Source organism: Ornithodoros turicata, chromosome 3 (genome assembly GCF_037126465.1).
Source record: "Ornithodoros turicata isolate Travis chromosome 3, ASM3712646v1, whole genome shotgun sequence".
NCBI lineage: Eukaryota > Metazoa > Arthropoda > Arachnida > Ixodida > Argasidae > Ornithodoros > Ornithodoros turicata.
The window spans coordinates 5,828,147-5,935,045 of record NC_088203.1 but is presented as its reverse complement, the minus strand read 5'-3'; the positions used below and the strand labels follow the sequence as shown (position 1 = coordinate 5,935,045).

Sequence of the window (106,899 nt, the reverse complement as noted above, 5' to 3'; positions counted from 1 at the left end):
GCGACACGCACACGCACGATAAGATATATCAGAAAACAATGGAAATCATGTATCGATAGTGTGAACAATGGGTTCCCAGGTTTCAATAACATGCGCCGCCAGGATAAGGTAACGGTTAACTCGGGTAAACAATGGGAACTCACGTGTCGATAGTGTTTGATGGGCACCTGGATGCACGTTTAATGACATTTAATAACACGCAATGACATGTAATAACGCACAATGACATGTAATAACACGCAAATGACATGTAATAACACACAAATGACATTTAATAACAGGCAATAACATCTGATGACATTTAATAGTATTTTTCCGATCGGGTTGACGTCAGTCCGTCACCTAGTTTGGTTGCAGCGTCAGAGCGCCAGGTAGTTTCGGTTCCCACCAAGCGCCCTCTAGTTTTCAAGCTTTGGCCGTCTGTAGTTTCGGTTTCGGTTTTAAATGAATGGACGCCAAGCTTGGTTGCTCCACGTGTAGTTCTGGTTTCAGTTTCGAATTCCTAGGTGTTGCCAGATGCCCTCTGGTTTCAAGCTATTGACCGACTGTAATTTCGGTTTCAAACCGCAGCACGCTAGTTTCGCTGTGACAACGTCAACGCAGGTTTTTGAATGGTTACCAGATGTCCCTCTAGTTTCAAGCTTTTGTCCGTCTGTACTTACGGTTTCATTTGACAAAAAAATAAATGCCGCGTCACAGCATGATTTTTTCCCCCATTTTGATAAGTACACTCAAATAATGATGTATATCAGAGACCAGACAACACTGTATATATTCCTTTTTTATTTCAGCGCATTATTTTACTACTCTTTTATTCAACTAACGAAAGATATGTTACAAATTACCAGAGTCTTGCTTGACTTCATCCTTGTACAGAAGCAATCTGCAAAAACAAAGGGAAAACGAAACATCCTGTGAATGCTCTTCTCAATCAGGACAAAGTCTAGGATGACTCAAATCTCGATCAGGTGTCACGCAACAACAACAAGCAGCATTATCAAAGAATCGGTTAACGTTTTCCACTTTCCGATATGTCTCTGTTACTGTGTCATGCATTTGCATAGGAGTACGACGTTTGGAAGTAAATAACCCAGTGACAACAATCACAATAAAATAGAGGTGTTCTATACACACACATTTCCAAACTTGTGTTGCGCATTGCGACAACAGCATACAACGAATCGAGAAGCATTGCATGACTACGTATTGCGGTTACCAGCTGTGATGGTTTCGAAATAAAAATAACAAAAAAAAAAAGGCATAAAGACAAGAGGTATACTCACATCCTTTCAAAGTTGCGTCGTCGATGAAGGTCTGATCGGTCTCAGTCGTCGACAGCTAGCTTATAAGACCCTTCATTTTTGTTTTATTTCAAGGGAAGGAAGGATCACGTGAATGCATCGTGGACAGCTTCTCCTTTCGCAGGAGCAGCATGTGAAATGCGATACCTCTTGCCGACGCGCTCTTTTTTCTTCTTTCTTTTGGTATGATAACACAACCGCGAAACACCCGTCTGGCTTTTTCCAAACGCTCTTTGGGAACACCAACCACACACACACAAAAAAGAAACCGTTATCGCCCTCGCAAGATGAATTTTCGACTGGTGGTATACGCTGTCTGCCACGTACGAGCTTCCAGCAGTGAGTGTGCCACGTAAGAGCCAAGTGATGTGAGTATTTCAAACCATTTCTTGTGTTACAGTGTATCTTATAGCTAAATGAAATGCGGGCATGTATTTGTTTTAAATTCTTTTTATTGTTTCGCTCAGATGAGACAGCAGAGACATGGTAGCCGATTTCGAAAGAGTGATACCGTAACCGCTGTGCTTTCCATTCCCAATGAGTCTTGCAATATTGTACACATTGCCGGGACATCGTTCTATTACTTGCCTGGGTTCGAAGCTTATTTCACATAGCTTCGAGCACTCGAAGTTATAATAATTGTGCGCGACATTTGCTTCTTTCAAGCAATGCCATAGTTGACGTGTATCATTTTGCGACAGATTTACTCCGTATCTCGTCGGATGACCATTGCTGAGCCAAAGGCGTACGGCAGTTACTGCAGCTGGACATCGGTGGACGTAGATGTTATGGTCAATCTGAGTCACGGTAGTGCATTTTCCCTGTTTCAGTGTTGGTTTTGTAAATTCTGTTGTAGCTACGAAAACGAACAGGGAAACAGCACTCAGAAAGGACAAGGTGTAGCAGAACATCTCCGGACATCTATTTACCATGACGACCTACAGTAAAATGAGACAACTCGTCATGGATTTCAATATTTATTGGTAAGCGTCTTTGGGTGACAACCTATTTTGCAACAGGTCAATTGTCATGTCGTTTATGTACACAGCCAGGTAATGGTAGCCAGTCTTCATTGCGTAGTACATGATACATAGACTTTCGGCCACCAGTTGCATTACGTCGACGTCACGATCACCGTAATAGCTGAATATTGAGCTCATCTGTTTTCCCCATTCGGAGACCAGGTCGAACGGGTGGTCGGATAGGTGCTCACACTTCCTGTGCACCCGGGCATACATTGTTTTTGAAGACTCCCACACAGTCTTTTTCGCGGGAAGGTTCAGAGGCAGGGACTGGAACAGGAAAATGTCTCTGGTTATCTTAAATGCTGCGACGAGCACTGTGTCATCCGTTGACTTCGATGAACCGCATTCTAACACGTCATTCCAACAGGTATGAGGACGGCGACATTTTCCTTGGAGTTGATGATCCTGGGTAACGTCCCGCATGCCGCACACATCATCACCCGATTGAGACCAGGAATCGCCAGCGTTGGCTGGCTGTTCGACATCGGACCAGTGATCGCCAGTCATTTCGTCGTCGGTGGTGGCAGGTAGTTCTCCGGAACCCAAGTCCTTCTACGACTTCCAGAAGGTTGCAACAGGTACTGCACCTTTCCATTCCGAACGCGTCTTTTTATAATGCGGTGGCCCTTTCCAGGCTGCACACGTGTTAATTCGCTTGCATAAAATTGACCTTCAATAGGTTCTTCCTGCTGGTCACGTAAGAGATAGGTATTCGGGTAACCAATCTTGACTGCTCTCACCACAAAAATTTCACGCGTAAACGAACCAAGATAACTTTTGACTAACTGGTGTCTAGACTTTGCTATTCTGACAAACTGGCCAACGCGAAAACGTGGCTTCTCTGGGGGTTTGCTCGGAGTAGGATAGAGCTTTTGTCTAAATAAATGTTCATTTTCTTTGTTGACATCCACAGGTCGTGCCGACAGAGTTCTATGAACACGATGATTATATGCTTTGACTAGAGGCTGTAAAATTTTCAAGTACGATTTATGTCCCTGATATTCAAAAGCACGATAAAGTGGCGTCATAAGACTTCGAATAGATCGTTCTGCAATACTTGCTTTCGTATTTGAATTAGAGTGGAAGAGAGATATCCCTTTTGATTTTAAAAATGCTCCGACTGACTTATTGGTGAACTCTGTACCTCTGTCTGAATGAATCAGTCTCGGAGTCCCAATACGTCTAAAAGCGAGTCTCAGTCCACGTATAATTTCCGCTGCTCGTTTATTCTGCACAGGCACTACAGCAAGCATACGAGAAAATGCGTCGATACAAAACAAAAGATAGCGAAAACCCTTGTTGTATCTCGACAGTTTCTGAAGGTCTTTCAAATCTATTTGGAATATATCCTTCACACCCAAAACGATGGTCTTCCGGAACTGACGTGGTCGCTTAAGTTCTCTGAAGAGAGAGTACACATCACTGGTTTCCAGGAACTTGGCAACCTTCGCCGGCTTTTCACCGATCGCTCGTGCGAGTCGTTGAACACCACCTAGAGCACCAGGATGGTTTACGTCCACGTAAGCAGCCATTAGCACAATTTTCTTCCACGAACACGAAGTCCGTCAAATGACAAGTAGGCATTTATAACGGCTGCCACGTCACCTTTGTACCAAGAGGGCGATCGATTGTGCAGTTCGTATTTTATAAGCTCGATGACGGAACTACTTGGAACAACGCGAGAATGACAGATAATCCTTCCCTCTTCATCTATCGCAAATACGGTCTTTAGCATCTGCAGAATGGCGAGGGCCTTCTTCCTGTGTCGTGCTGGAAAATGCGCCAGAATGTTTTCGTCCCGAAGGTAACCACAGTGTTCCTGTTGCGTTTCCAACGTGCTCAATACCGGTTCCATTCTCGAAGTCTCTTAGCCGCTCTTGTGATAACCGGAGAAATGCGTCGACGAGGTGTCCCAGGTGTGAACGTAGGACTACCGGCTGATGGCTCTGCAGTCTCCTTTTCAAGTCGAGATGGATGTACGATAAGTGTCGGTATATTTAGCTTGACCAATAGTGGTAGGATCCTCTCGAGATACGCGGGTCGCCACACATTTCGCGCTCTTGTGACCAAATAATAAACAAGGTCTACAACATTGGTATTTGGTATTTGTTCACCATTGACAATGAGCTCAAACGTTTTACTATTCCAGCCGAGCACGGGTTTTAGTAAACGCAGTAATTGGCTTGCTCTCATCTTGTAGCCGCTGCTCATAAAATTAACGATGGCATCTTCCTCCTCGTCCGCTTGAATCTGTGTCTGCTCTCTTGTCGATGCCACATGATTTGTCTCCTCACCTGCTGCACTAGGCTGTCTTAATGTGTTCGCGGGAGGATGCAATAGCTTGTGCAAGTACTGGATGATCTCCTTGGCCTTGATATCATCAGGCTCCTGTTTATTCAATATCGACGGAATAGTGCTTTCCCGATAGGGAACAAGCTCGTATTTCTGCATTATTCAAATGCCGATTGCTTTTGCGATGCTTTTGCCCGCTAAACTTGAAACGAGACCTAACAAGGGGGGCAACAAAAATTGCAAAATCCCGCCGGACTGATGAAGAATCCGTTTAACTTTCTTCACATCTGCACGGTCTTGCCTGGAAGCCAGTGTCCTAATGGGTGTTGCAAAAGGCTGCAATTGCTTTTTAACTTTCGTCGGTACGTCGATGTTTCCTTTGCAGAGGTTCATACAAATCTCCCTGATTGTTCGTAGCTGTTCCCTGCTGGCATGTTGAATCAGGTTGTAACGATCTTCCCCTGTCTTTGCTTCAGCGATCATACGAAGGAAACGAATGTGTTTGTTAAGCCTTTTCATGACCTGTATACGATCTGTCTGTGATCATCCGGGAAAATGTTGGTCCACACCTTATAGTGATCGTTGCTCTGTTGAGACAAGTCGATAACTAAGTATGAGTATGGTTTCTGACAGGCATCTTTATATATCGTGGGCAACAAATCATTTCGCCCGAAAATCTGCCTGGACAGCATACGCAGCTGGTCTGTAGTGCGTGGTGAACGAAATAAAACGAGAGCCGTGCTATTGAATTGTATTGTGCGATACAAAGGGTCGTTGACGAATAGGTATTGCGAGATGAACACAGCCGTGATTGACAGGTGGTGACACCCAGCGATATAAAATTTGCAGATTTCTTTGAGTCTTTGCCGGTCGGCTAAACAGTCGTCAAATATAAAGCTATAATTCTCCGGATCTGCAGGGATGTCTTGACTGAAATTTACTTCAGGAAGAGTATCGAATACCGGCTGCTTATAAAGATAGATATACCATATTTGCTTGAACGGTTTGTCAAAGAGGACAGCTCTGTGTTTAATTAGTCGTGCCACGAAGGTGGATTTCCCACTTTGACTAGCCCCTGAAATTGACACCGAGGCAGGCGTCACGAACCTAAAAGGTGCTATCACTGTCATTTCGTGCAAGGGAATGAAGTCTGGTCAAGATACGTTTCGTTAGATAAACAAGTCCGTGCTTGCAAACTGCAGGGAAAAAAAGCAAACTGCAAAGGTAGGTTCGACTGCAGAGTTGACGATGTAAAAAAAAAAGAAGACTCCTCAAGGTTGCCATGCTGGCAACTTCTTATATAAGAACTGTCTGACGCTCAGCTCCTTCACTCTCGAACCTCCTTCTGAGGAGGTATGGTGTTCAGAATGATGAAATATTTTGCAGTGTTCTAACATGTGCTCCTTTTGTTTTCAGTCGGTCCAACGTGTCCGAAGGATCATCGTCGTCATCATTGCATCAGTGTACAAGTAAGCATCATGTCTTCGTCGATCTTGCATAAACTTGACAAGTTAAAGAAATGTGGAGAGTTTCAAAAAATGGCGACAATTCCTAAAAACATCAAGTATGATGTGGTTGATGTTAACAAAATTGAAACGAGGTATGGCGAGGCGGTCTACGTAGAAATTATGAAGGATCACGAGCACGTAAAGGTGTTCCTTCCAGCTCGGTTTCATAAACTAAGCACTCAAGACATCGAAGACATGAGGAACACGAGCGGACTCTGGATGGAGAAGAAAGAGCGAGTTGGAAAAGAGGGGAAACGTCTTCTTTCGCCAGACATCGTGTTCGGTCAATCCGAGTAAAAAAATAAAAAGAAATGGTGACATGCCACCTTTGTCCTCCGGCCGATCGGCAGCACTACACAACAGCGCTGGGACTTCAAGTTCATCTGGCTAACGTTCATAACCTTGCAACACCCTGTATCCCATTTTGTGAGACACTCTGTACGCTCCGCAACTATACCAACCGCTATGAGCTTCATCTACATGACAGAGACGACGACGGGCAGGATGTCAGCACATTCTTTCATGAAAACGGACGCTACCTTGCCGGTGTACTTCGACATTTCGGATTTCCGTTACGCTTTTATGTTTTGCTGAAGGCGGAACTCGGTCGACATACGCCTGAGGATGAGATCATATTTGTCACTCAATTTATTCCTTCGAGTGTGCATACGCTGTGGTCGGAACGAGACGTAGAACGTGCTGTCATTGAAGTAGGCACTGAAGTCACCAACAATTTAGAAAAGCTTGAAATGCAAGGGTCGGGATTTTTCTTATTTCGAATTCACGCCTGCATTCTTCATGTCGGTCGTCTCGCGCCACAGCTCATTGGTTGTACCGACTTTGAATTGCCAAACGAATTGAAAAAAAAGTGTCGGTGTCTTCTGAGTGTCGACCTTCACGAGGATAGTGAACAGAACATGTGTTTCGCATTTTGCGTACTTGCCGGTCTACATCCTGCAAAGGGTTCTTACAGACGCAGAGCTTCATCCTACAGGTCATACCTGTCTCAATATGTATTTCCAGAGACGTTTCCTGTAGTGTTCCCGAAAGATGTAGAAATGTTTGAGAAGCAGAACGATGTGAGCATTAACGTGTACGGTTATGACAAAGATGAAAAATATGTTTACCCGATTAAGGTTGTTGACGACCAGTGCAAGAAGCATGTCGATCTACTGCTGATTGACTTCCATTTTGTACTCATTACTAATTTCAATGCTTTGTTCACACCACCTGGTTATTTTCACTGCAAACGGTGTACGATGGGTTTCACCACCCCGGGTGTACTCGCCGATCATCTACTAATGTGTAAACAACAAAAAGTGTCCAAGACTATTTTTCCAAAGAAGGGTGAGACACTGTCGTTTGCCGGAGAGCATTTGATGTCGGAAGTTCCCTTCTACTGTGTATGCGACTTTGAGAGTGTACTATCACCGTGTTCGGGAGGCGGGAATGTCTACGAGGAACACATCCCTTCATCCTTCTGTCTCCTCGTCATACGCTCGTGCGATTCGTATGTCTTGAAGAAACATATTTACCGTGGTGCAGACTGCGTTTCCGTTTTCATGGAACTATTGCGTAAGTTGCATGATGAGCTGTATGCGATGTTGCACGAGACTGTGCCCTTGCAAATGACCCCAGGAGACGAACTCGAACATTCTGAAGCCACTCACTGTAACATCTGTAAAGAACCATTCACTAAGAAGCAGAAAGTGCGAGACCATGATCACGTAAGTGGAGAATTTCGCCAATCATTGTGTCAGGGATGTAATCTGAAACTGCGGATACCACGGAAAGTGCCCATCATTGCACATAATGCCAATTATGACCTCGGATTCATAGTAGCTCATCTGCACCTGCTTCGGAAGACAGATATCAGAGTGATAGCCTCCAGATGTCAAAAGTTTAAGGCTATAGACATTGGTGTGTTCCGCTTCATAGACTCGTTAAGCTTCCTCAATGCTAGTCTCGACACATTGATGAAAAATCTATGTGACAAAGGTGAATCTAACTTCAGGTGTCTGCGTCAGTTTTTCGTAGAGGAGGACTACTTCAGGTTGGTTGTACGTAAAGGGGTTTTCTGTTATAACTACGTTACCTCTTTTGAACGTTACGACGAGCCCTGTTTGCCATCACGTGACCAGTTCTTTAACCAACTGAACGGATCAGAAGTGAGCGAGGAAGATTACCGCCATGCGCAAAATGTGTTTGAAAAATTTCAACTGAAGAGCCTGGGCGAGTACTCGGATTTGTACCTTCTGACGGACGCATTGCTTCTGGCAGACGTGTTTCAAAACTTCCGAATATGGGCGTTGGAGACGCACAAAATTGAACCACTTCATTTCGTGTCACTCCCGGGACTAAGCATGTCTTGCGCACTAAAAATGAGCCGGATTAATCTGGATTTAATCCACGATCCCGATGCCTATCTGTTAATTGAACGGGGCCTGCGTGGTGGTATGACCCAGTGTTCAACGCGAATGGCCACTGCAAATGTCCCAGGGACAGATCAGTACGATCCCGAAAAACCAAAGACCATAATTCATTACATGGACATAAATGGACTCTATGGCACAGTGATGCGTGAACCACTCCCATTCGGAGACTTTGAATGGCTGTCACCCGAAGAGGTTGCAGGTTTAGATGTAACCCTTGTTGCAGATTATGCAGACGTTGGTTATTTTTTAGAGGTAGACCTGGCCTACGTACAAGAGCTCCACGAACGACATAAAGATTTACCGCTCGCGCCCGAAAAAATGAGCCTCCCGTATGAGTTGCTTTCGGATTATCAGAAAGACCTGATGAAAAAATTTAACCTCCCACAGCATGATATAGAACCGAAATTACTCCTTACACTGCTTGACAAGAAGAAGTATTTTCTTCATTATCGCAGTCTAAAGTTGTACCTACAGTTGGGTCTTCGGCTCGAGAAAATTCACCGGGTGCTCAGGTTCAAACAAAAACCATTCCTGCGATCCTATGTTGACTTCCATCATGAACTACGCAAGCAGGCAACCAATACCTTCGAACGTAACCTGTACAAGTGTTTAATTAACTCCGTATATGGGAAAACATGTATGAATGTACGAAAGTTTGTCGACTGTCGCTTAGCAACTTCCGAGGAGCAAGTGTTGAGATTCTTGCGTAAACCGAACCTCAAACAATTCAGGGCTCTAAGCTCTAACGTAGTCTTGTTTCAGTTCGCTCAATCGATAGTCCGTATGCGACAGCCTCTGTACCTGGGGTTCACTATTCTCGAGCTGTCTAAAGTCATGATGTATGACTTTTATTATAACAACTTGCTTCGGGTAGCCCCGGACACAAGGCTCTTGTATATGGACACAGATTCTTATATCGTGATGCTGAGCGATGAGAAGGCCCTTGCGGAGCTCGCCGATACCCACCTTGATACATCTGGTCATTCTTGTGATGACTCGATGTATTCTACGAAAAACAAGATGGTGCTAGGAAAATTTAAGAACGAAATGCCCCACGACCACATCCTAGGGTTCTGTTGCCTGAAACCAAAGCTCTATGCACTAGACCTCCATAGTAAAAGACGATACAATCGTGCTAAGGGGGTGAAACAATGTGAAGCCCAGAAGTTGCATTATTCAATGTACATAGACTCTCTTAAGCTTGGTGAAGTGTACAAAGTTTGTCAGAACCTCATTGTGCGCAAGGAAAATATAAATAAAAGTGTATGTGTTACGAAAGTAGCTTTAAATCCCCTAGACACAAAGCGTTTCATTTGTGAGGATGGTATCCACACGTTACCCTTTGGGTACGCATCCAATGGAAAGATGTAGACAGTTTTTATGCATATGTTTTCCTACCTGGCTGTTGTTGTTGTAATGCTGTTTTTTATATATATATATATATAAGATTGTGCCTGTAACGACATGGAAATAAATACAATTTTATTGTGTCAAAGTACACTGCAACATGACATGTTGTCTGTCTTTCTTGGGAATTGCTTCCGTACAAGGACGGGTACCAGCTTGTCGTTCAGTGTGAAGTTCGTTGACGAAAATCTCTGAGTGCACTCTCGGAGCGAGAATCCACAAGCGAGCATGCTGCCTACATACAGGCAGTAGAGGCCACATGTAGCTGATCCATAGCCCTGAAGTCTTTTCTTGTTATAGTAAAATGACCTGGTAGGATGAATGAATTGGTAGAATTCTTTGTAGACGGGCTGAATGCCGTAACTATCAAAATACGTAACCACATTGTCACCGGAAACATAAGTCATGGTCCAGTGTTCACCGTTACTGCTCCTTGGAGCTGTGTTAATCACATAAATCCCGGGTATGGCTTCCTGTCTTGCGATTTCATTGCATGCAAAGGTTCCCCGAAACAGTTCTCTGGTGCAGTAGTGTCTACTGAATGCTGCATAGAACTGCCACTCCTCCATGTTTATTTTTCAGACAAATTTCACTCGTCTGTCTTTGTTGATTTCTAGCACACGTGGTGTTTCGGATACAAACAACACCGTAACTGCTTCTGTTAGATTGGCAGCAAACGTTAGGGTCAGACGAACGTTGGCTTGAACAACAGGACAAAGAGCATTCACTTCTGCATCTGGAGTCAGATGGTAATAAAGCATAAATGTCTCTTTTGCATACGCAGCTGGAGCTATTGGTATATCCTTGCGTTTTAGTTTGTGAAGCAGGTGTATATAGGCTTTGGAATAGATGTCTCGTTGGAAGTCGAACTCATCCGTGTACTGTTGTCCACCAACGTCCAGTAGTGCTCGTTTTAGTTTGAAGTTCTCAAGCTTGAATGGGTTTCGTGGTCTGCTACCTTGGTAGGCATCGCTCCTGACCATCAATACTGTTAACTTGGAGGGAACTCGCTCGCTGTACAAGTCGTCAAATATCACCTGAGATTGGTTAGGGGCGATGGTTCTGTACTTAATTTCCAGTCCTCGGAGAAGGTATACTGCAGGTGTTGTTTGAAGTCTTCGTTCTATACCAACAAGTATACTCGGCGATAACTGAACACGTCGGAGATAGAGCACGATACGTGAAAATTCCACAGTGTGCTTTTCTGTTGCACCATCAGCTTGCAAGAGACGAAAATCATCCGACGCTTGACGTAGCACAACTCGAATGTCGGTTCCGTTAAGAATGAGCTTCTGTTGTTGACATATGTCGCTGAAGATTGGGCTGTACATGTCACACAGTGCCGATCCTTTGGTTCGCTTGTAACGAGCGAAAACTCCTTTTGAATCAGATGTGGGAGCATATACCTCACTCGTGCCTAAAGGGTCTGGCTCGTATAACATTGCTGAAAGGGTGTGTGTCTGAGTTACATTGTTGGCATTCGTAATGATGTCCAAGTAGGAACGGTAGCCATAATGTTCGAAACTCGAAACCAAGGTTGAATTCAGGTAGATATGTACGTGTTGAAACAATGATGAACCAAACGCTTGGACAGGTATGACTGCATCAGGTGTTGTTGAAGTGCTTGTTGTAGTTACCGCTGGATCTCCATTCTTTCGAATGATCTTGCACTGAATATGCAAAAAGCTGGATTGAAGATCAAAGAAGCCCCCACCGAGTCCCGGAACATTGTACTCGATCACTCCGCTTGATGTCGGAGCAGATACTGGGAAAAACTCGACGTATTCAGACTTCTCCAAAGCAAAATTTGTAGGTGGAAGAGAGAAGAGTTCCAGCTGGTTTGTAGTACACAGACAGGAATCTTTATGCACTACTGCAATAGACATTTTTTTTTTCTGTCAAGTAAAGAAGTCAGATTTCCTTCGCTTCTCCGCAGGTCGAGCTTTTTTAACGGCCTTGCGTTTTCTTCCTTTCCCTGTGAGTCTCTGAAGTAACTCGTCACGAGTTTTATGCACTGTGCGGTCTACTCCTTTCTTGACGGCTTCTCGAAATGATGCTCCTTGCTGGACTTCCTCGGCTATATGTCTTCCAGTATCAAGGAGCTTTCTCCCAACGTATGGCGCTACCTTCTTGGTCAGTATGGGCAAGAAACCCCTCAATACGTCACCAAATATGCCTCCTCCAATCTGATAAAGCTCGGGAGCAGTATAGTGTGGTAGATGCTCTCGCTTTCCTGCACCAAAATGTGCTATGCAACATGGTGGGTTTGTTATATACATTTACGTAGGTGGATCGTCAACCCGACACGTCCAGAGCCAGAAATGAATGGAATGAAATCACCTATCTCGTTTGCCAACTCGATTTGAATGGTTGTCAATTCCTTCGCAGATACATATTTATAGTACAGGTTTGTGAATAAATAAGACATCACATCATTCCTACCCTGGACCCTGAATGGTATCGATCGAAGAAGTGGTGCTGTCACGTCACCCACAAATTCGTTCTCGATGACATCGCAGTATATGAAAATATAGTTTTGAGCAGGGAATAGACAAACGTCTCGTTCGGCGACTGCATAACTTGAGAAAGTTGTCCTCTTTCCGAAGCCCAACATCAAAGCCAAATAAGGATGAAAGGTCACATAGCCATCGTTCATGCGTTCAAGGTGACAAATTCCGTTGTATGGGTTATATACGAGGAGACGAGCATCTTGCGACAAATGAAGTTTTGTTCGATAGGCATGGTTAATGGAATTAACGAGGTCCTTCCCCGATTCGTAGTAGCCTTCTGGAACTTCATACTTTACTGTTCGTGAACGATAGGTAACTATGTTAATCGTTTCTTCTGTATCCACCTGGTATTTGAGTAGCTTCACGGGTGACCCTCTGTCCAACTCTCCACAGCCGATTATCTTTTCAGCCATGCCAAGCTTAGCGGCAAGAGTTGCGCTAATTTCCAAACCATAGTTCAGAGGAAGTTGTATCTCATAATGACCGCTACCACGTATAATTCTTGTCTTATGCTGCAAATGTTTTGCTAAAAATTGTCTCAAAGACAAGAGAATGTTTTCATTAGCGTTGAACTTGACCTTTTCTGTTGCTTCAATCGTAGAACCAAGGAATGTCGTTTCCGATATACTATTGACTGTGTCAGTTACATTTTTAATCGCAAAAGGGATGTTGATTTCTGTTAAAGCGGCCTCCCACCTACCCTCCAACGTCTGTGGATGGGCTAGCTTTACTCGGAACTTGCTCATTGTGTTGTCGGGAAACACATCCAAAGATGCATTTGAGAGCAGGTTCACATAGAACTGGTCAACCATGTTTTTTTTTCTCTTTTTCTGATGAAATTTCTACGCGTACGCTTAATTTATATCGCCAGAAAATGCGTTGACGTTGTCACAGCGAAACTAGCGTGCTGCGGTTTGAAACCGAAATTACAGTCGGTCAATAGCTTGAAACCAGAGGGCATCTGGCAACACCTAGGAATTCGAAACTGAAACCAGAACTACACGTGGAGCAACCAAGCTTGGCGTCCATTCATTTAAAACCGAAACCGAAACTACAGACGGCCAAAGCTTGAAAACTAGAGGGCGCTTGGTGGGAACCGAAACTACCTGGCGCTCTGACGCGGCAACCAAACTAGGTGACGGACTGACGTCAACCCGATCGGAAAAATACTATTAAATGTCATCAGATGTTATTGCCTGTTATTAAATGTCATTTGTGTGTTATTACATGTCATTTGCGTGTTATTACATGTCATTGTGCGTTATTACATGTCATTGCGTGTTATTAAATGTCATTAAACGTGCATCCAGGTGCCCATCAAACACTATCGACACGTGAGTTCCCATTGTTTACCCGAGTTAACCGTTACCTTATCCTGGCGGCGCATGTTATTGAAACCTGGGAACCCATTGTTCACACTATCGATACATGATTTCCATTGTTTTCTGATATATCTTATCGTGCGTGTGCGTGTCGCATGTAACCTGAGCGGCCCATTGTTATAAGATCTTATATATACCACTACTCCCTCGTATAGTATCCATGAGATGACTTCAGAGCACATGACGTCTCATTCGCCTATCCGTAGTCCAAACCGGCGAAGTTTTTTCTTGGACCGAAAACCGTTAAATTATTTTTCGGTTTCCCTCCTGAGCGAAAAAAATGTATACGGTTTCGATTCCGTTCCGGTTCGCACCAAAATAGCGGTTTTTTTTTCGGTTTTCGGTTCCGGTTTTCGGTTCGCTCCGACACCCTGGTTGTGCGATGACCAATTCACACTGGATTGCCTCTTGTGCCGGAGTTGGGTTGAAAAGAACAAAGCAACGTGTGTTGGTTGGTTGCAACGTGGCCATCGTCGGAAATTTCACCTCCACCTATAGGATATCTGGACTGATTTGCTTAAACTGCTCTTTATTGTTCGGACGCGTAATGCTTCGGTGAAGCCTGTGGCAAGACATGTGCATGTAGCGCTAACTTTTTATGCAATTCAGAAAGTAAAATAAATTTGAGTCATCCGCTTTTCGTTCCTCAACTTTCATCAACACATTACGACGTTAGTAGCAATCACACAAAGAAAACGTGTCAAGTTGTGAAACGAGAGAAGACAAAGGTTCTCAGTCTAGAACCAAAGTTTTATTCCCGTCATGCGAGGCGTATCCTCGGGAGCGGCGAAGGGAGTGCAGCTGGCGCCGCGCCGTGGCGAGCTGCCGCGCGGAGACACAGCAGGCAAGTTGACGGGACCACGACAGGGTCGCGACGCGTCATCGTGACGTGTCAAGATCCCGTCAGGAGCATGCGCCGTAGGATCCCGCGTATGCGTTCATCGGTAGTGCAAATCTCCATGACGTCAGCTTCCGCGCGATGGTCGCAGTCTATGGCAGTCGGATCTTGTGGTTTGCGCCAACATGTCGAGACGATATCGGACGGTTGGTTGCCCTAAAAACATGTCATGAAAAGCGGACTGGCGCTTCCTGGGAACGAGACAAGTCCTCGCTGGTCGAAAAGCTCCAGAGGATCCATTGAGCAATTGAGTGGAATCTGAATGGAATTTAATCTACCAAAATCAGTAATAATTATCAGTGAAGAGCGGGTAGAGGTACCACTACCACCGGGTACCACCACCAGGTACCATTAAGGACCATTAAGGACCATAAATTGAAGAAGGGGACATTTCTGGCAACACAGCTGTGATCTTTTCTGTTTTTTGTTTCCCTCATATTCTGTAATTCGGACACCTCTATAAGTAGGACACGCTTCGGCTGCACCGCGGGTGTCTAACATAGGAAGGTTTCACCGTGTTTATGTCCCGTGTCATGTGACCAAAACAAAATGTGCAGTTGCTCATGCTGCACAGCACAGGCGAAATGAGCTGCACGTGAGGATAACAACATGAAACCCGAGGCGCGGAGGAAAAGGCATAATTTTACGATCTCTGTGTCAGTTGTTTCATGTTGTAATTGCGTACCAGCTCGCCTGTACCTGAGAATAGGTTTGATGCATTCTACACAGGGTGTCGAACCGAAACGTTTTTCGTTCCGGTTTTCGTTCCGGTTACATCATAAACGATCCGGTACCGGTTTTGCTCCGGAGCAAAAAAAATAACGGTTCATACCGGTTTTTAACCGGTTCCGCTTCTGCTGGGAATATTTATCCCCACAAAAAAATCAATGTTACAAAATGTAAACCCGTTTATTCCGCATACATGGTATTTAATATTAATAGACAGCTGTGAAATTGGTAGCTCCTGGTTTCTGTAGGTTACTGTCTGTTCAAATAGGCTTTCTCCTTTCTTGAAGCACATGCTACACACGGACTTGTTTCTCGTGATGTCATACGTAAAGTACTTTCTTGCTGGGTTGGAGCGATCGCGTCCCATCTGAACGTCTGTTGCTACTGTCTAGCCAGCAAGCACCACCGCACGAGTACAACGCAAATCGAGGAACACCTTCACTGACAATAGCGCTCGACGGCTCCGTTTTATTTTCTTCGTGTCCTGTCCACAAAAGAGTTCCCACTTCGCACGGGCTTGCCCTCGCGTATACGTAAATGTATTCAACTTAGCTGCTCTCAAACAAGAGACGCGTTGCGCGACATTACCGATAAAGAAGCCGTTATGCAGCCCCCTTGGGTCTCTGTTTAGTTGAGGAGAGTTTGCGGGGATCAAATTCGAACAGTACGGCACATTGCTAGACTGTCACATGTACCTCTAAGCCTGTGTGCGTGCGCGAACGATAAACCATTACAAAGGGAGCCTAAGGGTCATAGTATACCGACATACATTCCACCGTAACCGTAACCCTCGTATGGTACCCATGACATGACTTCAGAGCACACGACGTCTGTTTCATTCGCCTATCCGTACTACAAACCGGCGAAGTTTTTTGACCGAAAACCGTTAAATATATTTTTCGGTTTCCTTCCTGAGCGAAAGAAACGTATACGGTTTCGATTCCGTTCCGGTTCGCACCAAAATAGCGTTTTTTTTTCGGTTTTCGGTTCCGGTTTTCGGTTCGCTCCGACACCCTGATTCTACACGCACCTTAGACATGCAGTGTGTGTGGTGTGTTGTGATAGTAATGCCACTGCCAATTGAAAAATAATGCTCCAGCTGGATTGTTTCGGTACAACAACAACAACAACAAATAAATCATGACTATGGCCAGGGGTGATTCACCGCAATCTTGAACTAAGCATACCAAGGGGTAGGGCATCTGCGTGACAGGTTTGCCTGGAAGTAAGAATGTGAATGTTAGCTGAAGTCATTGAATAATTAATGTTACCAATATACTGCTGCAGATCATACCAACAATAGCACACAAGATACTCCGATATGCTCTGCAGGAATGTCTCTGTACTCACAATATTAGTACAGCAGATACAGAAAGGCATAAAACAAGTTTTTGTATACATGATACCACTTGAATGCAACACAAGCTTCTGCTGCATCGCCAGAACACAACAGGGGACAGATTTACCTTACTTCACCTGAGGAAAAGAATGTACTAGTAAAAGTTTCCCTTTCCGGTGGTCCGGGATGTTGAGATGAAAATCCCGATGATGGTTCCTTGATATCCCTGGAGTCGGACCAGTTGAAGTGGAAGCAGGACGTCGACGCAACTGAAGTTGGCAGCTTGGTTTATTATAGAATATTTACAGCGTAGGTACGTAGACAGGAACCCGACGGTGTTAGGGCTGACGACGAGGTCCCGGACCTGCCAGCCGCAAGTCCCCAGGCCGAGTTGTTTCGCCAAGGCTAACTTAGCATTTTATAGCCAGAGTCTGAGGCCCCGCCTATTATTTGCGAATCCGGAGACAGCCGGTAATGTTCGTTCCGGCGTCTGCTACCATAGATGACAAAAGCCTTTGTAAGGGAAAACATCCCTTAAAGGAGTACAGAGGGCCATCCAAAAAAATTTCAGATTAAGACATCTGATGAAAGTGTGTGTGTCATTATACAGAATAGCGCGAAAGGTTTTGATGTGTGCAATTTGTTTCCCAGAAAAAAACTCACATAAACATAGCTCCGCGCCTTCACCCTTAACTCGCCACTCCAGCTATAACGAGGATGAGGAGGTATGATGGCACGTCACCGATGACGGCATAAGGAGACTCGTTCTGGTTTGCCGATCAGTGGGGGTCAGCGCATTGTCCCTTTGCCGCCGTAAACCTGTTTTGCCAGTTTTCCCGGAGAATAGGCCAGTTCAGAAAATCCCATGATGCCAAGCGACGCGGTGCAGTATGGGGAGTTGATACCATGGGAGAGAGGGAAATCAGTTTCGGTATGGCGGGCTAGTTTCGGTTTTTCTCCTCCACCTCGGCTGTTTCCGGTCGGCGGTCGGTACGGCTTTACCGGTCGGGACGCACGGACACTGCTACTGCAAGCAAGATATCGCGTTCCAACGACTACGACCGTATTACGCACATGGAGTAAGTATTAAGAACAATCTACTCTCTCATTGAAGTGAGGATTAGTAAGAAAACTGTGGTTGCAAACAATAATAACTTGTTGTCAATAAGTATTCACAGGTAACACTAGTTTCGGTTGTGCGCGGCGTGCACCGTCTAGCTTTAAGTTACGTTAGTGTGCTTTCCACATAGAAAAAAAATGTTTATTTAGTCAGCTTGGACTCAGATGGGAAGATTTTGTCGGTATGGAAACAGCTGGCAAGGCAATCAAAGCATTGACGAGGCCGTTGAAACGAACGACGTAGTACATGCGCAGTCACGGTTATCTGAAAGTGCCTTCGCAGCCCATATTACCTATTGTTGAGCTTTAAAGTGTTAAGACAGTATTGCATTCGAAGGCAGACCACTCGCTGCACGTGTTTATTACTCCAAAGCATTACACATGCCGTGACGTTGCCCACATACATGAGGCCGACAACGGCAAGCCCTTTCACCATCACCACCACCACCATTACACATGCAACGCCTGGAGATTGAGATGGGATAAACCGCGGTGTGCCGATTTCAAACAAGCGTACGCGAACACTTTGTTGATATAAACATACCCTAGTAGCACAATTTGTTCGCGGAACGTTATGGTAATGTTTTATTCAAACGTTGCAGAAACATGGCCAATGTCCTCTGTCAATCTGTTCTGCAACGTTGCTGGAACTAGTTTCCGTCACGTTTCCACAATATTGTGACGCCGTCACAGCAATATCCTTCAACGCGGACACAATATTGCTAATGAAGGATGAAATACTACCAATCTTTATTACCTACCTAATATTACCTACCTACTTTCATCTTTTATCGTTAATTTCTTAGGCAAATTGAGGCTTTGTATATAATTGTCCCTTCTGTGTTGTTCCAGCCTTAGAACATCAGTTCTTTCATGTTCAACAATATTTAGGCAACAGTTATGTAACATTCCTACAACACTGTAAAGCGTTCACATCCATATTTGTTAAATACACCACAGCTAGCACCCAATGGTATGGCAACATTTCATCAATGTTATACTGCAGCGTTGTCCAAGCGTTGTTAATGCCCACGACCTTACGTCATTTGCAACATTAATTTGTAACATTCGAGCAACGTGCCCACAACACAGCAACAACATTGTGGCACTGTATGTACACATTTTTCAAATCGTGTCTACATAAGTGTCGTGCCTCTCCCGCCTGACTGGGGGCCGGGGAGACCTGTATTGTGATCAAGCTGGAGAGATACCTATGGAGGTAGACAACAGTTTGGACGTCCCACTGGATAGAGCATATACTGAAACACAAACTGTTGGGGTACATCCATTAGGTGTAGTGGGGCGTAAAACATTTGTTACGGTGATGATGCATACCATGTATCTATAATGAGTCAAGTATACCCAACAACATTCCTGACATCCCTTCCTGTCAAGTACCATGTTTTTAAATCAGGCTTGTGCTACATGGGATATTAACTAAGAGGAATGCACGAGACCCCCTCGCAAAGCCTGGACACATTACGAATATGTTGCCTGAAATGTTGTATTTCTCTTCAGAGAAATATCACTGTAATGCTGTCTAAATGTCGCAAAATTACAACGCAAATGTTGCCTCCACATTGTATTTGTGATGGAGAAGTATGGGCATAACGTTGTCTCTGCATTGCAGAAACATAACACAAATGTTGCCTCAATATTGAATTTGTGTCTAAAAAAATATGGCTGTCATCCTGTCTCACTGTTGCAGCAATGTAACACAAATGGTGATCTAATATTGTATTTCTTGCTGGAAAACTGTGGCTGTAAGGCAGTCTCAATATTGCAGAGGCATAACACAAATGTTCCCTCATATTTTATTTGCGTTGACTGAATATGGCTGTGACGCTGTCTGAATGTTGCAGCAACATAACACAAACGTTCCCTCGACACAACATGTCAACTAGTATGCGTTTACTGATACGCTGCTTCGTTAATAATTGTTATGTAGCCTCCGGTCGTACCTTGTCTGGCTGTGTGTTACCCAAGCATGCTGATTAGTCCATACGAATAGTGCAGGTTTCGAAATTTAGCTGCTCAGGTTCATTGCCAATTTTAAGGCTACATGTACTTGGCATATCTGAAGCGGTTTGACCACATTTCAGATTTATGTTGTATGTTACAGGCAGAGTCATCATGTGAAAGATCTCCCAAAGGGTCCCTGGACCAAACAGCTTAAAAGCTTCCCAAAGGAGTTTTGTGAAAAGTCCATCTTGGACTATCAGAACTCCGTGGGTGCGACAAAACACTACGTACAAGGCTATGCAATGTTCAAGGCAGACAAAGTTCGAAATGTGCTACTGCATCACGCCACAGACACTACAGTGAAGGCTACAGTGGAAGCGTCGTTTACACTGCGAAAGGAATATGTTGCTTCACTTCGTATTAATAGAAATGGCAAAATTGGAGGCGGCTATTGTCAGTGCCCATCTGGCAGTGGTGGCGTCTGCAAACACGTGGGAGCTTTGGCATGGTTTCTTTTGGACGTGATTCGTGCCAACTGCTCTTATGTTCCTGACAAAGTTTCGTGCACTGAGCAACCGCAGAAATGGGGTCGCAGCCATGCTAAAGGGAACCTTCAGTGCAACGAGTTTCCACAGCTTGTGTTTAAGAAACATGTTCCGGGCAAACCAGCAGCACCAGCCAAACGGTCGAAGTTGAAAGCTGAGGTATCACCTACAGAAGATGCTCTGAAGATGCTCGCAAATAATATAGCTGCAAGCAGTATGGAATCCCAGATGCACGCCCGAATATTGCAAGAGGCCAACTATCAGCCTGTGAGAAAAGTACAATGCAACACCACCATTTCACAACCCACGGAAGAAAATCCCATCAGCCTGCCCATACAAGAGCTGTGGAAAGAGTGTGCTGAGTCACATACGCCAGTACACAGCATCAACCTAAAGGAAGCACAGGAGCTCGAGAGACTCACACGTGGCCAAGGCTCTGTGAAACTGTGGATGAAAGAAAGGTCTACTAGGTTGACAGCTTCCAACTTTGGTGACGTCATCAGAAGGAAAGCAATAGTAGACCAGAAGTTCATCGACAGGATATTTTGCAAGCAGTCCCACAGCACAAGATATATGAGGATTGGACAAGAGAACGAAAAACCAGCCATACTGAGATACAAGAAAGAAAGAAATGTCCAAATTTTTCCTGTGGGACTTTGTGTGAATCCTGGAGTGCCAGACCTAGGTGCCTCCCCTGATGGTCTCGTTTATGACAGAGAAATTAATGGCTATGGGCTCCTCGAGGTTAAAACGCTGGCAAAAGCTAAAGATAACAACATGCAAACTGCAGATGCCCTTGCTTCCAATATGGCGCCCTTTCTAAAGGACGGAAAATTGAAGCAAACACATAAATATTATTTCCAGATACAAGGTCAGCTGGCTTTGACCGGACTTCTGTGGTGCGACCTTGTGGTAGACAGTGGTAGCGGCAGCCCCTTTGTGCAAAGAATTGAATTTAATGATCACCAATGGAAAGCAACAATGCTTCCAGCACTGCTAAAATTCTACAGCTCCACAGTGAACAGCAACAAATCATTGTGTGCTTAGGTCAAATGTATGTGAGACTATCATCATTCGTTTCATTTGAAAGTGTATTTCCATGAAGAGTTGCATAACAAAGAGTAACAAAGGTTTTGGGACGTTTCGACGTCTATACGGACGTCATCTTCAGCAAAAGAAAACGCTGCCTGCGAGTCCTAGGTAAGTGTGACAGTGGCCCCTTGTGGTTGTTGCAGGAATTCTTTTCATGATGTATGTGCCATGACTGAAGAAATATTCTCGCTCCCATCTGTGTTCACGTGCCAGTGTAATGGCATTGTCGTAGTTGAAAGTGATTTTCAACTTTGACAATGCCACTACACTGGCACGTGAACCCGAAGGGGGTGAGAAAATTCCTTGGGTCATGGCACATACATCATGAAAAGAATTCCTGCAACAACCACAAGGGGCCACTGTCACACTTACCTAGGACTCGCAGGCAGCGTTTTCTTTTGCTGAAGATGACGTCTGTATAGACATCGAAACGACATTATGGTTTCCATAATAAACAGGAGTTTGTGTGAACTGTATTTATTCTTGCTACTTAGGTCCTGTTTCACCAATGTTGGTTAACTTTGAACAGAGATAAATTCTTTTTTGCAAGCGTTAGTTGATGTGACAAATGATTCAGTAACAACTCATTTAGTGAAGCGCAGTTATGATTTAATTTCAAGTTTAGTGACTGTTGACCTCTGTTCAAGTCTCTGTTAATTGCCATTGGTGAAACTGTACCTTTGTCATCTTGACACGGAAAGCAGGTCAGCTAGACATCCGGTTTGCACATGGCCGGTTCCACAAACACTGACTGACCCACGATGAAGTGTCCCTTAACTTGAAGGTAGCCATCAATTTTCTTTTTTGAATAATCTTAGTTATGTACGATGGGTTCCATTAATGCTAGCTACCATTACAGAAAAAGAGTTGAGACCTAATTTCAAGTTCAAGGACGCTTCGTCAACCTTAACCAGCTTTGGTGAAGGTGGCACATAATAGTGTTGTGCAGAATACTAACAGTACTTGGAGCACTAATGCTCTGAAAAATATGCAGTAATTCACAAGCCTTTTTATCTGCGACTGGAAATAACACACACACACACACACACACAAAACGACTAATCACAGTACTCACGTCCTTGCTGGCACGCGCGTTAAACCAATATTGTACAAGAACTCTATTAGCTTGACAAGGCACTCTCATTCCTGACCTTCACACCCTCTATTAAGAAGCGGATTGTCAATAAAATTACACAACAATGCACAAGTTTTCCACACTGGGTTTAGCAGCTTTGCCATTGAGTTGTGAAAAACGTACTTCAAAATCCGGAATGTTTTCACCTGTCGAATAACACGTTCGACATGAATACGTGCCTTCGCAATGCTTCTTGTTCTAAGTTCATCTGCAACTGAGAGCTGAGGAGCACCATTTAAAAATGGTGGAATGTTGAGGTCGACCTTCAGTGTGGCCAGGTCCTCCGCAATGATGAAGCCTCTGTCAGCCATCACTGAATCTCCCTCCTCGAGTAAATCATAAAGACCACTTTGCTTGACTAGTGCCCTGTCTGAAATTCTGCCAGGTGCAAGATTGCTAACAAAAGTGACAAAACCATTGGGAGCTATTCCAATGAGCCCCTTTGCTGTATTGTGACTCTTGTAAACAGAGTAGGTGTCACTTTGAACACGAAAGTCACTTGGAGTTTCGATGTAGAGTTCAGTGCAGTCCAGTATCACTCTTGTTGATGGATAGGATTCCTTGAACACAGGCGGCATGAAGTCATTGACCGTTTCTCGAGATGGCCATATTGGCGTTCTGCTGAGGTACTCGCTTAAAAACTCGGTCCAAAAGGAGAGCATTTCACTAATGTATGCACGACTTGTGCAGTACCTGTAAGCCAAGTCTCTCTCAAGCAGACCGACTCTTAATCGGATTAACACAAGAATCAACTGCTCTTCCAAATTAAACCTTTGTGGTCTCCCACTCTTCGTTGATCCTTGACTGCACGTCTTCCTATAGTTCTCATAGCCCAAATGAACAAATTCATAAAATCTCTTGAAACGCTCAACTGTTTTAAACCCAGTGTAGAACTGCAATTTCTCAGTATCTCTGGCAATGCTTAGTGGTGTTGGGTTCAACCTCTCCTGATTAGCTTCTTTCTCAACCAGTTTTCTCTCAAGATCAAGAACTTGTGATGAGAGTGCTTGTTGCTCCTTCAAAAACTGCTCCTCTGCAGCAGAAAGCTTCTGACGCAAATCTTGCAGTTCCTTCCTGTTAGCTGCATTTGTTCCGTGGAGTTCTGCAATGCTTTTCTGGAGGTCTGCTTTCTCTTGAAGAAGACACAAGTTAATACTTCGAAGTTCCTCATTCTCTCTTGAGAGCTGTTCGAGTTTACTGCATTGTTCAGATCCTAAAAAGAAGAAAAAAAAACACTCGAGTTAGTTCTTGCTCCTCAGTGGCACAAGATGGTGTTCAACATGCTGCTCAGTGCACTGAAACATTGTCATGCAATGAGAGAAGAACAAGGATGTACGACGCACATGGAGAGTGTTACGCTGACATGGATAGTTTGCAAGTGAGTTGCGGCAATGTCCAACGTTAATGTGGCCAACAATCAAATTTCAACATGAGACCCCTGCTCTAGACCTCTTTTTGTATGAGCCATGAATTCTGTTAGCCCGAAATATAGCCTGTCGAGTTAGACGTCCGGTTTGTCAGGGTTCTTCCAGAGCTCAAGGATTAGTCTACCAGGGGCTTGTTAGTACTTGACAAAGGCTCGGTTTCACCAACGCTGGTTAACTTTGAACCGAGATCAAGCGTTGCTAAAACTTGAAGTTAACGCTCAATTCTTTTTTGCAAACGTTAGTTGGTGACGTGATGAATGTTTCAGTAACAATAACTCCCTTTTGTGAAGCACAGTCAAGCGTTAAATTCAAGTTAAGGGACCGTTGATCTCGGTTCAAGTTTTAATCGGCGTTGGTGAAACCGGGCCAAAGTGATGTATGATGGTGCACCCCCTCTCAGTACCTTTCTGTCGTTTGCAATGTACCAGCCCCCCTGCATTTCTGCCTACACATGCCTATTCGATAGTTATTTTCCTCAAGTTTAGGTGTCTAAAAGTAAATTTTATTACTAGAATGTTGCCATGAGTTATCATTACAAACAACAATTTTAACCTGAGATTATGAATGGGGAGATTCATCACCAGAATGAAAAAAACTACCTTCTGTCTCATCAACAAAGTCAGACTGACTTAGGAAGTGTTCAGACTCAGAGGACAATACATCTTCTTCAAGACTCATGCTGGACACTTCCTCGAAGGAGGTTTCCACAGTAACCTCCACAGACACATCCAGAGGGGAAGACTGGGCAACTTGAGATGGACCTGCATACATATGCATATGAAGCACCCAGTATGTCAGCACTTGTGTATGTTGTAGGAAATCATGTTATACATCAAATCGACATTTCTTGTACGCACATGTCTGAATGAATGTGCCAGGCTTCAGGAGCCGTGGCACCTTGTCCATGTATTGTTTCTTCCCGCAGACATTGAAGTGTGCACCACATATCTTATGGCTGGGCTTAGGCTGCCACAGTTCTGGCAAAGCTGTGTTTTGAATGATGGCTTGAACCCATTGCTCACGGAGGCTAGGATCTTTCGGGAAAGAGTGGTAGGACACATCCCTGTTGCGCAGCTGAACGTGCTTGCAGCTTGGGATACAACAATGGCATCCATGAGAAGTCGTTGACGGCATTGCTAAGGAAGAAAAAAACAGTTTTAGTACTTCAACGTGCGGTTGTAAACATTGAAAGTGCTCATGATGAGACACAGATTTTTGAGAGAAGAGCCAGAACTTTGAAAGTGTTGCATCAGCCAGATGCTGAGGAAATATCTCCTTTCAAATGAAGCAAAAAAAAGGAGCACACGACACAGGCAGACACACACAAGCAAAGTCAAACGGAGCTTAATAATGGCTCGCAGGAAGTGCAAACATTTGCAGTTGATACACAACAGCTTTGTTGCACTTGTGCTTCCGGTAAAGCAGGCGGTACTGTAATACATTATTGCATTGCACATTATTGCATTGTGCAGTATCACACAAAGTTGATACTTGCTTCTTGGTTAGTTCCAACGAGCAATGCCTGACGGTGACATCATTCGCAACACAGAAGTACATAAAATAGTTGCCTTGAGTTCTCGAACTCTACATCAACGAATGTCTACATCCCGCTGTGACGGGTCACAACAGTATGTACAATTAATAAATCTCCCTTCAGATGTTCAACTATAATCCCTTTTTAGTTGATTTCACTCGAAACAGATGAGGTCTTCTCAAGACAAGCGAGCATAGCGAACCGCGCGTTTGTTTTTTCCAACGAACACCACCGTCATTATTGAACCACATTTGCACTTTCCCATCCCATGTTCACAGATTATAAACAACCGTAGCTAATGCAGCGTGGTTTCGTAGCAAATGCCACCGGTGTTACGTCGCTACGAGATCGAGAACGGCGTAATATGTACATTAGCGTCCGCTACCTTGGCACTTAACTAAGCAATAACTTCGGTTTTTTCCGTTTTAAAACAGAGATAGAGCGAAATGTGCTTACCTGTGCTTGTGTGAATGAGTACAGCAGACGTAAAGGCGAATTCACACACGTAGCCGGAGGAGCTCACCAAGGTAAACTAACATGGCGACCAGATTTCGAAACACTTCGCTTCCCGCGGTGAGCAAGTTCCCACAGTGCCTCACGACGAGAGGGAATCATGGGATTTTCTGAACTGGTCTATTGGGGATAGAAGGAGCGGCCGAAGCATTACCGAGCAAGGAGAAAGGCTGTATCAGAACCCCGAACAGCCGAGTAGCAGACGACAGCGGAGTAGCAGACAACATTTCTCTAGGCCAATCAGCGAGCGTTCTCCTTATAGCGTCAGCGCGAGGTTCCAGGCAGATCACAGGCTGGTACTGCTCTTCACCACCGTTGCGCATGGTCGCTTTTTGCGGCGTATTTTAAATTCAATTTCCGCGATAATTATGACTCTGTGGTGTAAATTACTTTGCATGGTGCATCTGACTGGCCTACTTAACAGTTTTATAGGAAGAAAACTGGGTGTTAAAAATGACTTCTGTGGTACTTTAAGTGCACGGCCCAAGGACAGGCCCAACGTCAACAGTCGCGTGCGTTATCCCCTTTAGTTAGTGGCGCTGTTAATCCCCGCTATACGGAATGAGGATCCCTTTCAGTACGTCAGAAAGCTTCCAGCTGACCCTGAAGGTATAGGGGATGTTATACAGCGTTTCAGTAACACAGGTGCAAGAAGTTAAAAGCAATTTAGCTTAGCATCGCTTAGATAATGCGCGTGTCTGGCTACTTATGCCCCAGGTGGCTAGTGACCATGGTACAAAACCATCATTTCAACCACTTAGGCAAGGCTCGGGAGAAACTGACCTTACAGTACTGTTGCACACATGATGCTCTTTGAATGTAATCCCGAAACGTCTCGAAAAATATAATTTATGATCGAAACACATCGACTGGAAGATTTCCATTTACCTTACTCAAAACTGCGAAAAGGTATGTGCTGTTGCACACATGAAACTGCTTGAACTGCCCTTGATGGCTCTGGAAGAACACCTTATTTGTGACCAAAATACAACAGCTGATCCAATATTTTAATTTATACATTACTCAAAGTACACAAGATGTGCTGCCGCGCATATGATACGATGATACTGCTGAAATGTACTCTGAAAGCGTTGTAGTAAAATTTCCTTTGCTTCCTTCGTAGCTCTCATATATTCGCTTTTGCATTCGCTTCGCATTCTTATCTGCTGCCTAGTCCTGCTCCTGCAATCTCCTGCTGCAGATAAGGTTGGCACAGCATCCAGGACGAGACATCTTCGGCTTCGTGTGAAACCAGTTGCGCATTGCTTCCGTAACATTCGTATGAGACAAATGAACAGATCAAATCGTTGCTTTCGGATGTGGCACCCAGTCGGAGTTGTAATCGATTGTTGCAATCAATAGCTTTTTCTTTCGCCTTCCGGAAAGTTGTGGTTTGAAATATTGGAACTGCATGCTGAAGTGTTCTTGCAGACGGGAGCAAAACGCTCACGCATTCTCGGCACGCAGCACAGAACACGAAACACACCAGGAAGTCTGTACCGGCCTAGCAAATGCTTTGCAGTCGAAGGAAGCAAAACTCACGTTCCTCGTGGGTTCAGTGAAATCCAGAAATACACTGGCTCCCTAAGAGCGAACTGTTTATCACTTCCCCAACGTCAATATACGCAACAGACTGCTCGGCAGAAGAAACCAAGCCAAATGTCATGCAAAGCCGGAGCACGGGCAGACCACGAATGTGTCGTCGACACAGGGTTTGGGGGCCACAAGACGGAATGTCAGTGAACCTAAAAATTCTGTTTTTCGAAAAACCGCGAGGAGTTTGGGATAACTATTTTGCGCACATAATCAGTGTTTCCTTATGAACACATCGTGTGAGTACCATTCCATTCTGTAACACTCGAAAATCGGCCTAGCTGAGCTTTAAACGGTAAGCTATCAGTGAAAATCGAAGGAGTTCAGAGACAATTCGTTCGGAAAATGTATGATAAATTTTTTGATAGAAGCTGTTTCTATGAACATAATTGGGTACTGTCCAAACTTGGAATGACCACCCTTGTAGACGGGTGTAGGAAAAAACGGTCCCGGAAATAACGGTCCCGGAAAAAACGGTCCCGGAAGAAAGGGTCCCGGAAAGAAGGGTCCCACTGGCAAAAGGCGGAAAAAAAGATCCCGCAGGCATGGAATGGTTTTGCCATCGCTTGTGCACAAGAGCACATCTTTGGTGTGACAGATGATGCTCCTCAGACAGAGATAGGTATTATGCTTTGTGAATACGGTGTTTTATTTGCTCTTTATTGCTTTTTTTATTTTTTTTGCTTTGAATTGCCTAGTTGTAAGACGTGACTACCCCGCTTGACTAAAATTCCTACCCCAAAGTCGGCAATAACTCGATCGGTAGCTGGCTTCGGGTAGTAGCTTCGGTTGGCGCTTACACTTGACGTCATTCTCTTTTCCGGCTTTGGCCGGAGTTCTCAGACCTAGGTCAGTGAACTTTTTGTCTGTGTAACCTACTGTAGCCTAAGCATGGTACTGGTGAAAAGCTTTCTGTCCTTCGGTTAGCGCTTACACTTGACGTTATTCTCTTTTCCGGCTTTGGTCGGAGTTTTTTTTGTCTGTGTAATCTACTCTATCCTAGGCGTGGTCAGGAGGAGGCCTCGAATAAAAGTATGCTGGTTATACCAGTGGGGTGAGGGGTATAAGTTTACTGAAAAAAAATACTAATAATGATAACTACAAGGAAAGGTCAGCCAGGTGCGAAGCCGGTTTGCTACTCCTTAAACACAGAAAAGAACACGGGAGTGACAATAAAAAACTTGTTTCAGCACTAGTTCATAGACTGTTCATCCACGGTATGCACGAATGTACTAAGAGCATTCAGAAGAATGTGCGGGAGAAAGAAAATAACGGCTGGGTCCGGTACCATTTTTTCCTGTCTTACTATTGCAGTGTGACATGTAATTGCCCGCTGTTTTTGTTCTTGAATAAATCCAAGCGTATTTGTGCAGTAATGTCATCTGTCCCGCACCGATCGAGTTACTGTCAACTTTGGGGTAGCAATTTTAATCTAGCGGGGTAGTCATGTGCTACTACTACGCAATTCACTACGCAATTTATAATTTGTAATGTATTGAATGTCTAAATAAAGCACTTATCTATCTAAAAATTCAAAGCAAAAAAAGAAAGAGGAAAATAAAACACCGTGTTCACAAAATATAATACATATATCACTGCCACACCAAAGATGTGTGTTTAAGCGATGGCAAAGCTATATCGCCTGCCTGCGGGACCATTTTTTCCGCCTCGTGCCAGCGGGACCCTTCTTTCCGGGACCCTTTTTTCCGGGACCATTTTTTCCGGGACCGTTTTTTCCGGATCCCCTTGTAGACGTAGGGCTGAGTTTGCCTTATACTTTTTGTTTAAAGTTGTTAACGGTTACGTTGAGTGCCTGGATCTTCTCTCTACTGTACGATTTCATGTACCTCTTAGGAGATGTAGAGCTACAAGTTTGTTTTATGTGAACTATCTGTATTTGATGTCGCCTGTAGTCAGATCGAAGCTTATATGTTTAACAGAATTGATGACCAGGATATTGATGTATTTTCCACGGCGCGAAACTTTAGGCATGCTGTACAATGTTCAGTGCTAGAAAGAATAGGCTAGTCATTTTTTCTCTCTATTCTAATTTACCGCTGTGTTCTTTTTACCATGTAGGGTACTCCACTCACTTCGGCCTTGGCTCTTAGTGGGTAGTCGTTAAATAAACAAATGTATACCCCCCCCCCCCTCATACGCGGCCAGAGACGCTGTGACCTTCTAGGTGCAACTGGAAGGCGACAATCGGTTGGAGATGGCTATTGCGAGCATTACTTGTCATTGCGCAACAGCGGTGACGTAACGGGCGAGAGAAGTGCGGATAGGACCACCCGGAAAAATTTCTGGCATATCAGTTTCTCGGCGGGGAGAACAGTTTCCAGCGAAAAACAAAGTAGGTTCGGGAAATTTCATAGTCCTTTTTAAGGTCACGTGTGCCTTGACGTTTGCTGTGACGTGCGTCCTGGATGCGTGGCCAAGGGGATGAAACTCGCGAGTTAACTTGCGGACTAAAGTGAGGCGCTGCGAGCTTTTCGCGTCATCAAACGTCAGAATTTTTACGTCGAAGCGCGAGTTCTCAACCGTCACGAGCCCATTGGCTCCTGAGGCCGCTTCCCCGGTATGCGAGCGCTCATTGGTTGGTTTGAAATTATGAACTTTCCTTGGCGCGCTCAAGCCGGCGACCCGGCGACGCGACACCGTGTCGGCGGTGCCGGAGCAACCGAGCAGCTCTCCGTAAAGTTTCGAAATGTGTTGGATGCAGCAGGGACGCAAGCAAAGCATCTATGCCTGTACCGCTTTGGGTGGTTTTTAGTGTCCTTCCCTAACATGTTGTCGATACAGACTCTGAAAAGCTCGGTGCCTCATGGATACTTCTGCAAGTCAATTCAGTGATAGATAAGTGGAAGGCAGGTGTGCTTCGCTTGCTTTGATGCGACAACGATTCAAGGACACCAATACTGCGTTTTTCCGCTACCCACTCGATGACAGGTAAGTCAGTTCCTATTCCATTCTGCCGCTTAGCATAGCATAGCGCCACACCTGTGGCGTACGCAGCATTTTTGCAGGTAGAATTTTTGGTTTTCACTTTTCTGATCCCTATTTTTCTTGTTCAGGTATAAGCACTCAACCGATATCTGCTTCAGAATAGCATCTGCATGGATACAGTAGAATGGATAAGCCACTCAGAGTGATTGGAGCATCACCTTTCGGCATAGCAGCCGCCACAAGTTCATTTGTGGCGGGTCAACCAGGCGCCTACAGAAGCAGCAAAGGGATATGGACATGTTCTCTGTCATGCCGGATCTTTGAATGTGTGTGCCTGTGCAGCCAATGTACTGTTGTTCTAGTGTGAAATCTTCCACGTGAGACATCAGTATCAGTGAATGCAAAGTTGCTTCGGCATATCATTCGAACTTCAAAAACAATGTGCATATCATGTTCGTGTTTTGCACAGCAGGCTGCAGTTTGTGATTTGGGCAGTTTTTGAGCAGTTTGTGTAACAGAAACAGCCAACGCTTCCGCATTTTGTTATTTATTTCACTCGACGCGAACGAAAATCCAGAACCCGCCAAAGCGGGGGAGAGGGTAGAGAACAGAGGGAAAGGGGAAAGGCACCGCCAGCGTCACAGGTCACCCAGGGAGACAGAAAAAAGCAAAGCAAAAAAGCTACTCAACCGTCGTCCAACGATTGGCCCAACGCTAGAGGTCACGTGAGTTTTTCTCGACAATAGAAATATACTACACGTTCCTCCCGCTGCGTGGCGTTCGCCCAGCAGTGTTGCCAATTTAGCGGATTTCCCGCCAGATCTGGCGGATTTGACTTGCATCTAGCGGGAAAAAAAATGTCTTTAGCGGCTAGCGGAATTTCTGACGGGATCCTGGCTGAATTTAGGGGATTCTAGCGGATTCAGACTTTCGCCGCATTTTGGCTGAAAAGCCCGAAAAATCAATTTATTCCCTACAGTATGCTAACTTCCGAACCGAAACCAGTCACCTGAAATTTGGTAAACTCCCCACTCTCCAAGGTCAAAAATAAAGTTGTTTTGTGAAATTTGGTATCTGCACGGCTGTTTGCTGCTCACTGCGCTGCTCACTTTCGATTCGCTCTCTTTCCTTTGTGCTAGAACCTTTTTGATCTGTTTTGGAGAACACACCACCAGTACCTCGGTCAGACCACAACATTTAATGTCTTATGTATATGTTAGGGCCGTAATCTTGTGCCGGACAGAAGCGACTTTGCTCTGTCCTTAGGGCGCGAAATTAAGGCCCTACACCCAGCACAGCATTGTTGACTAGGGGAAATGATGACACATAACCCGAGATTCTGCACCAGAACACGAATTAAAGTTTGTCTGGACATCTTGCTTCCTCTTTTAGTAGCCCACAAAGTTTGCCGATAGCTGTTCCCAATGCGAGGTGGCTTCGTTTCTCTTCTTCACTAGCGTCTATGGCGTGTGCACTTCTAGTTTGTTGAAATGCCAAAAGTGAGTTACAAACAAAAACTTTGCAAGGAATGGCTTCGGCACCCTGTGCTAAGGAACGGTTCAAAACGGCGGCAGATTGGACGAAACGGTACAGTGCTGGTTCTAGTTCTTCGGTGTAGTGCTGGTGTGAGTGTGTGCTGGGTACGAAGTACTCAGATCTGAAAGGCACATGGAGACAGTGCAAAGCACAGAGAGGCATTGGGACATTTCACGTCCCGTCAACAGCAAGTTCGCATCGCCCCTGAGAAAGTCGATCCAGCGCACGAGGCTGAAGGCGGGACAGAGCTCTTTATTGCTGAACACAGTTCAGTGTTGACCGCCGATCATGTCGGGGCACTTTACAAGAAGTCTTTCACGGACAGTGCAAAAATTCCAGACAAAGGAATAAAAGATATGTATCGCTCCAAATGTTCAGCTATCTTGACGAACGTGCTTTATAGGCACTTCAAGGTTGATCTTCATCGCACCTTCAGCCAGCTGAACTCGATAGAGTACAATTTGCGCAATAAAATGAAGCCGGACATGGTCGGGCTAAAGTCCCTGGATCAGTCACAGAGTCAAGAGGTCAGAGTGATCTAGGGACTTTAGGTCGGGCCGGGTCATGGTCAAGACACGGGCTTGAGACGGCATGCGAGGAGCTGCTTCGAGTACGACCTCCTCGGTACGACGAAGAAGAATTAACGAGAATGCGAAGCATGCTCCTGAACACCATAAACAGGATGAAATATACATAAATCTCAACGTGTTCATGCACTTTTCAGCGTTAAGCGGATTTTAGCGGCTTCTTCGCAAAATTTAGCGGATTCTGGCGGAATCGGTTGGCTACTTTGACGGATCATTCGTCTAGAATGTTGGCAACACGCCCAGCACACTTTCGTCTACGGAGCACATTGTCGGAGCACGGAGTACATTGAGTGTGTGGAGATGAGTTGGACCGCGTTAGGAAACTTTCTTATGACTATCGTCAGCGCGATACCGTATATTGCCAAAATCGAAAAAGCATTGACAGCCCTTTTTGGCTCAGCCCAAGGCAATGAAGAGGTAAGGGTGTGTCTAAATGATTCCGTCTGACAGGGTCCTCTGACTTTCACCTAGTGTGTTTAAGTATGCTGTCACACGACATATTTTAGTCACAGTAGGAAGAAAGTGCACTGACGATTTAGCGCGTTACCGATTCACTTCACTCTCCACGGCGGACAATGGGGTGTGGCCCCAAAGGCAGGCTTTCTGGCACTGGTAAGAATATTGAGAAAAAGCGAGGGGTCCCGACACGCACTATTTTTAAACACGTATTTTCAACGGCATGTTTCTCTTATTTAAGTACAGTGTGAGAGGGTGCCAAAAAACATGCCAACTTCGCGGTCTCCGCGATCCGACGGCGGCTATTTTTATTGTGGCACATGTTTGAGGCCAATTTGTTTAAGGATGGAAGAAGGTTAACACGCAGTGTTTCTAAATCGTGGAAAAACATTCTGAGTAAGGCAGTGTGAAGCATACGCCTAAAAAGGTATTTTGTCGCAGTTTATTCATATCCGTCGTACTCGTCATCAATCATACATGAGTGACGTAGCGAGCACGTAGTAGTTAGTGACATACGCTGGTTGGAGCGTCGTCCTGCTCATTGGTCCGAGTTACTGAGAAAAGTTGCCACGGCCGTGAAGTGAACGCCGGCTAATTGTTTTCAGCCTCGGCCAATTCTCGTTGTAAGTGTGGGGCTTGGTTTGTCACGATAGTTAATTTCCTGCAAAAAAAAAGAAAAGAAGAAAAGAATTGGCAAGCATAATTGCAGTTGTGTTGGGCCTTTTTTGGTAAACACGTCTTCCAGAGTTAATTCAACGCCCAGGACATTCTACGTCACATTGTGACGTGGCAGTGACTTGGCACGCTCGTAAACTCCCCCCCACTGATGGTCACTCTTCCTGCTAGATAGCGGCATTGAAAGATGACAAACAGAGCCACTGGGTTATTTTTCCATGCGACAACCACAGCTTTCGTAAAAGAAAATGTCAGAACGACAATGACGAAGCGTCTTCGGGATAAAAGAAGTGTACGGACTTGACCAGATTTCGCCGTTCAAGGCTTAGTTTTCGATCAAATGTTAGATAATGAGAGGCGCTGCATCGAAAAAGTGACCACCACCGTGGCGGCGAAAAACCTTCGTTTTGGCGTCATATGCAAGCACCCTATGGTGGAACAGTTGATATCGCGCCTTCCAAACTACCCTGTCTACACCGGTCGCACTCAATCACCTGAAGAGATTGAGCCATGTACAGCGCAACTGGTTCTGGTAGGTGCGGTAACTTCACGGTGACATCATGAACGGTATACTAACCCATGGAACATATGGTGCGCTAGTGTACGTCTAAAAATGGGCTAACGTCAGAGTTCATGGATACCAATAAATTCAGACGGGGGGTGGTCTACGGTACATAGCCGGAATATTTCGCAGTGTACGTCTATTGTTCGATGTCTAAAATCCTGTCACATGCTGACCACATCTACCCTTGTAGCACAAATTTATGCAACCATTTTCACAGGAGCTGTAACAGCCAGGTAGCACAAAAAGTTGCAGCAACGTTGCCTGAATGTGTCCGATGTGAGAGCAACGTTTCCAACAAAAAAATGACGTTATTGCAACGCTCTCCTGGAAACGTTACATGTTCAACAAAAAAGTGTCATTGCTGGTACGTTGCTTTAGAAACGTTACGTTTTCAACATAACGAAACAACACCGCTACGTTGCGGCAGAAACGTTGTTTAAATATTCCCTCAGAACATTACTGTTATGTTTCCCAGAGCTCACACTGCAACATTTTAAAATGGAGGAATTGGCCTATCTGTTTCAAAGAGAATGGTATTTCCAATTGATTTAATGGGATCCAACATGTTGCAGAGCCACCAATACAGTAAGTGAGACGCAAGATGCTGAAGCAACGAGTGTAATGGCGACCAATGGCACATCATATTCTCAAATTAAATAATAATATGATTAAGAAGAATGCCGTATGTTCGTGTGGCAAATTAACTACTTTGAGGAACTCGTTCAATTCTAATGAAATTCTATAATACGCATAGTATCGCAAGTATTGCAAGTGAAAACTGAATGTAAATATGATATTAAAATTTATTCTGAGTTGAGCAGGCGGCCGCTGGCCGATGTCGTCAAAGCCTGGCCGCAGACGCCCGCCAAGTCCGAACTCCGAACAAGGCGCGTTGTAACACAACACGTACGTGTGCCGCACCACATAGTGGCTCGTCCGCGTTGAAAATAGTTCGTGTTATTTTAAATGTTTGTGAACATATCTACAAAGGTACATGTACCGTGCCAACTTCGTATTACGCCTCTTACTTTAAGCTATTGTTTCTGCAGTTCGTACAACATTCCTGTGCACGTAAGTGGAGCGTTCGACAGTCGTCAACGGTCAGTCTGCTACGAAATGTCGAAGTGTTCGGTAATGCGCTTTGTCTGACAAGCAGTTTGCGTCATTCGGGCTTTATTGTGAAGATGTTATCCGTTTCTAAGGTATGTAGTTGATGTCTCAGGTATTCTCCTTGTTTCTACGTCGTTTCTCATGTTTTTACCGCTGCTCGTAGGCAATACGACCGCTGATGGGAGTAGAGCGCGAGATGTTCTATCAGAGTGCTACCGCCCGCACTGTGACAAACGGTATGTAATGTGTTTTGACACCAACTCACACTGACATGGTGCAGTGCTAACACCTTTTGAAATTCTATTTCTTGAAGGTTATGCTCGTGCGACGCGGCTGGCATAGGTGACTCGGCATTTGTCAGCAGTTTGTCAAAAGGTCAAAAGGGAATCTCGCTTAAGTTTGATGGCGTTAATTTTCACGCAAGGAACGGGAGCTGGATGGGATATCACGAATAACCTACGAAGCACAAGAGCACGACAGAACTCAGTGCTTCAAGTCTTCAAGTTCTTTTGTTTTTCGTCAAGACTGTTCAGACACTGGGGACACAAATCCCAATGAATCTGTTGATCGACGTTGTGTGTGTTGGTGATGGACAGTACGCTTTCAGAACATGTAAGTGGTGAACCAGGCTTCTACTCTTGTTGTTCAATGTCTTGCTAGCGATTTTCAACTGCTTGGTGAATATTCCCACATATAAAATTTGAAACCTATAAAATCATCTGAAATAGCTTTCACCCAGACATGTACAAGATACTCAAAAATGTATTTATAAGATAAGATAATAAATACTAACGTTAGAATGTAATTAAGATAGAGTATAAATACATGAAAATTAAAGTAATTAAGATAGAGTACAAAATACTTCAAAAAGTATTTGAAATACAGTTAAGATACTATTTATCCTTGAACGCAAAAAGTCACCGGTCACTGGTCAATGCGGCAAATCGTCGCTATGTGACATAAATCACCAAAACCCTGCGCACTAGCGCAAGCCGCCGCTGTGTGGCAGGAGTCATCTACACACAAGTCCCAAAAAGATGACAAAGAGATACCACATAACTCCAATAAGTATATGTGACCCAGAACAAAGCAAAATTCTAGCAGGTCCCCGCTCGGCGAGGTCAGAATTCGGCGTCACCGCGTCAGGGCAGAGGATCACTCACTGGCAGAGGATTAAGACACACGGGGCAGGATCTCTATATGCAGACTTCCAAGAAGGGCCAATGTCCAGGTCAAGTCCGAGGGACTCAGGAAATTCCCACTGAACAAGCAAGATAATGTAAAGACGAGACACAGCAAGTTTGAGAGGGAGACCCAAAATATGTAATTAGAGTATTGAGTATAAAATACCATAAAATGTATTTTAAATAGAGTACAAATACACAAAACAAAAAGTAGTGAGTAGAGTACCAAAATACCGCAAATTGTATTTAAAATACGGTATTTTAAATACAATACTCCAAATACGTACAAGTCTGCTTTCACCTTTATGTCTACCACTTGTAGTATTTTCACGTCTACTGTATTGTTATATGTGCAGGAATAATAAATGTTCACACAGAAACGGCATCAAGTGTAATTTCTTTTTACAGCTAAAACATGCTTTCTGCTCCATTTCGTTCCCATTGACATTTCAGTGATTTATTATCGAAACCCACTAAATTCTCGTTTCTTTCAATAGGTATTTGTCCAAGATCGTTGATTGGGAATGGCAAGTTTTGATTACTTTCAATAAGAATTGTGAATGCGATATCCTCTTTAACCGAAAGAGAGATCTGTGCTATTTTGAATTGGATTATTTTCAGCAGTAAGACAGCTTTAATAGTGATATACTGTACAGTATATCACTGTTGAAGCTTTGACTGCTGGAAATAGTCCAATTCAAAATAGCCCAGAAATCTCATTCGGTTAAAGTGGATATCGCGTCCACAATTCTCATTGAAAGTAATCCAAATTGCCCATTCCCCATCGACGATCTTGGACAAATACCATATCGAGGAAATCTTATAAATTGCACTGTTGCATTGCATTGTTGTAACGTTGCACACACACATTACTGAAACGTTACAAAATTTACGTTGAGAGGACATCACAGATGCATACGTTGATGTGATGTTTACAATGGATGTTGCGCTAATGTTGCAAATGAACGTTGCAGATAACGTTGAAGTCGCGGACATTAGCAACATCTGAGCAATGTTCCAAGCTGACATTTAGACAACGTTGCTGCAACCTTTTGTGCTACCTGGGATAATGCTTCTGTACTCCGCAAAAATGATCAAAGTAGTTAGTTTTTGCTGCTGTCCAACGTGACTACAAACTGTGTGCCTTGCAACCTAGGGTTTAACGTGACTACACTCACTTTCTGTTTGCACTGACAGGCAGTGAAAAGAAAATACGAGTGTGCGAGGTGATGTCAGCCCCCCACGGCTCTCGCAAAATCTGTATCAAAATGCGTGTTACTGCGCACGGAGCAATCCGTGCCTCTCTATTGGTCGGACGCCACAAGCGTGTCCGGATTGGTTGCCAAAATTTGAAAACGGCACTTCGCGCTTCCTCGCCTGCGTGCTAAGTTCTCCTTCGGCGGTTTCATTATGGTAGCTAGAAAGGGTGGTACGTGGTACCAGGGGCGCGAAGCTGTAGTAGAAATCTATTGTAGCTGAAAACTCACGTGACCTCCGGAGCTCGACCAATGACTGAGGACTAGCCACCCTATTTTTTTTTTCTTTTTTGATTATGTCGCGAATGACGTAAATGACGTGACATCCGTTTCTCTCTCACTACTTTCCTCCTCTCTGCTCTGCTTCCCGTCTTCTTTTGTTGTTCCTTTTTTTCTTCCATGCACTGTTTTTTTTTGCTTCTCGTTTGTCGGAATGCAGTGGGAGTTACAGGAATACGACGGAGCCTTGGTTGTTTTTGTCACATGAAGTATTTTATTGTGAGACATACGGTTATGCAAGCAAGACGTACAGAGGATGACATTAATATTGCTCCAGAATTTGCTTGAAGAAGCCTGATAATGTCGGACTGCCTCTGGCAAGGACTGCTACTGGGAACTGGAGCTCAGTGGCTGCAAGATGAAAAAAATTGGTATCAGATATAGGGTTATGCATGTGAAAGTTGCAATGTAAATAGAACGAATAAAGGTGCTATTGAACGCAAAAAATAAGAACGGTGGTAGGGTTGTGAGAAGCTCGCAGCCATGGGGTGTGATGAGCGACCTTAGTACAAAAAATACCTTTTATTGCCCTACTTCACAGTGATGTATTCAGACCGATTAGCCTGACAATCTTGGCTTTGGCGCTACGTACAGACCAGCTACTAAGTCAACGCGTCGGACGAAACTTGTCGAGCGAAATCACCAAGAATCAGACTTACAGTAGCGTCATACCTTTATACAGTACGACGTGAACGGGTATATAATCATAACATATAGATGATATTGTTTCACGAAAATAAATATAGTCTACCGTCGTATCTGCAAAGCTACGCTGTCTGTCTCAGTCACCGCGTATTTCGGTAACTGTTAAGCAACTTAATCACAATACACGAAGTGAATGCGGTGTTGTAAGGCAACAAGCAACGACAAATGACTTACCTCTCAGCAGTCGTTGACCAGGTATCGGGTACCGTACGAGGCGTTCGGACGCTCGAACGGTTTGTACACCAAGAAGCAGAGCACAAATGTTGCGCAGGCATCTTCCCCGGCAGCTGTGACTGTTCGAGGACACTCACATGATACAGCTTGCGTTTTTAAACAGGAAAAATCAGAACTCATAGTCCAACACAACCGCTACACAACACGAGCCGTCCGAAACGGACGGCGGCGACTCCGTGGACGCCGGTTCCAACCGGCACAGCCGCCGCCAGCTCTCCACAACTCCCCATAGAGCCCATAGTATAGCTAAATTCACACAACACTGGGCACACGACCAATGAGAGTGCAGCGATTGCTTCCTCAATCCTCCAATCAGAAGTCGTTCCGTCCGGCTCGCAGCCCGACTGGTTCTGGCTGTTGCTGACTTCTGCTTTCCATACTGGCCTGTACCGGCTACCCCTCACCTGTAAGTCTACTAGCTTTCATGCACGTCGTAAAGTTATTCCGTGATTCCCAAACAACTGTGAAAAGTGTCGTAATGAACAAATTTATTTATACTGACACAATCGGCAGGTTGACACATATACATGCACTGAGCGTACTGAGTCCATTGCGTAGCGCTTCCTAGCACACTGGAACAAAGTTCAAACTTGCAAAATACGCATATCGACACAGCTTATTCCCAGCAACGAACAACTGTCACATACTTGCGCACAATCGCTTGATCATCATGTCCTTGCCTGCTACACGTCAAACATAAAATGCTGCTTCATGAATCGTATTTTCTTGTCACCGCTATGCAGATCTGACGGCGCTCGAACATGTTCATCGAGCCAGAATTCACGACAACACTTCAGTTTGAAATCCGATTGGCTCTTCGTAGACCGATGCTTGTGGCGAGAAACAGTACAACACGATCAAAGGCACCATAGTACACGGATAAAACGGCGATCGGCGAACGCACTTGCCTCCTAACGAAAGACACCGCCGACGCGGCGCCCACCGTTCAGATTTCAAATGAAACCGCCGAAGGAGAACGCAGCACGCAGGCGAGGAAGCGCGAAGTGCCGTTTTCAAATTCTGGCAACCAATCCGGACACGCTTGTGGCGTCCGACCAATAGAGAGGCACGGATTGCTCCGTGCGCAGTAACACGCATTTTGATACAGATTTTGCGAGAGCTGTGGGGGGCTGGTACCACTACCACCCTTTCTAGCTACCATAGTTTCATTTGAAATCTGAACGGTGGGCGCCGCGTTGGCGGTGTCTTTCGTTGGGAGGCAAGTGCGTTCGCCGATCGCCGTTTTATCCGTGTATTATAGTGCCTTTGATCGTGTTGTACTGTTTCTCGCCACAAGCATCGGTCTTCGAAGAGCCAATCGCGGATTTCAAACTGAAGTGTTGTCGTGAATTCTGGCTCGATGAACATGTTCGCGCGCCGTCAGATCTGCATAGCGGTGACAAGAAAATACGATTCATGAAGCAACATTTTATGTTTGACGTGTAGCAGGCAAGGACATGATGATCAAGCGATTGTGCGCAAGTATGTGACAGTTGTTCGTTGCTGGGAATAAGCTGTGTCGATATGCGTATTTTGCAAGTTTGAACTTTGTTCCAGTGTGCTAGGAAGCGCTACGCAATGGACTCAGTACGCTCAGTGCATGTATATGTGTCAACCTGCCGATTGTGTCAGTATAAATAAATTTGTTCATTAGGACACTTTTCACAGCTGTTTGGGAATCACGGAATAACTTTACGACGTGCACGAAAGCTAGTAGACTTAGAGGTGAGGGGTAGCCGGTACAGGCCAGTATGGAAAGCAGAAGTCAGCAACAGCCAGAACCGGTCGGGCTGCGAGCCGGACGGAAAGACTTCTGATTGGAGGATTGAGGAAGCAATCGCTGCACTCTCATTGGTCATGTGCCCAGTGTTGTGTGAATTTAGCTATACTATGGGCTCTATGGGGAGTTGTGGAGAGCTGGTGATGTCGGGAGTAGAAGCGTGCGCCGCCGCCGAAGGTCGGGGCCTCGCCGTCGCCGCCGTACCAAAACTGTCAGCGCGCCGCCGCCGCCGCCGATGTTGAAAAATCGGCGCGGCTGTGTAATGTGCCCATTTTGATCCACTTTCTATAAACGAATATCTCCCATACCTAATATTTTGTTTGTTTTTCTTTCATCTTAGGTTCCAGGCTTCATTTGTGATGTTTTTAGCAGTAACAATTTCATCTCCTGATATGCTGTTTATGCTTTAGAGTTTCGTTTCACAGTCGACCCTGGAGGCACAACTCCAGGAAAAACTTGTCATTCAATTCTTGCAGGTTGTTTGCCGGTCATCCACCAACACCATAGCACTGGTCATTATCCATATACAGGGTGTTTTTTTTTTATTCGTCACAAAATTTTTGTTTGACAAATAGCGGAACGAAATAGATGCCGCTTTTGAGTTCATTAATTACCTCAAATTCATTATTTCTTTAATTAAGGGATTTCACGTAAAAACGGGATAGCAGAACGGAAGATATTCATTGTTGAAAGCCATTCCATGTTTAAGAAATTCTTAAACGCGCACGTATGTTGAAATGTCCGACGCTGAATGTCGCCATGCAAATGAGCCGAAACAAGAAGTACGCAATTTCCGAGGGCAGAAATGACGCGAGCTTCGCCTTATCTGGGTTGGAAAGCGATCTATCTGGCAAACAGATTAGCACCTACACCAATCAGCTCGATCGCTCCGAAGCACTTGGTCGTCTCACGTGGATTGCCCTTTTAATTTCGCGAGACCTTAATTTTCGCGAATTTTGCGAATCGAGAAAATTTGAGGAACTCGAGGAGCGCGCGAAATTTAGTTGTTGAGAATATATCCCTACTCGATTGGCGAAAATTTAGGGCTGCGAAATTAAATGATTTTACAGCACTTATCCATGATAACTACAGCCTCCGCAAAAATACTGTTCAATGACGTGGTGGGTGCGCTTATGTCATATTGTTTGCTAACGTTCGCATTCTTCCGTTTGAGCCACTGGATCAGTGGACAGAGCTTTCACGCGTCGCCGTCCTGTGAACGTTCAGCACTCGCAATAACTGTTACGTGTATTTGCCATTAAAGGGATGGCTCGTCGTTCTGATTATCTAGCTATGTTGTTTTCTCCAGCACTTAACGCGCACTTAACACGCCCAGTCGAAGTTCTTGGGCGACGACCTTCTTGAAGTGCTTTACTTCTCCTAATGTTCCTTTGTGTGTTCGGTTTTCTTTCATAATACTATCCAGTGCTGACGCACTTGTTTGGTGCAAGGTACTGTAAATACTGCCACCGTCGCGGTGTCTATGATGGAGAAAATACCCCCGCTCTGAGGTGTTCGTGCGCCCCCTTTGGAGAAGTGAACATATTGACAGCCCACGGGGTGCACGCCGATATGACAGCATCGGCGTGACGCCGCCGCCGCCGGGCCTTCAACGTGCTCTACGCCGCCGCCGAAAAAAATGCCCACGGCGCACACCTCTAGTCGGGAGAGGATGTAGTGCCTCCTTGTGGGACTTGTGCAAGGCAGTGAACGCTGAGCATTGCGTAATACGTGTGTATATTAGTCATACAACATACATACATACATACTTTATTGTGGTGTCTGCAAACAGCAAAAGCCTAGAACTGCAGTGCACCCTAATTACAAGTTGAGGTTACTGAGAACCTCCCGTCTGAAATGTTTAAAAGAAGGATAAAATAAGTCAATTTCAGAAGTCATCGAGTTGAAGTATAACTGAATGCGGCGGGTGGGCGACTGGCTCGCACGTATGTTGTCTACATAAAACAAGTGCATGTGTCGGACAGTGCGCGCGGGTACATGAAAACACACAAGATCAAGTATAGATCGAGCATCCAAAAGGTTGTGAATACATTTATATAAAAAAATAATATCACGGCTCGATCGGAGATCGCTCAAAAAAGACCCAGAGGGAAACGTTGTGACATAAGAGGGGAACCTCCGGTAGGCTATAATCAAATACCTCCTCAAGACCGAGTCTAGACGAGACACATTAGAACGACCAATACAATTCCAAGCAACAGATCCGAATTCAATGACAGGCAGTAAAAGACTACTAAAAAGCACTTGTAGACAAACAGGGTCACTTAAATCTGAAGTTGTTCTACAGATCATGGCCAAGAATACGATAGGCTTTTTTAACAATATTTCCAACGTGTTCATTAAAGGACAGACGGCAATCAATCCAGACACCAAGGTCTTTAACAACAAGCACTCTGCACAATTCGTCCCCTAACAAAGTGTAGGTAAAAACAATAGGGTTCACCTTGTTGGTTAGTGTCATCATTTTTGTTTTGCTAGCATTTAGTACAAGCCCGTTATCCGAACACCAGCGTGAAATGGCGTTAACATCACGTTGAAGAGACACACAATCAGTAATATCAGAAACAGCAATAAACAGTTTCAAGTCGTCGGCGAACTTAAGTATTGCAGCGGTTTCCACGACATCATCGATGTCGTTTATAAAAATATTAAAAAGTAGCGGTCCCAATGTAGATCCTTGAGGCACTCCTGAACAGGCAGGATAATTATTCGAAAATGCTCCACCAACCTTTACTGTATTCAGTCTGCCTTCTAAGTAGCTACTGAACCACTGACAATACAGCACAGAAAGACCGTACCGGTGTAGTTTACGAGTAAGGAGAGAATGATTCACTAAATCAAATGCTTTGGTACAGTCAAAATAGACGCTATCGACTTGACCCTGTCTATGTAAATACGGGGCTGCATAATCAAGAAAAGAAACCAAGTTGGTCTCGACTGATCGTTTAGGCATGAAACCATGTTGCGAGTAGTAGTAGTTACTGGACACAGACTGTCCGCAACGCTACAAGGCTTCTGGACACGTTTAATTAGCAATTAGAGCTAATTGGGACCCCCCACATTAATCAGGACCCTCCAGGGGGTCATCACACTAATTGGGGAGCATCTAGGACGTGTCCAGACCACCCTGTGCGTTGCGGACAATCTGTGTCCATAAAAATAAAAAAATAGGTAGAAAATAAAATAAAAAGATGGAAATAGAGTGGAGAGAAACAATTTATTCGAAAATCAACGATGCCGCGGCGAAGAACCCGCTCCGCAACACCCGAGTGGCCAGCGCCCGCCATGTTGCTTGTTGACGACTGGTAGTTGCAGAGATCGACGACAGGTGGCCACTTAGTTGCAAGGCATCACACCAGATGGCGCCACTATCATAGCTCTAGACGAGAAAGACAGACAACAAGATACTAGCGACAGGTAAAAATGGCAGCACTGCTGAACAAGTCTAGGCATGCGAGAGAAAAGGTCTAACCGCTACTGCTAAAACAGCACGGAGAAAACAGTACACATCGGGGAAAAAGGCTTACGGGGGGGCGATCGCTTAGGCCTAACCTCAACACTACGCAGCTAACACAAGGCGGGAACCACACATCGCTAAACATGCGTCAACAGGCTTGGACACCGCAAAACAAGTCTAAACATGCGAGAAAAGGCTTAGCACGAGCGCGGTCACCGCTAAACACGGCAAACATACGAGAAAAGGAGCGCGTCAAATCACTCACCTTTTCCCCCGCGGCAACTTCCAGGCAGAAACTGAGCCAGAGCGGAGAACACACACGTCTGCTCTCTACGAGAGCCAGCCAGAAAATGAGCGAGAGCGCGGAGCGCACATCCGTCTTCCGCAACGGTCCGAGAGAAACTGAGTGAGGCGACGCGCGCGCGCCCTCTGCTCCACCCGTCCGCGCAAGCGCGCGCGCGCGCTCTTAGCGCCCCCTGCGCCGGCCCCGGGTGTTTTCGGTTTCGGCTCTCTGCTGCGCGCGCGCGCGCTCCTAGCGGCGACGGGTGGCTTTTCAGTTTCGCTTGCATTCTCCGTTCTTTGCGCGCGCGCGTTTATCTCTATAAAGGCAGCGCGCACCGCGCTCGCGTCATCACTACGTGAAGATGTTGAGCTACCACTCTTTACAAAATTGTTCCCGCACCCACGCTTCTTGGGAAGAAGTGGAGAAGGAATGTTTCAACGGCGAAAGTCCCCGCAACGAGCTCGTCATCACTGCTTTTCGCTACGTGATAGACATGGTAGGCTTTGGCAATATAGGAGAGATCTCGCCGGGGTCACTGCAGGAGATGGTGCGTCGGATCTACGCCCGTTACAAGAACGTCTGCATAACGGTTCCTGACGGACCCCTGGGACTGATGAACGAATTTGTGAGCTTGGCCAACGCATAATTCAACTACATCGCCGCAGACATCGTGGACCTTCTCGCTCGTGCCATCGCTCATATTAAGCACGCCCTGCGGAAGCAGCGACATTTGCAAGCAGTCTACATCGCCAACCTTGTCATTGATTTATTGAAATACCGCTTGGTTATTGACATGCAACGCATTAAACAGTCCGAATAACTTTGACGAGACTCTGTGTGTTCTTTCACTGAAACATGTTTATTGAATAGAAACAAAAGATTTGGTCAATAGATGCCAGCACCCTCCCTCCCTTGTCTGATCATCTCGTAATGCTGCGTTCGTGAGATCAGACGCGCCAGAAAAGGGGAATCTTCATCGCAGCGTCGTCATTGCGCGGGTCGCGGTACCAGCGCGATGACGGAATGGTCATTCTTTTCGTACACCCATTCCGCTACCACACTGCCACAACGACCCGTGCTTCTCCTGTCTGCGAGAGAGAGAGAGAGAGAGAGAGAAGCATGTCTCGACTAGAACTTTTATTCTCGATTACATGCGCATGCAGCTCTTTGTTCCACGGTTACTCGATGCCTGACGTCGACGGTCTCGGGCTCTCTTCCGGGTTTTCCGGTGCTGCACAAAGAGGGAGTACTATCGTAATGCGATACGCGTCAAAACACTAGGAAAGCTTACCGTATTCGCAGCTCCCATAAGGGAAGGAGTGTACGGCATCCACGAGATAGCGCTTGTCGTCGTAGGGGACCGAGCTCTTCTTGAGTCTCGAAATGGTGTACATCGTTTGCTTTATACTCTGGATGGTGCACTGCTTCTGAGAGACCGCCTTTTCATTGAACAGAGAATCTCGGTACACTTCGTGCAATAAATGTTTCCTCACCACGTCTTTCTTAACTCCTTTCGCTCTCGCGATCTGTTTGTGTGTCCCAGCCAAGAGAATGCTGTACATTTTCGCTCGGATGGCTACGACTTCCTGAATAACTCCGCCCCCCGTCTCGTCTTTGAAGTACCCCATCTGGTTCGCGTGCTCGTCGTTGAAAAGTGGGTGGTCCGGCGGATAGGAAGACAGATCTAACTCACTCTCAATCTTCATCAGCTGCTCTTCCAGGCTTTCACACGTGAGAGAAAAAATTATGCTGTCCGTGTCGCTATAGATCAATTGCACTGGACATGTCAAGCGAGAAAAGAGTGACTCGTAGATGAAGCTGTACATTCGGACTTTGGATATTTCAAGAATGGCAAAGCCCACGTAAAGGGGGTGCGTGCATTTGATGCGGCGTTGCTTCATCTCGTACAAGATGCACTTATCACTCAGAATGTGAAAATGCTGACTGTCTACGGAGCTAGCTTTTCGGAGCGCGCTTTCTTTGTCGTAGGCTAGGGCATACTTTTTCATCCGTCTCACATTTTGTATCGACTTACCGAACGTGCTGTTCGACATGGTTTTGTACAGAAGTCGCTCGAATTTCGTGGTCGCGGCATTCCTCAACGCGACGTTTCTCTGCACGAAGGTTCGCAAAAAGTTGTCTTGGCGGAACGAGAGGATGCTGTGAACACGTTTTATTTTCATGCCCAACCTCACGTACAGTGCGAGCAATGCATAGTGAACGACGTAGCGTTCTTTGTCGTAGCACGTCAGCAAGAGTTTCTTTGTGGGAGGGGCGTTCAGCGCTAACGCGTCTTTCAAGTGTCGCTGGTAGGGGGAGAGTTCGTTCTCGTTCACACACCTGTGTTTCGGGTGCCAGGGGAAAATCCCTGGTGAGTGCGTGCAGTTCTTCGGGATATGACAAGTCTACTACGTAGACGTAACCCACTTCCGAATCGTGAGGAATGTTGAGAAAATCGATCCGGCTCCACCTCGAAGGATCCACCCACTCAAAACCACCTGTCGGGAGATGGAAAGTCATCGCGTACGGGTACAAACTGTTCACGTCGAGGTACTGGATAAAAGTCTTTTCTTGCTGGGGATCGTAATCGTCACACCCCTCGTGATTAGCCGGACAGTATCTGTGGAAGCTGTTACAAATGCCTCCCCTGATTCCCTGCTCGATCGTTTCGTACATCTCGCGATCGCTCATGAGCTCGAGTTTGACTTTGGTGAGCTTCAGAGCGCTGCTCCACGCGTAACTGGCGAGGGACACTGTGCGTAGGATATCTAACCTATCCGTCTCTAGCGCAATCTTCCTGAAATACAGTACGACGTCGCAGAGCTGACAGGCGTCGAGCGTGACGTAGAGACGCGTGTAACCGCCGAGGTTCTTACATTCGAACAATTCGAAAATCTCGAGGGCGTACTGATAGTCCTCGTCCGTGATCTCTTGGTCGTTCAGGTCACTTTTGAAAGCTTCCTTTGGCGGTAGTGCGGGCAAATTGTACGCTTCGAAACTGTCGACGAAGGTGTACGGGTAAATGCCCTTCCTGAGGAGGCGTCGGAAACGGTCACCATACATTTGACGGGTACAATGAAACGCGCTTTCACCACCGCTGGCGAGCAGGGTTTCCACCAGGTTCGACAAGGAGAGGTTGAAAAACTGCGTGGTATCGCGGAAATGGAGATCGCCAATGTTGAACCCTCTTATCTTTTCCGAGCTCGAAGCTAAGATCCACGGCTCGCCCAGATTTAGAACGTGCATGTGGCGGAGAAGGGAGCTCAAATCGTACTGCAGGTTGTGCACGCACACGACGAGTTCTTTGGTGTTACGACACGTAAGGTTACACGTATCACACAGCGTCGCGACAAAATTCGAAGAACCGGGCTCTACGAAGCGGGTGTGGTCGTGATGCGATACCTTCCGCGTATGTCGGTTAAATTCGATTCCACAAAATTCGCAGTGTGTAGCGCTCGCGTGTCGAAAGTGGTCTTCCATACTCATGACCAACGGCGCGGGACAACTGTTCAACCTATCGATTTGATCGCTAAATCGCTTGAGCGAGAGCAAGCATTTCTCTGCCGCGTTGGGTCCCAAATAGCCATCTAGGCCTAGTATTTTTCCGTCCCAACTTCTCACTACAACGATGCAGTACGAGCTCATCCTGTGCACACTCGAGGCGTCCTTCACGAGCGCGTCCTTTTCCAAAACGCTCTCCGTGTCCAACACCGCGAAATAGGGATAGGGATGCATGTACTGTATCTTGTTGAAGGAGACACACTCCCCCGCTTTTGGCATTTCGAGAATCACTTCGTTCACGTCTCGACACAGGCGTTCGTGTTGCTGCAATGCCTCTCTCGTTCCGTAACCGGACGTGCATTTCTCGCAATAAAAGTAGTCACTTCGTCCCATGAAAGTGCTAAATTTTCGGATCCCATAGAAATGCTCCCTAACCTCGAGCAGGTGGACTTTATCCTTATAGAGCGTAGAGGGAACCCGTCCGGTAGATATCGAACTCGTCTGCTCGTCGAACACGTAGATGTACACGGAGATTTTGTTTTTTCTCTCCCACAGGGCAATGTCTTCGTAAGTGACTGGGAAGCAGGGTGGCCAGTACGTTACGCGCGTCTCCGGATTCGAAGGATTCATGTATTTGCGGTATCTGGCATAATCGTTTGGTTTGTTCCTCAAAGGATGTAAGAGCACAAGCACGCTATACTTGAAACACTCGTTTTCGTGATTCGGAGGGAGTTTGACGTTTGTGAGAGTCCTTGTTTTTCTTTTCAACATTTCGGGAAGCTCGACCGTGCACCCAATACGCTTCGGTTTTAAGCGCGTTAGTTTTAAGTCGACACATTGGACGTCATTCGAGGTGAAACCAGACCCTTCTCTCGCATAGTTTTCAACGCGTTGCGAGGATTCTGCGATAGCAGCATTTATCGCGCCTTCGATTTCTTGGCGGTTATGAACGACTCTCATGTGAAGGTTCACGTGAAGGAGATGCGAAGTCAACCCGTCGGCTCCGTCCTTAACCATGAGCGCCTTCGAGCACAGACAAAATTTGAAAGGCATGGGATAAGCTTCGAGGACGCGCGTGATTACTGGAGCTATGCTCGGTAGATAGAGTCGCAAATCGTCGACGTTGTCGTCGTGCGGGGAACAGAGAAGCGTGTACCTAGTAGCCGTTCCGTCAAATGCCTCATCTGTGACAAAAAAAGGAAGGAATCGTCTCTCCGTGACGGAGGGATGATTCTCTACGACGTGCTCTCTCAATTCAACGATTCTACGACCCTGGACAGGCTCAGCTTCGTTTCGAAATTCTGGGCTTGCATCTGGTGATTCATCTCGAACCCTACCAGACAGAGGAATGAAATCTGCATACGACTGATCCCCTTCCCACATGAGCAATTCGTCGTCGTCGTCGTCCGTTTCAGGTATTACGAAAGGCGGACTACTGACTCTGTCGTCGTCGTCATCTGAAAGGACGACTGGGCTATTACCGAGATTCTCTATTCTAGCTTCGTGCTCTCTTTCTACGGCCACGAGCATGGCATCGATGGGGTCGTACTGACATACGAGACAGCGCGGCACTGCGATCAAACAAAATCAGTACGAGATTCCCCCTCACGAAACAATGCTCACTTTTCCCTTCAGTTGAGGAACGCTTGAGATTGATGATGATGATGAGAGAGGATGGGATGAGACCCTGTGTTCAGTGTCATGCGGTGACAGCGGCTATCAGTTCCTGAAAAACAATGTCATGCATAGAATACACTCTCACAGCAGAGACGGTCAACTTACACTTTGGTCCACGAAACGACTCACGTCGTGGATGAATGCCCCTCGTGGGCTGTCGATCAATCGTCGTAGAACTAGCGCACCTTTTATAGTAGCTACACCGCTCTCCTCCTCCTCGCATTGCGACGGTGTCGTCTGTACTTTGACCACCCCGCCTTCCGTCTTTCGCGCCTTTTTGCGATGTCGCATATGACAATGATACCATCGACGTTGAATAAAACATTACACTAATTTCTAGCTAACACTCTGGGACGACTCGTACATGACGACAAGAAGACCCAGAGTGGGATTCGAACCCAGGATCCTTCTACACTGGGCGCGACACACTAACCACCAATCTAATTCGTACTGCGTGACGTTTTTCGTATTGCGGGGTTCGTGTCTACACACGTCACAACATGTTCAAACACGTCCAAACATGTTCAGACATGTTCAGTGACGTCACAACATGTTCAAACACGTCCAAACATGTTCAGACACGTTCAATGACGTCATAAAGAGGAAGAGAGAGGAACGAGTGTGTCCAGGGGCGACTTCGCCGCCCGTGTCCGAACATGTTCAAACATGTTCAAACACGTCTTAACATGCCCAAACACGTTCAATGACGCCATAGAGAGTGAGAGGCAAAGCTTTACTATAAATGTCGAAGCGAATGGTCGATCGTCATTCCATCATGATCAGCTTGGTAGATCCTCGTAAGTAATACCCATGATGTCATCATCATCGTCGAAATGTTTGAAGAGTTTCGTTTCCAGTGTACAACACTTTTGCTGCGCGTGAAGTCGGTTTTTTCCCGCCTCACATATTTCGGGAGATTGGCAGCGCCCGCTTCTTCTGCACCAATTGCGGTGGATTGTGGTCCAAAGGTACGCTTCCTCGTTATTTTTTAATACGTTCTATAACCGTTCACATTTTTTTTTCAGAGCAAAAGCATTGGACGGACCGATTGATTCGCCCGTTTCTCGGTTGTCGGACGGTACCGTTCGACGTACGTTGCGAAGGACTTCGACTATTGAAGGAAGATGGAGAAGATGGACCATCAGTGTCACTCTGTGACTGAAGAAGATTGTACGTGTGTGTTTGAGTTAAAAAAAAAAAACACGCGTTTCTCACACTCCTTTCGTTGCAGATTACGAATGGCTACTGACGGAGATCTACCCCTGGTCCTAACCTTCAAGCCTCCTCCAAAGACCTTCTTTTTGCGAATCGGCGATCAACTGTCTACCTGTCGCTGCGGTGGACTCTGGTCGAGAAACCCCAGCCATTGGTTAGACTCGAGCCTTCGTCCGTATTTGGGCTGCCTTCCCGGCTACGAAACCAGAGCTGGAGCCTAATTCATGTGTAACGAGAAATAAAAAAAAGGTTGTCTACTCTCATTCCGTCTCAGTCATGATGACGCCCGAGCAGAGGTTTGCCACCTTTGTGCAAACGCGAATGTATCGGGACTTGCTGCGATTACGCGATTATATTCACGGCGATAGCTGCGAGGGAGACTTTCGCTCGATTCTCAAGACGATACCCTTACGTCTGTTCACCGTCAGTGGGAAGATTGCAAAGAAAATGAAGCGTTTCGTAGATTACAAGCTCGAGCTGTTGGAAAAGTATAGACGAGGAGAGGCAGTCGACCCGTGTCTCATCAACGCGGGTTTCAACCGGCCTATCGTCCGTCGCTACTGGCTTCTCCACACATCCCTCGACGTCACGGTGCAGACCGGCGACGACGGCGGTGAGCGTCGGGTCAGCACGTTGGAAGATCGTCTCGCAAGGGTCTTGTGTATGTCGTGAATAAATAAATAGACTATTTTTTACGAAACGAGTTCGCTCACGAGGAGACGTTTTATTGTTTCGTCATTCTCTTCGAGGTTACAGGAAAACATGGATACACAACTTTTCAAGCTGTAGCGTTTCGACATGCGCGTGGCTACGTAGATACAAAAAAGCCCGCAGTAAGGCGAAAAGGGTGATTGAATACACTTGTCGTTATACTCGTCCACTACAGGTAAAGTCCTTCGAAGGTTTGCTTCGATGGGGGGAAGTCCGTAGCTGTCGAAAAACACGGTAGACCCGTCGTAGTTTTTCAGGTAGAGCACCCAGTGCTGCCCGCGTCTTCTTCGCTCTTCCGTATTGATGATTAAATAACCGGGCTTGCGTAAAACGAAGGCTTCGTTGGAAGCGCAAATGCCTCTCAGCATGGAGGAAGCGAGGGGGTTCAGGGACACGAGTTCCAAGATGTCGCTCTCGTACATCTTTTCTTATGGGAAGGTGACCGTACGGTCCTTGTCGACGTACATGAGCTTGGGACACTCGGAAATCAAGAGGACGGTGACCGCGTGTGGAAGGGCTTTAGCGAAGCGTAATTGCAGGCGAACGTTTCCTTTTCGCCACTCGTTCAAATGCGAAGGAGAAGAACACTTGTCCACGTCCAGGTTGAAGTAGAGGAGGAACCCGTTCGTTTTAAATCGCTCGTAGCTATACTTGAAATGTTTCTCTCCCAGTTCTTGCAAGAAGTTAAAGTAGGGAATTTTGACGAGGTCGTTCTGAAAGTCGTACTCGGCTCGCACTTGCTGGCCGTCCACGGAGAGCATCGAATGAGACAGGTCGTAATGACGGAATTTGTAGGGGTTCGATTGGATGTCGCCGAGAAAGTCGGACGTGGCGAGCAGGGCGACGCATAATTTGGAAGGTACCCTTTCGGGGTAAACGTTTTCAAAGTGAGCGTCCAAGCTCCCGGCACTCAAGCTCCGCACCTTGGTTTCCAATCCGCGTAACACGTAGATGGCCGGCGTGGTCTGAAGCCGACGCTCGTATTCCAAAAACAGGGAAGGTGCCAGCGTCACCTTTTTCGAGTGTAACGTCATTTCTTTAATGTCCACCTCGTAATTGTACGTTTTCTTGTCTTTGGGGACCGATACGAGTTTAAATTCGTCGTTGTTTAATAGGAAAACGACGCGAATTTCGACGGCAGGTACCATCAGGCGCGGCTGTTGAAACAGGTCGGTATTGATCTGACCGACCAGGTTAAAGTATTTTCCACCCTTCGTCGCTTCGTAACGTTGTTTCGGACCGCGAGACGAGACGTCGTAATCGTCCGTTAAATGTTCGTCGTCCTCGACATAAAGTCCAGCCGCGTGCACTGTTTCTTGAGCCATGGGCGTGGAATGAAGCACCACGTCCAAAATACTCCTGTAGGCGTACAACTCGTTGGAACTGACGAGCTTGTTGTTCGCATAAACGGTGACCGTCTTAAACATGCCGCTCAACAGGTGGTTTATTGGGAAAACGACATCTTTCTCGTCCATTTCTTCCCCGTCGTCGCGAACAATGCGCACGGTCAAAGACACGAAACTGCCGTAGAGATCCAAGTGTGCCCTTTGCAAATTTTGAATACAAAACTCGATCACGGAATTATTTACTCCGTTGACCGGATAAAAAAGTTGGTACGAAGTATCTTCCACGCCGTATTGAATGGAAGGGGGTTCGAATATCATCACATCACTCGTTAGACAGATCGGCGTCTGTATTTTTCCTTTCGTTGACGTCATGACGGAGCGCGCGCAGCGGATGTGTGACCTTCACGGTGTACCAAAGATATCTGCAGGTGCGTCGTGTGTCGGCGCCTTTTGTTGTCGTTTGCGGCGTTTCTTCCCATTGTTGTTTCCAGAGCCCTCCATGGAATCCAGCACGTCTCTCCCTGTTGCTATGGCCGTCTTTTTTACTGCGCGCGATATTCCTTCGCCATCGGCCAAATTCCGCGCCAAGCGCTTCAACGTTCTCTTGGCGATCGGTTTTATTTGCTGCCAGATGGGAACGATAAACTTGGATATGTTGCTCAACACACCGCCCCCTCGTTGGAAAAGGGGTCCCGTGTACACGGGGATTATTTTGGGTGAATTACGGTACATATTTGAAATGCAACGTTAGATTGGTTCTGCCTTTGGACCGCAACGGCAAACGTCTTCCCGTTTCGTCCGCGAGAACGATCGTCACTGAGGGAATTTCGAATTGAGACAGGTTAAAATACTGGATGTTATCTAACGTGTAGGTGACGACGTGCTTGTCTTTCTCGTAATAAAAGGGTAGTATTTTTAATATCGGTTTTTTCCCGCTCCCCACGTACGTGGGTTCCACGATATCCGTGTACACGATTATGTTGTGAAACGGGGGTTCCAGGAGTACCTCGACGGAGCTCGTGGCATCCTCATCCCCCGTGAACACGGTACGCGATTCGAAGCCCAAAAGCACGGCCAGGTACTCGGAAAGTCTTAGGGTGGAGGTGCCCTCGGAAAGCCGAATTTTACATTTCTGTTCGGTTCCGTCGAAGCTGAAGCGCGCGCGTTCGCCTACGCGCTGATTAATCGCATTTAGAAGTGCTTGCGGCATCGCATAATAGCCGGGAGGCAGATGTACTTGCAAAGATCGAGGAATTTTCGTCTTGATCGTGAAAGAAAATTGACGCGCTACGGGGAGAGAGACGCGTAGCGTTTCTTCGTGTCCCTCGACGGGTGTGAGATGTAGCAGCTTGACAAAGGGTTCCGGCACGTGCAACCCTTTCGGCGTTTTCAGAGAGTAGACGTTATCCGCGAATTCTAGCGAGGCGTCCAGCTTGTGCGTCTGGAAATACTTGTTGAGTGTGTTCCGTAGGGACGTGGTTTCCGAATTCAGAGTGACGTCGCCGAAAGCGACGGGTGCGGCGTGCTCCAATAAGATGGAGGTGGCTTCGCGTTCGCTCAATTTGGGGGGTTTCACCGCACGACCTGCTTCGCGGGACGCTAGCGAGGCGTCGAGCGCTTGCGCGAGCCGAGGGTCCAATTCCACGGCTTTCACGTCCACGGGTAAGACGAAGTCGTATCGCGATTTATTGTACGCGAAAGAAACGTTGAATTCCGAAAGGGCTTTTCCCAAATCCCTCTCGAGATCCGAGGTGATACGAAAAGTTCTGCCGGCTTCCACCGTGTCCTCGAAAGAAACCTCGATTTTCGCATCTTGCCTTTCGTAGCCGATATTTAAAAAATCGTTACTTATGCTGAGATCCATCAGACCGACTTTATACCGATTCGAGAGCTGAAGCGGACTATCGAAAGCTACCGTGAAGGCGTTGAGTTTATTCGAGGGAAACTTATCCATGCTGGCGTTCGAGAGCAGGTGGACGTAGATGTCTGACATCATTTCCCAATCTTGACCACGTCGCTGCTCGGAACCCAACTGTCGTGTTCTTTGTCGTAACCGAACCAGCGAACCAAGGAGAAGCTCTGACCGTTCAGTTGCTTCTTTCTCAGCACTTTCGTTACTGGCCAAGGCTGATTGGCGTCTCGAGTTACGACGAGTACCTCCTCCGGGTAGAAAGATCCGTCCACTTCCTTACCCCGGTAATCTTCCAGGTGTACGACGGGAGGAGAGGTGTCTCTCAGGCGGGAGACGGTGAAAATCTGAGGCGACCAACTCCCTTCCGAGCTCTTATGAAAACCTTTTCTGTGTAGTAGGACCCTCACTTTATCCCCCAGTTTGAGCTTCTTTATCACGGAGGGTACGACGGGCTTCCCATTTATCTTATTGAACAGCTCCAATTCGTTTTCGGGCGTGACTTCGGACGGGCTGATGCCCAAAGTCCTGTGTTTGGTGGTGTTGTAGTCGCGCACGATCTTGGGAAGCGCGGAAACGAAGTGGTATTTTCCCGTTACTCTAAAATAACGGAATATTCTGTCGCGTAAAGTGCGTATGACGCGCTCTGCCTGCGATGCTTTGATTACTGGAGAGAAGGTAGAATACATGTGTACCTTCTTTCGTGAGAGATACTCCTTGACGGTCTTGTTGTAGAATTCCCCGCCTCTGTCGCAAAAGATGCGTGTAGGTACGTTACCTCCCCGAAAAAGTCTTATCATGGCCCTTTTCATTTCGGCGGGGCGCTTCGTCTTTAGCGGGAGGGTGCGCAGAAAGCGGGAGAGGGAATCGATTGCCACGAGAATGTAGCGGTAGCCACCGTTGAATCTCTTGTATTTTGAAAAATCGGCGAGGTCCATTTGCCACACGTCGTTGATCTTGAGCGCGATGATGCGTCTCCTATTAAACTTTCTTCTGACCGGATGGTGGAGCGTGTAGGCATCCAGCTTTCTGAGAATGGCGAGAGCCTTCTTTTTGCTCAAGTGATGCGCTTTTCTATAGCGTTCCACACCCCCCAAACCACCCTCTGGTTTCTCATATCCCTCCATAAGTCGTCCACGCAATGGAGGCCTGCTGCTGCTGCTGCTGCTGTTGAGGCTCGCGAGATTTGGGTAGAGAAATCAGACGCAATAGTTTCGAGACTTTGGGGAACCAGGAAGGTTTCTTTCCCGTCTTACGTTGCAACAAATAATTGACGAGTTCGTAAACTGAGGAGTGTCCGATGGGCTTGCCCGACACGGAGACACAACCCTCGCGATCCCAGGAAAGAACCTTCTTTAATTCCGAGACGACCCTTTCCGCTTCCTCTTCGTCCACCTCTGGAGAGAGGAGCGAATAGTCAAAGTCATTTGTAGTGTCGGACGCCTTGTTTTTATTGTCGTAGGGGTCAAATCCGTACTGCTTGAGTATGCGATACAGTGCTTGCAGTATGAGTTTCACTTTGACGTCGTCACTCTCCTTCGAGGAAAGAATGTTTCCGATGGAGGAGGAGGTGGTCACTTCAATTCTCTTGGCCATTGGCGAAAAGGTTCAACACGGCGGAAAGCAGGAGAGGAACCACCGACGAAAGAACGCCCTGTCCTCGCTGCTGAGACAGATAGCGCTTCAAACGTTGCGGATTCTTGTGAATCTTTTTGTAGGCGAGCCGTCGTAAAAAGCGTTTGTGCTTCTTCAAACGTGCGAACGTATCTGGAGCTAGAGCCACCTTTCCGTTCAATACATTGAGGCAAATTTCGGAGAGGTGTTTCATGTCGGACGAGGACGAACGTCTCAAGACGTCGCGGCGGCGTGGAGGGGGTAGAGTGGAGAGTACTTTGAGTAAAGTGAGGTGAGGGCAGAGATTCATTTCGGAGCGTAGATATATTGACGTTCTCCCGGAAAGATATTGCTACGCAACCTGTGATCCTCGTGCGTATAGTTGTGAAGATCCACGAGTAAATATGCGTGGGGCGACGACATCGCTTGTTTATATGCGTCCAGAAAATACTCCAATCTTTTTCTGCCAAATAGCTGTTGGCCGAAATGTTCCATCTGGTTCACGCTGCGCACGGTGCGCCACAGGACGACGTAACTGGCGTTGTAGGATATTGTTCTAAAATGGCTACTGTCGAAAAAGATGTTTTCAACGAGTAAGAAGATCGAGGCGTTGGCGTGGTGAGAACCCCGAATGAAAAGATCGGTCACCTCCTTCAAGGAACCGGCGTCGGTCATGTGATCGTCGACGACGATCAGCGTAGCGCGCGACGTGTCCCACTCTCGCGGTAGCTCCTTGGTAAATTTTACGGAGTCCCCGAATTCGTCCTGCATGCTTGGCGAAGCATATTTCTGCACGTAGAATATTTGTGACGGAGGCTTGTCTACCACGTCGTTCAGGTTCCTCAACACGTTACCAACGAAAGTAGATTTGCCGCACATGGAGGGGCCGCTTAAGATACAGCGAAAGGGATGACGGAAACGAAAAGGTTCGGGGGAAGACATGTTACGTGCGTACACGTTGCACGAAGAAAAAGAAGAGACTGAGACTCGAAGAGAAATGCATCGCTTTTATTTACACATCCTCGTCGTCGTCCTCTACATCGGAACTGCGTTCCCAATACAGATTGTCCAGGCTAAAGTTGGACTTCTTTTTCGCCAGTCTGTCCATCGCTAAGATGCGGTCGAGCGTCTTCATCTTGTCCTGACACATTTCTTGACGTGCTTGCAACCATTCCAGACGGTGGACTTGAAAGGCTTCCTCCACGATGCCGCGTATAAATTCGCGAAGTTCTTCGTTTTTTGTCTTTTCCTTGCGACGACGAGAAACGCAGGAGAATAAACCACACATGGCGTTTTCCACGTATCGGTCAGAATGATGACGCGAGCGCGGTGCGCTCTGCCTTTATACAGATAAACGCGCGCGCGCAAAGAACGGAGAATGAAAGCGAAACTGAAAAGCCACCCGTCGCCGCTAGGAGCGCGCGCGCGCGCGCAGCAGAGAGCCGAAACCGAAAACACCCGCGGCCGGCGCAGGGGGCGCTAGGAGCGCGCGCGCGCGCATGCGCGGACGGGTGGAGCAGAGGGCGCGCGCGCGTCGCCTCACTCAGTTTCTCTGGGACCGTCGCGGAAGACGGACGTGCGCTCCGCGCGCTCGCTCATTTTCTGGCTGGCTCTCGTAGAGAGCAGACGTGTGTGTTCTCCGCACTGGCTCAGTTTCTGCCTGGAAGTTGCCGCGGGGGAAAAGGTGAGTGATTTGACGCGCTCCTTTTCTCGTATGTTTGCCGTGTTTAGCGGTGACCGCGCTCGTGCTAAGCCTTTTCTCGCATGTTTAGACTTGTTTTGCGGTGTCCAAGCCTGTTGACGCATGTTTAGCGATGTGTGGTTCCCGCCTTGTGTTAGCTGCGTAGTGTTGAGGTTAGGCCTAAGCGATCGCCCCCCCCGTAAGCCTTTTTCCTCGTATGTTTAGTCTTGTTTTGCGGTGAGCAAGCCTGTTGACGCATGTTTAGCGATCTGTGGTTCCCGCCTTGTGTTAGCTGCGTAGTGTTGTGGTTAGGCCTAAGCGATCGTCCCCGTAAGCCTTTTTCCCCGATGTGTACTGTTTTCTCTGTGCTGTTTTAGCAGTAGCGGTTAGACCTTTTCTCTCGCATGCCTAGACTTGTTCAGCAGTGCTGCCATTTTTACCTGTCGCTAGTATCTTGTTGTCTGTCTTTCTCGTCTAGAGCTATGATAGTGGCGCCATCTGGTGTGATGCCTTGCAACTAAGTGGCCACCTGTCGTCGATCTCTGCAACTACCAGTCGTCAACAAGCAACATGGCGGGCGCTGGTCACTCGGGTGTTGCGGAGCGGGTTCTTCGCCGCGGCATCGATGATTTTCGAATAAATTGTTTCTCTCCACTCTATTTCCATCTTTTTATTTTATTTTCTACCTATTTTTTTTATTTTTATGGACACAGATTGTCCGCAACGCACAGGGTGGTCTGGACACGTCCTAGATGCTCCCCAATTAGTGTGATGACTCCCTGGAGGGTCCTGATTAATGTGGGGGGTCCCAATTAGCTCTAATTGCTAATTAAACGTGTCCAGAAGCCTTGTAGCGTTGCGGACAGTCTGTGTCCAGTAACTACTACTGCGAGTCATACAGACAAAACTTAAAATGGCCTAACAAATGCTTATATATAACCTTTTCAAATATTTTAGAAAAGGATGGCAACAAAGACACCGGTCTATAGTTGGCCACTACATCGGCCTTCCCACCTTTAAAGATCGGGGTAACGACAGAAAGCTTCCATAACGTGAACTTCCAACGCCTGATATACGGACGGAGCCACTTTGTGGCGTCTAAAAAATGTAGGGAACAGTATACTGTGATATTTTCATCTATTAACGGTGTTAAAACTTATGAGGAGTGGTTGATTATGGTAGCGCATGCGTTGTTTGCAGAGCTGTCTGCTCTCATGCACAAAGCGCCTTGAACGTCACGTACATTCGCGTACCTTAGAAGCCGGGAAGGGTAACTGTAATGGTAAGGAAAGAGAAACGGTATATTACCGAAATTGGAGATGGTAACGATAACGGAAACGCGTACCACTGTCCGCCATTACCGGAAACAGAAACGGAAACGAAAATTATCACCGGTACTGAATTCGGGTAATGACTATTACTGTTGTGCGACGACATTTCAGTGACTTTTCATTTAATTTTTGTATTTTAATGACTCCATTCGCTGTAATACTCTAAATACTACACGAGAGCATGGAAACAAAGCGCGGTATTGGATATCGAGGGTGCATCATTCGCTTGCCTACTCGTGACATTACCTTCCTACACAATATCAAGACATGAGACTTACACAACATAGACTTCACACACTCTACTCCACCATAGCACGAGGATGACAGCATATGATTTTTGTTTTTATTTTTATTTTTTTTGTTGCTTTCTTCATTTTACCGTGGCTATGTCAGTATTGTGTACTACTGAGAGCGTCCGCCCATGAATACGACATAGGATGAAGGTTACGCCCATCTTGGGTTGTTGTACTCAGAGTGACTGAAGATATGTTCCTACACTTCTTTAAAAGTCTTGCAAGATATGCGCATCCCAACGACGCTGAGTTTGAGTTTGATTATAGAAAACGACGTAAAATTACTCGTGTAGTGTATATGCGTGACACCGAAGCAGCACTTGGGCAAAACAGGGTGCTGACAGAGCCGAACGGGCTGTCCTTTCGCAGCTCTGTAACAGCCGTTCCATTACCGGAAACAGTAACGGAAACGAAATTAAATTCTGGTATCAGAAGTTCCTAAAGTGTCTGTGAAAAATCTGTTTCAGGACAAACCTCAAGGAGGAGAGATTATTGAGTACAATCCGAGGACAGAAATTGCAAATGTAAGTGATAGTACAAATGTAAGCTGCTCTTGGGAAACGGTGCATGAATCGACGTTGGCAGGTATCCGGAGACCTCGAGTACATCAGCGTGGCCTACCGCCTGAGGACACACCCCTCCGGCTTGAGGGAGGTATCTGCCACTGTGGCCATATTGAGGTAAGAGAACGGGAGGCAGGATTTCCATGGTTACAGCTGAGTAACTATGTGAGTGCTTTGTTTGTTTGACTGTTCGTAAGAGTAAAGAAAAGAGGAGATTGAAATCGTCTCCTGACATGTTCTGCTTCTCCTAACATAAATTCATATGTATCCATATGTTTGTAAATGCTCAAGTGTCGCCACGCCAGCACTGGACAGCAGGTTCGGCCTTATTGAGCATCAACGGCATTTCTCATCATCAGCAGAATAAACCTCTACCCGACAAACGTCATCATGACGTTGGTAGACAGACCGAAACCAAAACAGATCGGAAGGGGGAAAGCTGGGTTCCACGAATGAGCAATTGTTCGCTGAAAGAAAGTAGGACCGAAGGTCACGTCCCTTACAGAGACCATCGTAATCCCCTCAAGACCGTGGCTTTCAGGCGCGACCTTGTTCGCCACTAGCTTTGGACGTAGTTCAACTCTACCAAACTTGTGGCTCTGTCGAACATTACGACGTCATTTGTTTACATACAGGTAAAGGTCTATTGCGGCTATTTTTCCCCTAGTATACTTCACCGGCTTTGCACTGTGCTTTCAGTGGTGTGTTCGCACACCCTGACGGGAGGAATGACGTGCTACGCGACCTCCTGATGCCATCTGCGCAAGCGTTGCCTACCTGCATACTGCTGATGATTCCCTAATAAGACCGAAACAGCTGTCGAGCCGTGGCGTGGCGACGTTTGATTAACTTACAAACATATGCGCGCAACCAGAGAGCTAAAGCTATATTTTCGCTCTCATATATGTGTGTGTGGATAACTTAATACAGATGGAAGCAAAAAAGCAAGTAGTGCAGATGCTTGGGAAGTCATACAAGGAATAAAAACAATTGCTTGTTCGATTACGTCTTGAAACTAGAAAATTAAATTGGAGGTACCAGCAATAGATTTACAATTGCATTTAAGGGTCGACGTTTTCGGCAGTCAGCGCTGCCTTCGCACGACTAAACTTCAAATTAGGTGGCTTATTAACGAGGGAAAGAGAGATGGGCACAGTACGCGTGGAGCGGCGTTGGTATCGTTCCAGGTGCATTGTCACTGGTCATCTATGGAACACTTGCAGGGGCGTTGGGTGTCTCCCAGGAGAGTTCTCCCTGGTTGTCCGACAAACCTGTTAACCATATTTATTTATTTACCTTAAGAGCCCGAAGGGGCATTACATAAGGGGGGTACAACTGATGCATCCAAAATGAACAGCAACAATAGAACAATCTTACATAGATAACAAAGATATAAGAGTTAATTAGATAATGAAATCAGACAAAGCAGCCTTAAACAGTGCTGCATCTTTAATTGTGACTATGGAAGATGGTAATGTGTCCCATTCTGAGATGGCCAATGGGATGGGTGATTTAATAAACGTAGTGGTTCGAGCCCTTGGGCGGGTAATGTAACATGCATGATGAATACGCGCAAGTCGATGAGGCAGAGGAAGCAAACTCAAGTCAATTTCGAAACATGGAGAATAATAAAGATTATGTAAAAGACACAGCCGGGATATTTTCCTCCGGATTTCTAATACATAAAAAGAGTCTGAGCGGAAGAGGGCCGGGAGGTTTGCCCTATGCCAACATTTCCTAGCGACTGGAAACATTTCTAAATGCACTCTGACTGTGTTAGATAAACGATAAAGATAAACGAGTCTTATTGTCTACAGTTTGCAGCCTTAGCCCATAGACCGAATTTTTAGCAGTGCTGTTGTACAACGTACTGCAGAAATCGTACTATGCTTTCGTAAAGTTCCTGTTAATGTGCTGTAACGTTTGCAGTTCTACGATCCGATCCATCGCTTGATTAAAGCTATAAAGAAGGTGAAGGCAAGCGCAACGTGTGAAGCCCACGGTGAAGACTGAGACAGCGGAAGTGTAACCTGGATAGGCCGTCTATTACGTTTTATTATTATTATTATTTTATAATTTTGGTTATACGTTGAGGGATCACAAGGGTCATGGGTATATTGGGACGTTGAGGCACCACAAGGGTATATTCCATATACACAACGGGTTGTGGTTTTTGGCTGTGTTCTTTATCTTGGCAGGCACAGTGATAGAACTGTTGACCAGAAATGACAGTTCTATTGCCCATGTATTGCCCATGTGTCCATGTATTGTGTATCATGAAATTGAGTTTGTGTTATTGTAGTGTGTAGAAGCATTATTACGGTAGTAGTGTAGCAGTAGGTAGTAGGTAGTGTAATCTGATGTGAATTTAGATATGCCTTACTTCTGAGCAGCTGGAGGTGACACACATCATGGAGGCAATATACCCTTTATTTTTCTGCTGATCTGAGGAGTAGTCTGCACAGTCACAAGGTGTTTGCAAAACCGGAACGAAAAGTGAAACTGAAACTCGAGCCAAGAAAAGTAGTCGCTGAGATAAAGGCTATCTTAAGATGTAGTCATTTACCTTTCTCTCTGGTTACTGACATTTCCGATTTCTGAAATTAACTGGAGTATGATTCCCATACAGTATGTCGTAAGACAAAGTTGCGATAAAGTACGCGCCTCATAAGATCGTCATAAGTTACAGCGAAACCCCAAGAAGGCCCCCGAGCTGTCGCAAGTCTATCAAGAGGAAACGTTGGCCGGAGCTCTTGTAAATGCTCAAACTTCGCCACGCCAGCACTGGACAGCAGGTTGTCGTATTGCCAACTGTAGGATGGGAGAGCAGGTTTGGCCTCTGTATTGGCATCAGAGCGGAAGACCAGCCACACAGACTGGCTCCCTCTAACGTTTCACACGGACTAAACTAAGGCTACGTAGATGCCAACTCTAGAGCAATATGATCTCTAGATTAATATGTGTGCTGGACGTCACCTTATTCGGCATCAACGGCATTTGCCATCATCAGCAGAATTGCGGCTATTTTTTTCCCTAGTATACTTCACTGGCTTTGCACTGTGCTTTCAGTGGTGTGTTAGGATACCCTGACAGGAGCTGCTGCCTACTTGGTCGCTGTGGATTTCAGAGAGTTAGAACTGCGACATGCTTTGAGATGGCAACAGGCATCGTAGCGAACATTAGAAACTTAGTTGTGAATCCGACCCCTGGTTTATCAAAACTGGTTCTGTGAAACCAAGTTCTCCTTCCCGCACGCTACATCGTATAGCTGAAATCAATCGCTCATTAGTCACCAAAAACTTCGTAGGAATCCGGAGCTTCGGGCGATCTCGCCATCGAAACCCCACACGAAATAGTGGTGTAGAGGAGGTGGTGTTCCTCTACATGAGTCCTGACCGGCATGATACTGGTTGTGTTTGTTTATTCAACTCGTGCGACCCGAGAGACGGAGTCGTGACGTATGAGTGTCATCGTACATCATTGACTCCAGCGACTCGCATCGAAATGAGAGCCGCTGGGAGTCTCCTCTCGAGCACCTCTCTGTTGATCCCTCGAATTTTCGAACGGGAGTCTCTGCAAGGCCGATGACGTCAAGAGAGCCTCACCAGGGCATTTTCGCCCAGCAAGAGTCGACTCTCGAGTTGCTCGAGACCAATAAGCGAACACGACCACAAGTCACGGTCAAGTGCGCTATGATTCGGGATTACGGTTGGCTAGGAGCAGGATTGTTTCTAAGAGCGTAGCAGTAAGAATCCCGCGTCAGGTTTACTCCAGTCTGCTCAAGACAAATTATTGTTCATGTGACATCACTATCATATTTTGAACCAATATTCTGTTAGTAATCGATTGACTTCTTTTTTTATATAAAATTCTGTACGAGCCTGTCTAAGCCTGGGACTGTGCTATCAAATGAAGTTTGTTTTTAAGAGTGTAGCATACAAGTTGACTTGAAAACTTTTGTTGCCAAAGCTGCACAGTTTCGCTCAGAAGGAAACTGCAAAGATGTCACAAACACAAAATGGTACTCAAGGGTGTCAACCCTGTGTTCCTTTGTACTGGGCCCTTTTTGTGAATTTTTTTTTATTTGCTGTATATAGTGCTACATACACGACATCTTCTCATAGTGTGGACTTGTGTGACATTTACAGGTCACAGTCAGGTGTCACAGATAGACCCAACCCAAGAGGCGACGCAGAGGAGGGAGAAGACGAAATGTCGGATAACTAATCACATCGTCACGTGTGCCACTGGTCTAATGAAACCATGAGACTTTGTCGTCCGTCCATCTTGTTCCGTGTCTTCCAGTGCCCTACCATGAGTCTATACCAGCTTGCCTACACCCTCTCCCTTCTTTATTGACTGGGTGCTTCATGTGTGCATAATGTTGTCAATGTCGAACAGTACCTACCAGCTCCGGTGGCGCAGCGGTAACGCGTGCGCTTGGAGACTGGGAGGTCCGCGGTTCGAATCCGCGGGCCGGCTGTGCCGTCTGGGGTTTTTCCTGGGTTTCCCTCAGATGTGTAATAGGCGTATGCCGGCACAGTTCCCCTGAAGTGCGTCCCATGGACGCAGCTATCCTCCCTCCGAGCGGATTCCGCTCGGTCTTCCACTTCACCCTTTCCTCTCCACCACCCTTCCCTTCCCGAGAAACATGGCGCCTAATCAGGCAGGCAGACCTCTCGGGTTCCTCCCAACGACACTCCTCCTCCTCCTCCAAAAGTACCCGCAACACTTGCGCTACATACTTTTTCTCCAGTGCGGCACCCAAGCGGTCTTCGGAAGCTGTAGAGTTGATTCCTGAGAGAAGCGTGCACCAGTGTGCTGCTCGGAACCTGCTACGGTAGTTTCGGCATTGCTTCGCTTAACGTGCCCACAAAGTGCATTAGATTTCACTGGGTTGCTCTCCAACAGCACGTGACTGAAATATTGTGTACATAATCTGTCATCTGATCACGTCTGACACTTAAGTTAATCCCAGCTAAGCCCCGTAACGATTAATTTGTTTAGAAGATACCTAATGCTTCTTCTTCGCTTTTTAACACGACCTACTGGACTATGAGGACCATGTCATACGGACCCCTTATCAGCGCACCATTTGGAGGCTAGCGGCGGCGCTACTCATCAGCCTGCTTATTGCTTCCTCAATTTCTACAGTACTCTGTATCTTAGCTTACCTTAGTATTTGTGTACAAGCGGTGGATGTCTCACGAGCGGTGCGTTTCACCACGATGCCATGCCACGCCACGTTTTCCAAGGAACTGTTGCTATCGTCTGCTACGGTAATCGTGTGTCCGCTCCCGCGCGTTCAAAATTCAAATCTCTATAGTCCAATCATAATGCACACATCGCGTGCCGATAAGTGGTGCCCGTATAGCGGATCGTGTGGACGGGCTTCTCATTGGATTTGCTGATATGACGTGGCCTCTACATGTAATCTAGTAGATCACGAGTTTTAATTGAAGCCCACACACCATAAAGGGTTTTGACCATGACTTATACTTGCGACCCCAATAATAGGGGAGAGCTACAAATCTTCAGAAATTTTCAGTGATGCGGTGTTGCAAAACACTGAAGCGGTTTCGAACGAACTCACTTCGCAGCAGTATGAAGGGAAGCAATTACTATTTTTCAAACTACTGCAGTATATGTAGCTTGCAGCAGACTCATCTACCCCTCTGAAGGAATGACCTCGTCCACTCTCGCTCACTTTTGCTTGCCGCTTGGGTGTCTTAGCGGAGAAAAAATGCGCAGCTCGCAGATTGTTTCGTACACATCTGTCAGGATTTGTACCTTTTCGGAAAATTTTAATTATATCGGTTAATACATATTTGGTTGCTTACATTGGATATGCAACTGCCATGACAGCTACGCAAGGTGTGCCGGGGACATATGAAGTGTGGGCAAGGTCTGTGATATACCTGTCTGTACATTTTTTTAAAATCGAGGGATACAACTCCCTCCCCAGCCATTAGAAAGTAGCCGCAAGTATTGTTTTGCTCAAAGCACCAAGAATGGCTGTGATAAGTCGTGTGCCAATATGAATAGATACTATTAGCCATATCGAACTGAAAAATTTGCCAAGGAAAGGTAACTTACTCTGCGTTAAGATACAAAGGGAAAAAATAGGCGATGTCGAGTTGCCGGAGGTGAGTAAATAAGTGACATTACATTGTACGAGCGTTTAGTATACCGTTTTATATCACCCTTTGATTTTCTGCGTTGATTGGAAGGCCCACAGCCAAAACATATCAATTCAGTCACACATACACGATGTTTCACAATGTTTCCCATACAAATTTGGCACCCCAAAACACGCAACAACCGTCAGAAAAGCACTGTCATCAAGTCGCGTACTCGTCCAAGTTGCCCCACCCAAAGTATAGGATGAAGGAAAGGATGTCACACAGAGAACAGCACGCAACATCCGATCTCACTATCAGTAACCGATGGCTGCTGACAGCTAACCTTCCGAAGGCAAAATACGTGGCTGCTCCCAGTCTCCTGGCCTCTTTGTCTCTCGTTTATGCTGTTTCTAATTCCATGCACAGTGAGAGTGTCTTCGGGCCATGCCGACAGTGCCAGAACCATGAAAACTGAAAGCGCCTTGCAGTGATAGCTTCTTTTCCGGTGTCATATAATTGAAGTATATTTGAAGAAACTTAAAATTATGGTCTGTATAGGAAGCCACAGGCTTTCTAATTAACGCAAACGAAGTTACCTTTCCGTGACAAATTTTGGGTTAACTTAAGGTAATTTCCACAGTTTAGTGTGATACACTCATGCAAACCGCGTCTTTAGATGGCAGAAGACTTCGTAAATAGTGTGCAGAAGGTTTCCAATTTTTATCGCACATGTATTTTTATAATTAAGGATGACTCTCTTACAGCACCCACTCTTACAAGCACTCATTATAGTGTTGCTGTACTGTGCTCAGCTGCTTGCAAACTCCTCAATAAATTGTTTTTCAATATATATTTAAACTTTCTTTCCATTTGCATTGTTAGACATGCAAGCCACAAGCAACTGTCCGAGAACAGATTAACACGTGAAATTGTTGCATTGTCAGTAGATGGACGGAATATATAGGTCCCATATCCCAGTAAACCACAAACGTCTATTAGACATACCAGAAAGATCCAAACATCTAAGACATCTGGGATGTCTAGTAGACATCCGGATATGTCCAGGTAACGTGGAATGGATGTACTATGGATCGTCGGAAGCTCATCCATAACTGTATAAATGGATGTCCTCTGGATGTAACAGCTGGACATTTGTCACATCCAGTGGACGTGCTTGTGAGGCATTGCGACGTCTAATATACGTCCAGTCGATGTTCCTACCGGATTAACATACGATAATTTCGTCTATTTCGAATTTGTCGATACTTACAAGTATCTCGGAGTTATATCTTCAGACCTGCGTTGGAATAACCATGTGAATCACATCACGAGAAGAGCAAGTAAGCGTCTCTGGGGGACATACTCGGATGTCTACTAGACATCCAAAATATCCACGGTGTACCAACCTCTGGATGTCCATTAGACGTTTGTGGTTTGCTGGGATAGCGTAGGTGGCAACATCCTGGTACAGTCCTCCGAATGTCACATACGACATCCCCTGGACAAACAGGGTACGTCCGTGAATGCATCTTTAACCGTCCCACAGACGTCCACAGGACGACGCGCTTAGGACATTCATGTGTCCAGAGATGGATGTCCTAAAGACATGTTCGTCCTAGATGATCGCGACGATCACACCATTCGTCAGTTACGAGCAGCTTCTCGACTCAGTGCTCGACGGACGCCCATTTAAAAAACAACAGCCCAACAGCTGCCTCTGCGAGTTTTACGGTCAGAGAAGCCGCGGATGTGTATTGTGTTGCGGTGCAGTGGGCCCGGTAGCGACTCTCTGCATTGGCACATCGTTGCAGTGTGCATTACGCATAAAAAAAAATTAAAAACAAACAAACGGATCTTTGTTCAGCATAGCCCCTCTATGAAATATTCTCTTATTGTTTTGTTGTATTGCCGCAGAACCTCTGGTGCGCTGCTGAATCGTCTGGGTTGGACTCCGAGGCTATGCACGGCCGTGACTTTGTTGTTCGCATGCGGTCGAAGCCCAGGCTTCATAATTTATCAAGAGAACCTCATACCGCTCTTTCGACCTTGCTATGCCCGCCGCGAAGATTTGGAGGTCCGTGCTGCACATCGTGCGTGCGGTGTTGTATAGGAAAGGGGGATATAGTCATGCTCCTGGGTTTTGTTCAATTTCTGCTAAATCACACATACAGAAACGATGCTAACGGGACATGTATGTATAGAGTAGACGCATGCATATATATTACACATTCTGCATTTGCAATATTCGAGGAAACTAATCTGTAATTACTTTACCAAATATTCACATGCAGTTTTCTTGGTTTGGGATTTTTCGACTTATCCCCTTATTGCATATAGAGGCTCAATTAGTGTTACCCTTGTCAAAAGGCCCTCTTGAAATTTTTGCTGCATAGTTGTTACCATTCCACTGACGCTCAAACGCACCACACTTTACGGTCTAACGGTGACATCCGAAGCACACTGGCCGTTCTGCGCTGTGTTAAACAAAACTATTACAAGGAGCGCATGTAGCCATTTTGACGAACATGATAGTTTTTTTTTTTTTCGCGGAAATCCGAGATGGTCGAGTCATGCGACCGGGACACTTGAGCTGGAATGACCCTAAGCGGTGTTGGTCGTGGTGATAATAGGACTGCTCGCCGTTGTCGCTCAGGCGGGAAACGTCGCGACTATCGTACGGGGTATCGTACGTCCTGGGTCGGCTTCACAGGGAGCTGTGCCAACATTTGTCTGAAAGCCGTCTTGCTCCCAGTCTTGCTGTGGAACACAGTCTCAAGACACTGTATATTGCTCGGGTGCATCGAAATGACCGTCAAGTGTCCTATCAACGCGCGGCTTCAGACACACGAAGGTGGTTCGTCATGTAGCGGATACTCTCCCGCGGAGAAATAAGAACGACACACCTGCAAGAGTGGCGCATAAGGAGCCAAAGGCTGATACCGGGATAGGCCCCGAAAGCAAGGATAGTTAGAACCACATCTGGGCATCCCTGCGGGGACCCATCCCAGTCCTCCTCATCAATCAAACGATAAATACCCCCAAAAGACAGAAACGTCCTGCGATCGTCCACAGAATGTCAACCCCGGACGACGATGACATCCTCAGGAAGTTATCAACTGGTCCTCCCAGTCTTACCTCCGTGTTAAAGTGGGACTCCCGGTCATATCACCTGCACATCCTCAGGGTGTCAACCTGGAACTCGCAGGACCTTGTGAGGACGACTTCACCTGCACCCACCTGTACCTCATTGTTCTGCGTATAATTTGTACGAAACCAGTCGCAGTCCTGATAACTTCTCTTTTTCCATAGATCTTGATTAACTTCAGCAATACAATCTCGCTGTTTGTTTCTAATACAATTCATAACGGACAACGAGCGCAGCGGTTTAAAGAGAAAGCAGAGAGGAATATAAAAGACGAAAAAAAAAGAAAAAAATCTTGTCAGGGGCGCGAAGTCGGAGAGACCCACTCCGAAAGGTACTAGAATTCTATTCCGAAGCCAAAACAGACACTGTTTATTGCTTATAACGCGATCGTCCGTACGTTCGAGAGGCCTGCCCGCCTTTCGATTACGCAAAGAAAGGATACTCAAAGTGAGGAATTGGTTGAAGTATTAGGTCCACATCAATGCAAAGTGTATGTTTCTTACTCTTTTTTGTTTGAGGCGTTCAGTTAGGAGCTTTAACAGTCAAAAGCAGTGCGACAGAATCACGCGTTTCTCTCCATACCACGAGTAATGCGCTCCATTTATCATTGACAGTCATCCGTTTTAGATGCAGATAATTTTACCCTGGACGGCCCTTTATTTCAGAAAAATGTCAATCGGGTCTCAAATGTGTTTAGAAAGTCTGAACAGGTAAACTAAACAGGTAAACTAAACAGGTAAACAAAGTAATATTTCTCGTCCCGCTAGCTACCCACAGGTACGGGCACAGGACGTACCTGAATGGCTCTTCACGGACAGTCCGAAAGTGTTATCCTCAGTACGTCCTGAGGATAACCTTGAAGGACGATGACACTGTGGGGACGTTCTCAGGACCGCGTGCGCTCTTTCGGTATAGTGCCACACATAGGAAGAAATATCCCGTGATAATCATGCAAGGTTGGTCACGTCCTACATATGCGCAGGTTGGAAATAGAAAAGCAGACATCTTGTCATGGCCCACAATAATCACGAAAGAAAAAGACCAGTGGGACCTTCTCTATCATGAAAAATTAATCAGTTCCGCTTTCAGTCTCTTCATGCTGTCTGCGTTTTCCCCTCATGCGCAATTTTAAATATTACAAGTGCGAAACCGTTGTCTCTCTTGCTTTAACGGCCATCTTGATCTCACGAGACGACCCAAAAGGGGTGTCCCCATCAGGTCTGAAGGCGCTCAGCGAGCTGTGCTCAGTTTGGCTGACAGTGGCCAACAATTGAAGTCACACGACCCTTACGGTTCTTTAAGGCGAATACCTCTACGCATTTCTGTTTATTACGCTCCAAGCTAGCAAATCATTCCGTCTCGTCATTGTTGTTAGCTCAGGACTCAGTAGGGCGGCAGACAAGAACTTCGTAATCTCGGTAAGCATGCTCTTGTCCACCATACGGGATGTAGAGGCAGCCGTGCGAGCGGTGGATCTTGCCATTGGTTGTTGTCCCGTTGTGGGACGTCCGACCTATGTAGAGTGGCTCGCCGCTCTTTGTCATTCCTCCTAGGACTGCGTCTGGAGGAAGCCGTCCGCCAGACTCTGGGATCCAGTCAAACTTGTTCTTTTGTTGAGGCACGAGTACCTGTTCAGGAAGATGAATATGACAACGGGTATTGGGGTTTATTTTCGGAGCTTACGAGGAAGCCCTCTTGCATGGGCAACAAAACAAAAGTAGCAGGTCACTGAAGCAACACAATCCCGCGTTCGTAGTTTACAATCCAAGCTGCCTTTTTGACAACGCTGAACGCTTGGGGGGGGGGGGGATATGTTTATTAGACGAAAAGGGGAAAAAAAAAAACGGGGAAAGGTCAGCCAAACGGGACGTCGGCTTGCTATTCCAGAAATAAGAAATAATAAGAAATAAATAAAAAGAAAAGAGAATAATTAAAGAAAGAAAGAAAGAAAGAAAGAAATAAGAAGGAATAAGAAATAAATAAATAAATAAAGAAAATAAAGAAATAAGAAATAAAGAAAAAGAAGTACGAAAAAGAAATAAATAAATAAAGAAAGAAAATTACGAAATAAGAAATAAAGAAAAAGAAAAAGGAGTAGGAAAAAACGAAAAACTACCAGATGATGAAAGAAGGATGAGGTAGATTAAAGACAAAGATGACAAAAAAAAGATGACCAACAAACGGTGAAGGAATGATGAGATGAATCACAGAAGATGACTTTAAAAAGAAAGCATGAGGTTAATGCGTTGAAGGTGAGAGTGGGGCACAGAAGAAGAATGAGATTTCACGACTGAGTTCACAGGCTGTTCATCAGACCTGAGTCTCTCAAGAAAGTCAGAACGCTTGGTTGTTGTTACAAAATTTGCTTTTTTCTTTTACCTGGTACGAACTCTTCGCATGTTCACTTCCCCCGTACGCCACGTAGCACACCTTGTGGGACGGCACAACTTTTCCAGGAAGCGCGTCACCCTCATGTTCAGCTCTACCAACGAAAAGGGTTTCACCAGAGTCCTTGCCTCCGGCCACAGCGTCCTCGGGAACCTTGCCGTCACTGCAGTCGACCCAGCGACAGGTGTCTTCGGAGCCTATCTCTGGAAGCAAATGATGTATCATACTCGTCATGTCATGATGTATCATTCAACTTATTTACGTAACGTACATTGAATACGTCTCACGGAGCGAACCGCGAACTTCGTAACCCATGCAAAGTCAAAATTTCGGGCTTCACATTAGCAGTGTCGTCCTTTGTAGGGTCCTCCACTGTATCTCAATGACCAATATGGTGCTTCTTTCGTGTTTTTTTTTTCTTCACCTTCCTTTTTTGTGACGTAGCGGGTGTAAATAATTCGCGAACGGTTGCACAAGTGGACTTTTGATGTTACAAGTATCTGTCCGACACAACCTACAAGCTGCGCGCCGCGTCAATGAGTGGTAGGCGTTCGTTTTTAAATAACATTCAAATGAATTTCGTAACAAAACATAACCTCTAAAGCAGGGCGCTGCAGGCATTAAAATGGGTACTACCCCTTTTGGGACCTTCACAATAACGGGCGAAGTCCTGTGGTGCCTAAAGAGGTCAGTGGACACTTTTTAGAGAAACATCTGCCACCGAAGCGGATCATTTCTTGCAGTAATTAACTGGTTTCGGTTTAAATATTGTTTTCGCGGCTGGTCGTGGTGAAACGCAAGAGGGCGCTCTTCCACTCCTTAATCCAGAGCTCTGCCCTAGTCCACCAATGAATTATGCTCTTACACCAATGAATTGCAGCAATGAAGCACGTTCTTTTGAGCTTCACCGCGACCACCCGCGACAAAATATGTAAACCGAAACCAATCAATTATATACTGCAACAACTGTCCCGCTTGGGTGGCAGATTTTTCTCTAAAAGGTGTATTACCCATTTTAATCCAGACAGCGCCCTGCTTTAGAAGCTACGTTTTTTTTATTTTTATGAAACTGATTCGAATTTTTGTTTAAATAATGAGAGCCTCCAACTCATTCACACGGTGCGCAGCTTGTAGGATGGTATCAGACAGATACTTGTAAAAAAAAAAGTTCTTCCACAGGTGCACCCGTTCGCGTATTATTTAGCCGGGGATCTAACTGGAGCACCCGGTATATGCTGAGAAGAGTTGATCCAACGCTCGCTTTCCGCACTCCGCGAAACAGGCCTCGTCAAGATTCTGCGTACATTCATCGAATCCGACTCGACCGTTGTGGCCTTTACGGCTCATTGGCGTTACCGCTTGAGACACGTGGACTCTCCTAGCTGATGTCGCTGCGGTGTTGTAGAAGATCTAGAGCACATTCTTCTTCGTTGCCCACAGTACCAACCTTCTCTCTCTCCCGGTCTCTAAGGGTACATTTATGCTGCAGCATCGCTGCTCGCTGCAGCTTCAAGCACATCGCTGCTCGCATAACCGCTAGGGTGCGTTTACCCTGCAGATTGCTCAAGATGCTGCTCGCTTTCGCTATATCAGTCGCCTAGCAGCGTTCACTGTGGAAGGATGGAAACGAGGAAAAGTGGGAAGGAGGAAACCGACTTCATCACAACCAATCGCAGGTCGGATTTCAAGACGCCAGTCATCAATGATACCAGGAAGACAAACATGTTTACATTCCTAGGTGCAGCGAGCAGAGCGGCAAGCAGCGGCGAGGATAAGCGAGCAGCCAGGCTGCAGGGTAAATGCACCAACAGAAAGCTCTGTGTTTGACCTGTCATCGCCAGAAGTCAGGTAGTCCCCGGGCATGTTCAAACATGTTTGGCAGCATTGTTGTGGCGATGATCATGGCGTGCATCTTTGGCAAGCAGCGATGCTGCAGCATGAACGCACCCACAGAGATACATGTTTGTTTCGTCATCGCCAAACAGCGATGGGCCATGTGCCAGCAGCGATGCTGCAGCATAAATGTACCCTAAATCGGCTGGACTCTCGTCTTCTCTCTCTCTCTCTCTCACACACAAAATTGCTTGGCCCCTGGCCAGATCCAGCCCACGTATACGCTCCGCCCTCAAAGCTCTTTAACTGACCCTTTTTGGACACCATAGGACTTGGACCCTTATTGTGAAAGGTTCATTATTTCATTCCTCACATCATCACCAGCACTGCGGTAGAGTATCGCTCCTGGTGATGAAGCACCCCATGAAGCGACTGGGAACCCATTTTAAATATGCAGCGATCACAAAGCACGTTTCCTATGGGAATCTCTGGAGCGCTTGACTCGAAAGCAAGGACACTGACGTCATTTCCGCAAGAAATTACCGGTGATACTATGTCTGAATGCTTCTCTTTTTTTTTTTTTGCGCGCCTGCGGCAGAATGTCAGGCTTGTACAAAATAACACGGGATCATGACAACCGAATAGATGATGATTGGATTTTTTGTGGCGCAAAAGCCAATTAGGCCAACTGAGTCGCAAATGACACATACATAAATATGGAGCAGTACACGTTACCAACGAAACAGAGGAAGAACGGTCAGAAATACCTCCAGCGAAGTAGCGCAAACAAAACGTTACCAATACATATATAATGGCTGTACAAATTAGTTGATTCATGAACGGGGTAGGGAGCATTAAAGGTGGCGAGACCGCTTCTGTGTGTTCGGGACATAACAAACAGATGTTCGTGGCTGGGGGGACGTTACCATTACCCATCGGAATATCACCATTGTTCCTTCTAACCATTTTATTTGTCGTTTTCATAGATTATTCAGGACTTGGCGTTGTAGGAGCAGCTGGATCTGTTTTGCCAAGGAACATACATATGCAAAGGAACCCCACGCTGGGGCACCCAGGTGTATAGCTTCCTCGACAACTCCAGCTGGAAAGCTTGGAACTTCAAAGGAGCCTCACAGAAGCCAGCCACAAATCTACATTTAAAAGTGTCACCACGAGAAAAACAACACACTGCTTTCCAATGAAGAGCAGTGTCAGCAAATGTGCTACACGTGCTCTACGATTTTCAATGCGCCCATAGGTTGGTGATATGTGTTTTACATACAGTACCAACCTATTAGAAAGCGAAAGAAATCGACTGGTATCGCCTTCTGTGCTCGTTTATCACGATATTCCTTGCTTGCGCGCCACTGGCCCATTTTCCCCACAAGCTGCGTGCATCGCAGAAAGAGTTTCACGGCAGTAAGATATTTGTTTGTTTCTCTTTTGGTTTCCTTTTTGTTCTTTTCTTTCTTGTCATGCACGACAAACCTGCGAACTTGTTTTCCTGTACGGCGTTTGAGAATCCATACAGAGCAGTCAACTCACGAGTTTCTTGGAAAATGCATGGTGCACTTATATTAATTCACTAAGTCAGGGTCCTGAACCAGCGATTCAGTACGTCGCGTGGAGCCTCCTTTACACGTTGGAAATTTGCAATCAAAATGGAACCTCGAAGAACTCTAAATATTCGTCAACGAATCTTGCACAATACGCTTTCCTGTGACACAGGCAACATCCAACTAGCGAACGAATGCAAAGCCAGAACGCGTTTTTCTATTCCTTATACATGGCTTCTATGGGAGCAGTATCAGGTGAAGCCAGCTTTACGTTTTGTCCCGAATTGCTGGGTATGCACGACCCGCAGCTATGAGGCCAACAGTGACTGGCCAACGGCAAGCTGCTACCACCAGCACCGACCCAGCGACAGACGCAGGTGCTGCGCCTCCGCCAAGGAAATGTGAAGCCCAGCTGTGCTCCCAGTCATGCCGATAATGCGCAGCCTCCACACGCGTCGTGAATTTGATTTCGAAGACATAATACGAGTAGTAAGTACTGACCACGCTTATCCGGAAACGCTACAAGCTTCTGGACGCCATTAATTAGCAATTAGAGCTAATTGGAACCCCCACATTAATCAGCATCATCCAATGAGTCATCACACTAATTGGGGAGCGTCTAACTAGTGTCCAGACCACCCTGTGCGTTTCCGGATAAACGTGGTCATAAAAAATAAAAAAATAGATAGAGATAGAGTGGAGAGAAGGAGTTTAGTTGAAGATCAACGACGCCATCTTGAAGGAAGCGGCCCGGAAAGGCCGCTGACCATCGCCGGGCGACGGAGCACAGAGGCAGGTTGCAAAGCATCGCAGCACCAGTTCCGGACATCCTGTGACGTCAGCTGTGACGTCATCATGGCATGTCTGGGCAAGTTAGGACAGCTCTGGACATGCAAGGAGAAAAACACTCTTAATACAGAGGCTGGGAAAGCAAGAGTATGCAAACCATCAATAGATAACAAGAAAAAACAATTAGTTACACAACAAATGAGCCCACCAGAACAGGAGCGCAGAACCATGCGACTGCTCCATCCGAGAGGCAGGCAGAGAACTGACTCGTAATGGTTTTTTTTCTCCTGTATAAAGCCCCGCAGCTGCATCCCCTAGCGGTTACTTTCTCAACTAACCTCACAACAAAATTATTAAGAATCACGCCAGCGCTACTCCCGTTCCCAAGGCAGAAGATGATAGAAAATGGCGGGAATGCCCGGACAACAGCAACCAGCACTGGCGCGAAAATCGCAAACAAAGCGGGAACAAAGATGGCGAAAGCATTAGTTACACAACAAATCACCTCACCACAGTAGGAGCGCAGACCGATGCGACTGCTCTCGTCGACAGCCAGGGATCAAGTGACGACGGAGCGAACGACCGCACGTCTTCTCCCAACGAGAGCCAGAGGTGGACTGACATAAGCGCCACTCTACGGGTGCTACGCATGCGCGCGCTCCTAGCGCCCTCTGGGCGCTCCTACCGCCACCTGCGAGAGGCTAAGAGTGAAGAGCATTCCTGCGCCCCCTGCTGGCCGTTCTCATTGGTCGTGAGGCTAAGAGAGAAGAGCATTCCTGCGCCCCCTGCTGGCCGTTCTCATTGGTCGTGACGTCATCCTATTGTCTCAGGGCTACCCTGTTTTTTTCCACTAATGCTCCTTTGGTCAATCTACAATGAAGCCACAGTATGACGTCATCATGCAGCTGCGTGGCTCAAGGACGCGTACGCTCTAGACAGGGGACATATTATTTATTGAATCACTATCCCAAGATTATTTCCTTTATTATTCTATAACAACTGAATAGGAAACTATTGCAGTAGAGCACCATGCATGAAAGCTGATCGTAGGAATTCCAAAGTCTTACTAAATGAGACTTGCAAAAGAACAAAATATCCTAACACGTAACTCCATCAACGGCAAATAAGAGGACTAGGTACTCAACAAATCAACACAGAGTACGGGTAAACAGGAGCGCAGAACTCAGGGCAGCACTATCTTCAAGACAACAATGTTCCTTGTCAAAAGAGAAAAATTACAAAACGTCAACACAGGAAAGCATGCATATCGGGGCATGTCAGAACACGTCAGCACAAATTGTACGACTGCTGGGCAACAGAGGAAAACAAACACTTGAACAGAGTGAAAAAGACACTCACCATCATTTTTCCCGTTCACAGCATTCCCTCATTGTAAATCCGCTCGTCACAAAATCCACCTGCATCGTCGAACACCATTTACCAGTGACGAACCACACATCCGCACCCCATCAGAGGCAGACAGAACCCCACCGAAGCTACGCTCTTCCACTGACGGCCAACGCCAGGAGCAGAATTTGCGTGTCGAGACCCGTCAGTGTCCAAGAGAGAAGTGAATCCTTGCGCCCCCTGCAGGCCGTTCTCATTGGTCGTGACGTCATCCTATTGTCTCAGGGCTACACAGTTTTTTTCCACTAATGCTCCTCTAGACAAGGTCAACCTGAAACAATAGTCTCTCGGTATGCGGTCATCATGCAGGTGCGTGGCTCAAGGACGCGTACGCTCTAGACAGGGCACCTGTTATTTATTGAATCACTATCCCTAGATTATTTCCTTTATTCTACTATAATGATTGCGTAGGGAACTATTGCAGAAAAACACCATAGACAAGAGGAGATTGTAGCATTTCATTCCCAAAGTCTTACTGTACAGGAAAAAAAAAATGGTTCAGCAAGACATAAAGTCACACACCTGTCCCCCTCGCGGTTACTCTCTGAACTAAATGAATCGCAAGATTATTAAGAATAGCTCTACTCCCATTCAAGGCAGCACTATCGTCAAGAATATGCCTTGTACAAAAAGAAAAAAAACTACATGCAGAAGGAAAGCATGTCAGAACAAGCCCAGGCATGTCAGCACATGTTTCTCAGACAAGGGGGGAAAAAGCGAAAAGAAACAAAGAAGGAAACCAGCATCAAACTATTTCTAAGCACACGCACTCCTCTTATTCAAAAACAGTGCTCATCATAAATCTGCCCAGGACAATACACACTATTTTTCTATTGCCGCACTTTTTTCCAGTAACGGTCAATGCATTGCTACAGACTGTGTGACGTCATCACATCCTGTCTGAAGAAGAAGAAGACACCGGCAAAGACTCCTATTATTTATTGAATCGCAAGATTATTTCCTTTGTCCTACTCTTAATGACATTCATTCTCTCATTAAAATTCAACAAAAAAGCACCCTACATATTAACGATTTTCACCCCAAAGGCTCATCATGGTCATTAGAATTACAGTAAACTACCACTGCTCTTTTAAATAATAATAAGTGAAACCACTCAACATCACCTCCAGGCTTATGTAATACATGACCCTTTCTATGCTCACACATTCGTTGTCTGAGGCTACACCTGCGAGCAAAAAAGGCGCGGAAGCCGGGTGGGCAAAGTTCCATTCGCGCATTGCGAGCATAAAGGCGGGAAAAGCCTGGGAGCAAAGTTCTATTCGCGCATTCCAAAGCACAAGACAGAACGCCTTTACGGGAACACGATAGCATTCCTATACTATATTAATGATTATTGCATTGCAGTTTAGAAAAACTACAACTAAACTATAATTTTAGGAGCCCATTAAAATTCTACTTTCTATGGAAACTATAATTGCCCTATTACTTGGATCGCTACTAATGAAGCGCTCCAATTTTTTCTCTCTTCCCATTTCAGCCTTGTCATGCAGGGAAGCAGACTCATATCCAAAATAATTAATTTACACTGAGGGTGCCGTGCTTCAGGAATTCCTATCCTGCGCTCAGATGCAAGCATTTCTTCACGGATACCTTTAACAGCTGACTTCCTCAACATATCGAACACCCAACAAAATCAAACAAACAACCCCACTTCCACTGGTAGAACACTATTTAGCTTTTACGCAGGAGGCTTTCTTCTACATAAAAAGTAGAGAAAATAAGAAAAGAGCAGCAAAAAATTGCGTGCACTTTTGCTTGACTTAAAAAACCTGAAGCATATGCCAATAAACCAAGAAAAAGACACTCATGTCTGGTATCTGATAGTGCCACATACACAGACGCATTGCCCTTGCGTAAAGAAAGCACAGGACAGGGATACACAAATATCCTTAGGTGAGCAGGGAAAAGGCTTAAGACCTCAGGTCACCACACATCGCCACGCGGCTAACACAACATGACACCAACAACATACTAGCGGCGGGAAGAACTGCAACACTGCTAAACAAGTCCAGACATGCCACGATGACGTCACAAATCAGCGGAAAAAAAAGCACACGCATGCACGCACAGAGGACAACGCATTAAACACACGGAGCGCTCAGGAATAATCGTAGCGTTACCGCACATTGCTACGAAGCTCAACGTCTAACACAAGACGGCAGCAACAAGATATTAAAGGATAAAAATTGCAACACTACTGAACAAGTCCAGACATGCGACATCGCATACAAAACACTGCTCATCGGGGAAAAGGCCTAAGCCCGCGGCGGATCATCATAGAGCATACACAACTTCATTTTTCTATTTCGCGTAAACTAAACGCGGTCTGCTTGGAAAACGACGTACAAATTTTCTTAAGGAGCAGAGAAAATATATCTACTCCGTGCTCAGATACCAGCATTTCTGCTCAAAAACCTGCAAAATTAAGCACTGCTTACTTCGTCAAGATATCGAACACCCAACAAAATCAAACAAACAACCCAACTTCCACTGATAGAACACTATTCAGCTTTTACGCAGGAGGCTTTCTTCTACATAAAAGTAGAGAAAATAAGAAAAGAGCAGCGAAAAATTACACGCACTTTTGCTCGCATAGCTATAAGAGAGAAAAATAAAATAAAATAACGACGCACACGCTAATAAACTGTGACAAAGACACCCATTTCTGCTATCAGATAATTATTGCATAATGCTAAATACTCATTTGCATTGTCCCTGCGTGAAGAAAGCACAGGACAGGGATACACAATCTATCTTAAGCGAGCACGGAAAGTCACTTCTACTCGAACAGCTTAATACCATAAAGTCTGAATTTTTGCAAAGCAAATAAAGCTTGAACAGCGCTACGAACGGTGACAGACACATACTAACAAACAAACAAACACTTCTTCGAGTCTGTATTATCTTTAAAAAATAACGAAAGCACACAAAAAAAAAATCAAATCGGCTAGGTAGCCTACCAGACGTTGTGCCTTAAAGTTGGCTGCATGCAATGCGCGGAAGCATGCTGTGAAGCCAACTTGCGGTTTTGCTGGATGCACATGAAGTCAGATTCCAATTGGAAATCGCGCTAAGGACGTGCCAAACGTGGAATTTTCGCAAAATTAATCACAATACCTGGAATTCTGTTCATTTTAGCGGGAATGCTGGCGCTTGTGCTCCATTATTCGAAATTTTCGAATATTCGAATTTCTCGATTATCAAATTTTCGAATACGAATAGGGTTCGAATATCAACAATATTCCAACGATATCCGAAATTTCGAATATTCGCACACCTCTAGTGAATACTGACACTCAACGATATATAACAAAAAACAAACAAACAAATCCATTCTGATGAACTCTCCTCTGCCGAGCGGCTTTCTCCTGCTCTACCTGGATGCTGACTTTTCCCCCCTCACCAACATTCTGAGTAAAAGCAGTGACAGAAGAAAAGAACCGCGAAAAATTACACGCATTTGTGTCACAGGACAGGGATACACAAATTTCCTTAAGTGAGCAGGGAAAAGGCTTAAGTCGTACCGCTCAGGAATAATCGGAGAATCACCGCTTATCGCTACGCGGCTAGCGCTTGAACAGCGCTACGAACGTGACAGATACATACTAACAAACAAACAAACAACAGCAGGACCGGCGTCGGGCACTCATAAAATACCCTGCCCAAAACAAAGACTTCGCCAGGTTCGCGAGGCAATTCCATTAAAAACGCTCGTCCTATCCTACAGATAGCAATGCAAACGCGACTGCCCTTATTTTTTAAACCACTATTTCACGCAATAGTACATAAATGTATCACTCGTGTCACACGAAAAGGCAAACACTTACCTGTCAAGTGGGGTCCCAGCGCGTGCGCGCGCGCACACACACACAGGCACACACACACACTAACATTTTCACACTCACAAACACAAAGTCTATTTTCACAACCACATAAATCCATATTATTCCTCAGGTCAATAATTATCCTGCCATCGCCAAAAGACGGCACAGACATGTATGCTTACGCAAGACAATCGGTCCTCGTTCCGGATGTAATAGGATATCGCCACTCGGCCGGCGCGAACCAATAAAGAAAGAAAGGAATGCATGTTCGCTACGAAGAAAACGGTGCCGTGCTTCTACGCAGCGATCATTATACAGACGCGTAAATGTGAACATCATTCGCTACACACTGTAGCTCTCATCATTTTACCAACCAAACCGTGTTCATAGGTCTTCACTAAATAGGTGAGCCGATAATGACTCAAAATAAAATAAAATAAAATAATCATTCCAGCATCGCTGGCTGCAAGCTTGGGTACCCAACAGAGCAGCGCGCTCCTATCAACACGCCTTGGGCTGACCTTACACACCCGAAGCCTTTTCTGAATACATTCTGCCGGCGCTGGAATAAAAGATTTATCGCGAGGGTACTACGATGTCAGCTCTGTTGCTGTTTAAGTGATAAAACAGTGCGCTCACACGGGAATCGCGCGCGTCCAAACCGCGAGAACGGGTCCGCGTTGCGCTCGCGCCGCGGGGAATCGCGCGCGTCGCGAGTCCAAACCGCGAGACCGGGCCCGCGCGGCGCTTCGCGGTTCGGGCGCACTGTTTTATCACTTAAACAGCAACAGAGCTGACATCGTAGTACCCTCGCGATAAATCTTTTATTCCAGCGCCGGCAGAATGTATTCAGAAAAGGCTTAGGGTGTGTAAGGTCAGCCCAAGGCGTGTTGATAGGAGCGCGCTGCTCTGTTGGGTACCCAAGCTTGCAGCCAGCGATGATGGAATGATTATTTTATTTATTTTATTTGGAGTCATTATCGGCTCACCTATTTAGTGAAGACCTATGAACACGGTTTGGTTTAAAATGATGAGCTACAGTGTGTAGCGAATGATGTTCACATTTACGCGTCTGTATAATGATCGCTGCGTAGAAGCACGGCACCGTTTTCTTCGTAGCGAACATGCATTCCTTTCTTTCTTTATTGGTTCGCGCCGGCCGAGTGGCGATATCCTATTACATCCGGAACGAGGACCGATTGTCTTGCGTAAGCATACATGTCTGTGCCGTCTTTTGGCGATGGCAGGATAATTATTGACCTGAGGAATAATATGGATTTATGTGGTTGTGAAAATAGACTTTGTGTTTGTGAGTGTGAAAATGTTAGTGTGTGTGTGTGCCTGTGTGTGTGTGCGCGCGCGCACGCGCTGGGACCCCACTTGACAGGTAAGTGTTTGCCTTTTCGTGTGACACGAGTGATACATTTATGTACTATTGCGTGAAATAGTGGTTTAAAAAATAAGGGCAGTCGCGTTTGCATTGCTATCTGTAGGATAGGACGAGCGTTTTTAATGGAATTGCCTCGCGAACCTGGCGAAGTCTTTGTTTTGGGCAGGGTATTTTATGAGTGCCCGACGCCGGTCCTGCTGTTGTTTGTTTGTTTGTTAGTATGTATCTGTCACGTTCGTAGCGCTGTTCAAGCGCTAGCCGCGTAGCGATAAGCGGCGATTCTCCGATTATTCCTGAGCGGTACGACTTAAGCCTTTTCCCTGCTCACTTAAGGAAATTTGTGTATCCCTGTCCTGTGACACAAATGCGTGTAATTTTTCGCGGTTCTTTTCTTCTGTCACTGCTTTTACTCAGAATGTAGGTGAGGGGGGGAAAAGTCAGCATCCAGGTAGAGCAGGAGAAAGCCGCTCGGCAGAGGAGAGTTCATGAGAATGGATTTGTTTGTTTTTTTGTTATATATCGTTGAGTGTCAGTATTCACTAGAGGTGTGCGAATATTCGAAATTTCGGATATCGTTGGAATATTGTTGATATTCGAACCCTATTCGTATTCGAAAATTTGATAATCGAGAAATTCGAATATTCGAAAATTTCGAATAATGGAGCACAAGCGCCAGCATTCCCGCTAAAATGAACAGAATTCCAGGTATTGGGATTAATTTTGCGAAAATTCCACGTTTGGCACGTCCTTAGCGCGATTTCCAATTGGAATCGGACTTCATGTGCATCCAGCAAAACCGCAAGTTGGCTTCACAGCATGCTTCCGCGCATTGCGTGCAGCCAACTTTAAGGCACAACGTCTGGTAGGCTACCTAGCCGATTTGATTTTTTTTTGTGTGCTTTCGTTATTTTTTAAAGATAATACAGACTCGAAGAAGTGTTTGTTTGTTTGTTAGTATGTGTCTGTCACCTTCGTAGCGCTGTTCAAGCTTTATTTTCTTTGCAAAAATTCAGACTTTATGGTATTAAGCTGTTCGAGTAGAAGTGACTTTCCGTGCTCGCTTAAGATAGATTGTGTATCCCTGTCCTGTGCTTTCTTCACGCAGGGCCAATGCAAATGAGTATTTAGCATTATGCAATAATTATCTGATAGCAGAAATGGGTGTCTTTGTCACAGTTTATTAGCGTGTGCGTCGTTATTTTATTTTATTTTTCTCTCTTATAGCTATGCGAGCAAAAGTGCGTGTAATTTTTCGCTGCTCTTTTCTTATTTTCTCTACTTTTATGTAGAAGAAAGCCTCCTGCGTAAAAGCTGAATAGTGTTCTATCAGTGGAAGTGGGGTTGTTTGTTTGATTTTGTTGGGTGTTCGATATCTTGACGAAGTAAGCAGTGCTTAATTTTGCAGGTTTTTGAGCAGAAATGCTGGTATCTGAGCACGGAGTAGATATATTTCTCTGCTCCTTAAGAAAATTTGTACGTCGTTTTCCAAGCAGACCGCGTTTAGTTTACGCGAAATAGAAAAATGAAGTTGTGTATGCTCTATGATGATCCGCCGCAGGCTTAGCCCTTTTCCCCGATGAGCAGTATTTTGTATGCGATGTCGCATGTCTGGACTTGTTCAGTAGTGTTGCAATTTTTACCCTTTAATATCTTGTTGGTGTCGTCTTGTGTTAGACGTTGAGCTTCGTAGCGACGTGCGGTAACGCTACGATTATTCCTGAGCGCACCGTGTGTTTAATGCGTTGTACTCTGTGCGTGCGTGCGTGTGCTTTTTTTTCTTCCTGATTTGTGACGTCATCGTGGCATGTCTGGACTTGTTTAGCAGTGTTGCAGTTCTTCCCGCTGCTAGTATGTTGTTGGTGTCATGTTGTGCTAGCCGCGTGGCGATGTGTGGTGACCTGAGGTCTTAAGCCTTTTCCCTGCTCACCTAAGGAAATTTGTGTATCCCTGTCCTGTGCTTTCTTTACGCAAGGGTAATGCGGCTGTGTATGTGGCACTATCAGATACCAGACATGAGTGTCTTTTTCTCAGTTTATTGGTGTGCGCTACGGTTTCTTGCAGTTACAGCTATTGGAGCGCAAATGCGTGTAATTTTTCGCTGCTCTTTTCTTATTTTCTCTACTTTTTATGTAGAACAAAGCCTCCTGCGTAAAAGCTGAATAGTGTTGTACCAGTGGAAGTGGGGTTGTTTGTTTGATTTTGTTCGATATCTTGACGAAGTAAGCAGTGTTTAATTTTGCAGATTTTTGAGCAGAAATGCTGGTATCTGAGCACGGAGTAGATATATTTCTCTGCTCCTTAAGAAAATTTGTACGTCGTTTTCCAAGCAGACCGCGTTTAGTTTACGCGAAATAGAAAAATGAAGTTGTGTATGCTCTATGATGATCCGCCGCGGGCTTAGGCCTTTTCCCCGATGAGCAGTGTTTTGTATGCGATGTCGCATGTCTGGACTTGTTCAGTAGTGTTGCAATGTTTATCCTTTAATATCTTGTTGCTGCCGTCTTGTGTTAGACGTTGAGCTTCGTAGCAATGTGCGGTAACGCTACGATTATTCCTGAGCGCTTCGTGTGTTTAATGCGTTGTCCTCTGTGCGTGCATGCCTGTGCTTTTTTTCCCCCTGATTTGTGACGTCATCGTGGCATGTCTGGACTTGTTTAGCAGTGTTGCAGTTCTTCCCGCCGCTAGTATGTTGTTGGTGTCATGTTGTGTTAGCCGCGTGGCGATGTGTGGTGACCTGAGGTCTTAAGCCTTTTCACTGCTCACCTAAGGATATTTGTGTATCCCTGTCCTGTGCTTTCTTTACGCAAGGGCAATGCGTCTGTGTATGTGGCACTATCAGATACCAGACATGAGTGTCTTTTTCTTGGTTTATTGGCATATGATTCAGGTTTTTTAAGTCAAGCAAAAGTGCACGCAATTTTTTTCTGCTCTTTTCTTATTTTCTCTACTTTTTATGTAGAAGAAAGCCTCCTGCGTAAAAGCTAAATAGTGTTCTACCAGTGGAAGTGGGGTTGTTTGTTTGATTTTGTTGGGTGTTCGATATGTTGAGGAAGTCAGCTGTTAAAGGTATCCGTGAAGAAATGCTTGCATCTGAGCGCAGGATAGGAATTCCTGAAGCACGGCACCCTCAGTGTAAATTAATTATTTTGGATATGAGTCTGCTTCCCTGCATGACAAGGCTGAAATGGGAAGAGAGAAAAAATTGGAGCGCTTCATTAGTAGCGATCCAAGTAATAGGGCAATTATAGTTTCCATAGAAAGTAGAATTTTAATGGGCTCCTAAAATTATAGTTTAGTTGTAGTTTTTCTAAACTGCAATGCAATAATCATTAATATAGTATAGGAATGCTATCGTGTTCCCGTAAAGGCGTTCTGTCTTGTGCTTTGGAATGCGCGAATAGAACTTTGCTCCCAGGCTTTTCCCGCCTTTATGCTCGCAATGCGCGAATGGAACTTTGCCCACCCAGCTTCCGCGCCTTTTTTGCTCGCAGGTGTAGCCTCAGACAACGAATGTGTGAGCATAGAAAGGGTCATGTATTACATAAGCCTGGAGGTGATGTTGAGTGGTTTCACTTATTATTATTTTAAAAGAGCAGTGGTAGTTTACTGTAATTCTAATGACCATGATGAGCCTTTGGGGTGAAAATCGTTAATATGTAGGGTGCTTTTTTGTTGAATTTTAATGAGAGAATGAATGTCATTAAGAGTAGGACAAAGGAAATAATCTTGCGATTCAATAAATAATAGGAGTCTTTGCCGGTGTCTTCTTCTTCTTCAGACAGGATGTGATGACGTCACACAGTCTGTAGCAATGCATTGACCGTTACTGGAAAAAAGTGTGGCAATAGAAAAATAGTGTGTATTGTCCTGGGCAGATTTATGATGAGCACTGTTTTTGAATAAGAGGAGTGCGTGTGCTTAGAAATAGTTTGATGCTGGTTTCCTTCTTTGTTTCTTTTCGCTTTTTCCCCCTTGTCTGAGAAACATGTGCTGACATGCCTGGGCTTGTTCTGACATGCTTTCCTTCTGCATGTAGTTTTTTTTCTTTTTGTACAAGGCATATTCTTGACGATAGTGCTGCCTTGAATGGGAGTAGAGCTATTCTTAATAATTTTGCGATTCATTTAGTTCAGAGAGTAACCGCGAGGGGGACAGGTGTGTGACTTTATGTCTTGCTGAACCATTTTTTTTTTCCTGTACAGTAAGACTTTGGGAATGAAATGCTACAATCTCCTCTTGTCTATGGTGTTTTTCTGCAATAGTTCCCTACGCAATCATTATAGTAGAATAAAGGAAATAATCTAGGGATAGTGATTCAATAAATAACAGGTGCCCTGTCTAGAGCGTACGCGTCCTTGAGCCACGCACCTGCATGATGACCACATACCGAGAGACTATTGTTTCAGGTTGACCTTGTCTAGAGGAGCATTAGTGGAAAAAAACTGTGTAGCCCTGAGACAATAGGATGACGTCACGACCAATGAGAACGGCCTCCAGGGGGCGCAAGGATTCACTTCTCTCTTGGACACTGACGGGTCTCGACACGCAAATTCTGCTCCTGGCGTTGGCCGTCAGTGGAAGAGCGTAGCTTCGGTGGGGTTCTGTCTGCCTCTGATGGGGTGCGGATGTGTGGTTCGTCACTGGTGAATGGTGTTCGACGATACAGGTGGATTTTGTGACAAGCGGATTTACAATGAGGGAATGCTGTGAACGGGAAAAATGATGGTGAGTGTCTTTTTCACTCTGTTCAAGTGTTTGTTTTCCTCTGTTGCCCAGCAGTCGTACAATTTGTGCTGACGTGTTCTGACATGCCCCGATATGCATGCTTTCCTGTGTTGACGTTTTGTAATTTTTCTCTTTTGACAAGGAACATTGTTGTCTTGACGATAGTGCTGCCCTGAGTTCTGCGCTCCTGTTTACCCGTACTCTGTGTTGATTTGTTGAGTACCTAGTCCTCTTATTTGCCGTTGATGGAGTTACGTGTTAGGATATTTTGTTCTTTTGCAAGTCTCATTTAAACAAAATACAGAAGCCGACACTGAAGATTTTTGTTTAAGTTTAATTTGTACAAGCTTTCGCGTGGAGGTCCACGCTTCCTCAGGTACCGTACCTGAGGAAGCGTGGACCTCCACGCGAAAGCTTGTACAAATTAAACTTAAACAAAAATCTTCAGTGTCGGCTTCTGTATTTTGTTTATGTGATCTACAGGACTTGACTCCCCTCTTCGTATACGCATCAAGTCTCATTTAGTAAGACTTTGGAATTCCTACGATCAGCTTTCATGCATGGTGCTCTACTGCAATAGTTTCCTATTCAGTTGTTATAGAATAATAAAGGAAATAATCTTGGGATAGTGATTCAATAAATAATATGTCCCCTGTCTAGAACGTACGCGTCCTTGAGCCACGCAGCTGCATGATGACGTCATACTGTGGCTTCATTGTAGATTGACCAAAGGAGCATTAGTGGAAAAAAACAGGGTAGCCCTGAGACAATAGGATGACGTCGCGACCAATGAGAACGGCCAGCAGGGGGCGCAGGAATGCTCTTCTCTCTTAGCCTCACGACCAATGAGAACGGCCAGCAGGGGGCGCAGGAATGCTCTTCACTCTTAGCCTCTCGCAGGTGGCGGTAGGAGCGCCCAGAGGGCGCTAGGAGCGCGCGCATGCGTAGCACCCGTAGAGTGGCGCTTACGTCAGTCCACCTCTGGCTCTCGTTGGGAGAAGACGTGCGGTCGTTCGCTCCGTCGTCACTTGATCCCTGGCTGTCGACGAGAGCAGTCGCATCGGTCTGCGCTCCTACTGTGGTGAGGTGATTTGTTGTGTAACTAATGCTTTCGCCATCTTTGTTGCCGCTTTGTTTGCGATTTTCGTGCCAGTGCTGGTTGCTGTTGTCCGGGCATTCCCGCAATTTTCTATCATCTTCTGCCTTGGGAACGGGAGTAGCGCTGGCGTGATTCTTAATAATTTTGTTGTGAGGTTAGTTGAGAAAGTAACCGCTAGGGGATGCAGCTGCGGGGCTTTATACAGGAGAAAAAAAACCATTACGAGTCAGTTCTCTGCCTGCCTCTCGGATGGAGCAGTCGCATGGTTCTGCGCTCCTGTTCTGGTGGGCTCATTTGTTGTGTAACTAATTGTTTTTTCTTGTTAGCTATTGATGGTTTGCATACTCTTGCTTTCCCAGCCTCTGTATTAAGAGTGTTTTTCTCCTTGCATGTCCAGAGCTGTCCTAACTTGCCCAGACATGCCATGATGACGTCACAGCTGACGTCACAGGATGTCCGGAACTTGTGGTCATAGCTGGGATGCTTTGCAACCTGCCTCTGTGCTCCGTCGCCCGGCGATGGTCAGCGGCCTTTCCGGGCCGCTTCCTTCAAGATGGCGTCGTTGATCTTCAACTAAACTCCTTCTCTCCACTCTATCTCTATCTATTTTTTTATTTTTTATGACCACGTTTATCCGGAAACGCACAGGGTGGTCTGGACACTAGTTAGACGCTCCCCAATTAGTGTGATGACTCATTGGATGATGCTGATTAATGTGGGGGGGTCCCAATTAGCTCTAATTGCTAATTAATGGCGTCCAGAAGCTTGTAGCGTTTCCGGATACGCGTGGTCAGTACTTACTACTAATACGGGCGACTGTTTTCGGACATGGTTTTTCACACACCATTGACACACTTTTGTGACAATATCATGATACTCACTTGAAAGGAGTGACATTGTGCAGCTGTTGAAACTGAGCAGTGGGTAGAAGGCACTCTTCGAGTATCCTAGAGAACCAAATAGTGCGTATAATAACAGAGTAATGAGACTACAAAAATAGCGTGTTGGTCAAACGAATACATGTTTACCTACCCCGGAAAGGCAACGGACGGACGGACACTGCATGTGTCTGCGTTGTCCGTTCCTTAACGATGCATGCATCATAAGCAATTGACAGCGCTCACTTAACGCAGGCATGACAAGTTGTGTACTAATGTTTCATGTTCTATCAGTCGCATTGCCAACTGTAGGACGGGACATGCGAAAGCTTGCCCACATCACATTTCAAAAGTGCTACAGCCATTGCCCTAAAAACGAAGAGCAGGCTCAAGTAAGTGTATCAGTTGTGCAGCAAGTGCCAAGTTGACACTAGCTGGAAGATGTACATTGTACAAACCTATTTTGCCATTTTATGACACACTGTAAACTTTTTCACACCTTTAAAGGTGTGCGCTATGAACATTCAACCTGGTTGCGTAAGATTGCATCTCCAGGATGATATTTTACAAAATTTGGAAAGCATTACTAAAGATCAAGTGTCAGTGCAAATCTTGCTGTCATTATGTCTTGGATATCGTAGGTACGAGCTAATGCATATATCCATCGCTAGCGATAATCGAGCACGCGCAAGTGTCTACAATACTGTTGAACAATGTTGAGATGTTGCGAGACTGAATTTTTGCAGGACAGACAACACTCGAGTAAAGAAAAATTGTGCGAAACCGTGCTCCATTATGATGTTACCAAAATTACACCTAAAGAGGCGTGCGCCATGCACGCTGTTACACCTTTAAAGGTGTGAAAAGATTTAGAGTGCAGGCTGCATTTCGAAAGGTGTATTCCCCTGGATAGAAATTGTGTCGAAATTGTGTTGAACGAATTACTATGGGGGGGGGGGGGTCGAACGCATATGGAAAGACTCATGCAGGCTCCCTCATACCATGGCAGAGTCAAATACAGGGTGCGTCGCGTTAGACTCGGCGAATTTTTTTTAGATTTGTGATTTATTGTTTTTCTTTCGGAAAGGTCTTTGAGTATATCTGCTCCCAGTGGGGCCTACTGTCGAAAGGCTGTGCTGTATCAGTAATTAGTGCAGCCGTTAATTAACTTTTATAATTAATATATTGCCACGAATCATCATCGCGAAACTTCCAGGGCAGGCACGAAACGGTACATCTCATCCCGGCGCATGCTGAAGAAGAAGCAAGAAGCTTCCAGACACATCGCCTGCTCTCTGGCAAACGCACGTGCTGTTTCTAGACTTTTCGGCGCGACGCTTAAATGCTTGTGCGCTCCAAGCTGGAGCATTCATTCTTTGGACTCAGTTGTGTTCAGACAGCTATCACTCTTGTATTTTGCTACCAAGTAGTCTAATAAACCGTTCGCTGTTTATTCGACGACTCGCCGACCCATTTCGCTTCGTGACAATATGCAGACGATGTGTGCGTTTGGACCACCGGCAATTCAAGGCCAGCGATTCCATGCCGCCTTCAAAGCTCGTTGGATACTGTTTAGCATTACTTCACCAAGGCCTGCATGGACATCTCGGCTGAGAAGACAGTTGTGCTCCCATTCACGCTTAAACGCATGAGCGCTTTCTCTCTTTCGCTAGGCAATAATACACTGAGCAAAGTGAAGCGCCATAAATTCCTGGGTGTTACCTTGAATGCCAATCTCTCGTGGAGCGCCCATATCAGGCACCTTGAAGCGAAAGTTCAACGCTGGACCAATGTCATTTCCCACTTCGCTGGCGCTGCATAGGGATTGATCGGGAATCGCTCCTATCGATTTATGGGGCATTGGCTCGAGGAACCATTCTCTACAGCCTCCCGGTCACACGGCATATCAATAACTTCTGAACAGAGGCTTCGGTGTATGTTGGCCAGAAGCTTGAGGATCTGCCACGGTGTACCCCGCGCCGCTGAAACGCGTACGGTCGTGTCAGAGGCCAGAGAGCAGCCAGTAGAGGTCTTACGTCTCAGAGAAACTGTGCGCCGTAATCTACGCCTTGTCACGGAACACCGCGGACACCGGTTGGTTTCGAACCTCAGAGCAACATTTCTCGCTGCATGGCTGCTGTAGAGCCGTTGCTACAGGCCTTTCTTGGCAGATCAGTCGTACCCAGGTCCCCTCCGTGGGTCTTTTCGATACCTTCAATCTCTACTACCATTCCTGGGCTCAAGAACAAAAGGCATGACGTTACAGAACATATGTTGAAACAACTTGGGCTAGACATGAAGCAGTGCCGTTATCCTCCCTAGTAGCACAAAAGGTCGCAAAAATGTCTTTATTTGGTTAAATTGGGATAGAACCAGGACGTCAAAGCGACGACTAGTATGCGCAATTTAGGAAACGTTTTTAAGATGTACCGATTTTCCGTTTATAATACGTCCACAGCATCTCCGTGAAAGACATTCTAAAGAAAACCTCCTGTAAGTCTGGGTCGGGCCCAGACCCTCGGTTTGGGGTGGAGGCGGTTTCTTTGTAGGAGCGCGTATATAGTGGGGGAGGGGGAGAGAGCAATCCAATGTATAGACTGACGTTGTGGGGGGCGATCGCCCAACCGCCCCCCCCCCCCTTCCCTTGGGTCCGCCACTGCTGTAAATGTTTGCAAGACGCATCGTTTTCTCCGTTTATAATACGTCTCCGCCGTCTTTGTTAAAGACGTGTGCTTAATAAAAACCTCCCGCAAACGTCGTCCGTTTACGTTTGCAAGGCGCATATATTTTCCGTTTATAATACGTCTTCGGCATCTCTGTTAAAGAAGTAAAGACACATTCGTTCAAGAAAACCTCCTGTGAACGTCGTCGAGTTACGTTTGCAAGGCGCATCGTTTTTCTGTTCATAGTACGTCTTCGCCGTATCTGTTAAAGAGGTGTGCTAAATAGAGACCACCTGTACACGTTGTCCGTTTACCTTTGCTAGACGCACAGATTCTCAGTTGATAATACGTCTTTACCGTCTGTGTTTAAGACTTATGCTAAAGAAAAAAACCTCCTGTCCACGGAGTCGCCGGCGCCCGTCTCGTATCTGTTGGGTTGCTCTATGAGTTCCGATTTTTTCTATTTAAAAACGCAAGCTGTATCATGTGAGTGTCCTCGAACAGTCACAGCTGCCAGGGAAGATGCCTGCGCAACATTTGTGCTCTGCTTCTTGGTGTAGAAACTATTCGAGAGTCCGAAGGCCTAGTACCCGATACCAGGTCAACGACTGTCGACAGGTAAGTTATTTGTTATTGCGTGTTGCCTTGCAACACCGCGTTCACTTCGTGTATTGTGAATAAGTATAGTTCAACAGTCACTGTAAATCGGGACCGGGACGCTGTGACCGAGACAAACAGCGTAGCTTTGCAGTTACGATGGTAGACTATATTTATTCGTGAAACAATAGGCAGGCATACACACATGCACTACGAAACTTACAGCGCATGCTGAAACTTAGGTATGCGCATACTTAATACGTGCATCATACGTATATACAGGGTGTCCCAGAAAACGTGTCATTGAATTATAATAAAAAAACTACACCACCTAGGGTCATGCGGTCAATGGCATTTGTTCTTACTGGGTTTTTGCCACCTCCTCATGTGAATGTCGTGTAACGTAAGTTTAATTATGTAAATTTTTGCGAGCTTAAGTCGGAAATTTGCCTAGTAAAGGCCACTTTTTTACCCCACCAACGTGAAGAGCGTGTCTAATTTAGTCAAATTAATGATAATTGACAGGGATATTCAGGAGCTATCCAATCGGAAAAAATAGCCGAACATCATGCTCTACGGAGGTCGCACAGAATAGCGCACGATGACTTTTTCAGCGCAGTCTTTGTCAGTCCGACGAAAGGAGGTTGGAAACCCAGCCCTCCCCGACATCGCAGAAAGAGATAAAACAGGCACGGCTTATCACGTCCGACTTTCGCTGGGATAATGCTTTCCCTCTCCGAATTTTAATCATCATCATCCATTCATCTATGTTGTTGTTGTTGTTGTTGTCTCCGAATTTTAGGAACTGTTACTTTTTCTACTATCACTCTGTGGGCTGGCTTCGGAACCTCCTTTCGTCGCACTGAGAGCGATTGCGCTCAAGAAGTCATCGCGCGTTATGGTCCGGTGCCCCGAAAAGCATAATGTTCGGCTATTTTTTCCGATGGGATAGCTCGTGAATATCACTGTGAATTATCATGAATTTGAGTGAATTCGGCACGCTCTTCATATTGGTGGGGTAAAAAAGTGACCTTTACTTGGCAAATTTCCGAGTTGAGTTCGCAAATATTTCCATAATTAAACTTTGGGTACATGACATTAACTTTACAAGGTGGCAAATACCTAATAACAAATGCCGTTGACCGCATGATTCTAGGTGGCGTAGTTTTTTTTATTATAATTCAATGACACGTTTTCTGGGACACCCTGTATAAGAAAGTACGCAATTTGGGTTTGTATTGGAAAGTAAGTTGAATTGTAACTATATAACTCTGGTCACGACAATGGACTGTAGTATCGAAGGTGGGTGAGTTTTCCTGACCACACAGGAAAAGAGAGAAATGTAAAATAGTCAACTCACCTCAATGGAGAGATGCTCGTCTTGAAATGGGTGCGGGCACACACTGCACGGTCAATATAAAGCTATGCTGTGGTTATCTCCTTATTTAAAGTAGGCCAACGTGACACACAGGTCTTCCGCCTCGATGGCAATACACCCCGTGACGCAGCGACGACGGCACGTCTCGGAAACACTTCAGACAAGCGATAAAGGGTTTCATTTTCCCAAGCAGCACAATGTACTGAAAGTCGAGTGCAACAGGGGTGGACGGTATGTGTCTTATCAATGTTCTTTAGTTTCGAGAGTCTGTTCAAGGCCTTCCACCTACCCGTCCACCCCTATTGCACTCGACTTTCAGTACCCCCCATTTTGCTGCTTGGGTTTCCTTTGTTCTTTTTTTTTTTTTTTTTGCGACACTTTACCGTCCCTTCGTTTCCTTGGAAATTTCCGCGGTGATGGACAGTTCCGCATTGTTTCCCTTCGCTGATTGTGCAACGTCCTACAGGCTGTCTCAGTTAAATCCCCGGGCTAAATATTTCGCGAACGGGTGCACCTATTGAAGAACTTTCCTTTTTACAAGTATCTGTTTGATACTACCTACAAGCACACCGCGTGGATCAGTGCAGGGAGGCGCTACTTATTTAAATAAAGATCAAAATGAGTTTCTTGAAAACCATATAACTTCTAAAACAGGGCGCCATCAGCATTAAAATTGGTACCGCCCCTTTTGGGACCTTCAGTGGACACCATTTAGAGAAAAATCTGGTACCCAAGCGGGTCATACTTGTTGCAGTAATTAATTGGTTTCGGTTTACATATTTTTGTCGCGGTGAAGCGCCAAAAGGACGCTCTTCCACTCCCTTATCCACCAATGAATTAGGTGTTCAGGGGCTTAATTCACAACGGGGTGTGCTGGAGGAAAAAATAACGGCGTCAGGCAGGCTACGCTAATCCCCACCCCGCTTATTTGGTTGATATGCGCCCTTTCTCTGTTATGATCGCCAGGACGAAACGCAGTTAATCACATAGTATGTATCTTGATATCACATGCTTTCCATTTTTTTCTTCAGCACTCCCCATTGCTAAGTAAGCTCTAGAACACGTAATTCGTTGGTGGATAAGGGAGTGTGGTGTCCACTGAAGGTCCCAAAAGAGGCAGTTCGCATTTTAATGCCGACGGCGCCCTGCTTTAGAAGTTACTCATTTGAACTTTTATTGAAATAATGAGCGCCTCCCACTTATTAACACGGTGCGCAGCCTGTAGGTGGTATAGGACAGATACTTGTAAAAAAGAAAGTTCTTCGATTGGTGCACCCGTTCGCGCATTATTTGTCCCGGGAATTTAACTGAGACACGCTGTACATCTTGACTGGAAAGGAGTTTTCCCTCTTTCCAACTCCGACCGATAAATACAACTGACGTGCTCACGTGCTTGTGCGTGCACTTTTACACAAAATGAAAGCCTACGCAGTTACGTCATTCCATTGCGAAATACATTCACTGCTACGATGGGAATAGTAAAATAAGAAGCAAAAGCAGTCTTTTCAAGGCGCAGAAACTGTTATACGAGCACGGGTGCTGGCCAAGTTGATGCAAGACACAACCGAGAAAAAAAAAAAAAAATAGAAAAGGAAAATAACCGCTGATCTGCATTCTCCAGTATACTATTCACTGTTGTTCCAGACAGGAAAAGCGAAAAGGCATTTCCTGGGTCCGCTTGCACGAAACCCCGTTAAGTGCAACACTTCTCGAGCGTTGCACTAATGCATTAGTGCACTAGGTTTAGGGATACAAAACTGACAAGTGGCTTGCATGAACGCTTCGACAAACGCCCTATATCAAGTGCTCTACAGTGGATCGTGGCTACGAGCAGTATCAGTTTTCGGACGGCTCTCATTGGTAGAAAGAACTCAGGAGTTCATCCCAGGAAGTCGTGCGTCACTGCATGTTAGAACCAACCACGGATTGTGGGAAGTCGCCTACTTCTGCTGTCGCAGGTAAATATAGTTGGTAGAACCAAAATAAGGAATTGTGATATCATTGTAGCTGGAACAACGCATTAGGTCACTTGTTGCGTACTTTCGTGAAATACAATAAAGCCCGTGGGCCAAAGTATGGCTCGTATTCTTTGGTGACCGAGAAATTATCTCCTGAAATAAGGGTGAGCAGGCAAGCGAGCTGGTGAAGGTTCGACGAAGGTGGCATACCTTGAGCTTGAGGGAACGAGATAACACACGAAGCGATAACGGTAACGACACGATAACACCTCGTCTTGTCTACTTCTTCGTGTGTTGGTGCCCACAATGAAACCTCGCTGCGCGGCAGCTTCATGGCAGCTGACATGTTAGTCCTAAGCATTAGTTCGGCAGTTCTCAGTGTGCTCTGCTCCTAAGACCCTTGGCCGGCTCCCTAGTTTGCGCGGAGCCACCACTTTAGTGCTCCAAAAGTTTCGTGCAAGCCACTTAAAGCTCCAGAACTACCCTAAGTGGAATACCCGTTAAGTGGTACACTAAATACGTTTCATGCAAGCGGGCCCAGGTCCTCTTTGTATCGCCTGTTTACCTATATCCGAGCTCGGCCAACAATGCGTGGGTTCGAAACGAAGGCTTTCGCGATCTCTTTTCTCAGCTATTGCCGCTCTAGTACAGTGTTTCCCAAAGTGTGGTCCGCGGACCCCTGGGGGTCCGCGAGAATGTTCGTGGGGGTCCGCGACCGTCTCTCACATTTCAGTGAGGATTTTCTTCCCCACAAACACGCGCTCGTACATGCTGCCCGATTTCCAAGCACCCAGAACTTCCAAAATTGCTACAAGCATGCTTCAACGGCTAGCTTCTAATTTCCTGATAGAAAAGTCCTGCAATGCACGTTTGTCCACGTCATACACATACAAACAAGAAGAAGAATCCAGTCCGGAATCGTTTCTGAAGCTGTATCGAAAGCACGCAGCAGCTGACGAGATTGCTGGTTATGCACTGGCTGTGACGGTGTGTGTGTGTATGGGGGGGGGGGGGTCCGTGAATTCGTTCTCGTCGCTTCCGGCGGTCCGTCACCGCCAAAAGTTTGGGAAACACTGCTCTAGTAGTATGGTGATCTAGACTGACTGGTGTGAATACCGGTCTACCCTATGCATGGGAGCGCTTGGTCGCGGAAATGGCACCCGGTGACGAAAGATTGTTTACATGGATGGGCTGACGTTGGCTGCGCGCCTTGGGGAAGGACTTGTGTGAGGATCCGAGGTACTCTTTCTGCTCCGAGTCACATGCCCTTTCCATGAAATTTAGAGGCCCGCACCGCACCGGCTAAGAAACAGAACAGTGCTGGCTTATCAGGGCGTCAACAGCTCTTGCTCATTACAAGGTCGTTGCTTGGCTGGCAAGGCATGGCTGGCAATGCATGGCATGGCTTATTGCGTCCGACTTTCGCTTTCTCTCTCCCGATTTCAGGGACTGTTACTTTTTCTACTGTCACTCTGTTCGCTGAATTTGGAACCTCGTTTCGTCTGACAGAGAGCGAGTGCGCTTAAGAAATCATCGCGCGTTATGGTCCGGTGCTCCGAAAAGCATGATGTTCGGCTATTTTTTCCACTGGATAGCTCATGAATATCACTCTCAATTTAACGGATTTGAGTGAATTCGGCACGCGCTTCATATTGGTTGGGTAAAAGAGTGACCCCTCCTTGGCAAATTTCCGAGTTGAGTTCGCAAATATTTACATAATTAAACTTGGGGTGCACGCATTCACATCAGGCGGTGGCAAAAACCTAATAAGAACAAATGCTGTTGACCGCATGATTCTAGGTGGCGTAGTTTTTTTTAAATTATAATTCAATTACGCGTTTTCTGGGACACCCTGTGTAATGTTACAAAGCCCAGCGAACCGGTAAGGAAATGCGAAGGGATGTATCTGAAGTAGAGAGCCGCCGGTACATCAAACAGAGACTGGGCACCGTGCTCACCATTTGCATCGTATATAAAGGTATGGCGTGCCTCCATCACAGGGTAGCCTGGACCTACCTTGGGACGTCAAAGGCGACACCTTCACGTTCCACGTTCCTCCAAACGAGAAGCCACACACAAAGCGGGGAGTCTTGTCGACGTCAACAGACTGTACGACCCGCTGTCAACAACCCGGTAGGTAGGAAAAATCAGATAAGACTTTTAGGTGTCCGTGAGACGCTTTTCGGAGTACTGAGAGGGATTATATGAATGAATACATCTTTCCAACAGAGCCGGTTGCATCCCTTATGAAAAAGGCCTATGAGTAGTATGTAGGGGTTGTGAGGCTACGGGGATGAGAAACTACAACATGGACCCCTGGGCCCTGCCCTGAGCCCTGCGCGTATTTTTTGTGCGGAGGGTTGTCCACGTGATTACCGGCGAGGGGAGGGCTGCGTGCGCGCTTACCCTCTCACATTTTTCAGCCTGGGTCGACTTCTTTCGTCATTTTCCCACCTGGGTCGACTTGGTTCGCGTATTTTTTTACGCACCCAGTGGGCGGCGCTCGGGTGGAGGCGCTTACCGGTGGGTGGCGCGTGGCTGGAGGGCTGGGTGCGCACTTACCCTTCAGCCTGGGCAGACTTCTTTCGTCATACGTGGGCCGACTTCACATATTTTTTCCGATACAACCGGTGTGTAGTAGGCAGTTTACATGCAAAGGATAGCCATACACAAAAGTACAAGTGAAAATATATTTATTAAAGTCATTAGTGTCGAGAATTATGTTATGACTCTGTGTGAAGGAGAAAAACTTAGCCAAAAAATCTGATGCAGTAGCGTTGAAGGGGTATCACATTTTTTATTAGTGATAATCACGCAAGTTTTCAATTAAGCAGGAGGAGTAGCACATTTTAATCAAAGAAGATATTTTTAATCAATACGATTACAGTCAAAATTAAAAGTTTTTAGTATAAAAAGTCTAATATTATTATATGTGACCACCATAGTGGAGCTTTAATTACAAGTGCCGATAGATGTAGTTAATTGTGTACAGCAGAGAACCTGGAAGACCATGGGACAGGAACACAAGACGATATAAAATCTATAACACTACAAAGAAGATATTCTTAATCAAAACAACAGAGGAGGAGAATAATCTATCATTTTAACTATCATAAGATCATCCTCGCGACTCAATCTACTCGAATCCCATACAATTTTCATTCTATGAGTCACTACAAACCTTACTTTGTTTTATTTTATGTATCCAACACAGAAAATATATTAAAAATGAACTTCACCGCATAGCACACTCCTAGCCAACAACCAGCTCTAATAATATCTGCCCTGATTTATTGAAGACAGGAGGCGTACGCTGTTTTGGTGACAGTTATGAACATTTTCGAGCGCAATAGGGAAGATAAGTTGATTATTCCAACGTTACACAATTGATCAGTTTCTTATTAAGTAAACAGCATAGACATAAAAAAATAATGAGAAACAAAACAATCAACAGCTAGCATAATAGAGAGCCAAAACAATGCACAATCCAACATGTAAACAACAGACACATGCAGGAAAATAATTGAAAAAGGATCTATCAAAACGAGAAACATGCACGGAGCTAGCACTGAATAGCAGAGAAACACTTTGAACGGCACACCACCCAAACGTAAACAATAGCACACACGCAAGGAAATAATGAGAAACACTTTCAACAGCTAATAGAGAACCAAACAGAGTAATCTAGCATTCAGAAAATCTGAAGAAAAAATCAAACTCATCAGAAAATAGACATGTTAAAAACTTCACCACATAGCACGCTCCTAGCCAACAAATAGAACAAAGAACGACACGAACACAAGAGGAAATAAAATCTATACCAGTACAAAGAAGATATTCCACTTCACCACATAGCACGCTCCTAGCCAGCAAACAGAACAAAGAACGACACGAACACAAGAGGAAATAAAATCTATACAACTACAAAGAAGATATTCCTCATCAGAAAATAGACATGTTAAAAATGAACTTCACCACATAGCACACTCCTAGCCAACAAACAGAACAAAGAACGACACGAACACAAGAGGAAATAAAATCTATACCACTACAAAGAAGATATTCCTCACCAGAAAATAGACATGTTAAAAATGAACTTCACCACATAGCACGCTCCTAACCAACAACGAGATCTGATGATATCTGCCCCGATTTGTTGAAGACTGGTGCCGATAGATGTATGGAAGACCGCGGAACACGAACGACAAGAGGAAATAAAATCTATACCACTACAAAGAAGATATTCTTAATCAATATGATGACAATCAAATTACAAGTTATATTATAAATATTCCTATACGTGAGAACCATCATTGCAATAGCGTGAATATCTGTCATAACATTTCGACCGCAATAGGGAATCTCAGTTTCATATTCCAACATTACTCAATTTTTAATTTCTTATTAAGTGAACAGCATAGACGTAAGGAAATAACGAGAAACAACACAATCAACAGCTACAATTAATAGAAAGCCAAACCTGCGCACCATCCAACACATAGAGAAATAATAGCTAATCAATCTATCAAAGGCGAAATAGCACAGACTTAACGCTGAAGAACAGAGGAACACGCGGCGACACGTAAACAACAACACAGGAAAATAATCTATCATTGAACCATCATAAAATCAACCAATTTTCATTCTAACAAACACTACGAACCTTGATGGAGGTATCCAAGACGTAGAAAATATGCACTGTTTTCACTCTTTTCCTCAAAGCCAGGAGACTTTGTCTCTATCTATGTGACCATAGCACCACGCATGCTTTATCACTCAAAGGGTTAGGGGCTATATTACTTCGTCCAGCAAACGGGGCGCTCTAGAGGTCAGATAAGAGAGTTCAAAGGCGATATATTTTATTGTGCAGCGCAAATAGATGCCGATATCACTCGCGGGGGTCACCCGCGTCGACGAACCCGTTTCCGGAAAAAGCAACACGCTCGCGTGCGGTACCGCGTTAACGCGGCACCGCACGCAGCCGGGCGGCCGTACGGCGGCCGTCAGGGCGGCCGTACGGCATTGGGGAAACGCGGTCCGGCGTGTTGCCGAAACGTCTTCGACGACGCTGGTGACCCTTTCTTCGAGTTTTAAGTAAATTTCGTTCGGAAAATATTAGTAACTTTTAATATCCACGACATAAAGAATTCGCAGTATGTTAGAATGTATACAGAAGATATCAATCCATTCGATTAACTTCCCTGACGTCATGAAATAGTGCTCGTCAAAGTGATCGAATTAAAGCTTGCGTATTGTGAAATTACACATTCTACAACACTAATCATAAATCGCAACACTTGTTCAAATTGTGATTAAACTCTTACTGATGTGTGGTAGTCACCACTTCTCCTGAATGTGGATCGATAAATTTTAGCAATTAATCCACAATCAAATATCTTGTATAGTATGTGTGAGTATATACACAACTTTTTAATCTATATCTTTAGAAAAATGCAAGAAATAGCGTGCAGTTTTGACTTTGAAAATTTAAAGAACAAAATGATCTTTAGTGTAGAATTTGCGTGTTACAACGTTATGAACTAAAGACTTATAAAATTAAAGTATGGCCTTTCCATTTGTAGTGCCCAGATGCTATGACACTAAAATAGTGTGATAGTTTTTCTGTATGTTATGGGAAATCTCGAGTATATTTTGTGAATTGGATATACGTTTATGTGTGACCTGCGCTGATCTGGTTATTATAATTAATATAACATATCTTCCATTGTGTTTATGCGTAACGCTCATCTTCATTGTATACTGGTTAATCATTTCCGATGACGGCTGTGTGATCCGTTTCTCCCAAAATCTGATTGCCACTTGGAAATTGTTTCATATACGTTTGTGTGCCGTGTGTTAGGAAGATTACGTGATTAGAAATGTAGACTTCGCCTGCACATCATGCTTGTAAAATCCTCCATTTGCATCGCGGCATTTGATAATAGATTCGCTTTTCGCGAAGGCTTCGTATTATCTTGTTATTTTTGTTACAATGTTGTTACTTTTGTTTTGCTCATCTATATATTTAATTTGTATGCACATTTAGCATTACATCAGATTTGCGGGACCGCAATACAGGTTCGCCTAGCGGTCCTACCAAATAACTTGTACACACTGATGGATCAATAAAATAAATCTCTCTCTCTCTCTCTCTCTCTCTATCTCCCAGGCAGTGAACCCCAATGCGATTGTAAAAGTCGATGACACTGTGTCGCGAACGCTTTGAGTTTTCCTGCCGCAATCAGTTATCTTGCCTCATTTCCCGTTTTACACTATCTTGGACAGCTCATTTTTCCTATCCAGTCATACAAACGGACAACTGTGTTGACAAAAATATTTATTTATTTGTTCCGCACTCCAATCGGTTGCTTGTCAAAGACGCCTTTTCTTCTTCTTTTACTATGTCTGGGCTAGTGCAACTGATTGAGAAATATACATGCACTGTGGAATTTAATCCATGAAATATGATAAGTTTTCACATGAGATTAGTGATCCTTTTTGTAATCATAGACTGATGTATCATGTCTCTAAATTTCAATGACCGATCCTTCTCCGGCAATTCTATCCTTCGGGTGTTGAACTTGTACAGAGTGTAGTCGAGTAAAACCTATTTGGTGGTCAGGTCTCATTCCATATGAGAATTCTTACACAAATTGTGGAATATTCGTTTCCTTAGCGATCACTGTTCTCAGTCTAGCCATGCTAAATGTAAGGTGTTTTTCATTGTGATGCGAAGAATTCATTATAATGATGAGAAAGATTACATTTATTGTGTCAGTTATAGACTTGTTTATTTCGATAAATTACAGTTCTATTTCAAACTCTGAAGTTTTCGTTTGTTGTCTTCATTGATGAATTCCGAAGACATTATATAGTTTATTCTAATTATTGGGCGCTTGAATCCAGCGTTGATTAACGCATGCGCTATGTTGTCGCCGTGTTTGTATTGCTTCAACAACTTGCACTTTGTCGCGATGAACTTGCACAGCCTCTTATTGATGTTTCCTTTCTTTGAATGAAGATTCTTGAATGGCGTACAAGAGAGTATTAGATGAAAATCGTCCGGTGGTCCACCACAATTGATATGTTTGTTGAGTTTCAACAGGTGATAATACATCAGACCTTGCACGACAATATTGAACTTCTGTTGATTCGACATCGTTGCAGAGACAGGTAGAAGAAAATAATTGCGTTGCCGTGGTAGTGGAATATATCACGTGATAAGATTTTATGTACTTTCCATCTCAGATATGTGTAATTTCAACAAATCCGTAATGAATCGTGCGATATAGGCCGCTTGTATATGATAATTTGATCCGACTGCTTTCTTGATGAACGCAATGCCCATTGCAATGATTACAATTACATCTGGTTTAGTGTATTTCAATTCTTCGTTAGCAAATCTCAAAAACTCCGCCATCAATCCCAGTGGCCCTTCCGACGTTGATGTGCAGATATTTTTATAAGTATTGTAGATTCGGCATATAAATTCTTGCACCTTCAGTTCTGTAATTTGTACCATATCTCCGAATACGACCATGTCTAGGACGTATTGAAATGCAGCGATAATGGAATCGTTTCGCGGCTCTTCCTTTTCGAAGCAGTTTTTTATCACATCTTCCCATGACTTATGGTATCGAGTACAAAATCTGTCCATCTTTTCAATGTAGAGCAATTGTCTCTTCTGTTTTCAAGTGCACATCTACACTTAATTAAAAGCATATCTATGCTTATTTTATTGATTAAAATTTTATTATCTGGTTTAGAATGCTATAATCTCCACCTGTCGTGAGAACTATTGTTTCGATTTTGTTTCAAGTATTCGCTCGACTGATATTCTATGAGTTGTGAACTTACTGCCTGAAATAATTATTGTCTTGTATTTGTTTCAATTGTTCACTCGATTGACATAAGTAAGTATCTCTAAGATGGGAATGCCTCATAACTCTGAGTTGCATTTCACATTTGATATTTCTGTGTGGTTCATTAGAAATTTCTGTTGCAAGATATTACAAAAATTGATGTAATTAAATCATTGCTACCAATTAATAATTTGGACTTTCTCTACATCTTCAATAACAATATCGCATCTCTACAAACTTAGTCGACTTATCAGCCACTTTGACGAAAGATTTCCACAACCGGTTCGCAGCCCCGAACCGGTTCGCGAACCGGTTCAACGCTTTCGTTTTATATGTTCCATAAAACTGCTTTTATCAGGAAATGCGTGGCTAATAGCTTACTGCTGTTGTCTGCATTGACGTCTTTAGCGGTGAGGTAGCTCTTTAGCGAGAGAAATAAGAAATGGATGAACACTTATTGCAAATAGAGTCCACGCTGATGAAGCGGTGTTGTCCCGCTACTTTCTGTTCCCAAAATCTCTTTTTCACACGCACAGTGCCAGCAAGATAAACTTAAAGGAAGCCTAATAAGATGGTAAGATAGACGACAGTACTTGCCGGCACACTGCCTTCGCAGCGTGAATCGATCTGAAACCGTACTGAAGCATGTCGAAAATAAGCCTGCCAGCCTTACTCTGTCCGAGCTCACAGCAGTGTACTAGTTAATCCACCTCACAAAGGCAATGTATCACGACACAACTGCACTACCAATAAGCAGAACCACATTTACTTTTCAAACCACGACCAATCAAACAGGCACCGTTCTGCGTACGCTCCTTCTCCACTTCTCATGTTTCTGACTTGTTTAATTTTTACTGCTCACGTGTAAAAAGAAATCTTGGGCGCTTATTTGATCACATATTCGTCGTGTAGAGCTACATAACTGGCCTACTCCATTCCTGTTGCATTCGTCCGCGTGGCACCTCGTCTCTGAAGAGTAGACGCCGCATCACCGCGTGCGTGGGGCGCCAGATGCGGCGCTCATAAGGACAACTGCGCTTCAACATGTTAAAAAGATGCTGAAAGTATACTTACTATACGTCGTCGTCTGACTGCTAGGTGAAAATTTCTGAAATCCATGATATAGGCGCGTGATGATGATACCGATGTGTCTTCATTCGGGGATAGAGAGGAACTCTTGTGCTGACTTCTATGTCCGAACCGTTTTGTTGCGAACCGGTTACCGCTATTATTTTTTATGGTTCTGCTCCGGTTCGGGTTCAGCAGTGTTCTGAAAATTTCGGTTCGGGTTCGGGTTCGGTTCCGGCAAAAATAACGGTTCGGGTACGGTTTTCGGTTCGGGTTCGGTTCGACACCCTGCTTTGAACTCTCTTATCTGACCTCTAGAGTGTTCTGTTTGCTGGACGAAGGAATATAGCCCCCAACCCTTTGAGTGATAAAACATGCGCTGTGCTATGGTCACATAGATAGAGACATAAAGTCTCCTGGCTTTGAGGAAAAGAGTGAAAACCGTGCATATTTCCTACGTCTTGGATACCTCCATCAAGGTTTGTAGTGTTTGTTAGAATGAAAATTGTATGTTGGTCGATTTTATGATAGTTCAATGATAGATTATTTTCCTCTGTTGTTGTTGTTTATGTGTCGCCGCGTGTTCCTCTGTTCTTCAGCGTTAAGTCTGTAATATTTCGCCTTTGATAGATTGATTAGCTATTATTTCTCTATGTGTTGGATGGTGACAAAGACGGTTAAGAGCATCAGCTGTTTACTATATACATTAAAAACAAGACTTTCGTGCAGTAGGCTGCACTTCTTCAGGTTTGAGGACCTGTTACGAACCTGATACAAACCTGTTACACACCTGAACACACCTGTTACACACTGAACCTGTTACAAACCTGAAGAAGTGCAGCCTACTGCACGAAAGTCTTGTTTTTAATGTATATAGTAAACAGCTGATGCTCTTAACCGTCTTTGTTATTTTTGATTCTGCATCGCCGGAAACTTGCACATTGTTTTTCTTCACGTTCTACGATGTTGGATGGTGCGCAGTTTTAGCTCTCTATTAAATGTAGCTGTTGATTGTGTTGTTTCTCGTTATTTCCTTACGTCTATGCTGTTCACTTAATAAGAAATTAAAAGTTGTGTAATGTTGGAATTGCGCTCGAAATGTTATGACAGATATCCACGCTATTGCAATGATGGTTCTTACGTCTCAGACTTTTTATAATACAATTTGTAATTTGATTGTAATCGTATTGATTAAGAATATCTTCTTTGTAGTGGTATAGATTTTATTTCCTCGTGTCGTTCGTGTTCCGTGGTCTTCCATGCATCTATCGGCACCCGTCTTCAACAAATCAGGGTAGATATCATTAGATCTGGTTGTTGGCTAGAAGCGTGCTATGTGGTGAAGTTCATTATTAACATGTCTATTTTCTGATGAGTTTGATTTTTTCTTCTGATTTTCTGAATGATAGATTACTGTGTTGTTTTGATTAGGAATATCTTCTTCGTAGTGGTATAGATTTTATTTCTTCTTGTGTTCGTGTCGTTCGTGTTCTGTTTGTTGGCTAAGATCGTGCTATGTGGTTAAGTTCATTTTT

The 106,899-nt window shown here is 45.4% G+C and overlaps 3 protein-coding genes and 3 long non-coding RNA genes across 14 annotated transcripts; 3 read left to right on the top strand and 3 right to left on the bottom strand.

The window, feature by feature from the left end:
* Positions 1-797: 797 nt before the first annotated feature.
* On the top strand, positions 798-67,635 carry LOC135387892 (uncharacterized). 7 transcript variants are annotated; one of them, XR_010421264.1, is made up of 6 exons: positions 798-2,284; positions 2,694-2,904; positions 6,035-6,087; positions 35,561-35,713; positions 35,785-35,857; positions 35,935-37,190. XR_010421264.1 is itself a non-coding variant. In XM_064617090.1 (4 exons), the coding sequence occupies exon 4, from the start codon at positions 6,438-6,440 to the stop codon at positions 9,930-9,932; it is 3,495 nt and encodes a 1,164-aa protein (XP_064473160.1). In that variant the 5' UTR covers positions 804-1,669; positions 2,003-2,284; positions 2,694-2,904; positions 6,035-6,437; the 3' UTR covers positions 9,933-10,072. The 7 variants fall into 7 exon arrangements, 4 of the variants coding, with proteins under 4 accessions (XP_064473160.1, XP_064473161.1, XP_064473159.1 ...); XR_010421262.1 differs by lacking the exons at positions 35,561-35,713; positions 35,785-35,857; positions 35,935-37,190 and adding exons at positions 60,566-60,622; positions 60,684-60,778; positions 64,810-67,635 and having other exon boundaries at positions 804-2,284; XR_010421263.1 differs by having other exon boundaries at positions 800-2,284; positions 35,785-37,190.
* LOC135387891 (uncharacterized) lies at positions 22,538-26,258 on the bottom strand. 2 transcript variants are annotated; one of them, XM_064617087.1, is made up of 4 exons: positions 26,097-26,258; positions 24,964-25,242; positions 24,706-24,867; positions 22,538-23,892 (listed from the first exon to the last, which is right to left on the bottom strand). In XM_064617087.1, the coding sequence occupies exons 2-4, from the start codon at positions 25,238-25,240 to the stop codon at positions 22,685-22,687; spliced, it is 1,647 nt and encodes a 548-aa protein (XP_064473157.1). In that variant the 5' UTR covers positions 25,241-25,242; positions 26,097-26,258; the 3' UTR covers positions 22,538-22,684. The 2 variants fall into 2 exon arrangements, with proteins under 2 accessions (XP_064473157.1, XP_064473158.1); XM_064617088.1 differs by lacking the exon at positions 26,097-26,258 and having other exon boundaries at positions 24,964-26,086.
* Positions 44,279-44,926, bottom strand: LOC135387890 (uncharacterized). Its single transcript, XR_010421261.1, has 2 exons — positions 44,803-44,926; positions 44,279-44,459 (listed from the first exon to the last, which is right to left on the bottom strand). It is a non-coding gene; the product is annotated as an uncharacterized LOC135387890 (long non-coding RNA).
* On the top strand, positions 58,229-59,133 carry LOC135387894 (uncharacterized). The gene is made up of 2 exons (XR_010421265.1): positions 58,229-58,477; positions 58,953-59,133. It is a non-coding gene; the product is annotated as an uncharacterized LOC135387894 (long non-coding RNA).
* A 3,585-nt stretch (positions 67,636-71,220) lies between the features above and the next one.
* Positions 71,221-94,573, bottom strand: LOC135387888 (natterin-3-like). 2 transcript variants are annotated; one of them, XM_064617086.1, is made up of 4 exons: positions 94,459-94,573; positions 89,842-89,907; positions 72,308-72,519; positions 71,221-71,556 (listed from the first exon to the last, which is right to left on the bottom strand). In XM_064617086.1, the coding sequence occupies exons 2-4, from the start codon at positions 89,855-89,857 to the stop codon at positions 71,305-71,307; spliced, it is 480 nt and encodes a 159-aa protein (XP_064473156.1). In that variant the 5' UTR covers positions 89,858-89,907; positions 94,459-94,573; the 3' UTR covers positions 71,221-71,304. The 2 variants fall into 2 exon arrangements, with proteins under 2 accessions (XP_064473156.1, XP_064473155.1); XM_064617085.1 differs by lacking the exon at positions 94,459-94,573 and adding an exon at positions 91,561-91,611.
* LOC135387889 (uncharacterized) lies at positions 84,338-91,285 on the top strand. The gene is made up of 3 exons (XR_010421260.1): positions 84,338-87,861; positions 89,358-90,230; positions 91,055-91,285. It is a non-coding gene; the product is annotated as an uncharacterized LOC135387889 (long non-coding RNA).
* Positions 94,574-106,899: the final 12,326 nt, after the last annotated feature.

Bases quoted from the DNA above. Each gene is read 5' to 3' on its own strand.
- LOC135387892 (XM_064617090.1), top strand. From the start codon at position 6,438: ATGGTGACATGCCACCTTTGTCCTCCGGCCGATCGGCAGCACTACACA.
- LOC135387891 (XM_064617087.1), bottom strand. From the start codon at position 25,240: ATGCCGTCAACGACTTCTCATGGATGCCATTGTTGTATCCCAAGCTGC. The intron at 24,868-24,963 runs GTGCGTACAAGA...ATATGTATGCAG, and splicing joins TGGCACATTCATTCAGACAT to GTCCATCTCAAGTTGCCCAG. The intron at 23,893-24,705 runs GTAGTTTTTTTC...TCTTCTTTTTAG, and splicing joins CTTTGTTGATGAGACAGAAG to GATCTGAACAATGCAGTAAA.
- LOC135387888 (XM_064617085.1), bottom strand. From the start codon at position 91,591: ATGGGCGCTCCACGAGAGATTGGCATTCAAG. The intron at 89,908-91,560 runs GTAACACCCAGG...TTGGTTCTCTAG, and splicing joins ACGAGAGATTGGCATTCAAG to GATACTCGAAGAGTGCCTTC. The intron at 72,520-89,841 runs GTGAGTATCATG...ATTTGCTTCCAG, and splicing joins CACAATGTCACTCCTTTCAA to AGATAGGCTCCGAAGACACC.